The sequence below is a fragment of the Citrus sinensis genome, chromosome 9, assembly GCF_022201045.2.
Source record: "Citrus sinensis cultivar Valencia sweet orange chromosome 9, DVS_A1.0, whole genome shotgun sequence".
NCBI lineage: Eukaryota > Viridiplantae > Streptophyta > Magnoliopsida > Sapindales > Rutaceae > Citrus > Citrus sinensis.
The window spans coordinates 32122800-32263753 of record NC_068564.1 but is presented as its reverse complement, the minus strand read 5'-3'; the positions used below and the strand labels follow the sequence as shown (position 1 = coordinate 32263753).

The window sequence follows — 140954 nt, the reverse complement described above, 5'->3', positions numbered from 1 at the left end:
GCTATACTGAAACATCCCTTACACCCACCAAACTTGCTCTCTGCACTAAAAATTAAATGATATAACTTCTACAAGACTGCCCTCTCAAGCTCTCCTCAGAAATCCTAACTTCTTTCTTCTTATTAACTATGAGACTGGTCCTTCAAATTTCATCCTTATTCAAAGAAACACTTATGTTGAAGAATTTAAACAGCTCAAAAAGGAAAAAAGAAATATATATTCACCTTGGAGAAGATGAAATTGAATAATATCTTGGTTGCAAACGTGGGACAATTGCTGCAAAAAAGACACCAAGTGGGGGCTTGGCAGAAGGAAATTCACTCATGACCTCCAGAAGGCTTCTCTGACTTGCAACAATCCATTGTGCATATTCATCCTAAAGAAGTATGCAACAAAGAGTTATATCTGCATTAAATTATGAAGCAGGAAAAAAAAAAGCTAATTCAATCAAATAATTGATACTATAAAACTTGTACAACCTTTCCAGCAGGTGATGCAAGATGTCTTAACCGATCTGCTTCAGTGGGGTCAGATGCATGAGCTGCTAAGGCAAGTAATGCAGACTGGCAAGAACATGCAATTAGACAATCAAATGTTTGTTGCATTGCAGCAAAATTTAACAAGAACAAAAAAGGAAAAGTGCAATGGCAAGACTCACTACACCAAGAAAACAAACTAACCTTCTTTGGGGAGCTCAAAAGATCAGCATATTTAGTTAATGCTGTTCTTAAAGAGCACGGTGGGAAAGTGGGAGGCAAGGTGCTTTTACCAAGTGGTGTGCCATCCTCTTTATCAGTATGAAGGGAAAAATAAGTGTCTGGTGATAGGCCTAATAATGACAATGCCTCCTCCACGGTCTCAGATAGATTCTCACAGTAAACACCAACATGATCACCTGTTTCATACCTGAAGAAGAAAAAGAGAATTACTTTCCCTGAATCTAGATTTCTAAACAACAAAATCATATTAAGACAAGAAAACAGAAACAAAATCTTACGTGAGGCCAGTGCCAGCAATGTCAAATTCTAGATGGGTGCAAGAGCGATCAGATGATGGAGTATGAAGCTCCTTCCTTACTGCTACGTTAGACCTTCAAAGCATATAAGATGTAGTTTAGAACAGTTTAAAGGAGAATGCTGAACAAACCACACTTTGAATAACAAGAGAGTACTTATTTCATACCTGCAGGGGTGTTGAGCATCATAAACAGCATGGCCATTTGCATTGCCCCAGCTCTTCTCCCCCATAGATGCATCTGCATTGTCATAAAATACAACCCGATATTCTGATATGGCAGCGGTATAAGGTGTAGAAACAGTTGTTGGATCATCGTCATCACGAAGCAAATTATCCAGCTCAGGCCACACCAATTCTCGCCTACCATAAATAACCATAATAACAACCAATAAGATTTTTAATAATACCTGTCCGGCCAATTCAAATATAATTCTAGTAATTAATACCATGCACTGAAGTCATCTTCAATACATTGATCATCATCTCCAAGACCCACAGGAACAAGGCGTTTTGCACCTGCAAATGGAAGCAGGGAAAAAAGTGATTCATTGATACCGGCGGAAAGAAAACCAAAAGTGGTCATAGAGAAGTGAATTAACGGGCAATGTGGCACCATAAAATTCTGTTAAAATAGAGGAATAAAGTTTATCTGAAAGTATATGTAGGTTAATTAACATGTGACTTGACGCAGCACATGTACACTCCACCATTACAAATATTTTCATAAACAAGAATCCTGCAGGTATGCAGAAATAATTGTCCTGCTTATACTCACTCATAATAGGTACTTGAGCAGAAAATGTCTTTCAAATAATAAACCTAATTGATAGTGGATGAAGTAAAATCATAGCATTAACATGCATATCGATGGCAATCCAAACTAATGCCTTGTAATCCAAGCAAGCTATGTTTTTCTTCTTATTCAATAATGAGTTCAAAAAATAAACAACACATTATCTTATTGTCACTGTAGCATACCCTGATTAGCAAGAATCTCATCCACCACCTTTGCAATCTGTCGAGAATCACAAAACCAAATAAGCATAAAAAGAGAACACGTAATTCATACATACACAAAACTAAAGCTAAACCAAATGCATTTCAGCTGATTATTGGAATCCAAACCTTGTTGAAATGTTCGTATTGCCTGTTTCCAAGACCAAACACTCCATACTTCAGCTTCTGTAACCACTCCCCTCCCTCTTTCTGCTGCACACACAACCATTCAATCTTTTAATAAACAAAACAAATTCTGCTTTAACAATTATAAGAAATCTTAAATTGGAATTAAAATATACCTCCGTAAACCATTTATAGAACCTAGCTGCATTGTCGGTTGGCTCACCATCTCCATATCTGCAGCCAATAACATAAATTTTCATTTTTGAAAAAACAACCAAAAAAATTAAAAACAGAAAATTACGAATAATACTTACGTAGCCAAGAAGAAAAATACTATATTCTCTTTCTTCAATTTCTCTTCATATTCATCTTCCTCGTCGGCGTAATCATCCTATTTTTCATCATTTGTAAATATTAAGAAAAATGAGAAAATAAATAAAGTAATAAAAATTGATAATATCGAAAATCAGGTTAGAGAGAGAGAGAGAGAGTGGAGCTTACAATATCGACGACTTTAAAAATGGCCTTATCATATCGAGCCCTGGCTTCGTCAGCTAAAGCCTTAGCAAATCCTTCAGCTGTGCCAGTTTGAGTACCGAAGAAGATAGTGACCTTCTGCTTTCCATCATCGACCTCAACTTCCGGCTCCTTAACAACCAAAGGCTTGAGCGGCTCAACCTTCTTCGGCTTGGAGCTACTAGATCTCCGCAAAATAAAAACGACGACGCAGCCGATGAGGACGGCAATAGACGTGGTCAAGATCATAACGAACTCCTTATTGTCGAGCACAATCGAAGCAACTTCAACTCCTGAACCGGACGACGACACGTTGGACGGATCGACCTTGCCACCTCTGATGATCGCGGACATCAAGTCGAACGGCGATACTTTCATCGTGCCTGATTCTGATGACGACGACGATGATTGCATAGTATGAATTTGTCGGAGAGCGAGTGGAAATGGAACGGGAGAAGAGAAGAACCCCCTCTCTCTCTCTCTCTCTCTCTCTCTCACTCTAGCGCTTTGTTTTGTGTAGGTGAATTTGGTGGTGTAGGTGAGAGCTTCCCTGAGAGAGAGTGTGATGGAGGAGGGGGCAGTTATAGTTATATTATTGGTGATTGAACCAACGCCCACCAAACCAGACCCGGCGATTTAGTCAAACCCACCTAACACCGGCTATACTTAACCATGGTTAAGACGCTAACGCCCGCTTGAGTAATTACTTAACTAAACTAATTAATTAAATCAGAAGAGGTACCTCCTTTTGTCACTTAGCAATTAGATGTAATTCATTTTAAACCATTTAATTCACTATCAGTTAATTTTTTAGATACAATCATTTCTACGTATTAGCTTTTAAAACAATCTACAATATTTTTACTTTCAAATCTAAATTTTTTATGATATTTATTATATGATTTTCCTAGGAAAAAATCATATTTTAATCCTAAGATTTTTGTACCCTGCATTCATTTTTTTTCCTTTAGTTTAGGAGTTATTAATATACTATCATTATTTTTAATATAAAATTTAATCCTAAAATAAATTTATACCCTACTTTTTGATTTGAAATAAATGTTTGTGGCAAAACATGAGTTTCACCTAACCCATTCCGCCATATAAGATGAAAACATTAATCTCTCGTGCGCTTCGTCCAATGATTTTTAGGTGAATTTGAATATTAAATAAATATTAATCTAAAAATATCTATGATGTTGTGGTATTGAACCATTAATGTTAATGAAATTTTGATCACTAAGTCTTGTTCGGTATTAATTTTTTACTTGTATTTTTATAATATAAAAATAAAAATAAAAATAATATTATACAGTTGTTGTATTCTAAATTTAAATATCCGTTCGGTATTATTTTTATAATCTACTACAAATGTTTATAACATGAGCTCAAAATTGAATTTGATTTTTTTATAAAAAAAAAAAAAGAAAAGAAAAAGAAACCGAGAACCAAAAAGTTTAAAAAATTATGAATCGAATCATAGCAGTGAACAAGTACTGTAGTTTGGCTTTTTGCTCTTTTTTTTTTTTTTTTAATCAAAGTTTTGTTTTGTAAAAGGTGAAATTGAGAACTGACCATAAACTGATTTTCATTTCTCAGCAGTCCATTCGATTATTCAAGGAATCTTTGCCCGATTTGGTTTAGGGAAAGCCTGAATAGTAAATAAGTCTGCCGACTAGGGATGGCAAAAATCCCCACGGGGACGGGTACCCTCGGGGATTTTCCCCATTCGGGGAGGGTATGGGGATAATTTCATACCCAATTTCTTATTCGGGGAGGGGACGGGGAAATTTTTTTACCCAATTTCTTATTCGGGGAGGGGACGGGGATGAGGTGGAATCCCCATCCCCTACCCATTTCCCCATTTTAATTTTTAATTTAATTTTAATTTTTTAAAATTACTAGTAAATAAATTATAAAATTTAAATTATAAAATTATAAATATTGGTAAAAATAAAAAATATCAAAATATTTATATTATTAAACTTTTAGGCCTAATTAGCTAATTAAAGTTCTAAATTTTTATTTAGGACATTAAAAAGACTGAGTAGATTCTATTAGCCAAATTTTTTTTTAATTTTGATATTCTTTAAATATTTTAAACTTAAATCTATTTTTTATTTAATTTTAGATGTTATAATTGCCCACAGCGAATCACAATTTTAATATCTAATCTAATCTAATCTAATATTTACTTTTGATTTGCTCCGATTTAACTATTGTGTTGTAAAGGGAATAGTCCACATTTATAAAGTGCCCACGCCACCATTGAAAAAGTTAATTTTGAATCTAAATTTGATTTTATTTGTAACAATTTTGTATTAGACTATTAATTTGTTCATGATAGTTTGTAAAATAAGTTTGTATCTCTTGTATGTTGCGTTACTTACTAATTTAATGTATGTGACTTTTGTAATAGATATTAATGTAAGATATATTTCGAACTTTACTTTTATTTGAATTTTTTATTTTAATATGATTAACTCAAAATCGAAAAAAAAATGTATTAGTTATTCGGGGATCGGGGACCCTCGGGGATCCCCTGTTATTATTCGGGGAGGGGATGGGGATTCTCTCAAATAATTCTGACGGGGACGGGGAGGGGATGGGGACATACGTAAAATATCGGGGATGGGTACGGGGAGATCGGTCCCCTCCCCTCCCCTCCCCATTGCCATCCCTACTGCCGACTAAGATCAGTCATATTTCTGATATAACGGAAGTATTCAAATTTAAAACAATCATTTATGTGGCAAGCGATACTGAATGCTAGTGACCAATGTGGGTGTCCGCGGCGAGTTTCATGCCCTTCTATGTCGTTTTCTTGCAGGAGACCCAGCGTGTGAAAATGCTTTTACGTGTTTTATTTTCAGAGGCAATCGAAAATACATACATATGTGCGTATATATATAAAGAATAATAACAATTTAATTTAATTTAACTAAAAATTAGTGATAATTTTATTTTATACACAAAAATTTGGGTGCATACTCTTCCTCTGACTGCGAATTTGAACTCGCCACCTACGTTATTATAAAACCTCGTGTAAGCCAAAAAACATATTGGAAAAATAAAACACTTCATAAATATTTAAATCTTGTGACCCATTTATTGTGGGGTTATATAAATCTAAGGTATGAAACATTTTTTTTTTGTACTTGGATGAGTTGTGTACCAGCTAATATACGATTGTGTTGAATATAAATGTGCTTATTAGATCCCGCATCTTACGATTCTTCACGTGCTTGTTAATGAAATATTCAGTGTGTATGCATGTTACTTATATTTTATGGAACAAATCATGCAGTCGATCTACTTATGTTCTTATTTTTTTGGGGAAAAAAAAAATCAATAACTTAGGATTTAAGAAATGGCTCGTGTAATTAAATAATTGCGTGCTGCATGTATATACAATCATATACAATTTTGAAAAAACAAAAATAAAGTCAATGAGCTCTTTTTTTCCCCCCACCTTTATTTGGGATTTAAAATAAGCCAAGTGCAAGGAACCCAGCCAACCATAATCGAAAATGACAGCAAAGAAGTTTTGGAAAATAAAATGCAATTCCAGACGTGGACCAAGCTCGTTCGCTTAAATCCATTCCATAAATACTGTTATATTAAAATTACACTTTTAAATTTATGAATTATTAATACATCGATCTAACATTCCATAAATATATGGGTCGAAAATAGACGATTAGTAGGAGCTAATATATTTGTGGAGTTATGAGGGCCCCGGATGGCCAGGTTTGTCTCTGGTTCTATTGGCCAACATTGTAAACAACTCCCTCCCAAGTTACAAACATCACGATCACAAAATCAGATTACGGTTTGGGGTTTGTTCATCTAATTATTCGGTGTTTTGAGAGTCGATTGGTTTGTTTTTAACTTGTATCTAAAAAATAACTAATTAATGACATTTGTTTACGATAATGTCGGTCTTGTATAGTCATGATATATGGTTTATGTCAATTGATGCAATACCAGTTGTTGATTATCTCGTAATGTATTAAGTAATTTTACTAATCATTATTTATAAATCAATTTTACAACTCAATTTATTAAAATAATATATCTCAGTAATATAAATATATTAATATTCATTTTTTTAAGAGTAGTTAATAACATTTTAAAAGATTTTTTTAATTAATAACCCACGTTCTGACATGCACATTAAAACTCAAATTCGATATCAGTTCTAAGAAAATAACTCTTTACCATTAGAGTTAGGTAGTGTTGATTTTTTTAGTTTGAAATCTGAATGAGTCTAAATTTTTTTGAAGTCTGAATACAAAAATTTAAATCACATGTTTATTTTTCTTTTTTTAATATCTAAATATAAGTGGCATTTTATTTTTTTTTATTATAAAAATTCTTAAATTTGGTTCTTTGATATTTACATAATTGTAAATCAAGATAAAAAATGAGGATTCTATTTTGTAGTTTAGAAAGTAAGTTATTTTATAGAGATATTTCTGGAATGTAATATTTACTTATCATTCAAATCTTTTTCTATTTAGATAAAAGTCACAAAAACTTACTTTTTTTATTAAGGTGTAAATGTCCGAAAATCAGACATAAGTTACAAAAAACAAAAAAGTAAATTTTTAAAAAATGTCTGAAATTAGTAAAATTTTATATTTCAGATATTGAACAAACAATCTCTTAGACTTGACTTCATCTTAAAAGGTTATTAAACGCCATAGTTACAAACGTAACTCTTGGTTATTGGTTTTATAATCTTCTTTAGTAAATTTGTCTAAGAAAAAAGAATAAATAAATAATCTTTCATTGGTGGGGACGTAACCTTAGTCGGTGCTATAAAAATGATTTCCCATTGTAAAAGTTATGCTATTATTTGCGTAAAAGACATTAAACTGTGCCGTGTAGTTATTAATTTTTCTTAATTTGTCAAATGATAAATTTTCCAATTTTTTTTGTCAGTAATAAAAAATGAGATTACATTGTTGATGCTCGCACAAATTAAACAACCTCAATATTCGGTGAACAATAACTATCATAGTATTATTATTGATTAATAATTCTCTAAGGTACCAAAAAATTCACATTTCCCCTTGCAACTAGGGATGGCAAATATCCAATTATAGATGGATAATATCCATCCAAATGCAAATCCATAATTATCCATAATTGATATATCCATATCCATATCCAATATTTAATATTGAACATGAATATGGATTTTATCCATATAACCATGGAGATCCATGGATATTTTATTTTTATTATATAAAAATAATAATATAAAATAGTTAAAATTTCAATATTAAATTTAGTTATTAAACTATTTATATATGTAATACACACACACACACACACACACACACACACACACACACACACACATATATAATAAAATGGCGGTCTGGTGGTCGGTGGCGGCGGTCTAGTAACTTTCCGGCGGCGGTCCGACAACTTTCCGGCGAAGCCGACGGTGGTCCGGCGAAGCCGACGGTGGTCCGGCGACACTCCGGCGGTGATCCGGGGAGGTCCTGTGGTGGTCCGGCGAGGTCCGGTGGCGTTCCGGCGATATTCGGCGATGTCCGGTGGTGGTCCGGCGAATTTCGGTGGATATCCATTTATAATATTAAATTAATAAAATAAAATAATAATTATTAATAATATTAAATAAGTTAAAAAATTAAAGGATAATTTTAAAAATTTAATTTTTAATATAAGAGAAATTTAAAATTTTCACTAGTTAATATAATAATTTTATATTTGTTTGTTTATTATATTTTTAATTTTTAATTTTATAAAATTAAAATTTTTTAAACTTGTGTTGGGTTAAACGGATATCCATTGGGTAAAAATAATTATCTATATCCATCTATATCCATCTAGATATAATTTTAAAATATCCATTTCAAAATCTAAAAATTTTTTGATGGATATTATCCGATCCAATTGGATGGATATTGTAGATATTCATTATGGAGCGATCCAGTTACCATCCCTACTTGCAATGAAAGTTTCCGAAGATTACATTTATATACTGCATTTATTAAGCTACATAAAATTAAAATTAACAAATCCTGCGATGGTTAAATTTGTTGCTAGAGATATGTAAAAAAACTTCCACAATTTAATTAATTATGTACACTTTAAAGAGGACGATGACTGTGTTTGCCTAAGTGGTACGAACATTTGGAATAATCAAGGTTAAGGGCCCATTTGAACATGCAAATTAGATGCATCATAAATCATATATTTCTGTTATCGTATGCATATTTTAGATTCTTAATTTTGTACATGAGTTTATGCTGTAATATCTCCATAAATAAATAAAATAATAGATTCTTAATCTTAACTGGTGGGAGGTTGGGATTCGGTCCAATTATATTCAGTCATAAGCAATGCTTCGTAACTATAATATGATATGCAAATGTACAACAACAGATTATTTCAAAGTAATAAAGAAATATTTTTGCGCATGTTTCAAATTGTCAATTTGCGTGCACTACCAGCCACTGGGCCCTGAAGACGATTGCATTTTTAATTGGGTCAATTTTGGTGCTCCCCCTGCACTTTGGATCCACTTGAATATATTGCTGAGGCCGGTCAAAAAGTATTACACGGTGGAATACTTGAATGATTCAAACTTCGTTATAATGCACACGTGTGTGTATACACATATATGCATAATGCATGTATGTGAATTGGTTGATTGAAAATTAGTTCAAACTTCATTAGACTTATTCTTAGATGTTTATGTATCGATTTTTTTTTTTTTTTTGGTACAATGGGACTCTTAACAAGAGCTGAGGACAGACAAAGCAAGAATAGGCAACTCCTTTTTGTATATATGTTTTTGTGTGAGTACATATAGTAATTTTTCAATAAGACATTAAGTAAAGAATAAGTTAAAATATAGGAAAAATATAAATTCTAATACAGTGTATTTTATCTTAGAATATATTAAAATTTACATATTTTTAATTTATAGCTGAATTGTGTCGTAATTTTTTTTTTTCGGTTCAGTAAAACTTAAAATTAGAAGGTGGAGCACAATAAAACACGTGTGAGTTGTCACTTACCTCGCAAAATAATGGTATATCACATAAAAAAGAATTAAAAAAAAAGACTTTATTAAGTTACGCTATGATGTAACTTATATCAACCATTGAGTTGTAACTAGTGACGCAAAAGTTACATTATGATATAACTTGCACTGTTTACACCACCATGATTTAAAGATTTAAGCCGTTGTTTCACGCGTACACCATTAGCTTACAGCCTTACACCGCCATGATTTGAAGATTTAAGCCATTATTTCGCGTGTACAGTAGTAACTGCGTTCATTCTTAGAAAATCCATTTTTCCTGAAACTTTTTTTTCAATTACAGTCACAACTGTGATAATAATCACTAATTTAGTGGGACTATGTTAAACGTGCTTGTTTGACTTAGAAATTCCCTGCCACAAACTTGTGGTATGTCGAGAGGGTCTAATCTTTGAGTTGGTGCTCTGACTTAGAAATTTCCTGCCACAAACTTGTGGTATGTTGAGAGGGTCTAATCTTTGAGTAGTGTCAAATATAGGTTACATACATTTAATTTGTTTATTAATCATGTCAAAAGTTTTAAATATGAATCTGATTTATTTATTATTTGCATCGATTATTTAACATAATTTTAGTATTTTTTTAAAACTTCAATACTGTGACATAATTGACGTGTGTGGTAAAATTAATCACAATTTATTGGATTTGTTAATAAACATACTAATGCAGTCATACAGTTTAGAGTAGGCCTCTCGACACCACTCAAAATTCCTCATAAAATTATTTAAATAACCTAACACAAAATTAATTCATTCTTATTTGAATTGAAATTCAATTAAACACTTAGATAATTATTCTCTTAATAATTTTTTTACATGCACCCCCGTTTCATAATTTATATTTATTTTTTATTTTTTAATTAAAAAATATTTTTTTTAAACTATAAGAGGATAGAGTTTAATAAGAAATTATATTTATTATAGGATATAAATTGTATAATGAGAAGAAAAAAATTAAGATAAATTTAATATTTAAGAATTTGTATGCAGCTTAAAATAAATTAATTTTTTTTTAGTAAAATTTTATGGGAGTATAGTTAATTATAGTATATGGATTTGTATTTTATCAATTAAATTCAAGGCATTTTAGGAAATAAATTCAAAAGAGATTGATGTTAAAAGCTCCAATCTTATAAATTTTCACTGCAACACAAGTAAACTGTAACGTAATATTAAGAAAAAATCATATATAATATGGGTTCCAATTTATCATACATTTTAAGTCCAATGATATTTAATTTTTTTTTTTCCAGGCAGATTGCAATTATTCTGTTTATTAAAGGATTGAAAAATATGATCGTAGTGGAATTATAACTGCTATTATAATTTGTTCAAAATACAAAAGGAGACTCTCATTCAGTGATATGTGTTTTTTTTTTTTTAAGTATGTTATACACAGATATTACTGACATTACATCAGACATTACAATTAATATTTACAATCATACTATATAACTGAGACTATCACCATATATTGACACATTGAAGTATATGCCAGATATTTTAAACCCTCTCTAATATTCGAAGGGTGCCTACTCCACTCACATTTCGTAAGGGAGAGACTATCTTCACTCAATTAATTGATAATTAAGGAAGAACTAAAACTAACCTTCATAATGCTCTTATGGAGGCTCAAACCCTTACACTCTATATTATAAGTACAAGTCTTTTCTCATTGGATCAAAGGCCCATTGGTAGTGATATGTGTTTAAAACAAGCAAAATAGAAGTTCAGCCCCAACACTCATGGCTATGTCACGGTGGTGTGGAGTTACAAGTCCAAAACCTACTGGGCTTCCTCAGTGGGGTTGCTGAGCGAAAGAGCCCAATCATGTTGCATATAAATCTCGCAATTTGTGTTATCGGGGCGAATTAATGTATAATATAAAAAAATTAAGAACAACATGAATATAACCTATTTATAAATTCATCATAGAAAATAGAATGCAGATACGACTATATTACTAAAACATAAATATATCTAACCGTATTCACTTGTTCAATATGGATAATACAATTTTAATATGATTCGACATGTTTAGTATTAACAATCATCCCTTTTTTTTTGGGCGTTAAATGTCAATGAAATGAAATATGGTTAATAGATGGGCTAGGGAACCCAATCAACTAGAGATATAGTGCATAATTATCAAGTGTGTAGTTATCAGACACGTATGTACATGAGAACATAACTCAATAATAGCCCCGTTTAGATTGAGATTGAGTAGTTGTATCTCAAAAACTACAGTATTAAAGTGCTTGGTAAATACTAGTTATTGCGACTTGAAAGTTAAGTTGATTTAACTTTATATTTATATGATGAAAAATATATTATATCTTTACTAATTTTATTAAAATTATTATTTAAAAAATATATTTATTGTATACTATTAATTTTTATTTTATAGCTATATATTTTTTTACAGCAACTTTAATTTAAAAGTTACAACACTTTAATACCAAATAGGATCAATAACCGGTGTCCCCATGTGTTGTGATATGAATAAATCAGAGGCGTGCTATTATCACTCCCTGAAATCCTCAGAAAAAAGCATCTTTTAAGGGTACTTTTGAGAATGCACATTATTTTTTTAATAAAATAATAGTTAGGATTATTTGAATCCATCAATTTTCTTTTTTGATCTGCTTTTTATTTAAGAATTTTATTGTCTTTATAATTTTTAAAGAAATTACTTAATTGATTGTTTCTTTTATTTATTTTCTTAATTTTACAGATTCTCATCAATTTATTCACATATATTCTTTTAGCTACAAATAATTAGGATAACTAACTGAGAGGAACAAAACTCACCATTTAAAGATGAACATCAACAAATTTTTATTAAATATAAAAGACAATGAATATCAATAAATTTAGTTTTATCAAACACAAAAGCTAATGAATATCAAGAAAAAACTAAAGGTTATCAAGAAAACAATTCATATATATAAAGCATGAAATATGAATCATGTTGCAGGAAGAAAACCCCAAAAGGAGAATTCAAAAGAGAGTTAAATTAAGTATTTAGGTTGTAGATATGAAAGTAGAGAGAGAAAGAAATTAGTGAATGGTAATTTTGAGATTTTTAAACTATAATTTTTAATAATGAATTTATTTTTTAAAATGGGTGTAAAGAGAAATTTCATGAGTTGAAGTAGCCGCACCTAGGGATGGCAAAATCTGGGTTCGGGTCCGGGTCCGGGTCCGGGTTCAACCCGGAAAAATCCGGGTTTCCAGATTCTGGGTTTTGAACCCGGATCAATGAATCAATATTAATTTCTAAAATTCTAAAAATAAAAAATTAATACATTTCTAAACAATAACACATTTAGATTAATCGATAAAATTAATTAAAAAATAATATAAAAATTAAATATCCGGGTCCGGGTTAACCTAAACCCGGACCCGGACCCGGACCCGGATATATCCGGGTTATTAAAATTTATTCCGGACCCGGATTTTTTTATATTCCAGTGCGGGTTCAACCCGGCCCGGATTATCCGGGTCCGGGCCGGGTCCGGGTTATTTTGCCATCCCTAGCCGCACCCTCCAATTTCATGAATTGAAATAGTCTCACCCTCTAAAATAATTTGTCTCCTTATTTTCCCCACTCCATCTCCTTTTATCTCTCTACTTGTAAAATCACAAACTTTGAATACAGTTTGTAAATTCTCATCTCTTAATGTGTTTGGTTTTATGTATCATCATCTTTTTTTGTTGGTTGGTTTCTTTAGAAATAAAATCCAATCTGATTTCTTGATTAAGTTTCTTAAAGTTTTGAAACGCGCCAAACATACACAAGTTTAATAATTTCCACTCTCTTAAATAAAAATTTTTAAAATAAATATGACTGATAAGAAGGAAATATAAAATTAAAGATTCGCAAGCTTTTTGTTAATTTTATTTTCAGATGTAAGTTTCAAAATTGCAGAGAAGATGCGTGCAAAATAGAGTGCGAATGTTTTTTTAAGTTAGAGAGAAATTATGTCTCAAGTAAAGGTAAAAATATAAAAATAAATAAATAAAAAAGAGATCTAAAAGAGTATTAGTGGGGTGGCAGTAGCAGTGCACGTTATAAATAACAATAAAACATGGACCAGGCCCACAAATTATCAGGCAACTGAATTCACGTGATTGATTTTAATTGAATGGATCCAACGTGTGGAATGGACCCTCCATCCCCTATGAGAGTCTGAATTATATTCTTTGATTTTAATTGCATGCAAAAGCTTGTAATACTAAATTTGGTATACGTCCCTTATACCCAAAAAAAAAAATAAAAAAATACCGATGTTTTGTTGTGGAAGATTGTATTGTATTAAATATAGTGCATTAAGTTGTAGGTTGCACTAAATTATAATGCAGTATCATGCTCTGTGATATATAATTACTGATTTTATTTATATTAAATTCATTTTATTTAGATTTATTATTATTTTGATATTTATTATTAAACAATATTTATATTAAGAGATTGTTTGTCTTTTGACTGAAGTCTGATTTTTAATTATTTTCAGACATTTACAGTTTTTAATTTATTTGTTTTGTATCACTTATGATGGAAATTTTATTTTATAATTAGTAATATATAAAACAGAAAAAAAGGAGGTAGCTAGTGTAACCCGTGCAAAGCCAAAGGGAGGTGCGGGCTTGTCTAATGTTGTGAAATCTAGATTGTAATGCATTAAAAATTTTAAAATTCACTAAACATGAGGTTGCACTGCATTAGCTAATTTAATCTCACGTAATCTGATATACTAAACACACCTCTAATATTTTAGCCTAATAGTCTTTCCCATTAATTTTACTTCAACTTTTTTTAAAAAAACATATTATATACAGAGTATTTTGCAAGCAAGGTTAAGTAGCTAATGATCGAAAAGACAATTAGCGAGGTCAATAGTTTTTTATAGATAAAAATATTATATTAGTGTAAATAATAACGAGTCTTAAACTAACGTCCAAGCTATTACTACTTTTCAAGTTTTTAAATAAGCACTCTTTAAGTAATATTAATTTTGCCCCAAGGACCTGATCAAATGATTTTTTAAAATAGTTGTTCTACCTTTTAATTAAAGTAGTTTGCGGAACCGGCGAACCGCAAAAAGGGGTTAACTAAAAACTAAATAACAGTTAATTAAGGTAATTGAAAATTAGCGTACTTATAAAATATTCCATTTTATGGGCGCATGGCGCCACTCATCCTCCTTCCATTTAAACTAAAGTGACAAGGCAAGCACAGGTAACACGCCACGTCACCAAGAAAAGCAGACCATTTCACAAAAAATAAGACTTTAGGGCACTCGATCCTAGCTCCCAAATTCAAATTGGGGGTAATAACATCCAGGTCTTTTATTTCACAATTTCTCAAATAAGTATATAGTTTTTGTCGCTTGCACCAAACAGATCCCCAACGAATTCTGAAACGACAAAACTGTAGCAATTGTTGGAATCCCATATCGCTCCTAATTCTCCAGGGTAATTCAGTCAATTCATTTAGAGATTAAAGATGCATTTGGTATTATTTTCAAATTTTATTTTCTGTTTTTTAAATTTAGAAAACACAAAATACGTATTTAGTAGATTTTTTTAAAATGTAAAATAAGAAAATAATTTTTCTTATTTTTTCATTTTCAAATATAATATTAAGTTTTAAAATGAACAACTTTTTTCATCATCAATAATAATAACAATAATAATTATCATTATTATTATTTCTAAAAAACCAACACGACAACATCTTTATGATCGACAACATTACTAGTAATTTCTATTAGTGATATTATCATTTTCCCACCAAAAGTATTCTGACACATCATGTCAGTACCATGGTTTGGTAAAACTATCAATTTACCACTAAACGTTTAAATTGTTAGCATTTTCCCACTATTCTGTTAAAACTCAGTTAATATGTAAGAGAAAATTCATAAAAGGTCAATTTTACTCTTGGAGCGTAAAAGACTATGTAATTAACCTTTTATGAATTTTGTAATCAAATCATCATTTGTTGTTCTTCATTCTTAAAGGACAAAAATTACCCTTTATAAATTTTGTAAAATTGACCGTGTGGTGCTAGGTACTTCATAAATTGATTTAATTTATTTAATTTTTAAAGGGTAAATTTATTTATTAAATTGACGAGCTAAAGACAATTTATTCTACTACTAAAACTCAATTTATGAAAGGGCAAAAAAAAAAAAAAAAAAGAATGTGCAAAAGAAGCAATTTAATCATTGATATGATGATAATAATTTTACATAAAAAATTAAATAAATAAATTTTCCCTTTAAAAATTAAATAAATTAAATCAATTTATGAATTACCTAACACCACACGGTCAATTTTACAAAATTCATAAAGGGTAATTTTTGTCCTTTAAAAAGGAAGAACAATAAATGATGATTTAATTATAAAATTCATAAAAGGTTAATTACACGGTCTTTTATGCTCCAGGGGTAAAATTGACCTTTTAGGAATTTTCCGTTACATATTAACTGAGTTTTAATGGAATGGTGGGAAAATGCTAACAGTTTAAATGTTTGGTGGTAAATTGATAGTTTTACCAAACCGTAGTACTGACATGATGTATCAAAATACATTTGGTGGAAAAATGATAATATCCCTTTCTATTATTACCACTATTATTATATAAAAAATATTTTTCCTTGCAAAATTTTTTTTAGGCATCATAATATTTACGTTTTTATATATTAGCTAAATAAATTATCTATCGTTTATCTTTTTTTTAAAAAAAAGAATAAAAAAGATCACCTAATTTATTTTTAAAATTAAAATTAGTCAAGCTAATCAAATAATGCAAATGATTAAATACTACTTATTTTTAGTTAATTGAAATTATTCCAATAGTAATCTTTTAAAATATTCCTAAAGATATGTTTTACTCTTTTTTTCCATTTTCAAGATTTTTATGACAATGATATCGAATAACTTTTAAATTTTAAAAGTAAATTTTAAAATAAAAATTTTATTTCTATTTTTCTTTCATGAAAACAACAAAAATTTAAATGATAAAATTGTTGTTTTCATTTTTATTTCATGAAAACAACAGAATATCAAACACGCCCCCAGGACCTATTGATGTCATGGATAAAATATGCACTTAAATGATAAAATTGTAGAACGATAAGGATCTAAATATTATTATAAATTTATAATACCAATTTAAATTTCTTAAACCACTGTCACCGCAGTGCAGTATCATCAGATCTATCTCTGATGCAACATCAATACATTCATTCTCTCATATTCCCATTTTCCCACAATTAACAAACAAACAAACAAACAAAGACTCATTTTCAGTCTTTTGTTATTCTTCATTTAACAAATAACAATGCCAGCCACTGATGCAGACTTCGATCTCAGAGTAAGCTTTCACTCACTCAAAAGCCCTCACATTTTCAGTTTTAATTTTCTCACTTCGTCTTCTTTCTTTCCTGCAGTCGCCAACTCAGTCCTCCTCCTTCATCGGGTGAGTGATTGTGTAAATTACAAATTAGTCCCCACATTTTCTCTCTCTCTTTTTTTTTCATTTCAAACGCTTGTGTGTTTTTTCGCAAAAACGTTAAAATGTTTAGGCTTTTTGATTTGAATTTTTAAACTCTTATTAGAGACTATAAATTTGCCGATGTGGCGAACCTGGACCATTGTGCTAAGTACTTGAACCAATCTCTCGTTACCTTCGGATTCCCGGCTTCTCTCGATCTCTTTAGCAATGATCCGGTGCGTTTTTGCTTTTTCTGCTTTTGTTGTAATGTAAGGTGTAGCTTAATTAATTAAATTTTTTTTTTGGTGATTTGGTGTAGGTTTCCATTGCGAGGACTTGCAACTGCATATACTCTTTGTTGCAGCAGAGGCAGCGTGATGTGGAGTATCGAGAGTCTGCTAATGAGCAGAGACAACGGTAGTACATTTATTTGATTTTTCGACTTCAGTTTTTTTGTGCTTATTTTGTATGATCATTATATGTTCATTTTGTGAAAGTATATTACACAAAAATGGGTTCAAGATCCGGGAATTCGTTCAGTGCATGTGTGTTTGTTTGCTTATGCGCGAGTACAGTGTGACCAAGTTGATGTGTTCAGTTTGTGCACGGAGTAAGAGTCATTTTGCTTCTTATGTTATAGGCTATTATCGGACATATCAAGATTAGAAGCTAAAGTTGAGAGGCTTGAGGCACAGATTCAAGCCAAAGATAGAGAGATAGCAACAATTACCCGTACGGTGAGTGACATTTTTAATTTTGTAAGAGTGAAATGCTTTGTTAGGTTGATGAGTATGTTGAACCTGAGTGAATTGGTATATATTATTAGGAAGCCAAAGCTACAGCTGCTTTTAAGGCACAAATTGAAAAGCTGCAGCAGGAACGAGATGAATTTCAAAGGATGGTCATTGGTAATCAGGTTTGGACAATTTGATTTGCCATGCCTTTCTTTACCAGCAGTTCTTCTTCTTCATTTCGATATAAGTTTCACATTCAGATTTGGACAAGGCCTAATGTGATTCTTTGATACCTGCCAAAGCAAGTAAGGACTCAACAAATACATGAGATGAAGAAAAAGGAAAAGGAATACATAAAGTTGCAGGAGAGGTTAAACCAAGTGTTGATGGAGAAAAAGAAGGAATCAAGATCAGGCATGGAAATTATGAATCTGCTGCAGGTACAGATTTTACCAACAGTAATAATGCTTGAGGAAGTATGTCAATTTTCTTTTTCCCTTCTAATAATCTTGATTATTTTTTTGAATGTGCAAACAGAAGGAAGGACGGCAACGTGGGACGTGGAATGGGAAGAAAACTGATAATGATTTCTATAAAAAGATTGTATGCAAAAATACAGTATCTAGTTTAGTATGTTGTACTAACTGGACTGTGAAGATATGATTGATAGTGTACTGTTGGCAGGTGGATGCTTATGAGGTGAAAAATCAAGAATTGATGGCAGAGAATGCTGATTTAAGGGCATTATTACGTTCAATGCAGGTACTAGTTAAACATTGTATTCCTGTTGTCTCTTAGCCTCCCCATAGGCAAGCCTCTACTTAGGCATGTTGAGAATCATACAATGATGCAGTTACATTTGGAAATCTTCATTTGTATGCATGTGAAGTATAGTATTACCTATGCTATTTAATGTTCTTTTAATGGAATGATAGAAAGTTTTTGCTTATTGGGAACTGTAAGTTGATATTACATCACAGAAGTTGTCTAAATTAGTTTAACTTTGACCAAACTTGGTATATTTCCTCCAGATTAAGAACTCATTTTTTAGCACAGGGGTGAAAGACCAACTTGTTTTGTGTAGGAGGGAAACCTTGTTAAGGAAGTAATGCTGCAACTTTTTGGAGTAGAATTTTGTTTCCCTGGAACAATTATGTGTGGCTAAATCATTACTTTTGGGGTATGAAAATGCCGATGTGGTATGCAATGCGTGTACGATAATACCCCCCTATAATGTTATAACATATTCAAAGCATGATTTCATGGGTTAAGCTATATATGTCTCTATTCTTCTGGGGATTCTCTCATGAAGCAGTTTTGATGGCTTGAGGCCATCCTTTGGCACTTGCAGTGGAGACAATTAGCATTGCACCAGACAATGGCCATTGGACCCCTTTTCTTTTTCATCGCCTGTATTGGCTTACCGTGTAGATTGAGTTACCTTGTTGAGCACAAGTAGGTTTTTTCGAGGAATGGTGAGCAATTATGGAGATCTAAAGAAGAAAATCTCCAAAGTTATTATTCACTTAGTTAGCAGCAAATTTGGATATTGGCTCTGGTCTATTATTTGTTTGTTTGAAGAGTGTTACATTTCCAAATGGAAATCTGTTGAAATTTACCTATTATTTTCTGTGTATTTATAATCTTTGGAATTGTTACCCAAGTTCGTTTACACTGTTTGATACTTTTACTTGAAGCTTTTGGGTATTATAAGGTTTCACTTTTTTTTAGTATTGTTGTACATTATGGCAGTAATAGGCATGACTGGATTTGACTGGATTACAGGTGGATATGCGTGATTTTTTGAATGCTCCAAATGGGTCCTCCAAACAATCTATGGCCGTCAATGAAAGACTTGAAACTGACCCCACTCAGTCTCCATTGGGGGGGAGGACTGTATGGCAGCTCTCTTTTAATGCAAATTGGTTCATTTATAGTTGATTAGATGCGTGAACTTTAACAGTTATCATTACAGGATGTCTTTGACCTGCCTTTTCGCATGGGTCGAGATCAAATTGAAGAAAGTCTTCGAACCAAGATGGCTTCTATAAAGGTAATTTTCTTCGATATCAATTTTCATTTCATTATCTTGTGGGTCATGTGATGATATTTTTTTTTCTTTTGGTTGATTCTGTTGAAATTTAAAGGAGCGGTTGGGTCAGTTACAAGATGCACAGAAAGGGGCAGAAGTTACTTCTGAAGCAACTGAGAGAGAGCTTGAACTCGAAGCTCAACTTGTTGAGGCAAGAAGCATAATTCAAGAGCAGGTACTTGACTTTTATATTCAATTTGAGTAAAGTTTTTTGTTGGTTGGATGAACTGCATTGCTAATCCTGACCTGGAAAAAGAAAAGTGGCTATTGCTAGTCCACGAACAGCGAACCATTGCACTGTAAAATTTGGACGTGACCCACATAATAGTGCAATTATGAAAATGTAATGATGTGGATTGTTTTCCAGTGAAACCGATCAGTTGTCTAGGTTAGCAGTAACTGTACTGTTTGCTTGTTATTTTACTGCCTTGGAATCTTTGTCCTTTTATTTTAGCATTATAAAAGCTCTCGCCCTGACCTTCTGAAATTGTAAACGCCATGAACTTTGTTATCTTGATTGTCATTGTTGCATTTTAAGAATTTGTTCGATTATCCTGAAAATTGTTTCCAAGTGTCTTTCAGTGGCCCGCAGCAAATACAATTCAAAAAAGGTCTGAGTCTTTTTTTTTTTTTGGGGGTTCTTTGTCTTATTTGTAGAGCTACGCTATATTTGGTTAACCACGTGCACTTTAAATATGTTAATAGCATCAAAAGTTATTGTCACATTTGGTTTATTCGTTAATTGGTTTAAAGATGAGAAACATGTAATGTTGGGTGTTATTGCAGGCATCAATAATGTCAAAACATTTAGCTAAGTCTGAGAGACCAAGGTATTTCCATGTGCATATGCTTGTTTTTAAATCTGAATACAGATTTAAATCATTATGTACATATGTAAACAGGAGACTAATATTACCATTTTAATTCTGACAGGGAATCTATCATTTCATCATCAGCTGAGGTATAAAAATAAACTGTCTTGAGATCTTTTTCCACAGTAATCATCATTTTGTGGATTTTCTTTTGAATTCTAAACTTAATCTAAAATCTTTCGTGTTTTCTTTTAGTAAATGTCCTACAATTCTATGAGGCCATTACCCATGACATAAGAGGTGAATATATTTACATGTCAATTCTCTTAAGAGGCAACCTTTGTGCAATCAAATATGAAGTTTCACATGAATTGCGGCGCTGTTCTCAATGCCTTATAAATATGTTCAGGGCGTATTAAGCTAAGGAGATTGATGGTATTGTGAAGATTCAGCCTCAAAATAGGTTGATTTCAGCCGTATTCAATTGCATTGCAACAAGCAAGCGTGTAAACCTTTGTTTACTTGGTTGCCTGATTCCTTCATGTTGTTGTAAAACTATGATAGCTCACCTTGCAGCTATATCCAGAGTATGTTAATGTAATTTAGTACCTGAAGGTTGTAGTGTCGCTATAGTTCTTGCTTAGTGAATTCCTTTATTCCAATATATGCTATTGTGTTAACGAATCCTCTTTATGTTTTGTGTATGATTTCTTCCTAGGGGTTAAGATAAGATCATCTGGCAGTAGAAAAATTTTCACGCAATCAATTGTTTTTGGTTGAAAATGTCATGCCACAATTACATAATAAAATGTGAACAATTTTATTAATACTGATTCTAGCCCTTCTAAAGCCATCCTTCCAGACATGCACGTTCAATGAAACTTTCAAACGAACAAAGTTGCCTTCACCGCTTTTTTCTCCTTTTGCCTGCAATCCGTGCGGATATTAGCCGCATTCAGATTTGCATAAGTTAAAATTTAATTTAAAATTTAATAATTTATTTAATAATATTAAATAAAATCTAATCATAATTCAACAATCAACAATTTAATATTTAAAATAACATACAACATCATAAATTCACAAACAAAAATATCACAACATAAATCAAATGTCAATAATAACATAAATCTAAATCTAACCTCACTATAAATCCACAAATAAAATTATAAAAACACCAAGTTCACATAAAATATTATGAATCCCAATATATATATTTTTTACTTTACTTCCACTTATATATTTTTTAATTAATTTTATAATATTTTTTCATTTAACTTATATATTTTTATTTAATTTTAATTTAATTAAAAATTAATGTGGATCCAAATATTCAATTTTCTGAATACATTTGCATCCAGATCTGAATCTGCACGGATTCTATAATTTAGCATATGGATCCGTATTTTTTAATGTATGAATCCAAATTTTTCATGATCCGAATCTTTCAGATCTTTGCAGAGCTAGACCGACCCCGAATATTTTTGTCATCCTTAATCCTAAGTTGAAAGTGAGGGACGAAGTTGAAAATCAGAAATAAAACACGAGCGAGGTGTAACAAAGAATTTAAAATTTTCAAAGGAAAATTTGGATCACGGACGGTTACTATAGTCTATAGTCATTTCCCCAAAATAATAATGCGTTGAAGTGTTGAACTTCCGGGAATTTAATATAAATTTGCTTAAATGACGAGGGCCGGTTTCTATTTTCAATGATTTGGTTAACCACCACCTTCCTCTTCTCCATGTTCATTAATATAAAGACTCTCCACTTCATCGTTAGTAAAATCACATGACCAAGAAGGAAGAAGAAAAAAAACCTCAATAAGTCAAACACAAAGAGCCTGATTATTTTATACAAATACAATGAACCAACCTTAATGCTTCTCCAAATCAGCAATTAATCTTGTTCCCTTTTATACGAGAGAGTGACTCAATTTGCTAAAACAATAGCTGTAGTGAGAAATTGGGGCCATTCCTGTCACCATACCAACAAGTGTAGGGGCACATTTGATTTTTCACTTCCCTAGAGAACCAATCGTGCCCCGACAAGTGTCGAGTCACGCAAATTTGAAAATTACGACCGCAAATTGCAAATAACATTAGAGGTAATTAACAAGCAAGAAAAACTAGGGGCCATATCTTAAGGGTTTGGTAAAATTGCACATGCAATAGAAACCGCCCAGCACAACATATACATATAAATTTTTAACGTAACCTTAAGAACAAAGACAACTATTTCATCTTTTTCCCTCGGGTTTGCTTGCCTACAACAAAAGAAGTCAAGTTACTCCAAAGAGAAGTAACAAAAATAAATGTTAAAAATGAATAAATCAACCCATAATTTGCTCTTAAATAATCAAAACAAAAAGGATCGTGTGCCCTGAAACTCCATCATTGGCCATTAAACCCGGACCATGATTGGACTCTCTATATATACACACACAACTTCAATCATCAACATAAATACACACACACACAACTTCAATCATCAACATAAAACAAGAAAAACGACATGGATTACAATCATCAAAGAAAGGTTTCACTACTCGAAGGAGAAGATTTTTTCTTCAATAAAGTTTTGTCTAGAGGTTCATCCGTGGGATGCTCTTCACGTGCATTGTATTATATAAGCAATACCGAGGGGGTTCCATTTAAATGGGAAATGCAACCGGGCAAGCCTAAGGAGCCACCAAAGGAAGACATTATCCCGCCGCTGAGTCCCCCACCGGCTGTGCTCAGCTTAGGATTACCGAAGCCTGCTATTGAAGAGCCGCCCAGTAATAATAAGGCTTCAATATTGAAATCAATAAAGCTAATGTTTTGGAAGCAAAACAGGAAAGGCCAAGGAGTATTGCTGAACAAAAATAAATATGTTATCCAAAAGGGGTCTAATAATAGTAATAAAGGAAGTATTGCTCATGTGAATGACTTTAGCAGCTCGGAAGAATCTGTCAACTTTGAGTATTACAGCTCTGATGATATTGGCGAAGAGTTTACGGCCTCGTCCCGTAATTCGAGCTCCTCCTCATCAAATTATTCTTCGTTTTCGTTTTGTAATAACAATAATAATAATGCTCATCATTCTTCACAGTCGTCATCAAGAGTGCAAAGCCCTGCGAGGGAACAAATTGATGGGGTATTTTATGGTGGTTGCAGTAAGTGGCGTATTACTTCTGTCCTTGCTCGTGTTGCAAGGAGGATTTGATAATACTTGATTAATTTGATCATGAATTTTACGTTTAGAACGGCATTTTATTTTATTTTTTCTTGTAATATGTGGTGTATACGTAACATAAGCATGTAAATGAAACGTGAATTTTATTAGTATTACCAAATTATCTTCGGTTGATTATGCGACTGAATGCAGGAGCGTATAATTAACCTGCTGCCTAACCTGCTGGCTACGTGTGAGTAATTAAGATGCAGATCAAGAAAATGAAAGAGTCTAAGTTTTCAATAAAATGTGAAAACCATTGTATAATTGACAAACACATTTTTTCTTGTAGGAAATATAAATTTGACCCTTTTTTTCTCAAAAATTGTCAAAGAAGGAAATACAAAGGGCCAAATCCCATTTGAGATCTTTGAAAATATATTTTCCTAAAGGTCTCTCTCTCTCTCTCTCTCTCTCTCTCTCTCTCTGTGGTTTCTTTTAAATATTATTTTGGTCTATTGGAAGTCTAAATCATGATAATAATAGAAGAGCTTGAAAATTTGGTGCAGATTAAGGCGTAATCATCTGCCTCACAAATATTTGTAAGTTTTAATATTAAGTTCTTGTAGACTCTAACGCATTCCCTCGTAAAGCTATTGGGCGTATGACATATTTTGCCTAAACTAAAGCTGTTTCGTGTGTTAGAATTTAAGTATATGGATTTAAACTTTAAGGTGACCATTTTTTTTTTGAAAACCAAATCAACATAATGATATATATAGACACCGATCTCAATGCTCCCCTCTGAAGTTAATCAACTTTTACCTAACTTTTGAAGAATATTTCATAGAAATGTTACTGTATTTCTACAAATTAACCAAAAAAATGATGATAAAAGATAATATTTGGTAAATTCTACAGACAAAGAAAGAAATTAATTAAATGCACAGAAATATTTAATATCAAGTTCCATAAAAATGTGAAAACCGTTATGCAAATAGCTCATTTTTCTTAAAAAGGAAGTAGTATCATTCAAGGATTGTTTTTTATTCAACAAAATATTTATCATTGTTAATTAATTCCTACATTTACCTAACTTGATATAATTTTGATATACTTGCCAATTATGAAGCATGCAACCTCTCTTTATATATATATATACTTAAAATTACTTTGATACAATTTGCATCTACATAAAAAATAAACAACTAAAAACCCAAAAAAGAAAAATGTCTATGAAAGGAGAAAAGAAAGAGAAGCCAGTTTCTGTGCTTGAAGGTGATGAAAAATTCTTGCAAAAAATTCTTTCAAGAGATTTTTCAATGGGGCGTTATTCGCATGTTTCTCAAAACTACCGGAGCGCCGGTGAGGTCCCTTTTCAATGGGAGACGATGCCCGGAACGCCGCGGAATCCGTCAAGTACCGGAGAGAACATTAGGGCAACGTTAATTGAAGAAGAAGAGATTGATATTGGAGCAGTGAGGCCACCGCCGGCTGAGGAAAGCGTTGGCCTGCCAAAGCCGCGAGTGCTGTCGAGGAAAGGAGATACAGCCTTATCTCAGTCCTGCTTTTGGAGGAAGAACGTATGGAAAAGAAGTAAGAAATTTCATCAAGAAAATAGTATTAATAGTACTTTTGATGATAATGAAAGTCTCAAATTCTCGAATTTTTATGACGCTGATTATCGGCCGTTGGCAAGTAACTCAAGCTCTTCGTCGTCGTCGTCGTCATCATTGCCTTTTGCTGATGGCCATGGTACTGCGCATTCATCATCATCATCAAACCTCAAAGGCTTGGCTCGAAAGATTGTAAATTGGGCGTTTTAGAAGTTGCAGTATGAATTTAATTATGTATGTCTCCTATGTTCAGCTATTATGTATTAATGTGTAAACCCTTTGCTATTATATGTTACAACTCTGTAATTACATACACAGTGAGCTTACATATATATGCTGTCACATTTTATCAGAATTAAAATCTAAATCATATCAAAGGTTTTATTGATTATCTTCTCGAAAAATACATGTATGTAGACTATTCTCTCCTAATTTGTGCGAGACCAAGATCCAACCCAAGTCTCTTATTTCTGCAAATAAAAGATATTATAAATCTTATTCAATGAAAAATATCATAATAGAATCAATAAATGGGAATTGGTTGGAATTGAATAAATGAGAATTGGTTGGAATAAGAATGAGAAATCTAAATCCGAATAAACTATTAGAATCGAAATGGAAATGACTTGTATCGCCATTTATGTGTTTATTTCATCATGGAATTAGAATAACTTATTTAAAATTACTAAAATGCCTTATTTAATTATTATTGCTATTTGTTATAATATTTATATTTTTTCAAAAAACTTAATAATAATAATCATCATCATCATCATCATTATACTAACCTATGCTAGCTATTGTTCTTTTAATCGAATAACAGAAAAGATTTTTCATATTGGGAATTGTAAGCTAATATTATATCCAAGAAAACTGTCTTAATTAGGTTTCGATTGCGAGGACTTGCAATTGCATATGCTCTTTGCTGCAGCAGAGGCAGTGCATTTATTTTATTTTTTGACTTCAATTTTCTTGTGCTTATTTTGTATGATCATTATATGTTAATTTTGTGAAAGTATATTACACGAAAAAAGTGTTCGAATTTGTTCAGTGCGTGGTATCAATAAGTTGATGTGTTAAGCTTGTGCATGGAGTAAGGGTCATTTTGTTTTGATGTTACAGGCTTTTATCTATTGATGACCAACGGGCCGGGCCACTAAATGAAGGCTCATGCATGCTCATGCCTGTGCCTGTTATTTTTATTTTTATTTTTTATTTTTGCTTAGACCCAGCTTAGCGTATCTATCATGCCCACACGTGTCGTGCCGTGGACTGTGTTATACCGTGCCTAAAAAAAAACCCGCTAAGAACTTTTCTTTTTTTCTTTTTTTAAGAGCACATGCCAAGTGTTAGCATATTTTTTTCAAGTATATGTATTTTTCTAGATCCATGTGCCTTTAGTCAAATTCAATAGAATCAAAAATTAAAAACTCAAGTTTATATTCAATAATAACAAACTAATAATAGTAAAAGAATATAATATTAATTAGCAAGTTAGATCCTATGATATTAATTTTTTTTTAATAATTAACAAAAACCATAGTAATAAATTTTTCTTATGAATTAACTTAATTGTTAATTTGTACTTATATAGTGTTGTAGATCATAATTCATAATAACATTAAAATAAATTTATAAAATCATGATATTTATAATTTTATTTATTAAAATCATGATATTTATAATTTTATTTATTAAAATCATGATATCAATTATTCATTTAATAAATTATAAATATAAAATAATTATAGTATTCTTTTTAAAACTAAGAATTAAATGAATTTAAAAACATACGATAATAAAATATATTAAATGATTCAATTTCAAGTCATTTGTAAAATTGTAAAATTTTAGATTTGCTTTTATTAAAAAGTGAAACATGCTTATTGTAGGCCTTTTAACGTGTCGTGTTTTAGCCCATCTCTAATCGTGTTGTGCCTTTACGGCTCACGTACCTAAAATTTATAAGCCCAACCCAGCTCGCTTGTGTGCCGTGCCGCCACTTACCTTACCAAAACTTGCTTGTGTCGTGCCGTACCATACCGTATTGTACTGACACATGTCTTCGGGTTGTGCCATGTGCCGTCCGGTCCATTGACAATCTCTACTTTTATCAGATATATGAAGAATAAGACCAAAGTTGAGATAGAGAGATAAGAACAATTATCCGCACGGTGAGTTATATTATAACTTCATAAGAGTAAATCGCTTGCTAGATTGATATATATATATATTTTTAAAGGCTTGCTAGGTTGATGAGTACGTTGAATTGGTATATTATTGGGATGCCGAAGCCAAAACTAAAGCTGCTTTTTCTCATTAAGAGAAGACAGAGACTTCTGAAGGTCTAACTTGTCATATTACAATTTAAAAATTCACCCAATTATAATTTACATTATTTTTCAATATAATAAACTTGTCATATTATTTATTATTTAGTATTATTGATAAATTTCATAGTTTTTTAAAAATAATAAATTTCATACTTACAGTTAATATTTTTTCAAAATAAATTTTATGAATATTCATTGTGGTGGCAACTGTCGTTTGGCAAATACTATAAAATGAAATGAAATAACATGGCGGGAAATCTACTCATGAAATATTATTTGATATTTAAAAATAAATAAAAAAAGACATAATAATGACCGACCATTATCTGACAGAAATCGAAGTAACCAAAAAGCCAGTAAAATGTATTCAGGCGAATTCGACGGAGCTGCCGCCTTTGCCGGCGGTGGATTTATGCCGTCTCAGGCCACCACTGTTCCTGATCCCTCCTCTTCTTTCTCTAAAGTAACTATCTATCTCTCTTCTCTCTCAAAATTTTTAACTTTTATTTTCTATTTTAATCTGTTCTTTTTATGCGGTAATTTCTGGTTAAATAAAGATTTCCTATCCGGAAGATTGAAGAGTTTAATCATATTAGCGCTTTGTGAGTTTCTGAATTAGGCTTTAATTTAATAGTAGATCGGAAATTAGGTTTTCTGAATTTTGCTGGCATCAAAATGGATGAGAAAAGTTCTGTTTGGCTTCTGAGAAAATTGTCGAAACATAGGGCTCCGCTTTGTGCTGATTATTAATTTTATACCCTAAACTATTGAAAGGTAGATAAAAACAGTTTAATTTAAAAGAAAACTCCATTTTTGTTAGTTTTCATCATTGCGAGTGTGTACACGTGTGTGTGTGTGTGTATTTATAAATAAATTTGTTGTGCAGAATCGTAATGTGCGGACCTTGCTGCCGATGACTGTTAAACAATTAAGTGAATTATCAAGTAATGATGAATCGAGTGCTAGCATTGATGGAGCAGATGTCAACACTGTAGGTTTGATGGAAACGCCAAGTTGCATTCATTTTTTTTGCTTTCTGATGATTGGCTTTCTTGAGTTTTGAATTTTGTTTAGATTACAGTTGTGGGGATAGTTTGTGATATGCAAGACAAAGAACCTCAGTTTATATTCCTTATTGATGATGGCACTGGACGGATTGAGTGCAGTAGATGGTGAGTTTTCTTCTATGGTTCTTTCTTTGTGAAATTGAAGTTTAATTGGACAATCTTTGCTGCGTAGTATCTTGATTCTGAGCGAGTTGTATTTTTGTGTTTTGTAGGGCTCATGAACAGATGGAGTTCAATGAAGTGAATCAAATCTCGTATGTCTTTTGTATGCTGAGTTCTTAAACTTTTAGAAATTTTGCAATTTGGGACCATTTCTTAAGAATTGTTTGAATATGCTGGATTCGAAAGTTGAATAGACTTTTCTAAGAATTATAGTAATCATACTTTTTAATTCATTATTCACTGATTAATCTGCAATCAAGAGGAATTGAGGACTTTGAAGTTTTGTGTCGACTGGAATAATTGGTAATTGTGCATGGACAGGCAATTAATCAATTCTGCTCGACTTGTTCTCTCTGTTACCAGGAAAGGAATGTATGTTCGTGTTTATGGACACTTGAAGGCTTTTCAGGATAAAAGAAGCTTAAATGCATACTCCCTTCGGTACAGATTCAACTTATTCTTTTTTTTTTTAATGTTTGAGTTAAACCATATGAAGAATATTAAGGTGTCCATTTACCTCTTGGTTGCAGTGTTATCTATTTGTTTTATGCTATCCATACTGTGTATGCAGCAATATTCTTCATATGTTGTTCGTTGATTACATTTTTTGAAAATGTGAAATCTTCCTTTGTTGAGGTCAAAGTTGTCCATGCGAATGAAAGCCATTTACTATTTAGCATGCAGTTCTCATAGTATTTTTGTGGTCGGCAGCCGTACGTTGTCATGTGCCAATTTGTTGGCCAACTAAATACATGCAAATTGGATTATGATAACGTACACCTGGGTGTTTGTCTCTGCATATCACTTCCACTTTTACTATTTGTTATCTTTTCATGGTAAATGCTATTTTTCAAGTTGTTATGTTTATTCTTACTGCACTCATCTGCTGAGAAAGCTTAAAGATTTACATCCTGTAGCTAGTTTCATCTGTTAAATGATCAAAGTTGGTATTTACGGACAATGGAAATCTCCCATGGTGGTTGTTCTTGTTCCTCATTTCCACTTATTGATCTCGCAAATTTTGTATGATACAATGCTTCATATTAACCTGAGGTTCTACCACACGGTTTGACTTTGAAATTGGTGTGGATTTCAGGCCTATCATTGACTTTAATGAGATTACAAGCCATTTCGTCGAGTGTATATATGTCCAACTCTACAACACCAGGTTACGGGTATTAATCTAAGTGGTGCTCTGCTTCTTGTTGCATGACATTATAATCGATATATATGTGGATGATTATAAACCTTTCAGATGCCAACGAAGCTTTTTTCCTGATAGCATTAGAATTTATTCTGATAAACTACAGGGTGGCAGCAGTAATCAACCCCAGATGACAAATTCTAACCATTTGAAGGAATACAATGCTATTTCCTCTAATCACGTAAAGCGTCAAGCATAATATGATTTTGCTAAGTTTTTGATCGGTTTGTTTTGCGCTCTTTTTAAGTTTCTATCATTTCTCAATCCTCTGGCCAGTATAGCTTTGATGAAGGAAAGAGCATTGATCAGATGGTGTTAGACTTTTTGAGAAGACCTGAGTTTCTGTAAGTTATCTGATATTTTATGTTGTGAAAGTTCTGTTGCTATATTTCAGAGACTCTGACCACACTTCTTTTTTCCTCTTTCTTTTCACTGTTCTCTTTGCCTGAAGCCAATTAATGTCGATGATGCCATAATGAATTTAACACCTTGTTCTCTGACTAGCTGTTGATTTGCTTTGCTTGTGTGTTCTGGTCGATTTTATTTTTGTTTGTTTCTTTTTCTTGCTTGCGTGCTCAGTGTCTATTCAGAATCAAGCCTACTCATATTGGCATGCTGATGTATTCCCTCTTTTCAGTGCAAATAACAATGGAGTTCATCGCAATGTGATTTCTCAACAGCTAAATCTGCCAATGGATAAGCTCATGTCTCTCTCTCTCTCTCTCTCAGTCATGCTTTCTCTCCTATCAAATTGTCTGCAATGCAAAATGCAACATCATAACGTTGAAATTATTTTATTGGCCTTTGACAGGGAAGCTTTAGAATCTCTTAACGAAAATAGCTTGGTTTACTCAATCGATGAGTTTCACTATAAATCAGCTGTCAATGCATGACATGTCGGGCCAAAATTATGCCCATTTGCCAGCCTTGCTATCCCTCTGCAGGTACTTCGCATCGTTCATACTTCATGGTCTGAACTTGTTCCAGAACTGTATTGCGTAACTTAGTGTACTTTTCCTAAGCTCGGTAACCTTGCTCGAGCACTGCATTATGACTTAATGTCTCTCAGATCCAGACAATATTGATTCTCATCTAGTTCGCTTTACTAATTTAGGCTGTGTATGGAATGTTTTCAATTAAGATAGTATCTAAATGAAATTACAAGGTGATCACTGATTAATCTTGTGAACTTGAAGGATTCAAGTTGGCTTAACTCAACTTGTGTAAACTGAATCATGATATACGTACATCAGGGGTTTTAACCCATTTTCAGTCGTAAATGTATTTGCCCGCTCATCCAACAAAATTTTGACATGTTGAAATGGCCGAAAGTTTAAGATATGTGTCAGTTTTGATTGAGCAGAAATGTATGACTTCCTCTCGGATCATTTGTTGACTATCCCGCAATCGAAGTCTGCGAATCACATGGTTTAGATTCGTTGCTGACTTTATTGGAGCCATATCATATCAGATTGTCGGATATGCAGATTACAGAATGTTAAGACAATAAAGAAATGCATATAAAGACAGTGGCAGTATATATCTAACCAGAAAAGATAATGACAAAATATTAATATTAAATTAATAAATTAGAAAAAGGTCATGTGAGAAGTAATCATAAAGTAATAATCTAAATAATAAATAATAGAACAATAAGTAGTGAACGTGAGGAATGATTCGTTTCACTGGCCACGAACCCAAACTCACGTTACTTTTTAAAACATAGTTTGACCGCTATCATTTATCAAAATGACAGCTGATTTCTTACTGTATTTTGGAGGGCCCCATCACTCATTTTTAAGATTTTTCTAATATTTTTCTTTTAAAAATCACCGGCTCGGTTTTGTTTCATTGCCTTTTATCAATTTTTGTTCTCATCAATTTAAATTATGGTTTTGAAGTGACTTAGAAAGTGAATTTAAATGGAGTCCAAATGCAGGTTCTGCAACTCTATCAATTGCTTGGATGATAAATATCATTTTCCACACGTGTGGGCTCTATTTGCCATGAGTTTAATTTGTACTTTTATTATGTAAACTGTAATGTAAAATATTAAAAAAATTGAAATTTTCTACTAATTATAAAAATATATATATATATATATATATATATATAAAACATACTAACCTTAATTTATATATATATATAAAGTTAAAGTCTAACAATTAGTTACTATTCAAAAAAAATTAAAGTATGCAAGTGTCCTACTTACTACTTAAAATGCTTTTGCAAAAAAAGTACTTAGTTCTTCATTAAAAAAAAATGTAGTTATTTTTTAAAAAATTGTTCCCAAATGCATTCTTTTTGTAAAGAGAGTCAAAAACACTCCTGCCGAACTCTCTACCAAATACCAATCTCCTTTCTAGGATCTTTTCCATTAGTGTCTGGTTTGCTTAGTGTTAATTAATTTAATTTTTTAACACCAATTGATAACATATCCAGGTTTTGAGGGGAGTGCATGCGCTTGGTTTGTAATTAAACCTAATCTTTGAAAAAAAAAATCACGTGATGCTTGCTTTGTCTTGCAGGCTGCAGCTCAACTTTATCTTTAGGTTAATAATAAGACACAATCTTGCGTTAAAACTTGGGACATGTGGGCGCAAGGGCCGGAGTGGAGATGGCCATGGGGTGGTGATCTGATCTTCTACTCACCTAATCCTATTACAGGGTAACAGGTACATTGAATTTATTTATTATATACATTAAAAAAAAAAAAGCCAAACTTGGATTTGTCTTTGGAATTTTTCTCTTTTGGTAGGTTCCCCTTTTTTTCTCTTTTACTTTTTAGTTTATTTTTGAAGATTCGAATTAAAACTAAAAAAAAAAAATTGATAGATTCACAAGGTTGTGAATGAATGAATCGAATTAGAATTGATCTTCAAATTGATCCAATTTGATTTGATTTGGTTTCGTCGTACTTTTAGTAATTTTACTACTTAAAAATATTTTTAAAAATAAATTAAAAGAACGATGATTGTAATATGAGATTTCCAAACATAATCTCTCTCAAGCAAGAGCCCTCATTTTCTTTCATGTAGACACGTAGGCACGCTATTAAATCACATGATTTAACAATGTATTCACATTTAAAAAAAATGAGGATATCCACACATGAAAGTGATTGTCTATATAATTATTTTCTAATGGGACATCTTCACTTAAAAGAAACGAGAATGCTAGTAAAATATTAAAATAAATTTCAATATACTAATAGACAAAACTCCAATACGTTGAAAATATATATATACGTGTGTGTGTGTGTGTGTGTGTGTGAAATAGTAGGTCAATTGAGTGGCCTGTTGCAATGAAGGTAAGAAGTGGATTGTATAAGTTCAAAGGGATACGAGAATTTGAAGGCGTGGTGGACAGGAGTGCTCTCGGCTGACTACTAATCCAATTTATGCTCGTGTTAATTTTAGTTGGTATCATAATAATGGGGGAAATGTTTAAGTTTAATTGTTTAGTGAGTGATTTTTTTATTCCATCCAAAGCTATTTAAAAAAAAAAAAAAAGACAATAACAATGAATAACTTAAAAATAACAATGCGTAAAATGTTTTATTATTATTATATAAATGATTATCTATTGGAGAAACTCTTAATTATGCTTATGAGCTATTAATGCACTATATTTAAATGTATATTCTACATAATTTTTCTCCCAGATATTATCTAGATCTTACATACAAAAGCATGATTAGATAATAATATTATACGGACTCTAATACATCCAATAATGTAAATGAAAGTATACATCAAGATGAGTGATTTGCTTTTGCCACGTTTTAAACTGATTCGCTATATGAAAATAGAAAGTGTTCGGATAATGTGAAAGGGACACTCGCTAGACCCGTTATCATATCTTGACATGATATTGAATTATTTTAAGAATTAAAGCGAAATAGATAATTATTTATCGGGTAAAAGTCTATTTACTTTTTATTTTGAAGTTAATATCTGTTTAATCTTAGTAGTTTTAAAAATATTTTAAAATATTATTAATGTTAAAATTAGCGACGCCCTTGCCATTAGCTTTTGTTTCTCTTGATTTACTTTTAAATATTACCCAGTTACACTAATATTTTTTGGACATTAAAAAATTAAATTACCAATTTAATTTAAAAAAAAATAAAAAAAAATATATACATTAATTTTTGTGGTACACTATGCTGAGGAATTAATATATTAATTTTTTATTAATGTCCAAAAATTTGTCAATTTATTTACAATTTTAATTTTTTTGACATATGTAGACTTCTAGAAAAATTAATATATATTATTTTTATTTTTATTTTTAAGATTAAATTAGTAATTTAATTTTTTCTTTTCATTAATGTTATAAAAAAGAAATGTTATTGTAAGAGAGTAATATTATAAAAATAAGTAAAAAAAAAAAAACAAAGTATCAGCAAAGATATCAATAGTTTAACGACATGAATATTTTAACTAACTTCAAAATATAAGAACTAAATGAGTTTTTATGCTTATTTGTTTCAAGAAAATAAAATCAAAATCTCAGTACATATCGTGGTTAAATTTGCACGATTTCAGTTACTAATTGTGAGATCTATCCACGCATAAATATTCGGATAAGTTGTAACTTAATTAAAATTCCTCTTATTTCATCGGAGGTGATAATATGCATAATGCTTCTGGTTTTTATATAAATCACTTGATATTCATGATCTCATTTTTTAAATTTACGTGCCAACAATTCATAAATATTATTAATTGTTAAAGCATTATTTAGGTATCGTTATATATGTGTAGGCTAAACGTATGCTTCTCTTCTTTTGAGAAATAAATCAAGCATATACAGTCAACGGTCAGATCGTCGATGCGTCAATCAATTCCCCACATGGGCAAAAATCTCAATTCCTGGCCTCAAGCCTACACCTCAGTCGTTGAGTCATCGTCATATAATCTATTTTAAGTTGTATTTATTTATTTTATTTACCCAAAAAATAAAAGATATTTATAAAGTTTGAGTTCCTGGCACACCCTAGTCTATTATTACTCTCTCACAATTCACAAACAATCTTGTACATGCATGCAAGTGCAACATGGCATCTTTGGGCCGTGAGCCGACACGTGTCCATGATGGTTATGGGTAATACGAAACACAAAATCGTAAAAAATGCACACGTGTCCAGTAGGTGTCATGCAAGCATGTGGATGCCATTAGATTTGGCATGCAGAAAGCAGAGCAGAGGAGCGAACGAATAGCCAGCACAGAACTCGCCCCATACTTTTTTCTTTTTAAGTTTTAATTATTTAATGGTTTTTGCCTTTCGATACTATTTTATTAAATAATTTTGAGATTCTTTTTCTTTTTTTCTTTTTTTCTTTTTTTCAAATATACGTCCAAGTAAGCGTTCCTGGTTACGTCGAATTATGGTTTTCCCTCGTTGTAATTATTTTTTTTCTCATTAAAACTTATAAATTTATATATTCATTTATCTAAATTAGCTCAGCCGATGGTGTGTGTGTGTGTGTGTGTTCGAATAACGATTACATTTTCGTTTTTAATAAATATTACCTGTCAAAAATAAATAAATAAGTAAATTTTAGGAAGCAATATAATCAGAAAGGGAAGATAGAATTAATCTGGCTAATAAAAATATTAAAAAGACAAGACGATAGATAATGTAACAAATGGTGAGTAACAAACAACTGGTGTCCAATAATGGTTGCGCGTGAAATTCACGCACCTCGGAATCAAAAGTCAGAAACCCTACTGGCTCTACACAAACTTTGAAAAAAATAGCACAAGCCATTTGGTTACCAGGCAGCGCAGGAAAGTTCTGTTCAACCCAACCGGTTAGCTGTTAGGAATTAGGGATGAGCGATGAAAAATCAAATAAAAATGTGAGCGCCCGAGAGGCGCGAATTGTCTTTTTGCCGTCAGTCAAAAAGCAAATTAAAAAAAAAAAGCTTTAACGTAGACAATGAAATGACACGCGGCAAACTTTGGGACCAATTTTGATGATTCCCATTTCTTTTTTTTTTTTTTGGCCCTTTCCTGGGCTCTCTTTAAAACCAAGTCCTCACTTCACCAAATGGGTCACCGTGTCCCCTTTTCCTCCTCCTTGCTTCTCCTCAACGAACATACACATACACATATACACATAGTACCAACGTACAACGCCCATTCAAAAATATATTCCCCTTTTATGTGCCACAATTTAATGCTTTCGTTGCGGTACATGGCTCACCTTGTAGATCAAATTAATACACGTAACGAAATTATGTGCCCCTCAGAATCCCCCAAATTGTGATAGTTTTTTTTTTTTCCAATTATTTAGCACAAACGTTTGTACTTTGTCTCGGATATTTATATTCGTAATGAAAAGGATGTTTATCTCTACTTAATATTTAATCTAGAGAGAATAATAAAGTCTCCAAACTAAAACTCAAATTCACGTCTAGATTTAAATTATGATTATTTTCTAATTTTTTACTGATCTTATACCATCTGTACGTTAGTGTTAGTACATAATTAAAATTTAATTATTATTTTTAATTTATTAATTATTAATCATATTAATAAAATTTAGTCAGAAAAAAATAAGATCAAAAGAGAATCTCAATCTTCTAAATGATTCACCCCTAAAATATTTGTACTCACTGAAAATGCAAAAGGATCTAAAAAATTGAAAAAATAATATACAAGCGGATAATTTGTCTCCGAGTAAAAAAGTGTATATACAAACACAACAATTCCACGATGAAAACTAAAAGCACGGTAGCAAATCCCTCCGACCTCATTCTCTCTCTAAATCTGGCTTCATTCCTTGACCAAACCACAATGAAGAAAGAGAAAAACTCTGTACGAAGCAAGTGGAAGCTTTTTAGAGGACGACTGTGCGGCGTTTGCCCCACGCCTCTCTCTGAAATATTTTTATCCAATAACAACAATAATAATAATAATAATAAACAATAGTACTGAAATAAACATTTAATTTTCTTCACTCAGAGGAAAAAATAGAAAAACCTCGATGGTCGTGCGAGCTCTCTCTCACCCTTCACAGTCATCCCTCTCTCTCTCTCTCTCAATCTTTCTCTCTTCTTCTACCTCTATAATTGTGTCTTCATAACTCGCTATTTCCCCTTCATCTTTCAAAGACAGCACAAAATTTTCTCTCTTTCTTTCCTTCCACTATTTCCAAAGAAACAAACACCCCTCCTCTTTTTCTCTCCCCTCTCGCTTTCTTATTTCACACTCACCGATACAGCACAAAGCAAAATGAATAATAATAATAATAATAATATGAACGTCAACCTAAGCAGCAGCAGCAGCAGCAGCAACAGTATCAATATGGATCATTCCGCTTGGCTTGGCTTCTCTCTTTCCAATAACAACTTGCAAACTTCCTCCACTTCTGATCCTGAATCCTCTCACATCTGCCTCTTTGAAGCCTTCACCACCGCCGCCACTGCCACCACCGCCTCAGGTATGTAGAAAAGCGCCTAAACCTTCTCTTAATCTAGCTAGCTGGGACGACCCCACTTATTTGATTGTTTGGCTTCTGTTATTAACTACAACAACAGGTAGTACTATTAATTTAGCAAGAGGAGGAGGAGGAGAAGCAACTGGGATAGCAAGTGCAACAGACTTATCTATATTCACGGGCAGCCCTAAACTTGAAGATTTTCTTGGGGGTTCATGCACCGCTACGCCACCGCAGCCGCCACAAGTGCAACTAGGTCATCATCATCTTTCCAGTGCAACGACTGCTCATGATATTTATGACTCCGAGCTCAAAACAATAGCCGCTAGCTTCCTTCGCGGCTTTGCCACCGAACAAACAGACATCCACCATCAGCAGCAGCAGCAGCAGCAGCACCTAAAACACCACCACCACCAACAACAACTAGTGCCGCTTGTTGCACAGCCCGCGCCTAAGAAAACAGTTGATACTTTCGGCCAACGCACCTCTATTTACCGAGGGGTCACTAGGTATATATAAAATAAATCATCTTGAAAGACAAATAATTATTAACAAGTAAAATTAGTTATTTTCTTTCTTATTTATTTATTTTTTTGGCTGCTTTGATGATGAAGACATAGATGGACGGGGAGGTATGAAGCTCACTTGTGGGATAACAGCTGCAGAAGAGAAGGCCAAAGTAGAAAAGGAAGACAAGGTAACTACAGTCCTATTTTTCTTTTTCTTTTTTTTTAAATAAAAAAAAAATTGTTCTAGGGTTTTTTTTTCCTTCAAAATTTTCTAACGTGCGCCGCGGCCGCGTAAGTTTTGTAAATGGGTCCACGCTGAGATCTGGGTGGGAGGTGTCTGACTCTGAGGCTCTGTTAAATATGGTCCTTGAAAGAGGGTGGTCAGAGCGTGATCGGAATAAATGAAGATGGAGGAAGAAAAAAAAAAGTTAAATGAAAAAGAATGTAAAAATTAAACGGTGCAAATCTCAAGAGCTGACAATGTATTTAATTTGAAGGGCTTAGATCTTGTCGTTTTGAACACTGTTGGCGCATTAGATTTTGCATTTATGAATAGGTGAATTGAATGGTGAATATTAAATGATAATAATAATAATTTTTTTTTTTTTTTTGGTTTTGGGGTTTTGAAGATTCTAATGTGCTTTTGTTGCTTCTTTATGTGGCATATAAATATATGTACATGACGAATGATTGCTGCTATGGATGGATATGCAAAATATCATCATCATTATTATTTTCCAGTTTATTTGGGTAAGTTCTTTCTTTCGAATATTAACTTTTATAGATAACTACCAGCTAGTACTTGCAAGTATTATTAATATCATCATCATCATCATCATCATCATTCATCATTCATCATTCATCATTTTGTTTTCACTGGAACATGGAAATTATTCTTGTTCTTTCTTGCATGAACGCATCTTGTCAAGCTCACATACTTCAGATTTGACTCTAGATTTTGGGTCACTGTGACAAATCATTAATTATTATTATCACTACTATTTTCTCTAGTCATTGGATACTCATTTTGCTAATCTCTTTTTCTTATTTTTTAATTTGTTGTAGGTGGCTATGATAAAGAAGAGAAAGCAGCTAGAGCTTACGATCTTGCAGCTCTCAAATACTGGGGTCCGACCACTACTACAAATTTTCCGGTGAGTCCTCAATTTTCTCACACCATGAGTGTTTTTATTATTTTTTTAGCTGGAATTTTCTTTTAGTTTATCAAATGTTTTACTCAGAAATATTATTAATTTGCTTTTTGAAGGTTTCCAACTATGAGAAAGAACTAGAAGATATGAAGAACATGACTAGACAAGAATTTGTTGCTTCCCTTCGAAGGTATATTAACCATTTTCACTCTCTACATTTAATTTTAGGTTCTGGGTTTTCTGAATTGGGTCATTGTGCCAGGACAAAGTTATTAAATTCATGCAGGGTAATTAATTTCTCAATCTTGTAGGAAAAGTAGCGGTTTCTCTAGGGGAGCTTCTATTTACAGAGGAGTAACAAGGTTTGTTACTTTTAACTTTCAACATCTTAAATAATAATAATAATTGTATTAGTAGTAGAAATAATAATAATAATAATAATGTGGTAGCATATTCTAAATATTTACTGTATTTTACTGTAGGCACCATCAACATGGTCGTTGGCAAGCAAGAATCGGACGAGTTGCTGGAAACAAGGATCTCTACCTTGGCACATTCAGTGAGTTTCTAACCTTTATTTCCACTATTTTTGCTAACGTATTTAGTTACTGGTTTTGTTTCTTGATTATAATCATGTGTGATACATAATTTTTTGAAAATAGGCACACAGGAAGAAGCAGCTGAGGCATATGACATTGCTGCAATCAAATTCCGAGGCCTAAATGCAGTAACCAACTTTGACATGAGTCGTTACGACGTAAAAAGCATTGCCAACAGCAACCTTCCCATCGGAGGAATCACCGGCAAGTCCAAGAACTCATCTGAATCAGTTTCCGATTGTAAGAGCCTGGATGGAGGAAGCCGGTCGGACGATCGGGATATATCATCTGCATCATCTCATCTGGCTGCCTTTGCATCATCTCATCCTGCTACCTCAACACTAAGCTTTGCATTACCCATCAAACAAGACCCATCGGCAGATTACTGGTCTAACCTCCTTGGATACCAAAATAACACTACTGCCACTCCTCTAACCAATGCCAAGTGCCTAAGCATAGCACCAACTTATCTTCAGAGTCCCACATCGTCACCATCTTTCAACGTGGACTTCGCTGCAAATCCATCATCAGCAGTCAATGAAAGCAGTAATAATGGGTTATTCAATGTTGGTAACTATCTTCAGCAACAGCAGCAGCAGGGTGGCGTTACTAATAGTACGACCACCACAACAACTAGTGCCCATACAGGTTCTTCAAATATCCCATTTGCCACACCCATTGGCTTGAATAGTAACAGTTATGAAAGCTGGATTTCACCATCTTTGCATTCTTTCCAGACTGCGAAGCCAAGTCTCTCAGTGTTTCAGACACCAATTTTTGGCATGGAATGAGATCACTAGTGTATGATGAGAATCTGTGCAAAATAGATGGGCACAAGTTTGCTTTTTTTATTTTTTTTTTTATTTTGGGCGGATTACTGAAAATAGTTATGATCATCAAGTGGGACTGACAAGAAATTCGAAGTAGCTGTAGCTGACTGTACTAACTCGAGTTCTTTTGTTATGGTGATGCTTTTTCCATCTTTTTTTTTTCTTTTGCTTTTTCTTTATTTACTGACAGCGATCGATTTACAAGGGTACGTACGTGTAGATGGAAAAGACTCTCTTTTGTAATCTTCTCATCGTCGGTATCAATATTATCCATTTTCAAAGTTCACATTTTCTGCTGCGTGTTTTTCATCTTCTTTACATAATATATTTCTTCAAAATATGAATTTCTTGACTAGTCAATGTCGCTCTCTAGCCCCCCCCCCCACAAAAATAAAAGAAAGAAAAAGAAATCGAGGTCATGATAATCACTTTCAGTAGTTGCTGAAGCAAGCGACTTTCACTAGTTAGATATTTCCATTTATGAAAAATATTATTCTTCTTCTTCGAATATTTGCTTCCCTGGCTGGATCCCAATGAAAAGTTGGGACATATTTGTTAGTAAATCTTGTTTAGTTAGTAGTGATGATATATTAATGAGTGTTATTATTTTCTCATTAAAACTATCAATGTACCGTAACTCTGGTTGTATCCTCTTCGTTCGGCTGTTCAATGGGGTGTCCATTTCCCTGTAGTGGAAATTAACAGTTCCGTTATTTTCATGTGATAAGTTATTGTGATGTGGATGCTGCGTACTTTGCTGACTTTGACTTTTGGAGCGTTTAAAATGATCTGAAGACAAATAACTTTTATTGTGAACGAAAAAGATTGGGATTGCCAATTGTAACACTCTTTTCTTCAATTTTCTTTGGTGTCGATTTGTGTGGTTGGTGCTTTGAAATTTCGAGGTGCCGAGTTCTCAAGTGAGTGATTAAGCGGGTGATAGCACACTCTTCTTCCTAGTACGGGGAAATGGTAGAGAGAAAGAAGGCTAAAGGTTATGCCTAGCCGACCGAGAGGAAAGCGAGTGGGCCGCTTATTTATTTTATTATTTTTCATCCCGGGGAGTTATGTCGGACCAGCTCCGTCGACCTTCATTGGTAACTGGTAGAGAGAAAGAAGGCTAAAAGTTATGCCAAGTATACGAAGAAGAAATCACCAACTGCGACTTAGAACCTAATAGGGTTCTTATTTTCTTTGTTAAGCGAATAGGTCTTACTTACTTTTTTTTTTTTTGACGTAGATTTTTGAATTACGGTTAATAGACTTTGAAATTATGTTATAACCGTGACGATTTAGACAAAAAAAAAAGCACTATAGATTTTAAAGCTATGTTCAATCGTTCCTTAATTATACTACAATCGAAACTTAGATAGAATGTGCTATAATTGGTTAAGCTCAAAGTGTTTTGTCATTGCTGTATTGTTTGTTTACAGCTAAAAAGCATTTTCTTCGTCGTAAAATCTTTTTTTTTCTTTTTTTTAAGCGTGCAATAACGCATAGACGCGTGAATTATTATTATTAGGCTATAGTTATGTTGAATTAGATTTACGGTGAAGCATGAATCTCTACCGCACACACAAAGTAATAAATAATAAAAAAATATTAAAACTTTAATGATATAATTATGAAAAATATTCTATTTTAAAACAACTCTAATATAACCAAACCCTTATTATTATTATTATTATTATTATTATTATTATTATTATTATTATTTAGAATATACTGTCATGCATATATGCAGATTCCTTTATAAAAATTAAAATTTAAACGCGCAACAAAACAAAAATTGAACTTGTGGGTTGAACTGAGTTAAAACATCTGTCGTCTAACACAAAAAGGCAGTCTAAACTCTTGATTAACAGAGGGCCACTGCCCCCTTGACCTAAAAAAAGTGAGGGAACCAAAAGTGAAGTAGATATATCAAACTTTAATAACGTAATGATGTGCAATGGGACAAAGAACAAAACCACACACTTATTATTGTTGTTTTAATTTTAGCCTTTTGTAGCTAGCTCTCAGATTCAATTGGAAAAAAATTTGTGTCTTTTCTTGTCTCTTCTGTCTCCAACTTCCTTTCGGCGCTCATTAGCACCACTTTTGCCTTCAATTTTGACCGCTTCTTTGACTGTTTTTATTTATTTCTATTAGTGAAGTAATTTAAGTTTTGCTCTAATTAAGCAGCTGAGGCCTGAGAGATGAAATGAGATCACGTGGGCATCTTGGGAGATCATTGGCTTAAGTTATATCTTTTGCTAACTTGGAAAATTATCTACTCATAAAGTTATGATGTTTCCAAATAATATAATCACATTCATTATAGTTAAGTCGATAGCTAAATGTCAAAATGGAATTATGTTTGTATATACAAGTTAGCAGCAGCAATTAGAATAGAAAGCAGTTTTTTCTTCTTTTTTTTTGTTTTCACTTTTGGGTTGAAATTAGCAGGATATTGAAAAGAGAAACGAGTTTTGCGTTCTAAACGCATGAATGAGCTTTCTGCAAAGTGATATATGCTTGTAGCATTGCACTTAATCACGAAGTAAATAAGAATGATTGATGGAAATATGAACACCACCTTTTCTTTTGATTTATTGATTTACAAATGCGCCCTGTGATTATTACAGTAGATCAAAGTAAAGGGCAATTATACCAATAAAGTGTTTGCTCCATTGTCAATGGAGTCCCCTTAAGTAGCTTGATTGGGTTTGCTCCCCAGTTCGAGTCGCAAGGAAGTCGTTTTTGTTGGGAGAATCTGTGTCTCTCGGTTCGAGTGGGAACTTCTAGTCTGAGTTGTGGTACAGGCTTAAAGGTGCCTCCCACAGTTGGAGCCCTCCCCAAGATACCTCGTGTTCAAAAAAAAAAAGAAAAAAGTAAAGGGCAATTATTTGAACTTCATTCTATCGTCTATGTTCTTCTTCTTCCCCTACCCCCCCCCCCCCCCAAACAAAAAAAAATCAGATTCTTATCCGTTGTAGACATTTGTATTTTTTTTTTTTAATACACGGATTGGAATTAGTTATTTGATACTAATTATAGAAGAAAAGAAAATGTCGAACTTTAATACACTAAATGCTACGTTAGATTTTGTTTTTTCTTATGCTTAAATTCATATTTTGCGGGATGCATAAGTTCATTTTCGATAATATTTTTCATACTCAATAACATGCATGTTGTTTTCCCCCAAACACATGTATTTATTGAAAAGCTGAAGTTCATTAAGTTTAATTGTTCATTGATGTTGCCATCGTACGTGACGTTATTTTCTTCATGAAATTAATGCATTGCAACATTATTTTTCTGCTGGTAATTAAGTCGTGCCATGTGTACTCCAATTTATGATAAAATTATTGAAAGACTACCAAAATGTTTACACCTAATACTCTAATTAGATTTTATCTTTCTAAACAAAATCAGAGGCACATGCCATCTCTTGAAAAGGCAACGTTTAAAAATTGCAGCTAAGTATTAGTCAAATGCAATACTGCAAAAAGATCATCTCTTTTTGGCCCTTTTCTTTATCCCCGACTTTAATTAAAAACTAGTGGGGGAAACCCTGGCTAGCTAGCTTTTCTTTTTATTCTTTTTTTGGAGTTTAGTCTCAATCCTTGTTTCGCTTTTGTTTTGCATGTCGGCCACCCACACCACGTACTACACTCGTTAACTTTTATTATTATGTTGTTTTGACCAAGGACCCTATTGCTATAGCTTCTAATTACGTTACGGGGAAAATTCCCCAATACCCCTTTTGTTTTGCAACATTAAATAATTTTCTCATCACGTTTAATTTAAGACTTATAAGAGCTCCCCTGATTTTATAATATTAGACAGTTTAATACACCTTTTAATTTAGAGGATAGATGAATCTTTTTATTTTTTATTTTTTGCAAACTAATTGTAATGAAGAGACTTTAACATTAGTTTGAAGTAAAAAGAAAAAAAATGACAATTCTGGTGGGTTTTAAAAGATGAGGGGAAGAATGAATAATTTTGACAAACAGTAGATGAGTTTCCGCCAATTTCCCTTAAGTTATGTCATTATCTCGGCAACCAAACTTTCTGTTCCTTTACGTTATTAAAATCATCTAAGGGATTAGATTAGGGTTTGTGCCTTCTTGAATGAGAACAAGAAATCGTGAATCAGGGACGTTATACATTATATTATAATTTATAATTACTTTGGGTTATATGGCTGTGATTATAATAATCACCTAGTTAATTATGAGGCCGCACGTGCTCGGCCACTCGGGTTAATAGTCCGCTAAGCGTGCGGTTTGATTGGTTTGACTGTGATTAATCAAGAGCTTAATTCCTTAATTTGGAAGTACTGGCATTATGTTGAGATGTAATTGATTGTGTATGCACTTCAATAATGCTAGTGGAAGTGAAAGGAGTTTGATTTGATGACATATGCACGTTGGAGATTCCTCAGCTACTAGCTGTAGTTGAATTTCTGTGACATGATTACAGGTTAAGTTAAATGACTTTTTATGGCTGAATCAATTATGTAGGATGGGATTGTAGAGAATGTTTGGACCAAATTCAAACCAAAAGTAGGAGAGAGAGTTTGAATGAATAACAGTTCGCAAATAAAGATACCGACATTGATGGCTTCACTACACAACTGGTTTTGTAATAAATTTAAAAATAAAGGCATTGTGTTAAAGCTTGTGATATAGTTGCATGGACTTGGTTGAAACACGGTGAATTTTATTTATGTTTTCCCCCATTTGTTAAGATAGAAATAGTACATATGAGTTGGAATTCTCCAGCAATTCATCTTGTGTTTGAGTGTAAATTTCTCAAAATAAGAATTGTATCAAAACAAAAGACATAAAGTAATGTTTGCTTTAATCAAGTATGAAATGCAAATTCCAAAAGAAGAATTTTGAATTTAATTTTTGAGCAATGAATGGGAACATAATTCCTATTACATTTTTTTATCATTTTTATTTATTTATTCTTTTTTTTAATACTGATTACACATCGGACTACTGTATTATACAAATATTTATAATTGCTATTACAATAGATCATTACATTGATATTTACAATCAAATATATAACTTGGGACTTACGTTATTACATAAAATTTTATGAAGTATATGCCCAGACAAATAACTCTCACAGACGAGGGATGTTTATGCTCCACTCGCATTTCACAAATGAGAAAGAATTATAAAGTAACTCCTCACAATCATACTTAATTGAGGGAGGTTGAGTTTATGGGAACTCGAACCACTGCCCTCATAGTCATGCTTAACTTTGAGGATAGTGGTTCACAACTCGACCAAAGGCCAAGCAGTGTTTCCCATTTTAACTTGAAACAAAAGCAAACGAAAAAAATAATAAAATCAATCTGCTCTAGACTTCTTTTTCTTTTTAAATTTTGTCTGATATTTTTCTGCATTGTTTCGAGAAGTAAAAATCTGAAGAAAAGAGGGAGGAATTCCATCCCAAGTCCTTGAAGAAACGTGGGCTTTCCAAAAAATTACAAGCATACTATGCCCGAACCAAGACCCACGATCGAACAACAAATGTTGTTGGGCTTCTTGAGAAACTTCTAAGGAGGGCCCAAGCCTCTTTTCAAGGCCCACTTTTTGCCCTAACCATTAACCAATCTCAGTCGCCGCACGTTCATAAATCATAACTGTTGCTTGAAGTTGAAGAGGTCTTGTGCTGATGGATTAAGTGCTGGGACACCATGCTTTGGTAAATATGGTCTACCAAATTGATGCTACAAGGTCTGCAGCACTTTGCATGTTGCACTATTATTATTACTACTATTTATGAACCTGAGAATTCTCTTAGAGCACAAATAATCCGCACAATTATCGAGCGTCCAGTTGCTAATACACCCAACATTTATTCCATAATCCAACGTATTATGAGTTTCCTATTTGAAATCAAATCCATTCGATTCCAAGTGTCTCGTATCACTTAATAGCCAATGAAGTATTAGAGCCACCGTATGTTCATTAGTTTGGTCGCTGCCATCAGCAGGTTCTTCGTCTTCATTTAAGGGCAGGCTAAGCTGCCAAGCGAATCTGAAGCTAAGATATCAATTTATATTTGTGATTTAAAACATAAAACTTGCAATACATCTTATTTATAATGTTACAAATATTTGTTTTTTTTCACAAAATACAAACTCCAAATTCTTGGTGGTACGAAATTTTAGTTTAATTGAACGATTTAATGTCAATTAATTTCTAATATAAAAAATACCATGTTGGCTTTTTAGTAAGTAAAGCCCTTGATTGAGAAACTTGATTGGAAAAATCAATTTACACGATTTCAAACTTGGGAAGGGTGTAATTTCCCAAAGGTTCTGCTGTACCTATATTCTCGGAGTTCCCGATGGTTGCATTATTGAAAGGGAATCATTATTCAACATACTAACTTTACTTAGAAGACAAGATAACATCGTGATTAGAAAATTAGTCTCCTGGGAAATTGGGAGAAATTATCGTAAAAAGCTCACTTTTATCAATTAATTAATTAATTACCTCATAAAGGTTTAATCCAAAAAAAAAGAGGAGAAAATAATTAATTATACTCTGGCTCTCGTTACAAGCTGAGAGATTCAAATTCAGTGTCTAAAAAATGAGACGAAAACTAAGTAGAGAATTTGTGAACTATATTATTTGTACATATTTAAGAAAATTCAATATACATATATATATATATATGTTAATAAGACTCACTTTCTTTTTATCTTTACAGCTTGCTTCCATAAAAGTGAATTCATTTCAAGTCTTCGATCAGCAATGTAAACGCAATCCTCCCCTTTTAAGCCTCAAAATTTGTGAGTACTGGAATTGTAATTTGTAATTGGAGTTTCTTTTTAGCTTAAGGTGACGTGTTTTACACTCGAAAAAGATTTTATCCAGCCTTGTCTTGCCTTTGCTTGCTGTCACTTTTTAGTGAGAAAAGCACTTTGAGGAGCAATAAACAAACACTCTCTCTTTCAAACATTCTTTTTTTTTTTTTTTAACCCCTTAATTTCTTCTTCTTTTGTGTGATTCTTCCCCTTACATACTTTCGTGATAAATATGAGAATCATTAGATTGTCGAATTATATTAATTCATTTTGTCTCTTTATATTTTGAACGAGGGAAGCTTCCTCTTCAAGCAACCGTACTTTTGCATCAAATTCCTCATTTGCCATGTAACATGAAAAAAGAATCTTCTCCATAATGTGATTGAAAAGGCAAATCGGATCAGAATTAATAATCTTTATCTTAATGTAATTATTGGTCTTTGAATATTAATATGTGTGGGGTACCAGCTATTTGTTTAACCCTCATCAAGGATACACTTTCTCCGATTTCAAGAAAATAGTGAAAATTCTTAAGCAAGAAATTTACAAAAAAACAAAAAATTCCTGCTAGTACAAGAGTCAGTATAGTATTGTGGAGGTTAATAAAAAAAATAGTTTAGTATTTGATAAATTGTATTGATATGGTTGTCGTGAGTTTAAAAAGTTGATTATATGCATTTAGTAAATTTTATTATGAAAATTTTATTTTATTATATAATGACCAAAATAAATATAAATTTTAATGGTCCTAAGATAAGAACTACCATGGCGAAAAAACTTTTTATGCATGTTAAACTCTTCTTATTATTATTATTATTATTATTATTATTATTTTGTATTTCAAGAATTAAAAGTAATCAATTGAAATTATTTTACATGCTCAGCAAATGGTAAGTGAAATTATTCACTAAATCATCTATGTACTATTTTTTAAATAAACAGAAAAAAGACACTGAAATCTCGAAATTCTATTCTAATTTATAAATAGAACTCAAACTCAAAGCAGTAAAAGTAGACACCATAATAATAAATGGTAATATAACATTTTAGGACAAAGTTTATCTAACATTTAAAGATAGATAGGGGGAACAAACTAATAATCTTACGGATAAGATTGGATTTTTTTATTTTTTAATTTTCAAATTTAATTTTGATGTCATGACATGATCGAAAGATGTAAGGACCACGGTGCACAAAAGATGATAACATTGTTTTTTGTTTGTTGGGCAACCCACGAAAATAACAACAAGAATAATAATAACGGCAATAAATTAAATAAATAAAATAAAATTTCTAGAATGTGTCCACATCTATATCCTCCACTTCACATTCTTTTTCTTTTTTTCCAAGTGGTAGCTGCTAGCTGAAATATATATGTGTGTATAGTGGGTAAGCATAAATAATAATGAACCCAATTCTGCAGCCAATTTATTTTGCTTTTACTCTCTTTTGCTTAATAATGCTCTCTCACATGTTGCAATCATCAATACAGCCTCGAGAAATATAATCTTAAACAGTACGTGCAGCATGTGAGGCTTTCAATGTGTGACCGTGACCCTACTCGAGGTCTGATTTTTGTTGGCAGTTGAGTTGACGACTCACTCGGCTTTAATCTTCCTTCTTACTCTGCATTTATGAAATGAATACTCAACACGTACGCGATTGCAGCACTGCTAGGGAAGTTCCCTAACAATTAACCAACACTACATTTTTATTTCATCAAATATATCATTAAAATATAAAAATATATATATATATATATATATATAATTTTTATGTAGTGAAAGCGATATTTTCTTGGTTTGTTAGTATATTGCACTATATATATATATATATATATATATATAGTATCTATCATTGCAACGGGCAAATGATGTCACAAATGCGCATTAAAATTTACATAATTTCCAATATGTGCATGATTTTGAACACGAATGAGCAGTCGCCTTGCTATTTTGCTAATTTGGTCATCAAGTTATCTTTTGAACGGGCGATGACTTACGCTTACTTCGCCTTTTTTGTTTTTGTCATTTTGCTTTGCCGATAAGGGAGAAGAGATAGGTGGCTATAATTGCCTCATGTATGCCGCCCATTACATCAATAATCAGGTTGAGCCTTATTTTCACTCCGCTCCTTCGAATCTATTGGTGTATATATATATATAATTTTCAATCAGATTTCTCGCACTTGTTATCGTATACAGTGGTGATGTGATATTTCGTACTTTAATAAGTACAAAAACCCCTCTTCAAATAAGTTATTTTTATTCATAAAATCAAATTTCGAACCTAATACCACTTTAGTACTTTGTTTGGACATTTTAGGTAGAGGTGGTAAAAATATACGTCCGGTTCGGATTCGGACTGTATCCGGATGTTGCGGGTTGGGTAATACCCAGTCCGGGTATGAAGCCGGGTCGGTCTTGGGCATCACTTGATAAATCCGAAATCTGGATTTTATTAAAAAAAATTATAAAATATATATTATTTTAAATATTTTTATATTTATTTGACTTATTTATTATACATATATAAAGTTTTAAACACTTAAAGTTTATATTTTCATGTCAAATTTTATTAAACCCGGCCCGGACCGGTTGCATCCGGGCAGGGTCAGGTCATGGCAATACCCGAACCCGACCCGGGGTTTTGCCATCTCTAATTCTAGGTCCTTGCTTGCATCTTTAGCAACTAATTTTTAATCAATCATCGCATAAAAATCAATACAAATCCGTGAGAATGAGGAGAGGTTAGGAACTGAAATCTTAATTGTTTGTCTACTTATACATTTGTCAACTTATATCACAAAAATTTTGAGTATAATTTACATCAACCATTAAGATGTAATTAGTGACTTAAAACTAGAACAAACTAAACTCCTTTTAGGTCACTAATTACACCTCTTGAGTTAATGTAAGTTTTATATTATAATGTAATTTAACAACACCCATAATATATACATTCACGTGTTATTTTTCCTAATTTTGATTGTCTGGTCTAGCTGCTTACATCTCTAAGTCACGTCAATTTCTGTACTCTGAATCCTATCAAATTGAGTCATTAATCAAAAAATGAATCCGGTCCAGATTAAAACCTAAATATTGAAATTGAACGACAACATTGAGCATTTGAGATTTACAAGCCATTGACTTTGATGGATTACAACAAATCAAGCGTCGACCGACCCACCGACTTTATCCACCGTCCGATTAGGGATCAAATCAAGATCATTACTCGTTAGCCGGTGTTAGGAATCCAGGTGGCAAATAATTAGATGTCATTCCCAACACACATATGCAACAGAACAATTTGCTCCCGTTCAATCACATAAAAAGCCTTTCGCCTTTGTTTTTTTTTGACAAATTCTTAGTTTTGTCGGCGCCTAATTACGCTTACCTTATCTCATCCAACCCATAGGCCATATGTCACTTTCTCTAACGCAATCAAAAAATTTATGATTGATCAAAGCAGACAAACTTTATTATTATCATTATTTTTGATAATCCAATTGCAACCGTCCACGTAGGTATCATAATTATGATTAGCATGTGAGACTATCATTCCCCTAAAATTTGCTAATGGTTAGTATAATAATGTTTTAGTTGATACATAATGATGTGAGCACCTTAAGAGAGTTGAATATAAAGATGGCAATATCTTTATATTTTATTATAATGTTTCTTTTTAAATTCATTTAATGGTGGCTACATCTTAGGAGGAGCATCTTTGCACGATATATGTCCATGGGAGGGTTGCTTTCAAATGTTAGTTTAATTTCTCAGTGTTTTACGAAAGAAGAGATTTATGGTGAGGCTTTGAAAATTGTGTGTATATGTGAATCGAATAATGTATTATGCCATAATTAAAGAGATAATATTTGGTGTGCGAATACAAAAAGGGCACTCCATAACTTTTGTGATACAAGATGGAAAACTATCGAAAATACATTTTTTTAGAATTTGAAGTTTGTACTCTTTTTTTTTTTTTTAAGTAATTTCAGTTTTGAATTATGTTTCAAAAATTATTTTGAAGGAAAATAATTTTGAAATGTTAAAATCTTGTAATTGCATTCAATTTTTTTTTTGTTTCTCAATAAATATATATATTCAAAGTATGTTTTGCTCTTCGTATTTTCATAAAATTTTGGTTGCTTTTACGTCATTTCTTATAATTTTTTATTATTACTCATAATTTGTTAATTTTAACATTCATCGATGCACACTGGATAAATTTTTCATCGCTTTTGAATGTTCGTTTTAAACATTTTTTTTCACATTTTCGTTTCATATTTGAAACATTCTCAATTTTTTTATTTATCACATTTTCATTGACTTTTTCTAACATTTGTTTTCTTTTATCTCTTTCACGTTTTAATATTTATTGTCGTATTCTTGTTACTATCGTCACTTTCTTAATATTTCTCATTATATTCACATGTTACCGTCACTTTCTTTATATTTCTCGTCATCTTTTTAATTACTTTTTTTTTGCAATGTTACTTGTCACTTTTTCAACAACTTTTGTTAATTTTGTTTTTAATAACTATAGCCTCTTAATTTGTCATTGCATTCTTGTTATCTTCTGTGTGTGTGTGTGTGTGTATCAAATTTTATTTTGACAATTCAACGTTAGACTTTTATTTACTTCTATTAATCATGGATTTTTGAACGTCCAATAAGTTGAAATTGAAACTTAAAAAATGTCATGCGGCTCATGCCACCCACCAGCCAACCATCAAGCGTTCGTATTCTTCTCAAAAGCAATCGTCTTTGAAAAGTAGAAACCGACGGTGCAATTTCATATATATAATTGCAAATTGTGTGCTTTATGTGAATAATATTCATCGCTATTCTATTGCCTGCTATAATATCTAACATTTTTGTTTAAATAATTTATTTTATAGGATGAAACTTCACATTTCACATGTCACAAAGACTAAATAAATAAATAAGAAATTAAAATTGTAAAAATTCATTAACTCTTACTAAGTCATAAAAGGGGTCCAACTATATTGGAATTGCTCTGCAGTAAATAACTGATGATGACATACGATAATAAATATAAATATTAAATACGCACTTACTATTATGATTTAAAAATCATTATTAGTACTCTACAGTAGAACAGCTTCACTGTAGCCACTAGCTTATTTTAAAAATTCACATCATGTCAAATTTCATGTCTTAAGGAATCCAACTTGTACATTTAACGACTATTAATCAAATAAATTCAATGGTATCTCGTTGTATATATATATGTTTCATTGAAATTGAAAGAAAAACAAAATATGTTCAAACTATTTAATCTAGACAAAATGAATTTGATCTACATATTATATGTTTCATCTCTGTAATGGAAATAATTAATTACCCAACATGTATGCTTCATTATATTTTAAAATTTATCCACTCCAAGCTTCCTACCAACTAAATCTGAAAATTGATTAGATGGGTTGAATTTGACGGATCTTATTAATTGTCCAAACCCTATTAATTTGAATTAAAAAGAGGATGGTTGGCTGTTAGGTAAATGTAATAAAATAATCTAACAATTTTAGAAAATAAAAAAATAAGAAAATAAATACAAATCCACGAGAGAAGAGAAGTAGCTGGATGAAAAATGATTATAGGTCCGATAAATGAAAGACAACGATAAGTTAATACTTAGGCATGGGGAGCATTATCATTTTACAATTAATTAAAAATGACCAAACTTTTAGACAAGCATATGTTTTAATATCTCCTACCCTTTTTGTTCTCTAACACTCATGCATGTGTACGATTTTATTTGTGAACTGACATTTATGCCCCTCTTTGCTCTCTTCTCATTGGTTCCGCAATGATCCATTAACATACGGGCTGGTGAGATTAAGCACCGTTCCATTTATTATTATTATTATTATTGTTATTATTTATTTGTTCTCACACTCTTTCCTATAGTAGAAAAAATGATTATACAATTAGGACCTTAAAAAATGACTATACAATTAATATTTATAAATAGATTATACAATTAGGACTTTATCGTGGCATGTATTTTTCTGAAGTGCGGCCCAAATTTTTTAAATTTTTTCTAACAGTCGAAAGGTGTCCACTTTACTCACATTTCGTAAGGAGTAAAGTGGTTCCACTCAATTATTTGATAATCGAGAAATGAGTAAAACTAACCCCTATAATATTTTTATGGAAGCTTGAAGCCTTGAACCCTTATTCTTAACATTGTAAATGTGAGTTCTCTCACTGGACTAAAAACTCATTGATAAATCGAACTTCATTTAAAGACAATATTTCCGTAAGTATTTAAACTTGCAGTGTAACTTTCTTGAAAATAATTTTGCACTATTCACACTATTTTCTTCATTTTTGACATTACAAAGAAGGAAAAAAAAAACAGACAAATCACACCAACCAAAAAAAAATGTAAAAGGGAAAGGGGAAGCAGAGCAATTTCTAGTTGTAGTTAATTGGTAACGTGAAGGGAGAAAGTGAGAAGAGAAGTTGACGAATGCAACAATTACATGCAGCAGCTGGTAGCTTTTGTTATTAATTAATTATTATTTTTTATTTTATATATATGTGTGTGTGAAAAAGAAAAAAGAAAAAAGAAAAAAGAAAAAAGAAAAAATAATGTCATTATTTATCTCTCTGCCTTTAAGGCGTCATTACAACATTGTTGAAATAGAAGAGATTGAATAAGTCGTCCTCGAATCTCCTTTCACTACTGCTTCGGGTCCTCAAAGGCACAGCCCACAGACAACAAGATGAGAGGGGAGGAGAGGACCCATCAATTAAAACACAAACAAATACAACACAAAACCATTTGCTTACAATATTATCACTATTATTAAATATTTGCATTAAATTTTAATATTTTTATTTATTTTTATTTTTCGAAGAGAGACTCTCATCTCCATGGATTCTCTTGTTATCTTGTAAGAATTTCAATCCCGCCTTCATCCTTTCTCTTTCGGTATTTCTTATTCTATTCTTTTATTCCTTTTCTCCTTCCTTTTTGGGTTCCTTTTTTTTTGGGTTTAATGGGTCTCGTTTCTACTTGCAGGATTTGATGAAAAGTTTGGATTTTGATGGTAATGTGGTAGCCTCTGCCTCAGCATCAGCCTCAGCCTTAGCCTCGGTTGTTATTATTCAGCAACTTTGTCTATGGATTCTTCTTCTCTTGAGGGTAGCCGTACTTTTTTTTAAAAAATATTTTATTTATGTCAAAAAGATCATTTTCTTTAATTAAAACTCATCTAGGTTTTTGATGTTTGATGGGATGAAGGGACAAAGCTTAAATTTTTTATGGGTTTGTATTCTGCATGATAGTCAAATTGTTGCAATGTTATGTTACTTGTGATCTTGATGTTTTGGTTGTTTTTGGGTATTAACTAAAAACTTTCCCCCTTTTTAATGTTCAGTTGCTCCATGCAATACATTTTTGTTTGTTGTTTGATGTTGAATTGCAGATCCTAATGTGTTTATGCAATTTATCATTTTAAAGATTGATAGTAAAAGTATATTTTGGTGGGTAAATTTTTTGTAATGGTTAGCTGCATAAATTTGACTTTACGATCTACTGTTGCCTATTTTCTGCATATTTTATTTCAGCATTATGTGGATTTGTACCGTATTCATATTAATGAAGTAGCCTTTATTATAATGTAGTTTTGTTAATCCCACAAATCAACAATGAGTGGACATTTTCATGAATTATATTGGGGCCGCCTGTAAAAGTTATAGATTATTGGATGAACTTGGGATGTCTTTGTTTATGCAAGTCAACCCTTAGCTTACATGTCTTAGTTGAAGTTGAATTAGTTTTGTTTGATATTTATTTTGGTTGAATTAATGGGTAATTTAGCGTGAGTCATTCAAATGAGTATCGTAACTGGGTGGTGCTGATGTAACATGGATGCAACATGCATTTTTATTTGGTTAAGCATCCTCACCTACGATTGTATATGAGGTCAAAGACCTCAATTTAATTGGAAAGATTTTATGATGCAGGACAAGTTTAGGATTCTTTGAATTTTACTGTATTTTCCTTGTTTTAGTATGATAATTCTTATTTTATTAGTTTTTGTGTTTGAGTCAACCTCCAAGTAGGTTTTAAATAGTCTCCTACAAATAATGCTGAAACCTCATAGAGTTTTTCAACCTTTCAGTAAAATTTCCTTCTTAGTTTTCACTATGGGATTATTATTGTGACACGTGTTATCGAGCATCTTGGACTGGAGCGATATCCGGTCTCATATGTTAACCACCTATAACCATCTATATTCAGCTCTTATCTCAGGGCTTGAAAACATGAAATCATCTCACTTTCACTGCCTGCTGAGTCAAATTAGAAGCACCGATTTTGTTAAATCTAGAATTTTGAGGATTTTATGCCAACTTTCATATTATTTGATTGTGTGTTTGTTCCTTATTAGTCATCAGTCACGATGTCTTTTTTCTTTCTTAAAATGTTCTGGGGACTTTTGACAAGGTTATGTTTGTTGTTCTAGCTTCTACTTATTTCTATATGGTTTCCCTTTCCATGGCTATAGGAGTTGCACTCGACCCATCAAAATGCAGTAAGTTGAGTATGGAAGAAAAGAGAGAACTAGTGTATCAATTATCTAAGCAATCGCACAGTGCCTCTGAGACGCTGCGATCATGGACTCGTCAGGAGATTCTACAGATCCTCTGTGCAGAGTTGGGAAAAGAAAGGAAATATACTGGCTTGACTAAGTTAAAAATTATAGAAAATCTTCTGAAACTTGTATCTGAGAAGAAATCTGGGGAGCGTGAGGCCAAAACAGATATTGAGCCACAGTCTTCTCCAGCATCTTCCCAGAGACCGTCCAAGAGGCAGAGGAAAAATGATAACCCTGCTCGACTGCCTGTTCCAGTGACTGATGCTGCGATGAACAATAGTGGCAGTGATTTAGTCAATGCTATATATTGCAAAAATTCAGCTTGTAGAGCTACCTTAAGAAAAGAAGATGTGTTTTGCAAGAGATGTTCATGCTGCATCTGTCGTAAGTATGATGACAACAAGGATCCTAGTCTGTGGTTAACTTGCAGCTCAGAGCCTCCATTTGGAGGTGATTCCTGTGGTATGTCATGTCATCTGGAGTGTGCATTGAAAAATGAAAGATCTGGCATTGGAAAAGACAGATGCTATTCTGGACTTGATGGGAGCTTCTATTGTATTTCATGTAGAAAAGTGAATGACTTACTCGGGTAAATGTTTCTGTATGTTATCTCTATTTCTTCTTATTGTTCTTTGATAGATTGTCTTAGTTCAAAGGTTTTCTCTCATGCTGTGTGATCCTTTTGTGATTATGAATAATTGATATTTATCAAAGTACATTATGGTACTTACTGCTGGCACTATTTACGTACAAATAATTCATTTGAAGATTCAGAACTTTGAGTATGTGGAACCTGGAAAAGAAATTAAGAAAAAAAAAAAGGGACAAGTTGCAACGATGATAATTATATGTTGTTGCATTCGCTAGTTTGTAGTTTCTTGTAGTTGCCTGTTTCTTTTCTATTATACCTCCTTTATTCTATTTCTTTTTCAACTCCTCAGTCTCAAATATTTAATCTGGCTGGTGCTTTAATTTATTTAGATGCTGGAAAAAACAATTGGTGGTGGCAAAGAATACCAGACGAGTTGATATACTGTGTTATCGTCTCTCATTGGGCCAAAAACTTGTAAATGCGACTGAAAAGTACAAAAATCTCTCCAAGATTGTGGATGATGCTGTTAAAATGCTTGAAGATGAAGTGGGTCCATTAACTGGTTTACCAGTAAAGATGGGAAGGGGTATAGTCAACAGACTTTCTTCAGGACCAGAAGTTCAGAAACTCTGTGCTTGTGCTGTGGAGTCATTGGACAAAATGATTTCCAACACCATCTTGCCCAATCCTTCAGTACAAGGTAATCTTTATTGCTTATTATAATCGCACCAAAATCACCATCATTGTTCTTCCTCTGAGCCTGGATAAAGGGGTTCTTTGTGACAACCATGACCACAGGTATAATCATATCAAAAGCTGGAGTGTTAGTTATTGATCCTTGTTTTGTGTGTAGCTCTGCTTAATTGTGCAATGATGGAGAAGCCATGAAGTTGCTGCTGCTAACAGAATAGTCTTTAATTATCACTTTCTTTTTTGTCAAATGATGATCTTGAAGACCTCTGTTTTCGCAGGATCAAATGTGATTGTTCCCAACATGGTTAAGTTTGAAGATGTTCGCGCAACATCCCTTACTGTGGTGTTGGGTTCTGAAGATCCTTCTCCCGGGAATATTATTAGTTACACTTTATGGCATCGGAGGGCCCATGAGGGTTTTCCAGCTAGACCTACTTGTACTCTCTTTGCACCTAATACTAGGTTTGTTGTAACGGGACTTTGTCCGGCTACTGAGTATCAGTTCAAAGTTGTTTCCTCTAATGGTACGACAGAGTTGGGAAGGTGTGAAATTTGGTTCTCAACGGGCAGTAGCAGGGATGAAGTGACAAACTGCTCAGTAATAGAACGAAGTCAAAGCCCAGCAACAAACTGTAGCAGCCTTTCTAATCCATCTTCAGTGGAAGATGAGACCAATAATGTCACTCCAGACAGGGACCCAAATGATGCTCATGTTAACAATTATTATACATACAGCAAGGAGACTGATAAAATAGCTTCCACTAATTTATGTGATGATGCTATTGACTGCACTGTTCTGGGCCGAGGAACAACCCCAGCGGATGCGGTTTCCTTGTTAGACGAGGAGCGTGCCAATAACATAGATGGCTCCATGCCTGATTCTCATGTCCAGAAGCTTGAGAGCAAGCACCCGCCAGAGGGCCGAATCATTGAGGAGATGAGCACTGATAATGGGGTAGATACCCCAGTGCCAACTGGCATGGAATGTGTGCCATATATGAGAAGCTTGGAAGCTGGATTGCCCATTACTCCATGCAAAATAGAAATACTTAAAGATGCTCAAGCAAGGAATGGGAGATCCAAATTGAACAGTAAGGATATGGAAAATGGTACTGGAAATCGAGATGAGCCTCAAGATGGTAGCACGTCAAAGAAGAGAAGCAGCGAAAGTCGGGATGAGGATTGCACAGCAAACGGCCTTTCGGATATGGATTTTGAGCATTGTGTGAAGGTCATCAGATGGCTAGAGTGTGAGGGACATATTGAGAGGAACTTTCGGCAGAAATTCTTGACTTGGTACAGCTTACGAGCAACCCCACAAGAGGTTAGGATTGTGAAGGTTTTTGTCGATACATTTGTTGAAGATCCGGCATCGCTTGCAGAGCAGCTTATGGATACCTTTTCAGATTGTATCTCTAGCAGGAGATCATCAGTTGTGCCGGCTGGGTTCTGCATGAAACTCTGGCATTGATTGTTCTGTCCCAGGTCCTGCCATATCATCCAATGAATTCTAAGCATAACCCAGTTAGGGTTTGCATGGCATAATTCTTTAGATCCCTTAACATTAACTATCATCTTCATCATCATCATCATCATTATAATTTACTTTTATCATTAGCACTGCCATTCTTGTGATGATGTAAGAATGTTAGAATTTATTTCCGCCTACAATACAAGAGTTCAGTCCTATTCATTTATAAGTTCCAATTGCGAAATTGGAATCGCTGACGACTCCTCAGTTTTTTTATTCCTTTTGATGCTAAGCTCGGTAGGTCAATGCAATATGTGAATATTTTTGACAAATTCAATAGTGGTAGGAATATTCAAATCCTACGGGGTCAAATTGACGAAGTACTTATTTCTTCTTGGACCGAACTCGATTTTTTAGGCATGTGTATATATATTAGACTGTAAGTACATTCATTGCCATCTTTTTCATCAATGGTCAATGCCAAGCCATTATCAGTAGAGGCTTTTCTTATTGATTGAATCAGGCGAAGCTTCATTTTCTTTTAGATTTTCAGGTTGTTTCTATAAGTAGGTCAACTTATTAGAGTGCGAAAGCTTTGTTGAAAAGTACTTCACCGTCGGTGTGCTTATCCAAGTTAAATTTCCGAACTGCGTCATAACAAATCTATTTAGACAAGGAAATAATTATCGTAGATTATAAAAAATAAAAAACAGAAATTGTATGCCAGTAGCGTCTATAAGCGTGGAACCAAGGCTAGGGCTTTGGCTCAGGCAACACCATTAACTGTTCCAGCTTGCGCCTGATGAGCAAATTCTTGACAATCCTCCAATTATTGTTCTACTGTAAAGATGCAGAAGCATGAACGAACTAAAGCAAATTCATGCTCACACAATCACAAATGGTCTCTCTCGTTTCGCATCCACGAGCCGCAAAATCTTAGCTTTTTGTGCACTACCGTGTACCACACGGTGACTTGCAGCAGGAAGAGTCCATATTCGATCAAATTTTAACACCCAATATCTTTGATCACGATACCATGATAATGGGTTTCTTGCAAAACTTGAAACCTGAAATGGGTATCTTAAGTCTTAACCTACACTAACATGAGAAGTCTTGGTATCGAACTAAATGCACGTACTTTCACAGTTTTGCTGATAGCATGTGTCTCTTTATCTTTGCTCGATTATGTTTATGGTCATCTAGTTCAATATGGACATGTTTGTGATTTTTATGTTACTGGTTCGCTTGTAGGTATGTACTCAAAGTATGGTTTAATGTATATTGCAAATAAAGTTTTTGAACAAAGTTTGAATAAAAATGCGGTTTGTTGGGCTATTATAATTTTTGAGTATTGTACTAGTTGTCTGCTTTTTGAAGCGCGAGAGCTGTTTGATTAAATGTCGGAGAGAAACGATGTTTCTTGTAGTGCAATGGTATCTGGTCGTGTTAAAAATTACTGTTTTAATGAGTCAATTGAGTTGTTTCACGAGTTGAGGAGTTTGGAAAATGTGATGATTAATGGGCCCCTTTTCTAATGCTTGTGCTGTAATAGGTGCATTTGACGAAGGGAAATTGGTGCATCATTAATGAAATGGTAGTACTGGGTTGATTGATCTCTATGCAAAATGCGAGTGAAGAAATATTTAACATGATGCCACCTAGAGATGCAACGACTTAGAGTGCAATGATATTAGGGCTGGCTAAGAACGGGAAGAATGAAATGGTAGTACTGGGTTGATTGATCTCTATGCAAAATGCGAGTGAAGAAATATTTAACATGATGCCACCTAGAGATGCAACGACTTAGAGTGCAATGATATTAGGGCTGGCTAAGAACGGGAAGAATGGAATGGGCGTTGAGCTTTTCATGTCGATTGAAAAGAGGGGGCCTAGACCAAATGCTGTGACTTTTGTTGGGGTTCTTACTGCGTATGGCAAAATCAAAATATTTGGTGTTACATTGATGGGCATACAACCTCAAAATCTTTGGTATTACATTGATGGGCAGATAGACGCATGGCAAGCTGCTTGCCAGATTTGATGTGGTTGTAGTATGCAGAACCTAGAGCTGAAAATAATTTGCTTAAAACTGTTGCTACTAAAGTGACTTTTTGACCGGGCGTTTCCTTGGGATTGTTGAAGATGACTGGATAGAATCCAGACCTGCCAATTCACAGTGGTCTTCTTCATAAGTCTCCTTGATGGAATTGAAGTCTCATGAAGACTAGTATATACTACAAGGTTGTTGATGGTTAATAGGTTCCAGGATAACAATATCCACAGGCGTTGTTTTTTTGGCTGTTCGGTACCTAGTTGATTAATAAAGTAATCATAGTGATAGTATCTTGCTTTGTGGATGTCTCCGTTGGATGGATTCCCTTTGATTCGATTTGGAGACAAAATCATGCTAAACAGCTAAAGGGCTAGAAAGTTGCTTCATTGAAGTTACTGGGTTTGTCCTATTGATACCAAATGGTACACTATGCAATTCAACGTGGCATCTGAAAGCCAATGAAGACAATTTCACATGCATGCAAAGGAGGCTGTGAGAGTAGAGACGCCACGTCCACGTTCAACCATATTAAATAAATATTCAAGCACCGAGAATGGACAAAGATTCATCCCTTGTATTCAATTCAAGCGGTTCCAGTGATGTCTTCAACCAGGTAAGCATCAGTCTTATGTTGGCACCATTTGGTTGGTGGGTCCTATAAGCATATCTCAACCAATAAAAGAACAAGTCTGAGGTGATTCTGTTCTCATCACACCATTATATGATCATATGATCATACAGTAACATACTAATACTTATTGTCGTGCATACACAAAATGTATTTGTATTAGAGTGATTTAATAATAAGATAGTCTCAAGTTGACACGCGGGATGATCTCACCTAAAACTTTTCTCAAAGAAAGTTATCGAGCGGAGAGTAGAAAGGGTGGTGATGAAACCAAAGCTGTAAACACTCCACTTTCCTTATACAAATCCTCTTCTCTTTCGAGCTTTGATCTTCCCTAATCCCTTAACAAACCATACAGCACTTCACAAACACCTAGGCTAACTCCTTTTGTCCTTTACTTGAACGGTTTCCATTGCCTTGAGAACTAAAATAATTAATTATTACTCTTTTGCTATCTCGGTCTTAAGTGTCGCCTCTCTCTTTTAACTATCTTGTTTCTTGAAACAGTGCCCGAAGAAGATGTCTGCAAGCATCTTTACAGCTCCAGTTGCTGGTTCTGGCTATCTTGGCCTAAAACCCACATCGAAAGCTTTGCTTCCAGTTAAGGATTCCATTGCATGGAGCAGCAAAACAGTCTCAAACGGTTCAAAAACTCGATGCATGAAGGTAAAGTTTTTAGCTTCTCTTTCTGGGTTTTGTGCGATGTGCTTATTGTGCATTATTTTTAACAGACATGGAATCCAATCAATAACAAAAAGTTTGAGGCCCTCTCCTACCTGCCATCGCTCTCGGATGATTCAATTGCAAAGGAGATTGACTACATGCTCAAAAAGGGATGGATCCCTTGCCTTGAATTTGATGAGGTAAATTCACAGTTCATCAAAGTGTGTGTGTGTGTGTGTATAAATATATATTTTATGTATGGGATCGGAAGAAAGTCCTAAGATCAATTAAAAGTTAGGGCAGATTAGTTGATACGATTAAAAGAAATTAATCTCAGATTAATTATTGCTTGAATTGTCAGGTGGGATATGTGCACAGGGAGAATAGCAGAATGCCAGGGTATTATGATGGGAGGTATTGGACAATGTGGAAGTTGCCAATGTTTGGATGCAATGATTCATCTCAAATCCTGAATGAAATACAAGAGTGCAAAAAAGCATACCCAAATGCTTATATTCGCTGCTTGGCATTTAACAATCAGAAACAGGGTCAGTGCATGTCCTTTCTCATCCAGAAACCTACCACCACCACTAGCACCTAAAAGCACTTCTCTCACTTTGTTTGGTTGAATTCTATAATGCAGCTTGTTTGATTATGGAGATGCTTTTCGTTTTAAATAATAAATACTTGATCATAATCTGTGTGACATCATGTGATTAGCACAGAGTTTAAAGGTTCTTCTTTCGGCGCAGCTGGTTGGAAACACCAGACGTTTTATTATAACTTTTCTTGTAGCAGTTTTGACTCTATATGCATCATTGCATCCTATGCTGGCTTTCACTGGCATTCAGTTTACTTTCGAAGTTATTGTTTTCTCTTGTATGGTTGTGCTATCAGCTCCAGTGCATTCCTAGTATTTTTCTATTTTTAATAGTCTTGTTAGGTATTACTTTTACCACTTTAGACAATGAGCTTAATTAGATATACTTTTACCTAATATTTCTTTTGACCCCTTGTGTATAATTGGAATTAAGGGGGCATAGGCAACACATTTTAAGACGTACGCTAATTAGTTTGACAGATTAAAAATCCCTTAAAACATTAAAATGAGGTTTTAAGTTTCCAATCCTTCTTATACATGTTACGAGTTCAACTTAAAATCAACAAAAAGAATCCAACTCTCCTGCCAAAGGTTTGTTTCGGTTCCACAGCTAAATCCGACCCTGCCCAAGTCGTAATGTCCTCCATCTTCATCGAATAGTAATGTTATTATGTTCTTTGATCAGTAATACACCTGGGTTACATTTAATCTCAATTAAGATATATCTTACTACCCTTTGGACACACCAAATCCGAGTTGAACAGCTAGCAATGGATGCTCCGGCAACTTGAATGCTACAGGAGGTAGGCTTTGACTCTTTGACCTTTAGAAAAAAGATAGCGCATCATAAGAGCACTGATGAAGCCCTGTAGACATAGGTGTTAAATCTTCATCCCTGGTGATTAATACTTGCATTACAGAAACATCCACAGCCTATAACTGGTAGGAGAATTGTAATCTACCTTTTCTGCTCTTTTTCTTCCAACTATGTATCAGCTTCATGCAGACAGTTGTTAAGTCGGGAGATGGTGAACTATGAAGTATGCCCAATGTACAGAATATATGACAAAGAGAGCTACTAGTTTAAGCACACCCATAGAGTAAATCTCCTATTGTAAGACAACATCAAAATTCATCTGTACAAATGAAATACAAAGATCCAAAACCTAAAATAGCAGTATTATGGCTAGAAAAATATGCCAAAAACCGTAACTCAAGAAATTCAAAAGCTAGGATCATGCATTGCTCAACCATAAAAAAATCAGTATTAGTAAAAATAGCTTGAACATACCAGTATAAAAATGAAAGATCTGTCTCAAATGTCACATAGGAGAATCAGATGCACAATAAGAATTACTTAAAAAGATGTTGTAAAAGGTCATTCATTTGGTCCTTCTGCAGCCAGGTTTCTGCGTGCAAGTCATCAACCAATTCAACTTGTGCTAGAATGCACAACCCACCTGAATAAAACGCAAAATTGATAATCAGGACATATGAACTTAACTAAGCAAAATAAAAAGATAATGACAGTCTCATCCATCCTCTGATGCAATCCATTCCTCATTAATATACAGTAAAACTTCTCTACAATGATAATGCTGGGACCGACTAATTTTATTACTGCGAGGAGGTTATAACACAATAGAGGTGTAGTTAAAAAATATTGTTCTAAAATTATCCTTAGTACAAGTAAGATATAGGTAATGTATACACTAAATTAATAATTAATGTCAAATCCTTTTATAGATGTTGATAGAAGAGATGGACACAGTTTCAAAAAATTAGTATATATAATAATGTAGTGTTCGGAATATTCAAGCAACCTTTAATGTAACAAAACATATATATTTTGCAATATACAGATAATTATTACTATGCTAATGCCAGTTTCTTAAGATCGGATCTTGAAAAATTATAACTTATTACAATGTGGAGTTTATTCGTATTTATAACTAGCCCAAATTAGGACTAGAGTTTTTTATGAATACATGGAGATTAATATAAAGTATTACTATAGAGAGGTTTTACTATATACATAAAAGACATGATCACAAATATATATGCTGTACAACAGGCAATTAACAACTCAAATCAACATAGAATTTGGGGTTCAATTATTTTCTGGCTAAAATTGGGGCATCTGTTAGTATTTATATACACACTAAAGATCATATCCTACAATACCAATGTCAAAGCAACAAACTTTAACATCAAGTGTCAACAATAACATTTGAAATTCAGTAGGTATACAACCCATGAAAGAGGAAAAAAAAGAGGGCAAAGAACTCCACAAACACATTCAAGGGTTACCCATACGGTGAACAATGCAGGCTAGTAAGGATCCACAACTCCACTGTTCTTGCAACAAAGGACAAATCAAAAACCAACATGCAAATGGACTGAAGCCAACAAAGATAGAGCCCTGAATCAAAAGACTCCCATGTTGATCATCAGTTTCACACAGTTTTAGTTGTTTCTCATGATATCTATTACAATCAGTTCAGTTCAAAATTTTCACGAAAACCAAATCAACTTAAACATGTATAGTCCCATATCTGCTTCTCTACCTAAACAGAAGGTAGTGATGGGTGCTTGTAATATTTGTGCAAGCAGTGAATGCTTTTTTATAACAAATGCAGATATTGATGATTACTTACACTGTAGGACATACATGGACTTGATTTTAACCAAGGCTGGATTTCAAGTCCATCACGTTCATCAACTGCTAAAAACAAAGTAGGTTCCTTGAAAACTCACTATCTTCACATACTGCTTATTATACTTCCAATTTACCCACTTTTTCTTTCTAAAAGCTTTTAAGTCATCTGAACTGTTCACGGAATTTTGTCCAAATACTGAACTAGTAGATTCTTAACACAAACTTACGAGAACACTCAAATTATGTCAAAACCACTTCAAATGAAACAGGAAAGAAGGGAGCGATCTGCTAAGTAAATGGATGGAACTTCTTAAACTTAATAGACAAAAATTCCTAATTATCAAGCATTGCATATCAAAGACCATACAATCACCAACAACACAAACTAAGCAAAGTACATTCTTAAACAAGTCGACCAAAATCCAAATTTGAATCAATATCAAAACCTGGAACAATCACTAAAAAATACTACATAAGATAAGACATTGCAAAACCAAAACAAGCCAAAGAAAAAGCTTAAATAAGAAACCAGAAAAACAAACCACCCACCTCGCAATTCACAATCCTTAAAGCTAGGAAGCACCTACTAGCGGTTCCGCTCTGGGGGCAAGGGCCGATTAAACCCACCTCTCCTATTCATATACTGCCTCGGCTGCCTCTTCGTCACAGCCCTAACTCCACTCACGTCAGCGCCCGGCACCGGCTTCCCTTTGGTCGAATCAAACCCAACTGGAATCCCCAATTTCTTCATCATCTCAATCTCATCCTCATCACCATTATCCAAATTCGCATTATTTATCTCATTATTATTATCGTTATTACTTCCGTTATCCTTCTTCTGCTGCTGCTCTTTCGCGATTTCATCGACGGAATCCGATACTGCTCTCTCCTCAGTGGAATGGCGGTGCCGCTTGCGCGGCGGTTCAGGAGATTCCGTTCGATGGCGGTGTGAACGGTGAGACCGCTCGGGAGACCGCTTGTGGCGAGAGCGCGAACGGTCCGGCGTTCGAGAACGGGATCGTTTGCTTCGGCTTCTTTCCCTGTCTCTGTCTCTATCTCTGTCTCTGTCGCGATCGCGGTCTTCTTTTTCTCGCCGTCTTTCTCTGTCGCGGTCGCGGTCGCGGTCTCGGTCCCGGTCGCGATCACGAGGTCGGTCGCGGTCCCCCATCGAGAGTGGCGAGATGGCAGTGAAGTATGATCTTGGACGGACAGTGAATTGCAGGGAAACGAGCGGGCGAAATCGAATTATCGACCGCTGGGTTGCAGAGATTCGAGCCTTGCGTTAACTTAAACCCTTGTCTTGTCACTTTGTGTGGCACTGTGTTTTTTTTTTTTATTGTTTTTACTACTAATTGACTTTAAGTCTTCCTGAAGTAAATTACGTCATGGTCCCTGTGATTTTGGTTAAAAACGGTTGGATAGATCAAGAATATTCCGAAAGGAACATCGCAATTAGAATTAGGTAAATTAACGGACAAGTAATCTAAGAAATCAATTGACGTGATTTCTATCTATTATGGGCGCAACTCAAATTTATTACTCCTCTGCGAAAGAGGAATCTGCTCCCATTTTATAGAGACTGAAGCTCGCTTCCTCGTAGCCAGGGAATGAGTTCTCAATTAAATACGCTATCGATTGCGCAAAATCTACTGAATGTGCAATAACGAGATAACTAAAGTATTTTTATTCCGATGAGATTGTATGTGGTTTGCTCCCTAAAATATTATGAATGCCCATGTACTTTTGTGTATTTATTTGCATAATTTCATAATCAAAACTTAACTCTGAGCCTAAATTGAATAATAAATTATTTTCTTATCTCGTCCCTGATACGAGAAGGCATACGTAATAATTTTCTCTCTTATTCTTGTGTAGATATTATCACTTGCGCATTCTTCAGCACCGCAAACTTGATTTTGGATTTTACACAAGGACGAAGCATTTTTTACCCAAATAATAATAATAATAATCTGGCTAAAAGAACCAATGTCTTATAAAGACTTTTTGGTTCTCCTCTGTTTATAATGTGTAATGTGAGGCTTAAAGAATTACAAATCCAATCAAACAACAACTCTATTTTTCACAATTTTGAAATAGGATTTATATTGTATTTACGGTAAATTCGTAATGCACAACCGATGAAGCTACAAGAAGAAAAACCATGCTTTCGAATCAAATCCGTCATCTCTTTTAAATTTGTTTCATTGCGGTTCCACGAGGAAGAGTGTTATTACCGTTCGGCATTCCCTCCGAAACAAATCAACCAGCCCAAATGTGCTCTGCTGGGCTACAAAATCGAAGATCCAAGCCCAAGCCCAACCCTAAGCCTGAAAATTAACTTTCATATATTTATGATCAAATGGTTTAGACACTAAATTTTTGAATGATCAGCCCACTGTGGACTTGGATGAGGAGTAGTTTTGTTGGACTCACAATTTTTGAATATTAAATTTTGATAGGCCTCAACGTGGACTGGATCCATTCATTTTTATCCTAACGTTAGAATCTACAGACCTGTTAAGTGATAGAGTATCATAGGCCAGTCCTACCACCTCATCGGGCTGAGATGGTAGGACTGCCGTATATAAGTTTTCCTCTTTTTAGACTGTTGTCTGTCGGGTCCCGAGCTCGCAGTCAATCGTTTTTTGCATGCTCACACGCACCGATAAATATATTCGCAAAAGCGGCAAAAACTGGAAAACTAATAAAAACCCTAGAGCCTTCAGCTTCTTCAAGCACAATGCTGCATGCACATAAAGATTTTGAGAACAGCGTGAGTCTACTGTATGCCATGTAAATTAATAAACAAAGCACCAGAAAGAGCAAAACATGAGCATCAATGCACGCCAACGCTCACTGTGAAAGCTAATTAATGAGATATACGAAATGGGTATTTATCAATCAGCTAGCTACAATTTGACCGAGTGGGCACTGGTGCACTTCATCGATCACCTGCAACTGCAAAGATTCCAAATTAAGATGTCCTCGGTGAAGTAAAAAAAAAAAAGGGTGCCACTGCAGAGCCCGTGAAGAACAGTAACGCATCGCTTTCATTGTTTAATCTTTCATTTTTGAAGATATTGCTTTGTTTATTAATTTTGGTGAGCCAAAAAGGTGACAACGTTTTCTTTATATATATATATATATCTTTATAAACGTTTCAGTGGTCCTGGGTTGGCTAGCCAGAAATTATCCCTGTACAAGTATAGATGAATTTGTATTTAATTAACGTATTTTAGTTGCACAAGGCACGGGCTAGCGAGCTTTGCAAATTAAGTTCAATCTTTGTCGATTTTCGTTAAAGTCTATTAACTCCTGTGCATTGACCAGGAAAAATTCTCTTGATGCATGCATTTTACCACTTTTTTTTTCCTTTTTTTTAAAATGTGATTGAATTGTGAAAGAAATTGAATGTAACAAAAATCAACATTAATCTTTAATTATTTTGTTAATCTAGCACACAGTTTAACAATGCCGGAATCAGTATATTCTTAGATTATAAAATAGCAACTGGACTTTTCCCTTCATTTTCCCTCCCCCAAAATTGTGCATCTCGTATAACATATATAAAATTTGTGAAATAGTCCACAATCAAAATATATATATACTACTCGTTTTTTTTTTTTAAATTTTGTATCAATATATTTTTTTAATATAAAAGAAAGTTATCATAAACTTCAGTACTTGATAAGTTGAAAAGTACATATGTATATATCATAGCGACACAAAATAATATATGTATATGGTGTGTGTCGTAAAATTAAAATCAAGATAGCCAGCTATCATAAGATCTAAAGCATTTAAATTTGATTTTTTTTTTTATAATTTTTGTCAAGGAGGGGGAAAAAAAAGGTTGTTGAAACAGGAAATAAACAAGAAGAAAAAGCTTATACTCAATGAACTTAGAAAAAAGGAGTAGAAAATACTTGAAGCTGGAGATTTAGTTGATCTGTGTTGCGACAAAATGTTTTGTTTTCATTATGTACCAGAACCATTCAAATATTGCCACTTGGTTAATTCGTTTACTTTCAGAGAAGCAAAATTATTGATCTTCCAATGGATGAAGCTTGATTTCTAAAAATATATGTGAACTTGTTGATGATTTTAAATGCTTTGGCAATTGAAAGCATTTTATTTTTAATCTTTAATATTTTTAACAAACTACCTGAAACTTGAGATATATGTGTGTGTGTGTGTAGAACAAAATATTATTGCATAAAAGCACTTATCATTTTCCTGAGAAAAAAAAAAAAAAAGGAAGAAGAAATATTAGTGATTGATCAGATAATCTCTAACCCATATGTTACCTTCAAAAACATTATTATTAGATTCAAAACAGATTTTTACACCTAAGCCAATTAGCCAAAACTCCAATTCCCCAAAATTTCTCCAATCAAATTCAATATGAAACAAATGAGCTCAACCAGCCGTTAGATCAACTTTTGTCACTATTCTTGAGTGTCAAAATCCATAAATAGACAAAACAGGAGCCAGCCTATGCCACCTCTTCCTTCTTTTATATCAAAATGAGACTAATGAGACGCACACAGGCCACAGCAATTAATTATTCTCTTGTATAAATAAATATAAAACTTTATGATAAACAGTAATTTCCTCAGACCAATCAGCAAACGCAAAACGTCTCTCTTACAGAAAAAAAAACACCTATAAGAGAAGAGAGACCAGTCTCTGATCACTTATAGTTTCTGTTCTTGTCCTCTGCATGAAACACAGTTTGTTACTGTTGCAATGAAGTACATTAGAACCAATAGCTTGAAGCGTTTGTTCTCTTTAAAACGGCGCAGCTTTGATGGGGATAATGCAGCTGTAAGTCCAAATGGTTTCACTGAAGAAAGCTTAGAGAATGTTGTTGTTGCTTGCGAATCAGAGACTACAAAGCCAACTTGGAGGTGCTTCTCATTTGAAGAAATATCCATTGCTACAAATGCTTTCAGCTCCGGTTTGCTTCACAATCTTTCAACAAAGTTAATGTCTTTGGCTTGTTTTTGTTCCATTGTTCCGTTAAAGTTTTGATTTTGGTATCTGGGATTTCGTTTTTCTTTTTTTCTTTTTTTGTAGAGAATTTAGTGGGCAGAGGAGGATATGCTGAGGTTTATAAAGGAGTGTTACAAGATGGCGAGGAGATTGCAGTGAAGAGATTAACAAAAGTTGTTACTGATGATAGAAAAGAGAAGGAATTTTTAACTGAGATTGGAACAATTGGCCATGTTTGTCACCCAAATGTGTTGTCACTTTTGGGATGTTGTGTTGACAATGGCCTTTATCTCATTTTCCAATTCTCCTCTAGAGGCTCTGTTGCTTCACTTTTCCATGGTACAAAACTTGTATTTGATGTTTCATTTCTATCATCTTTTTTAATGTTTCCCCTCTCAGTTTGGAGTTTGTTAGTCATTTGAATGGTGCCCGACTGCAGATGTGAATTCGCCAGCAGTTGAATGGAAAGTAAGGCATAAGATTGCAGTTGGTACTGCTAGAGGCTTGCATTATTTGCACAAGGGATGTCAAAGAAGGATTATTCATCGAGACATCAAGTCTTCAAATATTCTGCTCACCGCAGATTTTGAACCACAGGTTTGTTTCTGGAATCATATTTTTTTATTTTCCCTCTTTTTTGTTTTCATCAAATTGTTGTTGATTCAAGTGTTCTTTGATCATTTTTGTTTCCAGATATCTGATTTTGGATTGGCAAAATGGCTTCCATCCCAGTGGACTCATCACTCAATTGCTCCAATTGAAGGCACATTTGGGTATTTTAAAAACTCTCCACACAAAATTGAGAATTGGACTATCTCTAAATGTGATTGTAATGGATAGAAATTAATTAACTTTTTTTCCCCTTTTGCAGGCACTTGGCTCCCGAGTACTTTATGCATGGAATTGTGGATGAGAAGACGGATGTGTTTGCATTCGGAGTCTTTCTACTCGAAATCATTTCAGGGCGGAAACCAGTTGATGGGTCACACCAAAGCTTGCACAGCTGGGTATACTGCCAATCATTTTATATATATATATATTATTTGCAACTTGTTTTACTTTGCTTAAGAAAATGTCATCAGTCACCCTGTTCATTAGGCAGTCTCACGTTGGTAGCTTCTAGTGCTGAGCGAAACAATAAAGACTTCGTAATTTTGTACAGTGTACTTGTTGGTTTCAATTATTAATTGTTTAACTTATAAATCAAGCAGGCTAAACCAATATTGAACCAAGGGGAAATTGAAAAGCTGGTAGATCCAAGGCTTCAAGGGGCCTACGATGTTACGCAGCTGAATAGACTTGCATTTGCAGCATCTCTCTGCATTCGGGCGTCTCCAACGTGGCGCCCTACCATGAGTGAGGTAGGCCACAACAGCTCAGCTCCATTTCAATTGTGCATATCATTCACCAATAATTCATATTCATGGTCCATTGAAGAAGTAGCTTCTTTGTGCCCATTTTGTTGTTGATGACTAGGTTTCAAGTTATTACAACATTGAAAACAGAGATAGATGAGTAACAAACATATACTATCTCATATTTATGGAATGATTTTATTGTTGTATAGGACATGTAACTACCCATAATTTATTGTGTACATTGTATTTACTTAATTTTTTTTTTCACTTCATTTCCCACCTTTTAAAAACATTTTCGATAATGAACTTAAAAGAGTTTAACGACAGATTCATTGACGATATTGTACAAGTGGCCCTTTTTAGGATGATTAAAATGTATTGCTTTCCTTCTGAAATAGTGAATTAAAACAAACAAACCACCCTTGTGTGTATTTTTCAAATTTTGATGATAAGGCTCATTATATCATAATAATTTATGTGTCGTGTAAATGATGAATACAATCGATGCCTTTTAGTTGACTGGCTGCGTGACTAATTAACAGCATATATGCATGCATACGGCATCAATTTTTGGAATTTATAATCACCAAATTTCCCGATATAATATTGAATCTTCTCAGCTGATATGTACTTGATTTGGTAGATTGCCTGTTTTACGACTTTTGCATATCATTTTCACCGGTTAATTAGGACGGGGGACTGCTACATGCAAACTTAGATTTAGTCTTTTTTTTCAGGTTGGTGGTGGTTCAATTCGTGTAAATATTCAGAGGATTTTCAAGCCTACCTAACCTAAATCTTTAAGGCTTAAGCAAAAAAGTTGACAGTAAAATTTGGTGCTCTCATGTGATTAGAAGATCAGAATATGATTAATCATCAAAATGATAGTGAAATGGGGTCCTAAATTTGACTCACTATTCTAATATCATGATTATCCATATACAAGATGTTGTCTTGATGATATTTAATTAGTTGGAAAGCTGTGATTCATGCAACAGCTGAAGCAACTGCAATTAAAATTGTGTCGCATTTTTGTTTTTTTAAAATGTCAAATGGACATTTAAGAAGGCACTATGTCACCCACTGCATGTGCTGATATACAAGTCTACCCAGAAAAGTGCTGATCAAAACATGTAATTAATTAAGCTGGTGGGCCTCGTGTTTCTCTTCTTATGAACATTTTTGTCCCATATCATGTTTTGCTCTCTTAATTAAGTTGAAAAAGCAAGTAATAAAGCAGCTGTTAGTTGTGTCTGATTAATAATCTTTCGTGCTATTTGACTAGGTATTGGAAGTAATGCTCGAAGGTGATCAGATAGATAAAGAGAGGTGGAAAATGCCGGAGGAAGAAGAAGAAGATCAAGAAGAGTTCTGGGGATTTGATGATCTCGAATACGAATGTGACAGTTCCTTCTCAGTTTCTCCTCAAGATTCAATCTCCACTGGCAGTTCTTAGAGCTATGCTTTGGTCAGTGAGGTGATTAAGCAAATCAAGATCATAATCATAATCCTAATCCCAATCGCCCCGTTTTGTCGACGTGTAAATATAGAATATGATCACAAGATTATTATTACTTGTATGTAATTAATTAAATCAGCACAACTTAATTTTCACTCTAATTAATCAAAGTCTCTCTCTCTCTCTCTCTCTCTCTCTCTCTCTATATATATATATATATAAGATCAAGTTTTGCTCATTGAAGCTGTGAATATGATTGCTGATTAGACTCCGTATAATATGATATAAACCCCATTGGCTTCGGACAACTCATCAAAACCAAAATATGTGTTTGTTGCAGATGATGGGAAAATGTGAAATGCAGGCGGGGCAAAAAGTAGTTTCGGGTATTGATTAAATAATCGATAATCTTGTGATATATCGGCAATGCAGCATTGATAGAGTGCGGGTCCAATACTAACAGGTGTCTATTATGAACAATTTAAGATGATGGCAAAGTTCCAGAGCGCATAATTTTTTTTTTTATAACAAAATTGGGTATATTGATTCAAGTAATTTTATTGGCTATTCAAAATTCCGTGGTCGGCTGTTACCTCCTCATCTTATTCTCACATTGGATGTTCAAGTTTCTGATGTGCTTCTATTAATATATTTGCCGGAGAAAATTTATCCCTCAGCGGAGGTCTTAATAATAGATCTCTAACTAGTCAGTGTTAACTATAGAAAAAAGTTACAGTAAAAATTGATCATAGAGAGGACGAAATTAAAATTAAGAGTCGGAATAAAAAATAGACTCGATCTAAATAGGTCTTAATAAATTTCTAAATAATAAGTGTTAACTATGAAAAAAAGAATTCTCTCAAAACAATTTTCATAATTCTTTTATGGTGATAAAAGAACAATGGTGATTGTTCAAGCAAAATTTGGCACGGAAGCCATCGTCATATGAAAACAACTAACGCCCCGACATTAAAAGTTTAATAATGTGATGTTTGATAATGCTGGATGGAGAATGAAACATGAAAATGAAGTTGATTATTAATACTCGTCGTTGGGGCGTGCTCTAATTGATGTGATGTGACCACATAGTCGGCAAGCTGCAGCAGCCATGTAATTTAAATTTCACATGAATCCGAATTTGAAATCTAATTTTCAAACTGTTACTAATCAAAACCTCAAAATAATTGAGTAATTTATTCTACTTAATTAATTTGAGACTGAAAAAGAAACTGTCCCAGGATCTTTTTGAAAATCGGTATTGATAGTCACATTGTGAAGCTGTTTCTGCCGGTTGTGTTTTGGTTCTGCTCCAAATATCTTCACATTTTTTTAATATTGATTACACATTATATTACTGTATTACACAAATATTTACAACTGTTATTAGAACAAATATTGCACTGATATTTATAATCAGATATATAGCTGAGACTTATATTATTACATTAATTCTATAAAGTACATGTTTAGACATATGACCCTTACAGAGGAGAATGTCTCTGCTCTACTTATAATTCGCAAGGGAGAAAGACTTACAAATTAACTCCACTTAATTTTTTTTCTTAATTAAAAGAGGTTGAGCGTATAGAGACTCGAACCACTACACTCATAGTTCTGCTTAACTTTGAGAGTAGTGGTTCACCACGGGGCCAAAAACCAAGTGGCTTATGCTTCACATTTATTGATAAGATGATAATTGGTTTTTTTTTTTCCATTATTTTAATCCAAAAAACCAATATTTAACTATTGTTCAATCATACAAAATTTCAAATTGAGTAACACTTACAGACTCACTGTCCTATTTTATAATTGTTATTATATTATTATTAGCCAAGACAAAGTTCTTCGACAAGGATTCTATATTTATACTATATTTATCAACAACATAAATTGTGATGCTGCAATATGACTTTTATTTATACATACATTACATTGTGCAAATAACACGTGGCCGTTGATGAACAGGTAGTCTTGCCTTTGCGTAATTATAGTGTGGGTCGGCAAATATATATATATATATATATATATATATATATGGATGCTTCAAAATGATGAACAAAACTACGTATTATATCGGGTCACATAATGTGTGTTAGTTGAACAGTATGAGACACTTTTAAAAAAATAAAATCCTATTTATTTAAGTATTAATAATTAATTAAAAAGTGCTTTCTTTTATAATTAATTAATGGGTTGAAGTTTGTTTTAACTTATAAAATAGACTTTTTGAGGGAACTGGTAGTGCAACGACAATGACAAAGGCGTGGCATTTCCAGAAGGCCTAGCATATTAAAAAACAAAATTTAAAAAGGAAGAAGAAGAAGATTACATAATTAAGAATAGTTAATTGTACTGATAAGTTTTGTAACTACTGCACTATGTTTTAGGAAATTTGGGTTTTCGTAAGTTGATTGGAATAAATTAAAGATGTTTGCATAATCTAAAGCTTTTTTTTTTTAAATTTAAAAAAAAAATTGGAATTTTTAATAAGAAAAAAAATCATGGAATGTTTTAGAAGCAGAGCACTTGCAGAAGCATGAATTGGAGGTAGGTAGCTCCTTACCGACTCCCTTATGTTTTAGGCAGATGCCAATGAAATTTAGCGCCATTGCATATTAGGTTTAAGAACTGAGATTCTATTTTGGACAGCTTTCTAGCTGAGCAATAATTTAATCAGGTAACCAGTAGTTACTAAAAATTTATTAAGAGATATATTTTCATCACTCTATTGAGACCTTTTTTTTTAAATAATAATATTATTGTTGAGTCTTTATTTATCAGTGAAACTCTAAAAAGTTTCAGAATGGATATCTTGGTTAGTAGAGCTTTTTATGGTGGATTTAATTAGAAGAACAATAAATTTAATTTTGGGTAAAATGAGAGGGTTAAAGGCTTTTTTTTTATAAAAAAAGTCTTTTTAATACTCTTAGAGCAGTTTAGCTAACAGTTATGGGAATGGTGATAATATTTTATCTCGTCTGATATCGAAGTCAAAACTTCTGACCTACGAACTCTCGTGCTAAAATGAGATCTAAATATAATTCTCTTCAGGACCACTAGGCAACAAACAAGAAGTACACGTACAAGAGGGGGAAGTGTTGACTTTCATAATAAGAACAGAAAGGCTATCCTCTTCCTGTGGTGATATTAAATATAAAATAAACCTAATTTAAGCTAATCACGCTAGGAGATAGAATTGATAATATTTGAACAGGCATGCATTTGGGCAAATACAACAGGGCTGCAGCAGATGGGCGGTTAATATAATGCAGGGTAAACCACTCTCTCTTTGACCACAAAATGTTAATGGTTTTTTTTTTAAAGTTGAATGCAACAGATTCGATTGCAAAGTAATAGTTTATCATGCACGCACAGCAGCATACTATCAGGACTGTTGTTGTGTTTGGTTTTCAATAAATCTACCTCTTTCTGGACAACTAGCAAGGTTTCGTTTTGTTTATGCAAAAGTCTGTTTTTGGATTATAACATGAGAGTGCGAAGCAAGCTAATAATCATCAGTTGAATGGAATGGTTTTTGCATAGAAATAGAGCTCTAGGGCCTAGGTCGGGTCAACTTGCGGATTGGTGCCCTTAGAACAATATTTCAATTCTCTATGGGAGTTGAGACATGCATGGCTCTTGTGCAAGGCAACGCACTTTGAGCCTGCTTTACAAAAAATTCAATGTAATTCAGAAAGTATCCAATACAAAGATGAATCTACGTCCCCTTCAGAAGCAACTTTGTCAATAAGTTTCAAGAGTTGGTACAAAGCTTTTTCGCACATACTATTGCAAGATACTAAAGCGTAAATACAAAATTTTTCCTTAGCGAATAGACCTACCTCCTGAACATTGTAAGTGGAAGAAAATGATCCCTACCAAAATTTCAGAAGCCATAATGCAGGCTCTCTTTGATTTGAATACAGCTGCCATCTCAAAATCGCCAATTTGAGATCAAATGCATCTAGTTTTTCCCTTTTAGGGCCTGATAACTCGGTGGTTGCAATCAAACCATGCAGCTTCTTTGTCTTCTTACATGTGTTGAATGAATAGTGGGTCTCCTGGCGCGTCACGCAGGATTAGCATAAAGAACATTTGTGTTTAATTCTCACTCCAGAGCAGCAGTCCTCTTCTCCAACAATGACTCCAAAAATGCCGAACACAATTTGGTTAGAGGAGGAAGGTTATGAGATGATCCACTGAATATGGTCTCCCAAGGTTTCTCAGATGGGACAGATGGGGCCCATAAGTCCTGGTTTCTCTTCAGCTTAAACTCTGGTAGTTCACCGTAAATAGATGCGTAGCCAAATTGCCCTGTTACGAAAATAAAAGAAATAAAAACATAAGAAACAGAAAAGGGAAGAGAACAAAGACCAATTCAAGGAGCTTAAAGTTTATTACGTGTAAAATAAAGTACAACAGAAAGACGTACCTTTTTCTTCATGTGTCAGACGATCCCCCCAGTGGATTTTGCTAAGCTCATGTACTTCTTTGCCATATGGGTCAAAGAGGACATACTCATGATCCCCATTTACGTATGCAAGCAATGTTTGAGGTGCTTTTCCATCTGAGATATTCTCGTATGTAAATGATGGGTTAGCTTTAAGAAAAGCAAGGGCCCCTCCCTTGGCCTGTAATAAAAGAGTAAATGAAAAGATTAAAACATCATTCCGCTTAGGTCAACATAATCATGAGTTATCTGTGCATCCACACTTCTGCACATGTTATTTTCTTCATCTATTAATCAGGTTTTTTTTTTTTTGCTTTAAGCAAATATACAAGAATGGAAGAGGCTCATCTGGAACTTTACAATTTTATTGCAGGATATTAAACTCCACTCGGCTTGCATAAAAGAGCCACATATGGCTGCTTGCTTAAATGATTATAGAGAACATCACAAGTTTGCTCATTCTTCTCTTCTTCATATTCATTTCCATCATGCATTTGTCGCCAATTAACTTATCAATATATTGGTACACTTTAAAGATACACTCAGTACATCTCACAAAAGACTATCAGGAAAATAAAACATTAAAATGCAATGCAATCGTTTATGTTAAATGATATATGATCAATTTTATTAGAAGGAGAAATTGACTTTAGTTGATTCCAAAAATATCAGGGGCTAGAGACGTGTCATACCTTCCTGGCAGACCAGCTTGCCACTGGAACAGGATCCACTGCATTGAAAAGTAAGATTACCCCATCTCTTCCTTGAAATGTTGTTCCGTTGGCCTCCTTGCAATTAGACGATTCAGGAAGAAGCGCAAGGGCTGCAAAAGATGACATATCTACTGCACAGGCTACAGCTGCACAATATTTTACATAACACTAAGTCAAATACCTTGAAAGCATAGCATCAAATTTGAACCATGACACTTAAGAATGGTCTACGAGCAAAAGGAAGGAATTTTCATTTAAGAATACAGTCAAACACACTTTTAATCTAGTATATGGATCTCTATTTTTAATCGATAATATTAAGAACAGCACCATAACAACACCCACAAGATTGGAGAGAAAGGGGGGGATGAGCGGTTTCACCTTCTACATGAAGCAAGTATGACCAAGATATAGACAGTTTTGACATATTCCAAACAGAGAGTTGTGGTTTTGAACCCCAAGATGTAGCCACAAGATACTCTGAACTTCCAACAAATGACATGTTCATAATTGGCTGTAAGATTGAATAAAATAGTCAAGTTATGAAATTAACAATGCAAATAAGAAAGAGAAGAAAAAGGAAAAAAAAACAATTCATTCATTATTGCAGTAGCCATGGTGGAAAGCCACATTATGTTACCTAATATGCAGGTACTCAAGTGGTTCTTATTCCATAGTCCCTTTGTGCTATTAACTTAGAAGCTATTAGTTTATGCACTTTGAAGTTGTAATTTTTGTATTCCTTTATTTTTAATCTCACTTAATAGTTTTGTGCACAATATTTAGGTCGTGCTCCATCACACAGTTCCATAGAACCAGATAAGGAAATCAGAAGCAACCTGCTGTTATTAAATTTTCAGCATCCGACTACTAGCATGACTCCATCAACCCACTTTGTCTCCAAGGGGTTAACCTAGTTAGATCTCTTGCAATAGAACTAGATGTCTACAAACCGAATTCTCTTCATTCCGACTTTGACCAGGGTAATAAACTTGTGTTTATGCTTCAGAAAGGGGTAGGGTAGGCTATGAAGTAATTAAAAAATTAGAAAAGGAAAAGAGATGGGCTCGATTTAAAAAATCACCATGAGAGTCTCTCCAATTACAGCAACAAGAACATTCCTATCAGGGTCCCATAATGTAATTACAGTTTCTGCTGCAACAGCGAGAACAGAACCATCGGCAGAAAATGCGGCTGCTGTCATCGCCTTTTTTCTACAAGGTGAAATTAAATTAATCAGAATGACCAAAAGCCGCAAGTGTCAATCCCCAAGTTACAGGCATCATGCAAAATAAAATTTAGATAAACATGTTAATATTGTGGTATTCCATTTTGAAGAGCTCCCTTTTTCATGTTAAATTTTAGCACAATTCAAGCAGGTTCCGTAGGAGCATTTCATCAAAATTGAAGGGAAAAAATCTTAGCACAATTCAAAATGACCATAATTCTCAACTTACCACAAAAGATACTAAGAAAGATGACATTCTCAAGCCAATTTGAAGGGTACTCCCCCCCCCCCCCCCCCCCCCAAAAAAAAAGCAATTCATACATAGAAATGTTTTCCTTCTACTTTTATTTTTAAATTCATTTTTTCTGGTTATTTTTAAGTACCATATTGTCTGTCTCTTAGCAGACTATTTACAATTTTTTTTGGTGCAAACTAACGCGGCATAACATGATTGATTGAATTAAAATATAAAATAATATTAATAAATAATGTGAATAAAATTCAGCCAATTATGCTATGCCACATCAGTTTGTACAAAAATTTTGTACCTGTATCATTACCTAATGTTGAAAATCAATTTTCTGACAAGGAAAGTATACCAACAACCACTGCAAAAGAAAATAAAGCAAAATCATACTTATATGAGCCAACAGCATGGCAACTCCAGCCAGAACTCTGGAGATCTTTCTGCTGCAATTCATCATTGCAAATCCAAACCTGACACATCAGAAAAATAACTGAGTAAACTATCTGAGAAAATAAGGAACTCAAGACTAAAATTCCAGCCACCAAGATCACCTTGAAGTCCCCACCATAAGAAGAGCTAACAGCTGCACGACGATTAGGATGAAAAGCAACTGCAGAAATGCCTGCATCCCTATACAACAACAAATTAGATTAATCATCGCTGCCAGACACAAAGGTTAAAAAACATGCTATAACTACCTACAGAACATTTCAAATATTTCTCATTGAGTTCCTCAGTAATTAAGCAAGGGCCACACCTGTGAGGTTCGTAAACAATTGTAGACAGCGTGAATTCTTTATTTTGAGTCTCAGATACCCAGAATTTAAGACAAACAAGGCTTCCTATGCCCTCCTCAGCAAGCTTTATATCTACGGTACTCATCAAAGAACCATCTTGGGAGAGAGCAACTAAAGTTACTACTACCTGTAAACATCATGAAGAAATCAACTATAGTTTATTTGATAATATTTCAGTAATTGAATGTTATAAGATACAAATAAATACAATAACAATAAGATTAAAAATGAACTACCGTGACATCATCTCCAGGTTGATGGTTTCTCTCACAAACTTGAACCTGAAATGGGACATCCAGAAGCTTCACTAACTAGCATTTGATAGACAGAATCATTATGTATGGTAAATTTAAGTCCTAATTAAGTATATTTTTGTGAATGCTAAATGCTGTAATCAAGATGGTTCCACAATGCATTTGATTGCATAAAAGTTAAAAACAAAACCCCAGGAAAAATCAACCTATTCCCAATTACTAGCAAATGAAAATATCCATACCAATAACCAAAGCAGAGAAGCCATCCCCAAAACAAGCACCATGAATAGTTTTCTTAACTATAAACATATTAAATATTGGACAAAAGCCCCCAAAGCATAAAGTACAGGATGTCGTTGTGAAATTATTAAATTACATATCAAGTAACAACTTCAAATGCCCACCTCAGAAATCCCACGATCATCAAGCAGACTGTAAAACTGGATGCAATAATTCTCTGCCCGCAAGGCAACCAACCCACCATCATGATTGAAGGCAATGTCACGACATAAGCCTTTATACTCCTCAGGCAATGGACAAGGAAGCTGAAAAATGCAGAATATAATTGTTTAGAAAGCAAGAGGTTTTATTTTCTATGTCAAACAGAAAAATAAAACATGAATACACATTGCAAGAAAAGCACAAGCGGAAAGCATTGAAAGCTGTAGAAAAATGAAAGTTGCATTTTCACAGCATAACTACATATAATATGTTTTAGAACGTAGCATAAACAAAACATTACTATATGTACGGAGTTCATGAATCACTGCTGAGACTGAACCGGTAATACTCCTAGAAAGTTGTTATAAGGCTTGACTCATCGGCAGGCAGTCACAGATCAACTCAAGCAAAAAGATATTTGGTAGAAATTCTCATCAAACATATGCCTCACAGGCCAAGGCTGGCAGTCAACAATGTGCTTTCAGCACGTTGTTGTGCATGAGCCACGAGGATGTCAAAAATTTCATTATGAATCAGCCTAAACCAACATAATTTTAAATCATCTCAAGATGTTAAAACTAAAGAGATATTTTTTCAAGCATATCTTCAACAAGCTCAGAACAAACCTTAATCCCTGAAATGGACCTTAGTCTCTCCATTGAAGGCATCTTTAGCAGATGAACCTGATTATCTGCACATGATATCTGAAGAACCTTATGTTAGTAAAAATTTGATAAATTTTAGGTTCTGTACAACAGAGAAAAATGAATGAAACACATTTTCAAGTTCTTGCACACAAATGCTACTTACAGAGGACAGAGAAGGATCTGGAGATTCTGTAAAATATAGAAGTGGAGACCCAATTCGAGGCAAAAATTTCTTCTTCCCTGTGTCAAGCTGCCAGACCACAAGAACTCCTTCCTTTCCACCTAAATGCTAACAGAACTTGAGAGTCATAAAAAAAGGAAAAATACTTGAAACACAAATAAATGAACCTTTTTGTTTTGCAACATATATAATATATATTAGTTTTGCAACTATCTAATATATACGCTGGTCTACACAATTACTGTTGAGCTAGCATATTATGCAATTACGCTGCACAGAAGGCAAGGCCAACTTCATCTCAAAAAGATAAGCTTTATGTTTTAATAGTAACTGTTTCTTTTACCTGAATACAAATATGCTCCATCAGAAGAAAAAATGAGAACACTGACTTCAGAAGGGTGCCAATGCCATGTAGTGCATAAATCTGCATCATCATTGTCCCTCACCCCAGGCCTTTCTTCCTCATTATTCATCAAATTTAAATTCATTTTTTTGTCATTTGTAGCAAATGTTCTATCACCAAATCCTCTCCAGATTAAAATTCTTCCTGTCACATCACCTGCGGCTACAATTCTTTGAGTTGGATGGAAGGCAAGGACTGTCAACTTCTTTGTATGATGTAGGGTTATCTTCCTCATCACCACACGCTCGGCTTCTACATCAGGAACCTTCCATATTAAAAGCTTGCGCTGTTTCCGGATGCCAAAATATTTTCCTGATGAACTAATGGTTATGACCTGAGGTTCTTTCATCTGCCGTAGAAGGATGAAAACATATCAACTCTAACTCTTGGAAAAAGTTTGCATAATATGTACATACAAAATACCACTAGCAATCACTTCAACTAACATTCATAATAGTAGGTCAGTTAAGGTTGGCAATTCCTTCTTCACAAGGTTTCAGCAAATTTCATCTCATCTGGACCACCATGACCTTTCAAACAATATATTTTTCCTTTCTGAAAATAAAAATTCCATCAACACTATTATATTATCGACACAGTTAATATTCACGTCAACTTCCCAAGTTTATTATTGCTTAATCTCTTTTACAAACTTTAACTAACACCAAGGGAAATATCTGGAAGTTGAAGTTAGGCACCCCTAATGAAGGAACACTAATGCAAGTAGAGTTATTTTGTGATAACAAATTAGCCCATATAATATAAACAGATCTAACCACATATCTAGTAGTGTTGTAATAACTATAACTCATGAACAAGAATATTATAAAGAACTTTCAACAACAATTTGCACCTCAGCCAAAGTTACTCCACCAGCAAGACGAGACTCGGTCAAGTTACACTTGCAGATTCGTCCGTTCATAGTATTGGGCCTGGGCTCCTTTTTATGGGATTTTGTTGTTTCCCTTGTATCTTCAACAGACAAATAAGCAAAAAGTTTAGGTGGCTTCTCGTCGCTCTGAGCTGGTTGGCGTAATAAAGACGGAATCACCTGATAATCAAAACAATAACAATAATCAGCACTCACTTGAAATAACATTAGGGATGCTTTATAGAATAATTTCATAGAAAATATTTTCAGCAAAAGCACTCCAAAGCAGTTTCTAGATGGAAAAAAAAAAAACCGGGGCTATCGAGTGCTTCTCGAAAAAGCAGATTTTGTTACTTCAAACAAAAAATTTGACAATTCAATAGACTGCCAAATCCCCCCTCCCCGCTTACCATAGAGAAAATCGAAAATTTAACATCAATGGTCTTCAACAACTCTGGCACCGAAAAATCCCAATATTTAATCGTCCCATCGAGCGAAGCAGTCCAACAATAAGAAAGTATCTTAGTCGCAGGAGTCGACGCCGGTACCACTATCACCGTCGTCACAGGCGCCTTGTGACCCTCTAGTGACGAAATCTAACCCCAAAAATAAAAATTTACAATAAGAACTAGTCCTTGAAAACAATTATATCAACAAATAACGAAATTAAAGTACTTGTAAGCCGGTGGATGTGCTGAAGATAGAGACGGTATTGCTAGTGCAGACGAGAAGTCGCTTGACGTCGTTGGAGAATGCGGGAGGTGACGACACGTAGCTTCTGCCTCCTCTAATCATTTTAGAATTGACCGCCGGATACTCAGCGGTTCTGCAAAGGCCTGAGCTTCGAGCGACTGCAAAGATGAAACTCCGGCTTCTAGGTTTTCTTTCAATTAGAATATGTATTTTAATTGCTTTTAATTTAGAGATTATAAATTTGTTTTGGATACTTTGATGGCTCGAAGCTCGGAACGGGACTACTACTAGGGTTTTAGAGCTGACAACAAATAGGGTTTTCCTTGGAGAGAAGAGGGAAGAAATTCAACGAGTTCAACGGCGTCGTCTCGCATGTAGGATAATTTTGGAGTATTTATCATCTAGATCCCTAAACTTTTACATTTTTTTATGTGCTGACTTAACTTTTTAAGTATTCTCAATATGACCAAATCTATATTATTTTCATCAAGTAAAAGTTTGTCTTATTGAACATTTAGACCTCCAATGGAGAGCATGTACATTATTATTATTATTATTTTTTCAGTTTGTTCTGTCTGTCATGATCAACATCGTGCTTACGGCGCTAGTAAATGAGCTGGTAAATGATTCAAACTCAATAGGATGTAGGCATGGGCTCCAATTGTGTGGCCCGTTTAATTAGATGCGTACAATAACTCCATTAGGCCCATTCTGAAGGAGCAAAGTCTTAATCAAACCGAAAGCAAAAAGATTTCAATTCAATGTCATGTATAGTCAGTGGACACAGAAGTTGACAAATCAAGAAAAGATGGTCTAACGATATGGCCAACTTTTAGTTAATTAACAAAATTCCAGTGAAGTGGACGCGACGAAACAAAAAAGCAAACCGGCAACCCATGATTTTATTTACTGTATAATAATTACTAAATATTCCTTTAAGTAAGCAAATTATATCACTCCACCTCCATAAAATAAGTTATAATGTACCGTCGGCCGGTTCTTTTATATCTAACTCACATTTGAAACTTGTATTAGAAGTTAAACATAGTCTCCATTTGCATTTATCCGGGCCAATATCGATTATTTGATTAGTTTATAGCTCTTTCTTCATATTCTCTTGACAGAGTTGGTGACTAATTTTTATTAATATCTACAAGGGCTTTAGGCCTAAAGCTAATTAAGCTAGCATGGAGAAAGAAGAAGGTGGAATGTTGGTCGTCGGACGAGCGGAGATTGACACACGGCAGCCTTTCAGATCGGTTAAAGAAGCTGTGATGTTGTTTGGTGAAAGAGTCTTGGTTGGAGAAATATATGGCCACAGGCTCAAAGAGGTCTCTTATTTCCCCTCCCTTCTTGTGCTTGTGCGTGTGTATTTATTTGAGGGATGCAACGCATGCATTCTATTAATTATATCGTTTATATACTGCTATCATATGCATCCGGAAATCCACTTGTTAAATATAATTATATAATTGTGGATGCATTGCATGATTGATAGATGCAAGCAGAAGCAGCAGCAAGTAAGAATGAAAATTCACAATCCACAACCGGAGCCTTAACACAAGAGCTTGAACAGACAAAGCAAAGCCTCAAAAGAGCAAGAGAAGAAATCAACTTGATGTCAAAGTGCATACAAAATCTCAAAAAAGAACTTGAAGAAACAAAGAAAGAGATGAAACAACTGCTGGTGGCCAAAGCTTACGGGAAGCAGCCTGTTAATGATCCTGAGATTGAAGAGCTTAAGTTTGTTGAAATTGCATGCAAAATGGACAAGGGGAAAAGATACGTAAAATTTGCAAGTCCTCCTTCAAAGCTGCTAGCTGAAGAAGTGGTCGTAAGCAAAGAGAAAATGGCAGAGGGAAAGCCGTTTACCAAGAAGATTAGGAAGATCAAGACACTGATCCCTCTAATAGGATGGCTCTTCTCCTCCAAGAAAAGTGGTCAAGAAGCCGATTCTCTTATTTGAGGTGTATATACCAGTATTCTTTTTTTCTTGCTGTCTTCGGTTTTTACCACTTCTTTCAAAGAGGTTACAAAGTATTATCATCATTTCAATAAACTATTATCATGTATGTATCGATATCCTTATATTAGTTTTTCTTTAAATTTTTCAAGCCTACGCGCACATATGAGAACAATCATTGGTTGTAATGTACGAGATATTGAAATAAAGCTAGTCAAATTATCAGAATTCAGTTTTGTAACACGTATTTAGGAGGTTGAAAAGCCACAAGAAATGTTAAAAAGGAATTAGTGATTCCAGCACTGTGTAATTGCTTATAAGTTGTTGCCATCTAAATTGTGTACTCTTGGGATATCCATACCATGCATAAGAAAAATTATGTACAATATGCACTCATTTGGTTGAGTTGGATATGTCAACTTCGAACTCTTTAATGATGAGTAATGAAATCAATACTCTTTCTATATTTGTTTGGAGTATAAGGTAAGCTCCTCCATATGCCCATTCATTGCTTCTTAATTGTAAAGGCATTGATGTGAAAAGTTACATTTTCTTTGCTTGTTTTCATACATCATGCAGCCCAAAAAGAGAAATACAAACATTAATACATATTCAAAGTCAGAAATGAGGCTCTTTAGACTTTATATATATACACACCCCTAATCCACCTTGACTAAGCGAGGAAATCATCTTTAGCCTATTTATTTATTTGGAAGCCATTTCAATCTCATAATTTCTCTTCACAGATGAAGGAAAACCCTGAAACCTTGGAAGCACTTAAATCAGAAAGTGCTTCCAATCCAAGTTGCAGAAGCAGCTTGTAAATCATGAGTGCCAGAGGATCCAATCAAAAGGTGCTTAAAAAGGGAATAGGAAGGAGCAGGAATTTCTATTCCACCTTCCAACATTCACCACAACACTCGTCAACGGCCTTATTTCAGGCTTATCCTGAACACACGAAAGAGCTACCTTAATCATTCTCTCAGCTTTTTCTTTATCATTCTCTTCCATCCCAAGTGAAATAATCACCTCTTTCAATTCTCCTATCTATAGTTCGTGTGATAAATCTAGTGCTGCCACGATTCCGTGGTTTTTCCATGAGACCTATTACTACTAACATCAAAAACTGTATAATCAAGATCATTGCTGTGAGGTTGCTGGTGAATCAAACTCATCAGAACTAGACGATGACGTTTTGGCAATTGGAAGAGCACTTAAAAGCCACGAGATAATCACGTGTGTAGTCACTTGACCTTAAAGCTTGAAACGGCAGTTCAGCCTTGTCGTTTAAAGGAAGGTTATAAGTGATGCACGTGACACAAGCATGAAGCAACTCATCTCAGTTCGTTAAGGTTGTTATGCAGCGTGTAAGCAATCTGTACGATCTGGGTTTAGCTGATTAGTTGCTCTCGTAGCTATAAGAACAGGCTGAAGGCACGGTTGTGGGTTAAGCTTGTGAGTTCATATCAGAGAGAGAGAGATCAGGGAAGGGGTTAAGAGTTCTCTGAAATCTTGTAAACCAATCTCTGTTGAAAAGATCCTCCATTGTTGATTAATAAAAGCTCTGCAGAAAACTTTTCCCGTGGATGTAGGTTGTAGCAATTGGTGCAACTGAACCACGTAATTGGTTCTTGTGTTCTCTGTGATTGTTAGTTTCTTGATTCTCTATTCTTTCTAGTTCTTGGGTTACATTGTTACTTATCTGGGTTCACTCTTCATTTGTGCATCTTGAAGTCGTTCTTTATCAAAGGTCCTGGGAAGTGTTTTCATTTGTCTTACGTGTTATAAGCAGATTAAAACACTACAAGTGCAAATATCAAAAAAGCAATGTCAAAAAGATACTCATAATTCACTACTCTGCCTTGTAGAAAAACCTAATAAATAAAAGGATAAAAAAAATCCATAAATAATTAGTGCCAGAAACATAATTAAAACTTGATAAGAAAAGAGGATTGAAAACTATTCATTTGAAATATATCACCTTCGCATAAGCTTTTAAATATTTTTGTAGACTTTATAATTTATAATTTTTTGTTCTGGGAGTTCTATTCATTTGAAAAAGAGAGCGACTAAAGAGAGAACTTATGAATATTGTTTCAGAATATAGAGCTCTGTAGTTGTTTCATAAGTGGTGACAGGCCGGCCAAGAAAAGACAAATACTAAGAAGCAAATTAAGGTAAGATTGTCCTGAGACCTGAGTACTTGAAACAAATTCTCAATACATTAATCTAGAAGCAAATTGATGCAATGTGTTTTTATTAAGCAAAACGTGACCTCAAAGACAATTGTACCATTGAACACCACTTGTTACCAGCAGGAAAAAGGACTTACTAATTGACAGCGTAGTCTAAGGCTAGGACAAGTAAGGGGGTGGGGGGGTGGGGAGGAATTGTTGTTCTCTCATAGACAAGGCACTTGACTCACTTTACACTTACTAATTGATGGCATAACTACCAAATCGTATTATATCAACGATAGACTGTTACAATTTAAAAACGAAAAAAAAAAAGGTACTTTGTTTATCTTGGTAATTAATAAAATAGTAGGTGCAAGTGGTAAATATTGATTTATTAAGGTAGTTGTGAGAAAGTGAATTAATTGTATTTATTATGGTAGTTGTAAGCGTCAAGTATGTATATATAAATTTGTGTTTCCTTTCATTTTTTTTATAGCAGCATCCAGAGATTCTTTCGTATTCTGTCACTTCTCCAGTTGAGTGTTCTCTGTTTTATTGGTAACCAAACACCAAGAGTGCAGCATAAACACATAAACAAACTAAATTTAAACCCAAATTCATTTTATTTGAATGTGGCGAAGCAATAACAAGTGAAGATCACTTTTATTTGTGTTCATCTCTTGAAAAGTGTTCTTAGACTTATTATTGCAGTCGCCACATTCAGCTTTGTAAATGATTTGAGAGAGACTCTTAAGTACAGAAATGGCCAACCACCATTCCAACCATGTTCATATAAGTCGACAGCAGTTTCTTTGTAATTTGTATTCATCTCTTGATACTGTTCTTCAATTTATTATGGCAATCTCCCCAATTCAACTTTGCGAATGGAATGAACGGAGTTGAAATGGTAATCCCACTCCATTTTATTCCAGGGATCATACCCAGTTACAGGTTCGACTACTAATAGATTTCTTGCGATGGCATAAGAGTTTGGTGATGCATTTGATTTACATTTATGTATGTACCATCGAAGAGAAGAAAATGACGGGGGGGGGGGGGGGGGGGGGGACATATGAAGTTCAGTCCTTCAGCCTATTCATTTATCCGTGGGCCATCTGAATATCATATTTCCTCATTATAGGACTCGTACATATGAAGGAAGACCATGTAAAAGTGCTTCCAGTCAATGTTGCAGAAGCAGCTTGTAAATTATGAGTTCCAGGAGATCCCATCAAAAGGTGCTTAAATGGGTATAAAAGTGCAGGAATTTCTACTCCACCTTCCAGCATTTTCACCGCAACACTCATTATAGGCCTCAGTTCAGGCCTATTCTGAATGAACCAAAGAGCTACCTGAATCATTCTCTTCAAACCCAACTGCAATCATCTTTTTCAGTTCTCCTATCTTTTTTTCCGGACCCATTTAGGAAACCATTCTTTGGTTTCTGAAAGTATCTTTATCCATGTTTCTTCTCCAGCCTACGACTTCCAAAAGCAGCATTCCAAAACTGTAAACATCACACTTTCGGGTCACAGGATATGCCATCAAGAGTTCAGGAGCTGCATAACCCGGGCTCCGACTCCTTCCTGTCATTGTTATATGGGTATTTTCCTCTTTGAGAGAGCTTTGGGCAAACTGAAATCAGCCACTTTCGGCAAGAAATTTTCATCCAAAAGAATGTTTTTTTTGGCTTTTATGCCGTAATGTACAATCTTCTGTTGGCACTCTTCATGCAAGTATGCAATCCCTTTGGCTGTACTAACTGATATTTCATGAAGTTTTTCAAATGCTAAGATGTTTTCTTGCAAAACAAGTAATTTTCAAGTGAGCCATTTACCATGTACTCATAAACAAGGGCTCTCAGGTCTCTTTCAGAGCAGAACCGTAGGCCGAAACCAGATCAAAATGATGGACCCTTCTGATGAACTGTTCTTAATCCCAGTTTCCATGTAAAATCTTCACTGACACACTGGTTCTGCTGCCAAAAATCCCTTTGTAGTTTGTACAAAGCTCCAGAGCCTCCTGAGACGAGCAAGTGGGTGAAATTGTCAGTTGCAATCGACAGTTGCTGAGAAGTAAACCTGATAGGATTGTCTAATTCCATAGCATTGAGGAATTTATCGATTGTGAGAGACTGTGTGTCCGGAGTAACATTGCTGCCACTATGTCGTAATCTTCTCAGCCATATTGCCACCAAAAAGAGAATCTTTATAACAAGGACCACTGCAAAATTGTAAATAAAACAGTAAACAATATCGTAGTTTTATTGCACCCTAGTTGAAAATATCAACAATCCACAATTAAAACCTGAAATATCACCTGTTCATAAGATATGATCTGAAATTCCAGATTATAAGCTTTCAAATCTTTCTTTAGACTTTATTGGGAAAAATTATTCATCACTAGCTTCATTCATATCAACTAAATCAAATTTAATTGAATAGAAAAATCTTACATCCAATGACGGAAAGGAGAAGTGTTTTAGCTGGTGCGATGCTTCGATCTCCATCACTTTGACATTGCTGATGAAACATTTAGCATAGATGCAAGAGAACCATGTAACATAAACTTAGCAGGACGCTAAGTTGGAGAATTGTCAGGAACTAGAGAACAACGAAGTTGCGACGAAATTGAGAACTAATTCAAAACACAGGGCTCTGCAGTCATTTTCATTCTGTGGGCGATCATTCCAATTCTGTGGTAATCTTCTCCTTTGTACCCTGACTATACTTCAACTCGACATGGCCGGCTGGAAATGGACAAACAATTTTGGCCATTGACTAGAATAATAACAAATAATGACAGTATAACTGGGGCCGTTGCTTCCTTATCCTATCCGAAATGTACAAGTTAAAAAAAACTTCTTGGTATATTTAGCATACTTATGTTCATCTAATAAAATCATATTATATATAAATGAAAGTAAATGTTCACATTCCGTATCAGCTTCAAGTGCATTGATTCTAAGGATATACCAAAAAGAAAATTGCTGCAATCTGTATTCATCATAAAGAACAATACTTCAAAGACAACTGAGATTCTGGGAAATACCTTAGGCAGGAATTTGTAAATTACAAGGAGAAATAAGACATACTTCAACATATACATTGAATTTAAGAAATGCAATAGGAAATCTATTCTTGAAACAATACCACTGTAAAAGTTAATGAAGATTCAACGCATCTTACATCTTCTGACATTGAAACAATCAAGTTTTCCTCATGAAGTAGGTATTTCGATCTCAATTTTTTCAAGAGTGAGAGTCATCGGGGGAGGAGACCTCATCATCAAGTGTGAAAATCGGTTCTTTGGAGTTGGTATAACCACTCCTCCTCCTAACATTTTACCACTGTCATTGAAGGCATTGCCTCCGGTTTATACTGAACACGCCACAAAGCAACCAATGCCATCCTTTCGGCTTTCTCCTTATTGTTCTTCTCCATTCCACAAACAATTATCAAATCCTGAAACTCACCCTTTTCAAGTTTCTTCCAAACCCACTTGAACCCACTTGGGAAACCACTCCTGGCTTTCTGGCAGGTTCGCATTCTTCTCCTTCCCAATATCTCAAACAACAGCATTCCAAAGCTGCGAACGTCACATTTGTGAGTTACAGGAAATGACATCCACGTTTCTGGTGCTGCATAGCCTGGAGTCCCTGCCGTTCATTAATGTCATATGCATCTTTCCCTGTTGCAAAGCTTAGCAAGTCCAAAATCAGCAGTCTTGGGACAGAACTTGACATCCAGGAGAATGTTTTCAGGCTTGATGTTGTAATGGATTATCTGCTGCTGGCAACCATCATGCAAAGAGACAATCCCTTCAGCTGTGCCAATTGCAATGATATGCATTGTATCCCAATCTATGCTTTTATTGTCTTTCTGAAATTAAAGGCGATCCAGGGAACTATTTTCTCTAAACACATATACAAAAGCTCTCCAATCTCTGTCAAAGCAAAAACCATAAAGCTTAACAATATTAATGTCGTTGGTTCTTCCTATAGTTCTCAATTCTGCTAAAAAATGATCCTGACTTTTCTTGTCTGGCTCCCATTTAAAACTTTTACGGCCACCAATAAGCCAAGGAGATTACCTCTGTAAACTGCACAAAAAACCACCGGAACCAAACAAATGTGAGAAATTGTCTATAGCAATTCTCAGTTGCTGAGAAGAAAATTGGACAGGCTGCCCTGTCTCATTCAAGGCCCTCTCAATTGAAGTTGTCCTGGAAGAGGATCCTGAGGATTTGAACTACATCTTGCCCTTGCTCTTTTGGAACATCTGTCAATGCTCAGCTATATTCTCAGGAGCACTGCAGTTTCAAGATCTTAAAATTTTACACGCACAGAAATTTTATGTTAATGAAAGAAATTAACTAAAACACAGAAGCCATTAAAGGAATAGCTTACAGAAAAAGATTATGAAGAAAGATGTCCCAGTACCCAGCATTTGATCACCGGATGCAATTCAAAATTAGGGATAACAATGCTATCCGAAAATCCGCCCAAACCCGCCTATTGTTGGTAATTTTGGGGGTTGCAGTCGGGTTTGGTATTAGAAATTGAAATCATACAATGTTGTGGGTGGGTGTGGTATTAACTAAATATCCGATAGATATCTGTATGGATATCCGTCAAATCTGCATTTTTTTGTCCCAAATATTTTTATTGTAAAAATATAATAAAAAAATAATTAAATCTAAAAATTTATAAATTAAATAAATATAAAGTGTAAACATATTACTGCATAACCTAACTTAAAAGAAACTCAAACTATTTTTTTTTCACCTGTGTAACAGTAAAACCTAGCATTAAAAATTATTTCTCTTTCATCTAATGAGCAGTAGTCGCACACCTATTTTCCTTTTACCGATAAGCCGTAGCCGCACACCTATGAATTTTTCATGGCATTTGTTTTTTTAATGAATTTATATATTTCATACTTAAATTTGAGGAATTGTGTTGGATTGATGTTAAAATTTTAATTTTTTATTTTCATTAACTAAATTTAGAATTGAATATGTTACATGAAATTTTAAGTTATTAATATAAACTTACATATTAAATATTTATGATTTTAAATGTGAGAATCCGCAAAAAAGTACTATTGCATATTTAATAATTGTCAAAATCTACGACGGATGCAAATTTGATAATTATTATACAAGTACATATTTAATAATAAAAAATTTGTTGCAGACAGCACCCATTGTCATCCCTAGATTCAATGTTTAGAAGTAACAAGAAGAAAAGCTTGGTTATGCCGAAACACAAGGGAAAGTGACGAAAATATGATCCCAGCTGAAGGATTTGGATACTTAATAGAATCTAAATTTAAGAAACTATAATAATAATCAATAAATTCTTAATCAGGCTTGTCTATTCGATAAGGCGCTGGAAGATTGAAAAAGAAAACTAAACAAACAAGAGTTAAAAACATAACCGAACGCGCTTACATGAAGTTGAAACTGACCAGGGACGGCCGGACATCACCCATCAAAATACCATAAACGGCGTGCAAGGCAAATAATTCTCCGGTAAACAAAATTCTAACGCTACTAATATATTTTCTATCCATAATTATTGCCTTCCCTGTACCATTATAAACATCAGCTTCATTTTGCAACCAAACTGATAATAAAATCAACAGAAATGGAAAAAAAAAAAAAAAGGAATATTGTTTGTCGCAAACTATTGCTTTTACTGAGAAGAAACAAAAGAAAAAATACAAAAATTACACGAAATACATCCCCTTACAGTACCCTGAATCAGATTGCAGATCAATCGAGTACAAGAACAAAACCATGACATTCAAATTTAAACTGTAATGAAATTACATAGCTCATAGCCTAGTACACAACCAAATTCGGTTAACTGCTGCAGTTGGTAGAAATTGCAATCAATCTGATCCCCAGATGTCTGGACAAGGTCCCTTCGTGCATCCAGATCAGTTAATGATGTCCCATAAATTAGCCATTATAAATATAGTATACAAAGAAGACTCAGCTCACGTCCGCACTTGATATAATTTCTGCATGTCAACGATTTATAGTCACTGAAATAATCAACAATAATCTCTGGTAGAATAAAATATCCATACACTACATTACCAGCCAATAAGCATGCTAAACACTCTGTACTTTGCTTGACATTTCTTTAGCTTTGGCAACTTCCTTTTCCTGCCGTAAGAGAATTTTCAAAATATAAAGTTAAAAAAGTCACAAGCATCAAGAAGAAATAACAAATCAAATGAGTTAATGAAGAAAGAACATTCCCAAACAAGGATTGAAATTTTAAGCCCATAAATTATTTTACCACACTGCAGCATTTTCTTTGTGGTAAGAACAAAGCAACTAATAGTAAGTACCCACATCTTTGTAAACACTTGAGGAGATAATGGCAATTTCAACAGATGTTTAGAAGAAACAATGAACTTTTTCTTTTCCTTTTTTCCTTTCCTTCTTATCTCCTTCATCATTTTGCGCCAGGCAAATCACTAGACCTGATCTGACTTCTTTAGAGCAGACTATAACTGCAGTAAAACCTTGTCCTGACATGTGGAAAACAGTGACCAGGCAATTTTTTATAATCAGCACATAATCATTTTATACTGATTTTTTAACCAACATAGACAACCGTTTCGATTTGTATTCCTTGCAGTCGATCTGGCTCCATATTTGCAGGGAAATATCCTCAATTCTCCACCAAAACCAACCTCCCATGTCCAACCCAAGACCACCCAAGATCCAGCTCTTTTGCTGCCATTACAATACATATAAAGCTACAAGTTCCATGTCAAAGAACAAGTTTCTGACCCTTTTCTAAAAGACTAAGTGTACTATAATCTATCATCGCGCAAAAGAGGGAGAAAAAAGTTCTCAATTTTGGAATTGGACATTATCTATCGCTAGGGTGCCTGTTGCTGCAAACAAGTTTGAAGAAGAAAGTCACATGCAACTTGCAAAATTGCAGTAACATAACTGCCAAGACCTTTAGACGTGCAGATTCTTCCAGTACTAATGGTGCATTTTTGCACATATAACACATTTTCATTAAGGTCCTCATAATATTTATCAAAGTCTGTAATATAACCATAGGAGCGAAAATGCAAAAATTCTTGAATGGGGAATGAAAAGATCTACATAATTTAACCAGCTTTCCCCAGGAGATTGAGCAAATTCTATTTAAGTATTCTATAATTAAAGACTAATAACAAATTGAAAATTTTAATGTTCTAAGAGCATGCTAAAGAATAAAACTGAATTCAAAGTAGACTAAAGCAAAAGAAATGAGTTTCAATCACCAATGATGAAGCAAAAGCCATAGTAATAAGTATAATCATGAAACTGATTGCTTCAAAGCTACTTCACAAGTTCCTTGATCAGATGTCCATTTATACATACTTTATTCACCAAACGTACTATTAATAATGACGTTTAAAGTACCTAAAGACATAAAATAATCAGGCATTATTTGATCTCTGATTACTAACCAACATGAACAGAAATCCTGAAGACTAAAAATGAAAAACAGAACAAACAAATAGAAGGAATACTTCAATGAAAATTAACATTGTAGAAAGCTGAAAAACAACAACAGAACATTTTTGCCATTCCATTCAATCAAGCTCACCAATCCTTTGCTCTCATAATAATCATCCAATGCCCACTGATACTTTGACTGATTTAATCCAAACCAGCGTGCCAAATGATCATCCAAACTTGAATGAGCTGCAAAATTTCCCAATTACACTTGATTAGTTACAGAAACAAAAAACCAAAATATTTAACAAAGCTCCTTCGAGTAGCAGAGAAAATGAAGAAAAATCACAAAACAAAATATCCATAACTTGGTCATTTTCCTGTTCTATATCAAAGATCTCAATTTCCAGTTCCACAAAATTTCCTCCACTTCTTCAGAAACCAAACAGCAAAACCAAAACTGAAACCCACAATTAAGTAAGATACCAAAAAAATTTCCATTTCTAATGATTCCCCCCCCCCCCCCCCCCCCAAAAAAAAAAAAACACAAAGTAACCCAGACAACAGAAACGCCCACATGGAGAATAAATTACATAAACTCAATAATAACGGCGATTTAAAACAGTATACCGTTTTGGACTTTGGTGACAGCATTTCTGAAGAACCCAGAAACAGAGCCAGAGTGAATATCACCAGCAGCAGCAGCAGCAACAGATTTCTCAAACTGATGGGGTGGAGGCTGCACGGGAGGAGGCGGAGCCACCACTTTCTTGTGAGGGGAGTTAAAGACGGGATCGTTGGGGGGTTTTGGGGTGGAAGGTGGGGTCATGAAGACAGTGTAGGGCCCGATTTTGCCGATCATTGGGGGCGGCGTGGCGGGGTCCTTGTTGATTGGCATTGTGGAAAATTGTAGAGAAAATAAGTGAGAAAGTTGTCTAAAGAGTGAAAGAATGAAGAAGAAGAGAGATTTGGGAAAGTAAAAGAGCCAAAGAGAATGTAAAGTGAGAAACAGAGACAGCGAGTGCAGTGAAGTCTCAGCTCAAGAGTCGAGACTGAAGTGAACAGTTTTGCACGCAGCCCCAAGCTGTTGCTTATCCTTCGATCTTTGTCGTTGTCTCTAGGTGTTAATTCTATTGAAACCCCCCACAATCTTTGTAATACTATAAAAAAAAAACAAAAATATTATTTAAGCCCCTTATGAAACATTCCAATTTCCAGCTATATTTACATTTAGTAAAACATAGGGACCTAAAATGCATAAAAAAGAGGGTTAAAATTCAAGTACTATTATATTAGTTCCAAAATCTAACAATTTTTAAGAATTTTGGACAAAATCGAACGAAGATTTGAAGATAGCATCAATATTCTAATTTCTGTTAATATCAAGTAAAGATAGATAACTTTTTTTTTTTAACTATATCTTTACACTTCTTGATATTAATAATTACGGGAAATCTTAGAGGGTCTCGTTAAGATTTTTTTTATTTTATTTTCTGTAAATAGTATATTATTATTGCCGTTATTTGACCAGACTATTCGGTATTATAATATTTCGGTGTCTGCGGGCGGTTCTGGTTAAAATTTAGCTTATGAGAGTTTTCTTTTTCTATTTTCTTAAAATTAGAGAAAATGGCATATTTTGTATTAAATAAAACACACCGTACAGGCGTATACTACTACTACAGCAATAAAATCGCCAGCTTCTCATACAATTGTTCTCTATCTACTTTTCTGAAAATATATTTATATTCTTTATTAAGAGTAAGATTAAGATTCAAGAACCAACAAAACAATCAGGTCAATCTCGATAACAGGACCATAATGATACAATTTGATAACCGAACCATAATGATACAGTTACTGTGGCGGCTATGATTTGTCAACGTATTTCTAGCGTAGATACTGTCTGTGATGAGAAAATGCATATGGTGCCAAGAAACGCGACCTCATTGAGTTGAACCAAAGCCTTAAAACCTACTTAAGCTAAAAGCAAATTGTTGCTTTAGACATTGGAGTCCTCGTTGTTTCCAGAATCTCACTTTTTTTGGCTTTGCCGTTTTGACAAGAAGCATAAAGCTAAAAGTGAATTGGCATCCCCAGCTACATAACTATCCTCTCTCTTTATCTTTTTGATATATAAATGAAGTCCAATAGCAGCCCACCCCGTCTCTTGCCCGGCTATTCATGATTTCACATCAAAGACGAGTGAAAAACAGAAGAAGAAGCAAACAAAGAGATTAATCAAAATGCAAGTTTACCAGGTCTCTTATAGTCTTATCCATGTAAGCACAAAAAGACATAAGATGCCTTCTCTTCAATAATCATGTTACTTTTGCTGTCACCACTCCCCGAAAATAGTGAAAAAGGAAATTACATTCTCTGACCACAACTGTAGCTTCATCCCTAAAAAACAAAAGGGACCTTCGTAGTGAACGTATGTTGTGTATACCAAGGATACTAGGTCGTGACTTCCACAACCTAGAATTTAAAAAAAAGTACAAATGTAGAACTTGCAGTGTAGAAGAAATCTTGCGAAGTGTAAACTTAGAAGTATAGATTAAGGTTGCAAGTTTTACATTCCCAAGCAGTATGCTCTAGGTTGCAAACCAAGAGTCCCAGTTCCTTGGCCAATACATCACCCATTCCATAGTCAAGCAAATCCCAACAAAATAAAAACCATATAGTTGAACTCCAAAAAAATAGAAATTAGTGGCATGTAATCTACCACAACAGGAAGGACTTTCAGAAATTTGAAGGCAAGATATACAACTTATTTATATTTATATATGTACATATATAACCCCTCCAGATGCGGCACACTCACACTTAAAGAGTGGCCATAAATAACAGATTCAAACATTAGCAATAATACTATAAACATGCAACTCTTTTTGCCTTTTTTATGGGTTTAAATTACAGATGCTGAATGAATGTAGCAGGTGAGCATAGCCAGAAACTAAACCTACGGATAAATACCTAGCTGTCTAACAAATACAACTAACCTAGCAAGAGAGTAGATTGTGAGCAGAGATGTGCAGGATCACGCAAAACCTTACAAAAAATTAAACATGGTTTCAAGTCACTCATTGAAAAGTTCATCCCGGGCCAGAACAACCTTGTACAAGAATTCGTTATGAACAACCACCTAACACAAAGGCGTCCTGATTAATAGTTGTCAAGAGTTTTTCAGTAACTGACCACTATTCTCCATGGACTGAATTGCCTCAGAATTATCATATTTTCCAGTTGCAGACTCTTTGTGATCCCTTTCACAGCAGCCTGCCACTCCATATTGTCTGTCAGAACATATTACTTACTAACCAATGATAGCTCATGAAGCTCGCTTAGCATCCACTCCTCCCCAGTTTGACCTCCAAGGACTATAGTCCTTGTACCCCCAACAACACAAGTACTGTGTCCCCAGGCAAATCTTGGAGGTCGTCCAGGTACATTCAGTATTCTCCATGTAGGCTTCTCCTCAGTAGGGTCCAGGAGGTAAAGCTGGGTCGCTGAGTGAAGACCAGCCACTGACCCACCAAAGATAAGAATTCTTCCACCCGGAAGGCTCACAGCTACATGATCGAGCCTAGGAGGAGGAGCTATGCCCCCTGGGTTTCCAGCACCAGGCATTCCACTTCCAGTTACACACCTCCAACAAGGTTCCTCCTCACTTAGATCCATTGTAAACACATCACTAGAACGAAAGCGAAGGGGACCGCTCTTAGCCAAACCCCCAAACATTAGTATCTTCCTACCACCATAGACTGAGAGTGTATGGCCCAAACGAGAAGGTGGGGTCCATGTTACAGGTATCTCTCTCCAAACAGGTTTCTCCATTGAGAGATCAAGCAGAAATGTGTCACTTAAAAGAACTCCAGAATCTGCACAACCACCAGAAACTATCAATTTGGTACCATCAAGAGTGCAAGAGCTGTGCCATGATCTTGGAAGCGGGGGAGCCAATCCAGAAATTTCACGCCAGGTTGGAGGCTTGGCATCCAAATCCAAAACAAAGACATCATTGAGTAAGCCTTGCCTTCCACAGCCTCCAAACACCACCAAATGAGAACCATTTACACAAGAAAGAGTATGACCCCAACGACCTGGTGGAGGAGAGCTCACATGGACATGCTGCCACTCTGGGTTGCTAGAATTCAGGTCCAGTACAAAAGTGTCATTCATAGGTTGCATATTTACCCCTTCTCCACCAAAAAGAACCACTCTATTCCCAACTGCACAAGCACTAAAGTTGCACCGTGAAGGTTCAACAGTGCCCCCAACTGTTAGCTTCCTCCATGTTGCAGCTTCAAGAGTAGTTAACTCCCTCGCCAGCCGACCCCAGCCCAGTCTCTTTGCACCAGGCACAGTCTCTAAAACACGAGTTGTTTCACTACCCCAGGCATTCTGGCAAACCATTCTCCAAAGATCCTCATTCTTTGTGAGCTCATAAAATCGCCTGCAGACAGAACCAACTGATGCAATATCCCTTGGTGATAGCCACGAAAGTATTTTAAGGGATATAACCTCATCACTCAGTTGAAATATCCCACAAACTTCACGACAAACATTTCGGTCTCCTACTGGGAAAGTACGGTTGCCAGAAAAAAAGGATCGCTGCTGTTCAGATGATTTTAGAAACTCCTTAACAGGATATCCCGGCACTGGACCTAGATCAACATTAGCTTCTGTAAAGAACTGGATTCCAATGACATGAGTTATTGTTTCGTCATCTCCATATATAGGAGACAGTCGCAATCTATTCATCAGAGGGGATCCATCTTTCCGGAAGTTCAACAACTCGCCTTGGAATTCAATACCCTCCTCAAGACATCTCCTAATTTCTGAAACTACTGAGGAATCCACCAATGGATGTCTTCTCTTTGCAAATGGCCCTCTACATTGCAGGAAACGGCTGTGATGCCACAATTTCACAACCAAACAAGGGGGAAAAAAATCACCAATCAGTATCTAATCAAATGATGACCCAAGAACAATCAAGATCATAAATAATCAGCAATCAAGAATTGCAAGTAAGAGGAGAGAAAGCAAACATACTCTGTTAAATTGATCCCAAAAGAGTGGACAAAAACACAAAGAACTGAAAATGATATCAAAGATTTACAACAAAGTGTAAAAACATCATATAGGGTGGCTAATGACCAAATAGAAACCATTCAATCCATATTTAAAAACAGGCAAGTTCAACCAATGGAAAGCAAGGGAAAAAAAGGTCATAGCAGCCCTAACAAGTCAATTCCGCAAAATCACAGTCTTAGCTTTAAGGCATACAAAAATAAAACAAAATTTTCGATGTAATCCATCAAAATGTTGTACATAATATCCATTCCTCTGCAAGAATATCTATTAAGAATCTCACTAAATAATACATTGACAACAAAATCAAAATTTCTATTCATAAAGGAAAATATAAACATTAATTCATTTCTCAATGTAGTACATCACCTATCAGTGCTCCTCCAAAGACAATCCAAATAAGTTCCCAAGAAATTTAGTTCACTAGAATTTCGTACTTGAAAAATACACTAATTAGTATCAGTCACCGGTAAATCTATTGATCCATCAAATGTCAATTGTATGGATTGTTGACCAATATCAACAATCAATATATTTTTAGATAGATAGTCAACCAAATAAAACAAGTTCATTTAATGATTGTAGAAACACTTAATAACTTTTGGAAATATGAACGACAATAAGAGAATAAATTAAACTAGATCCATTGAGAAAGAATCCAAATATGCATATTAGTTGATCAGTGGAGGTATCTGTCAAAAAACTGTTACTGGAACACAAAAGCAGTAAACACAACCAGTGAAGGATCACATTTCATGCCAAAATTTGCAATAAAATAATTAAGATATTTGAAATTCAATGACATGCCTCAAGATCACAGATGAAGAGTTAATGAATGAAAACCTTCAATTAGGAAATTTCTGACTACCTAAATAATACCATACATGCACGTGCACGCAGGCACACACACACGCACATACACACAAGAGAAGTCACAAAATGATACATTTTCTTCATTTAACTGACACCAAATCTCAAAATTCCACAAAAAAAAAAAATAATAATAAATTTGGGAAATTTTTCATCGAGTACCTCCACCTCTTGACATAAAAGCAAACCTGAAACCTCTATGAGCCAAATTTCAAGATTCCATATACGTGCAACATTTTATTTGATGGTACTATTGGAATTCTATATCATTCCATACAGCCGATGGGGGTTGAGGGAAGGAAATCTCTATAAACCCACATTCCAAGGCTTTATATTCATACAGCTTATGCCAAATTTACACATTTACAAGATATCATCTACAGGGAAAATTTTTACCTGAAAATTGGAATGTTAACAAAGTTGAAGTGTCAAATAAAACGATGACTATATTCAAAAAGGAAAAAATAAATTAAAATTATCACTGGGCCAATTTACTCGACATGGGCTATCGTACATCCCATCATTAGTTTCTGCCCCAAGATCTCTCATCTTATTAGCTGTTTGGACAACAACTAATGATAAGAAACAGAAAGGGATGCATTACTTGAATAGAGTTTTATGAAAGCGTGAACAAGCTGTCAACAAAGGCTTCCTTCCCTCCTCATCTTTTTGTAAATAGAGAGAGTTGATAGCAGTTGGGAAAACATTTACGAAATTGGGTTGTACTTGCAATTACAACAGATGTGACTTGCAGATGAAAAATTGAGGATACTAATATTCCACAGCAGAAGTATCATCCCCTAAGAAAAGATCATCTACTGAAAGAGCAGAGACCTTATTTCAACTCTCTCCCTGTTTCTTATGTGCTCTTCGGTTATCTTTCTCCATCTGTCACATGCATTTTTCCTACGAGCATGAGTGCATGACCATAAAAAGGTTTGTCTTTAACACAAGCCCGAATTCTGCCTCAAGGTTCTACAATCAGCTCCTCAATCTATGTCAATGATCTAAAAGGTTTAGGTATCATCTCTATCCACTTAACATTGATAAATGTCAGAAAGACAAGAAACATTAGCACACTCTTATAGGAATTAACTAACCCTAAGATGAAAGCCATGCTAAATCAATGAAGACGTCTACTAAGTTTTCCCAAACGTACAGGGGTAAAATCATCAACAAGCATATATGATATATTGGTTTCCAACTGAAGCCTAGGTTAAGAAACAACAAAGAGCATCAACACAGGCTCTCTAGCCGTAACTTTTTAAACTAATTATGTATCTCCTAGTTCAAGTCCCATTGCCTACAGAACTTTTCTGACAAGAAATAAACAGAAAGGTCTATATCTCGTGCTCAAACTCAGTTGTGTTCATCCTAACCCCTTAATTTAGAGAAAGATTCCAAGATGCACCTCCAAGAAGAAATTAACCAACCGAAAGCTAGCCGAATTATCAAATGGATACAATTCAACTAGTTTGTTCAAACAATTAGCTCAAAGAAAAGAAAAAAAATGAAAACTCCTCATTTAGCTACCTTAATTTAACAAACATAATCAAATAGCAATATAAAGATACCCGTTTAGTTCAAAGTCCAAGCTTATGTTATGAATTATATAAATAACTAACAAAAACGAAAGGTAAAATTAAAATGAAAAAACATGTGAGTTCTGAGTACTGACCAATTACGACCCAGAACATCTTCAGCACGATACCCAGTGATGGACTCAAAGACAGAATTGACATAAATAATGGGATGGTCGGGTTCAAGAGCATCGGTAACAACGAACCCACAGGGCGCCGATTGGAGCAAGTTCCCGACAGGGAAAGGTAGCGGGCCACCACCAAAAGCAGCATCGTCGTCGTCGTTAATCGTCGTCAATTCCTCATCCTCGTCTTCGCTAAAATCAGAATTACTATCCCACTCCATGAATTAACCCAAAATTACAAGAAGAAATTAAAAAAAAAAAATTCAACCCATTTGAGAAATGGGGAAATAGCAAACCCTATACCTAGGGGTTAAATAGGAAAACTGGTAAGCAAAAAAAAGAAAAGGGGTGAGCAAAGAAACGTGGGGTGAGTAATGTTCGGGAGAGTTTAGCTAAGGAGTAAGGACTTGCGCAGAGACAGTATTTGAGTTCTCTTTTCCTTTTTCTTTTTTTTTTTCCCCCGGAAAGAGAGAGAATTTTTGTTAATTTTTGTGTGCCTTGCGCCCCCTCACCGCCTCGTTTGATGGATGAGAAAAATCTACAAGCCGGTTTTGCGTTTTGGACTTGGGTTTGGGTTTGGGTTTTCGGGTCTTCTGGTCTTTTGTGTTAAACCTTGGATTTTAAGATAATAAAAGAGCATTCTAAATCATTTTAAAAAAACCAGTGGATAGTTGCAGACACGCGCGCGTGATGAGTGAATTTTTTTTGTTCAAATAAGTGGACATAAGTGGACATATACCTTTCTTTAATTTGCATTATTGTTAATAAGAGTGTGATTCTATCCACCAATTTACGTACAAATTGCGTGGGGGAAATTTAAATACGCCTTTAATACGAAAGCGGTCCGGTTTACCACACGGGCTAAAATATCTTCACGTGTGTCCATGCTGCCTCCGGGGTACAATTTAGTCGTATGGCAAGTACAATCACTAATGCCACGTCCCTTCTCCAACTTTGTGTGACCACAAAATTCAATGACATGGGCAGCTCGAGTCAATTCATATACGCTCCCCACAAACTACACTCACGAAAATATAATTAAATACGACGAAATCAGATATTTCCCTGTTGTATCATTAAGTCAAGATATATCTCAATATGGGTCCATGTGAGTTACGTTGTGTCATTATATCCGAGTATATATAAGTGAATTATAATCAATGTTTTGTATTCTGTGTTTCTTAATTGATTATGAAAAGATTAGGAATTGATAGTTAAGAGTGTAATGCATTGAGAGTACCTCATACGTCACATCAAGCGAATACTACTACGTGTTCAATATCCATCGGTTTTAAGGGAAAATTATTGGGTCATTTTGAGTTTGTCCGTTCAAAATCATATGCTTTGGATTCCATTATTTTCCGTAGGTGTATCCGAGTGCCAAAGACCTTTTCACATTCGAATATTTGGTTTCTATTTTAAGTGAACGATTAAATGTTGCATCTCATGACTATAGAGACCCATTAAATTGCGTAATTCCTGTACTAGTAATTTTTCTTTTTCATTTTGCTCTTCCACGTTTTGTTTTAAGCAAGATTAGTTAAAAGCATTCACGTTACATGATCCTCTTTTTTTTTTTTTTATAATTATATGAGACTAATACTCAGATAATTATTAGAACTAATTTATATTAATTCTTATATAAAACTGTCTAAATTTACCATCTCAAATATTCGAGAGATATCTAATTCACTCACTTTTATCCTACTAAATAACATTAAATTTACCCTCTCAAATATTTGAGAAATATCTACTTCACTCACTTTTATCTTATTTTACTAATTTACATTAATTCTTAGATATGACTGCCCAAATTTACCTTCTCAAATATTCGAGATGTCTACTTCACTCACTTTTACCTTACCCTACTAATTTATATTAATTCTTAGAAGAGACTACCCAGATTTACCCTCTCAAATATTCGAGAGATATCTACTTCACTCACTTTTACCCTACCCTCTTAAACCCTACTAATTTATCTACTTCACTCACTTTTACCTTACCCTACTAATTTATATTAATTCTTAGATAAAACTGCCTAAATTTACCCTTTCAAATATTCAAGGAATATGCCCAAAAAGGGAGAAAACTGCCCTATATTTGTCGCGAAAGCTCAAACCACTACCCTCATAGTTGTGAGTAGAGAGTCCTAGCTATTGGGCCTTACATGATCCCATTTAGTAATTAATATGAAGTAGCAATTCAATGGCAAAAGGAAAGCGTCGTATATGAGTTTCCTATGCGAGCAGAAGCAGCTTTCCTATTAAGCATGAACGATGATGGAACATGAAAAAGCAGTTTACTGACAGGATTTTGCAAGGGGAATTTAAAAAAGAAAAAAGAATTTATTTGATAAAAGGAGCTAATAAATATATCCGCTTTCCGTTGGCCCTGCACACTTGGCCAACTACATACCTTTCATCACAATTATAATATAACTTCTTCCATCATCACTTGCATTCAATTGCTTCCTTCAAGAAACAAGCAGTTTGCTGTACAATATTGCTTCACACTAGCAGATCTTGATAAGCACTGGAGCCAAATACGACAGAATTGTACCTGTGAATTGATTCCATTATTGGTACCTTGTTTCATCTGGATGTTGTAAAAATCAAAATTGTAAAGGATCATCTTTATCTGAGAAACGTGAAAATTGCTGCCTCACAGAGTTTGATAAGCAGCTACTTGATAGAGTTTCCTTTGTTACCTCAGGTATCTAGTTCTGCAAAGTAGTGGAGTATCTGTAGGAGCAAATGAGAAATTTGCTTGGCTCATTTGGTGGATAACCACAATACACACTCCCAAGGACCACACAACTCTGATGCAAATGATAGGATTGTGAAGAAGGAAGGTATTGAATAAAACGACCAAAAGCAATTCTCACATACCTACTCCTAGTTACTTACTAGTCTAAGTTTCTGGCTAACCCTAGCCTTTTTAGGCTTTACTTATTCAAATACAGATTCAAAATATAACTAGGCTGGTATTTTAATTTGACAGACATAAGAATCAGAAAATATCCTTGGAGAATATCTCAGAGACAAATTTGTATGTGCCCATCTAACTGTAACCGATTAAACAATTATGTGGCCAAAAAAAAAAAAGCCTTAAAGAACAAGAACAATCAAAAAGAAAAAAAAAATTATACACTCACCAAAAGAGGAAAGTTTTGTTACATTTGACATGGCAAGAACGCGAAGCATGCAACCATGGCTAAGATCAGTTCACTTACCCACTGCAGAAAGGTTCAGCATGCCTGGATAGACTTCCGTAATAACTCTGACATGACATGCCACAGCAGAAAGACCTGCATTATTGCTCTCTTGAGCTCTCGATTATAGCAACATGAGTGAGTTAGTTCAACAGTATTTCAGAATTCATATGCCCGTGAATATCTCAAAGAAGAGATGAAGACAAAGTAATAGAGATATTTCATAAAACTAAGATTCCAAGATCTCCCGAACACGGAAAGTAAGTCTTTTTACAGATTCATCATTAAAAGAATCATCCCTCTCCTTAATTTTCGACAAAAAGTCCATGGCTTCCTTGTACTTTCTAGCTTTACAATAACCATCCACCACAATCTTGTAAGTTAGCTCATTTGGTTTGCAATTGTGCTGAAACATATGCTTAATCACTTCATCTATTTCTGTAAACATTCCCTGCCCTGCATAGCCAGATACAAAAGTATTGTAGGTAAAGATACATGGTCGAATGCCTCTATTTGTCATTTCATAAAGCATTCTCATGGCCTCCTGCATTAGCCCTTGCCTGCAAAATCCTTTGATAACAGTGTTGTATGAAACAAGATCTGGCGTTCCACCAGACTTTAAGATTCCTTTGAGGATTTCTTCAGCTTTCCAACATTTTCCGGCTCTGGCATACATGTCCATCAAGTTATTGTAGGTGACAAGATTAGGTTGCATCCCACTTTCGAGAATCGAGTGCAGCATCTCATTAGCCCGGTCATACATGCTGTTCTTGGCACAAATTGAAAGCATAGAATTGAATATAACCAAATCAGGTTTGTATCCATGCTTTTGCAATTCCTGAAATGCCCTCTCCATGCCCTGCAGAGCCCTGCATTTGAAGTTTACAAGAATGAGGGTTCTCAAAAGCATCCAGCTAGGAAAGATACGACCAGCATAAATTTCCTTCTCAATCTTCCTTATCCCCTTCAGATTCCCACCCTTTGCATAACAGTTGAGCATCAGTGAGTATGAGGTTTCACTGGGCTTGAAGCCCTTATTTTGCATGTCCAGAATGACAGATTCTGCTGCTTTCCAATCCCCTCTTCGAGCCAAAGCATTCAAAAATGCATTGTAAGTTGTAACACATGGGGTGAATCCTGTCTTCATCATATCCTCAAACATTTTTGTAGCATCAACTCCTGAGCCACAGCGACCATAAGCACTAATCAAGGTATTGAATGTGTCTCTATCAGGTTCAAAACCGCAGCTCTTCATTTCCCGAAAGACTTGATTCACGTACTTGTCCAAACCTTTATTACCACACATTGTAAGCATAGTGTTCCATGTGATACGATTTGGGGAACATCCACTGGATTTCATATCGCAGAGTATCTTCATCATCTCCTCAGACCTCCCTTTCTTACCCAACATCCCAAGAACAGCATTGTAGGTACACACATTTGGAGCACAACCCGACTCCTTCATCTTGTTAAACAACCTTAAAGCCTTGTTCACCTTCCCAGCTCTTCCATAAGCATCTATCAGAGTAGTATATGTAACAGCATTTGGCATTAATCCTTTACTTGACATTGTGTCTATTAAAGCAGCCCCTTCCTCATAGAATCCAGCCCTCACGTAAGCACCCACAACCTCATTATATGTCACAGAGTCAGGCGGGCAATTATTATCCTCCATTTCTTTCAAAATACTCAATGCCTCAGAGTAAACCCCCGCTTTCCCAAACACCTGAAGCAATGAATTATAAGTAACAGTCCCTGGTACATACCCTTCCAACTTCAATCCTGCAAAAAACTCTTTCGCTTCATTCAACAAGCCCTCTCTCCCACATGCAGATATAACCGTACTACAAGTAAACTCATCAAATTCAAGTCCCCTGCTTCTCATCTCATCTAAAAGTCCCAAAATCCTATCCCAAGACCGACCCATCTTCCCATAAACGTCAAGCATTACATTGTAAGTAACCAATGTAGGAGACAGGCCCATCTCCTTCACTTTCTCAAACAAACTTATAGCCTTTTCGTACTTCCCGGCCTTAGAGTAGGCATGAAGAATACTTGTATACGCCCTGACATCAAGTGAATACTTCTCTAAGGGAATCAAATCAAGTAGTTTGGAAGCAATCGAATGCCGTGACTCTTTCCCCAGAATCCTAACCATTAACTGGATAACTTCTTTATCCAATTTCCCATTTTCAAAACTAGAATTCACAGCAAGCCATTCAAACAACAAAAGCGCTCTTTCCCTATAACCCGATACATCTAAGGCTTTCAATACAGTAACCAAATCAATTCCAAGCAACTCATGCTGTGAATTATCAAAGAACTCATTCAAACTATTCAAAGGATAACCCACAATAGAATTAAAAATCAACTCACCCCTTTTTGACAAAAACTCAAACGACCCGTCATTTGAAACACTACCCTTGTCGTCCTTTCCATCAAAAACTGAAGTGGGCTTCTCGGAATTGGCGCGCTTTGCGGCAGTGGAAGCAGCAGCAATGTGAAGAGGGGATGATGATGATGATGATGATGATGAAGAGAGATGATGGAGGTGTTGAATGAGGGAGTCTAGAGGGACTGAGGGGGGTGACTGTGGCGGAGGTGGTGGGAGCTTTGCAGAGCTGAATTTGAGTGGTGGGTTTGGTTTTGATGGTTTCTTTCGAATTGGAGGCACCGGCCTGTTTGGGAAGATTGTTCCCTCCATAATTTGATTGCAGTGAAGTAAGTAAGAGTGGGTGTCTTCTCTGTTTGTGTTTCAGAGTCAAGACGGGAACATTGCTCCTCCGTGTACTGTTTTGGGTTTGGTGAGATACACAAATCTATCTTCGATGATTGGTGTTCATTGAAGACGACGCCAACTACAAGTATTTTTATTTTATTTTAATAATGGGCTGGGAAAAAATGAGGACATAATTTTCACTTTTCATAGATTTTTTTTTTTAATTGTTACCATCTAGGTACAAAGATTAAACTCCACTCATTGAATTGAGTTAATTAAATTTATGGTGCGTGAACAATATCTACATGTACCTCAAAGTTCACACCATGATACTGGTTTTCAAGTCCCTAAGGGATAAATCATGCATGATACATCCACGTAGGCCTAAATAAAAATCTTGGGATTCCGTAGGTTGTTTTTATAAATTTTATTTCTTGTTCTATAGAGGATACGAAATAACAATTTTAATGGAATTAATAAAATAAATCATTTGAATAAATAAGACAATCATTCAAACAACACTATTTTGTAAATAAAAAGAAAAAATTACATCGTTATCTCCTCCTATTATTATTATTATTATTATTATTATTAGAACGTCACCAAAAACTCTTCAAATAAAATTTTATTACTTATTTAAAAAGTCACGTCAGCATTTAAGGTTTCAAAAAATACTTCAATTAAAATTTTTTAAATAAGAAATGACATTTTCTCTTCAAATTTAAAAAATTACTTTCCCTCTCTTCAATTTATATTTTATTATTTTTTATTAGAGAAAAAGAAAGCGGTACTTTAATTACTATTGACTTTTACTTTAAAAAAAATTGTTATTTTAGTTAAAATAATATTAACTCATTTATATTTAAAGAGTCTTTTGGAAATAACATATTTTTTCACTCTTTTATTTACCAAATAGGTAAGCAAATAAATATTTAAAAAGTAAAATTTATAGAAGCTTTTGGAGATATTATTACTGTTATTATTATTATTTTACGTAGTATATTTCATTTAATATTTAATTATTTAATTATTTATGTGCCAAGCGGATCGAATCGGATCGGACCAACTGAAATAAAACTCGTGAAGGGTTTTGGGCCGAGACCTGACAACTTAATATTATATTTATATTTGATTTTTCATTGTATTTTATAATTTAGAAGCAGAACCACTGGCGTTTCGTGAATGACGTGCATGGAATTATAGAATAAAATTAAGAATTTAGTTAACTTTTGATGCGCTGTAATGCATGTTCTATGGGGGAATTGAGCGAAGTTGAGTATTTTTTTTAATACTGATTACACATCAAATTACTGTATTACACATATTTATAATTGTTAATAGAGCATACATGATATTGATATTTATAATCAGATATATAATTAGGACTTACATTATTACATTAATTTTATGAAATATATGCTTAGACATATGACCCTCACAGACGAGAGATGTCTTTACTCCACTCACATTTCGCAAGGGAGAAAGACTTATAAATTAACTAATCTTTTTTTAATTTTGAGAGTAGTAGTTCACTAGTAGATTAAATCCTAAGTGGCAACTTGAGTATTTGTTAAGTTTAAAAAATTGATGGAATTTGCATAATTATTTTGGAGCAAATATGATAGTAATGGTCCGCAATGAATGGGCCAACATTTCCAGTTAGTCCTTTCAAACACTTTAAAATCACAATTTGCGTTCTTAACGAGAAGTTTCAATTTCAAGGGCATCCAGGACTCTCCAGTTTTTTTTTTGAAAAGAAAGCATACTTTCATTAAATTAAGAAAAAAGATACAACAAGTGGGGCGGGCATGTGCCCACCCGCTGGACATAATCATTAACTTTTAAAGCCATTTTAGCCGAGTCATGTGCTGCTCCATTACAATGATAACTTTTGTCTTGCTTCTATAACCGGGAGTATTTTAGCACCCTTTTTTTTCCCTTAAATATGGAATATGTTACAATAACAACTCTACGTAGATTTATCACTAGAGTTACATTGGCACTAATCTAGATTAATTATATGGAGACGCAATCTAAATTTTTACTCATATCCTCAGTGCATTTAAATTTAAATTTTAGCCAAAGCCTTAAAAATTATGATCGAGTCAATCGAAAAAAGGGCCAGGTCGGACCATTTGACCGTCCTTAAGTGCATGGTTGGGATCAAAAGTGGACTCCTCCTCCAGAAAACATCTTCAAAATCAATGTAGATGCAGTTGTTAGCATGAGGGACCAAAGGGCTGCGTTTGGAGTTGTGATAAAAGACTCCAGGAGCAATACTGTAGCTGCTGGAATTAATCAAGTTCAATTAACAGGTAATGTTAGCTGGGCTGAAGCTGAAGCAGTTCAGTGGAGTATCAAAGTCGCTAGAGAAGCAGCATTACATTCGGTGATCATAGAGACAGATTGCTTGGAGGTGGCCGAACTAATTAACAACACAAATGGTAACAGAACAGAAATCTTTTGGACTATCTCAGGAATTCGAAATCAGATGAAATACTTTCAAAAAGTTGCAGTCCAGCATGTGTGTAGAAACTGTAATGCTAATGCCCACTCCCTAGCAAAGTTTGCATTAAGAAAAAATACACCTCCTGTCTCGCTAAAACCTATACCAGAGGTGCAATCTGTAATTGATGTGTTGTGATGGAATGAAAGGTTTACTTTCCTTAAAAAAAAAAAAAAAAAAAAAAAGGGTCTAGTTGTTCCTATTTTGTCATTTTGCTCGTCCGCCAAATCTACGAAATTGTGCTAAAGTTATAAGAGAAATCTTTTTCAAAAAAAACAAAAGTGCATGGTTGGGTGCCCACGGCCAACTGTCAGCAAGTACCTGTTATTATTTAATTGTTAATGTTTGTAACTACTCATTTGTATTTATAACGGACGGCTACCAAAGTGCCAAGCACCACTGTAAGCAAGAAAACTCTTTCCAAAATATCATTAGGGATTTGCTAATTACTATGACTGTCCATAATTTGCTTCTATGACGTTTAATTGGATGAGAGTACTCCACTTAATTTTGAGTGCGAATTGAAATTGACTCTGATCTTGATAGAATCTTATTGATATTTTAATTGTAAAATAATACGACAAATCCGTATTTATTGCTACTGCGAATGATCGAATGACGTCTGGACATTACAAAGTGCATATCCCTTGACTAAAGAGTTTTTTAATCAACTAACGTATGGAATTAAAATTCAATGTTAAATTGAATTCTTGTTGGACACTTAATTAATGGTAGTGATAAATAATTTTTTATTTATTTATGTTATTCATTAACTATTGGTGAAGTGCACCCTAAAAAATACTTGAGTCAGTGATTTTTAAATAGTTTTATTTAATTTAAAAAATAAATAAATATAAAATTTGATAAATTAAAAACTAGAAAGCAAAGAGATTTTGAAATGACGTGGATGCCCGTCAAGGATCCAAGTGAGTATAGATCCGAACAGCAACAAAAAGTTAACATCGCGAATCCGAAGCGTACACCGTTACACGTAACTCTAGTGGGTCAACGGGCGCTCCCCAGGGCCACCACTACAGGCCAATGGCTCCCTGTAGACTCATTTGCAGCTTCAAATACCACTTCAAATTTGATTTAAAATGTTTATTCCAATTAAAATGCAGCTTTTTTTCTAACTTTGTATAGAGAGAGGTTAAATTGGAGCCCAAAAGTTTTCAGCTTTCAGTTCATGAACCGTACCAAAGTGTTCCTTATTTGCTGACGCAGAGGGCACGTATTAATCTAATGGAGTCTTTGCTTGTTGGGTTCTCTCCCAGTTCTGCTTTAGTTTCCTCTGGTAAGATTAGTTTTTTTTACCTTCATTTTGACTCTTGTTATCTGGATTTTTTTTTTTAAAAAAAAAAATTTGTTTATTGAACATCTTGGTTAGTTTATGTTGGCTACAAGTCAACGCAGGAAATATGAGATTTTTTTTAATTTTATTTAAATGTTGCAGAAATCAATATATGAAATCATGAAAAAAATTTTACAAGCTTAGGGGAGTAATTTAGAGTTTTATTTTCTTTTTTGGGATCACGGTGTTGGGCCTATTACATTACCTGCAAAACAAAATGTGCTAAAAGTAAGCAGTAGCATGACAGTCTCAAATATCTACCATTTAGATTTTATCTTGTGCCATAGGGTACAATTTCAAGTCTTATTCTTTCTGGTTTTTGGGTGTGGTCTGTTCTTCGGAAAGTGTTAAATTAATGCTCATGTACATTTTTATATGTTTCACCTCATGCATGGCAAAATTTACGAAGGTAGTAGTTGTTGGAGGAATAAAGATTTAATGGCAGGTCATTTTCCAAGTAAGTTTTTCACTTCTCACCATCTAATATTAGTTGCATGGACATTAAAGATAATTGCAGAATTCTGTGTTGAAGTCTGTACTTTGGAAAATTTCGTAGAAGGAATTGAAGTTTGGATTATTTTTCATTTCCCAAAAGTGTCATTATGATATTCATGATGCCAAAAGTTGGGTAATAAGCATATTCAATTATTTACCAATGTCAAACTTGTGGTACAGAGACTTAACCCCTTAAGGTTCTGCTTTAAGATTCGACTACCAACTACTCTGGCTGTCAATAAATTAGTATATTAGCTCAAATTAAACATTGGAAAAACTGATAACTAAAACTGTGCAGCTCATTAGCTGAAAGCTTATTTACCAAGTGCTACTTTGTTGGGGCTTGCAGGTTGATTGCAATCAATCTCAATAACCCCATTTCATCTTTGCTAATTTGGCGGACATGTTTATTATATCAATCCTAGCTGGCCCATTTCTAGTCTTACAAAGCCATTAAGATATGTGATAAGTAACATAACTACATAAGACCAATGCATCCAAAAGATTGAAGTTGCTTCCCACACGTGATTATTCATTATTTCATCAATCTTTAGTTTAATTGTATGGGTAAACTGTTTCTGTCACATTCAAGTAACTGTTCCATAATATTTGATGTTAATTATTCAATAAAATCTCTAACATGCTAATCCTAGTTCCTTGCTGCAATAGTTGAGCATCAGTTTGTTACTAGAAATGCATATATAAGCATGTAATATGAAATTTTCTTGTTATATTTAACATTGAATTGGATTAAATGATTTCTTTCTTCACTCCCTTTATCCTTAGTATCTGATTCAATTCTAGTCCTTCAAATAACAGGTTTTTATAAAGGACTCCAAGTTTCAAGGTGCAAAGTATGGAATATCATAGATAGGACTACTGTTGTGAAATTAGAGCGGTATCATTTGAAGCATCACATTAGAGGTGCAAAGGATAGATCCATATACCATCAGAAAATAAAGATTAAGCATCTGGCAAATGCAGCCTCTGGTCACCCACTGCAGTCTAATCAGCCTGACGATTACAAACCCAAGAGCCCTTTGAACTCTGTTATAAATGCATTAGATGCCTTTTACAGGTTTTCAAGGCCTCACACAGTTATAGGCACAGTTAAGTTTTTGTTTAATGATATAGATTCACTAGAGTTAAGGGTGATTGGTTGATCTCCAAGATTCCACTTGTATTTATCCACAAATCCGACTTATACTGGTTCTTCTTGCTTTTGTGTTTTTGGTTTCTATAGGGAAAGGACAAAGTTAAAGCTAACCTTACTTTTTTCTCAACAGGCATTGAGTATTGTGTCAGTTGCTCTCCTTGCAGTTGAAAAGGTGTCAGATATTTCTCCACTATTCTTCACAGGAGTTTTGGAGGTAATACACCAAGCATCTTTGATCATTTGAAGAGCTTTGTGTTGCACTGGATAAATGCAATTTGTAAACATTAATTGCTTTCTTTTTCAGGCCATTGCAGCTGCACTCATGATGAATATCTATATTGTTGGTCTAAATCAGTTGTCTGACATTGAGATAGACAAGGTATTACTAAGGATAAACCTTTCCATAGTATCTTAAGAATCTTTTTGCGAGGAAAATGTAATTTCAGACTGCCTCCTTTTAGACCTGAAAGTTATTGCACTAGCAGCTGATAGGGTATATATGCAACTGCTGGGAGGATCTGTTTGTTGAATCATTTCTCTGAATATCTCATCTGACCCTGTATTGAACCAACCAAACAATCTAGGTGTTCCACCTATTCTCTATTCTTCCTAGTATACTCTTTTGGCTTGTAGTTGGGACATCGGAAATGAAGTTGTTTGTGTTGAGTTGTTCTTAAGAGCTCCTTTTGACTTTCTTTACCTTGTAAAGGGTTCAAGATAATTGTATCTGGATAATCTAATGATAAATGAACGATGTTTCATTGCAGGTTAACAAGCCATATCTTCCATTAGCATCAGGGGAATATTCCTTCAAGACTGGTGTGCTAATTGTTGCATCGTTTTCCATCATGGTATCAGTGGAGAGTTCACATTATCAACTTGAATTTAAACATGAATGAATATTGCAGCACTTTTATGTAGTGATATAATTCTAGTATGCAAGCAGCAGAAGGAAATTTACCTAATGTTGCTATCACTTGCTTACTAAGCTTACCATTAAAGAAACAATACATCTTGTCCTGTTTAGCATTTTTATTTTTATCGGATGTTCAAGCAGTGCATCTGGATTCTTTAGTGTTCTAATCATTTCCTCTCTTCACTTACAGAGCTTTTGGCTTGGGTGGATTGTTGGTTCATGGCCATTATTTTGGGCTCTTTTTACTAGTTTTGTGCTTGGAACTGCGTATTCAATCAATGTGAGTTGGTATTGCTTTATTCACATTTGAGTTCTTTACATTCCTCAACTAGCTGTGGAAAGCATAACTCGTTATGTGTTACAGTGCAGTCTATATACAATTGGTCAATGCTTGATCCTGCTCTTATGATTTTTGTCATGCTTCCAATATCTCTCGCAATAAATGTTAAAAGGAGAACTATGTTAGTTGGTTTTATGAGCATACAAATCATTCTGAAACTCCTAAAAGGAGCATGTGTTACTCATAATGCTCTATATGTATAAATTGCTTTTGAACTTAATGTTGCAATGCATTGCTTCATGCCTCCAAAGTAATCTGCAAGGATCTTAGATATAATGCCCACTCCATATTTGTTTTCAGTGCTTGATCTGGAACATCCCAAATAATATTTCCACTCTTGTGTAATTAGTTACTGAAAATACTATCTATTAAAGTGGAAGTACAATAGGATTGTTTGCAAGGTTCTAGAGGCTTGATTATTGATATTTCGGTGATGAAACCTTTTTAGATCTCTCAGTAAAGTGTCAAGCTCATGAGATTAGGCAGATTTCTCATTTCTTCAGCTTCACTAATTTTGAAGGTGAGAAACTTACAAACTAGAAAAGGAAAAGGGCTCTTTTGAGATAATTGTTATTCATGTTATTCCTTTTCTTCTTTGAATTTCATAATTTGATATTTAAAAGTGATGTATTGAAAACATATATGTAAATTCCTGTTGCAAAAGTTAACAATATTCTTCTCAGTCACTGAGGGAAACTGGACCTTTGGGCTTGGTACTGTGTTACTGTTGACCATGAAACACTATGCTGGAACTCTCATGCAAATATCAAATGCGGTGTTGGTATCTCAATCAATTTTTCCCACGTCATATATTTTTGAGGGTTCAATTGATTGCTTATATTCCCTTGGAAAAATCGAATGGAGAAACATTGCTTCTACTTTAAGATCAAGGACTATTGGGGAGTGAGTTTTTATTGAGCTTGACAGAGTTGAACATGCATGCCAGTATTAGATGATTGCTGAGATTGGGGGTTTAAGAAGTTCTAATGTTTTGAATTATGAGTACCTGAGTTCATTCTTCTAAAAACTATGGCTGAAATGTTTCCTGTTGAATAACGTAAGCATAAAAAGGTCGCAGTCTTTTGCACACGGAAAACACTTACTATCTTCATAGTGCAAGTTTGTTTATGAAACATATGTTTTGAACTTATCAAAAGAAAAAAATGGTTTAGGAAAATAAGAAAATAAAAAAATTATCCAAGGTATGTGTCAAAACATGTCTCTGCATAATATATTGCAAAGTCACCAGTATGCCAGACAGGGATTTTATATGCAAAAATAGACCCGAAACAGGCTGATTGGAGAGAAACTAGTGACAGACATGCAAAGTTCATAACATAACATATCAGAGCATCTATCGATTTTGCTCTATTGTACCTTCTATTCACCAATGGTTGGTCTCTATATAACTCAAACAGAGTCTAGGCAGCTGTTAATAGGGGAATGATTGTCGATGTATTTTACTCATCAACTTGTGCTTATTAGGTGAATGATATCAGATGGTACACGTAGATTTCTCTGAAGGCTAGGCAGAGGGTTTTGTTCCTACCTAAATTCTGCATGATAGATGCATAGAAAACCAAATATGATGGTTAAATATACTGATAGATGGTTTTATCACTTGACGGTCTTTTGGAACTTTCAATTATCGCAGTTAACAGTTAAGCATCTTCAAAATTAGTGTCATGTTATACATGATGATAGCTTACAGAGTTGGTTACAAGAGTTAATGGTCTTTGAAACTCCGTGCTATTTCAGTTGCCACTACTGAGATGGAAAAGGTTTGCAGTGGCTGCGGCGATGTGCATCCTAGCAGTTCGAGCAGTGGTTGTCCAACTTGCCTTCTATCTTCACATGCAGGTCGTTATTATCCTGCCTCTCATCTCTCTCTCTCTCTCTCACAGTATGACCACATGGCTCATAGACCTTTTTTCTGAGACAAATCAGGATGTCTCTATAACAAAGCTGATATAGTTAATGATGTCAAACAGACAAACTTAAAAAGAAAATTGCAGCGTGTCTGGCTCACACATATTAGAATATGCAGAAACAGGGTTGGTCTCAGTGGATGACTTGTTCCAATGTAAGCGTTTGAGAACTCGAACAGGGACCTCAAAAATTAATTAACTTGATATGGATGGCTGGGACCCAAATATTATCCAACTAGCATGTCTGTCAATCTTGGAGTTATTCCTTTTGGATTGTCTGATACCTTGAGTGCCTGGATACTGATGTAGTGGCAATTTCCAGACTCATGTGTACAGAAGACCAGCAGTATTTTCAAAGCCTCTAATCTTTGCGACAGCATTCATGAGCTTCTTTTCAGTAGTTATAGCATTATTTAAGGTATGTGATGTTTTAATATGGGAAAATGTAGGTCAAATTAATTTAAATATTGTGGTAATTTTTCTTTTTCTTGAAATTGTTCAGAAAGATAATTTCTACAATTTTTTTGACCCAGCATTTTTTTTTTTTGGCTCAAAATGGATTTTATACAGGATGTACCTGATCTTGAAGGAGACAAAACATTTGGGATCCGAACTTTTACTGTACGTTTGGGTCAAAAGCGGGTTAGTTCAGTTCACTCATCTTCTGAATGCAAGTGTCCCACAGGTTATTCTTTCTTTTACCTGATTATTCTTTTCTGCCTAACTGACCTTGGCAGGTGTTCTGGACTTGTATTTCTCTACTGGAAGTAGCTTATACTGTTGCAATTTTAGTTGGAGCAACGTCTCCCTTTGCCTGGAGCAAACTTATCACAGTATATTTTAGTTTTACTCTGGATCATATTAGTTGCTGTCCATTAAATTTTATTCCATTGAATGATAGCTTTTTTTGCCTATACAATTTACGCGCTGTGTATTTTGTGTTGTTACCTCATAGGCAGTGAGATTTCACTCACTTAGTTTGATATTATGATATCATTTCATCCATAAGCAGCAGAGGTTTTTCACTCACAATGTTATCTTAGCCAACATGTTTTGCTCCTCCTTAGATTTTGGCATACACTAACTTGCTAGATAGATATTTAGTTACTTCTGTTTTTAAGGAAAGATAAGGACTTTTAAAATTCCTATGTTATTATTAAAAAAGTAAATGCAACGACCCCTATGATGGGGCTAAAAAACGCTCACTCCATCATGTTTTGTAAGTAGTCCACAAGCGCTATGGCATGATTTGCTGTCTCTGTGTTGTTGTTCAGGTTTTGGGTCATAGTATTCTGGCCTTAATACTATGGAACCGCGCAAAATCAGTTGATATAGGGAGTAAAACGGCAATAACTTCCTGTTATATGTTCATCTGGAAGGTAACCATCTATCTTAGCCACACATTTTTGGTCTTCGGAATGGCCAACAGTGTCAATCTAGCATGTCAGTGTGCTGGAGAAACTATTATTTTTCTTTGCTTTCTTAATATCATTTTGAACCCTCAACAGCCTTGTCTGTATCTCTCTCACATTTGAAGTTGAATACACGCGCACAGTTGAATCTAAGATGGCTTGTTTTTTCTTCTTGCAGCTCTTTTACGCAGAGTATTTGCTCATACCATTTGTAAGATGAGCATTGAAGAATAGGACACAGAGAAATGGCCCTAATGGTTACCCATTTATTAGTTAGAATTCTCTGTTTCATCCCAAGAGAAAACATGAGAACTGAGACATGATCAAACTTGTATCATCTCCATTTCTGCTATCGATACTTGACCATGAAATTCAAATAAGCCCGGTTGGGAAAATCATGAGATTCTAACTGCCATTTAGTAACTATTATAAAATTATTATGATCTGTGGCCAAAATTGGATTTCATATATATGTTACGGGTGTTTGAGAATATATATACTTCTGATTAGTTATCATATTCAATTATTCACCATTGCCGGCGGATGCTAGTTTAAAGAGCACTTGGCACAAGAACTCTGCAATTTGGAACTTCATTCACATCATATGAGTGGAGAAATAATTGAGTTGCCATCAAGTTAATAATACTAATACTAGAAGGTCTTGCCTAATGCCTTGACGAGTGATTGTGGTAGACGCTGTGCGAGAATATTTCAACAAAATTAGGTGGTCAACAAACTTGTACAGCAAATAACTTTTGCGTTAAGCTTAAGCTAGAAGGTTGGCTATTATTGTAATAACCCCCAGAAATATCGTTATTTGCAAAATGGAGCTGGGTGTGGGTGTTCAAAGATTTTGCAGTGGGCGCCGTATTTAATAAAAGAAAAAAAACGGCATAAACTCATCACTCACAGAAAGTGTAATTTTAAAAAACCTCCCTTAAGGTTTGAGGTTGTTGCAAGTAGATGGTCAAAATTATTTTATTTATAAATAACCCTATGTCGTTAGTAAAATTTTCTTTTGACTGGTAGTTAATTTTAAAAAGACAATATTATCCCTAGTTACAGTAAGATCCTTGGCGCGAAAATCTTAGCTGGCCTGTAATGGGTTGTAATATTTTTTTTTTCACCTTTTGGCGTTGAGAAAGAAAAGACTGCCACTTGATCGCGTACTAGAATCAGATGATGATGGAGAAATTTCACTCGAACAGCATCAGTGACGACACCGGCTAACTCAGAATCTATAACGGACGCCAGCATTGGTGGCGGTACCTGGTATTGGCCGATACACCGAATTGCACTGACAAGCTTAAGCATCTCTTTGGCCAATCTTTTTCTTGATTTCAAATACGAAGCTATCTTTGCGTCGTCTTTTTTCCTTATAGCAACTTTGGCAGCAAACTGCTCTTCCTTGAGTGTCATAACAGATGTTTGGAAGATTCCAAAGACATCGACGAAGCCAAGAAAGTCTTCGAGAAGCGTCTCAACCCACTCAAGTAAGTCTCGTTTTACGCGGTTCACTGAAGATTGTAAGTTTTCTGCAGGATTTGCACTGGGATTCATGCAAAGCCAAAACCAAATTTCAAGTCAGGAGTTATTTCTGAATCAACAACGGCACTGAATGTTGACCAGACTATCACCAACATGGACCAGAAGAACAACACACCATCTGGTGGTGCAATACCATTGCCATTGGCGCAACCACTAGCTCCTTCCGCAACAGCCACTAGAGGAGGAAATAATCAGGATCAGCCATCCGCTGCTGTTCCAACAGTGGAGAGAGGAATCGGCGGGTCTGCTACAACACCCGCTTCCGCCACTACACAAAAGAAAGAAGTTGGGCTGGCAAAAGTCCAGGCTGACAGAAAGAAAATAGATGCTAGGAAGAAGAGTTTGAAGAGATTATAGTTATGGGGGATTTTTTTTTTGTTTTTTTTGGTTGAAATTGTTGAAAGTGATGGTCTGAAAAGGATTGGTTGTGCCTGGTGTAATGCGATTATGTTGGGAAAAGTTCAATTGGGCTATTCTCTTTGATTTCATTAACATCCTTTTTAGACTTTGTTTTATGAATACTGCAAAACAGGAAGGGGCTTGGGGTGGCGCACCTTGGTACTTAGTGATCCAATCTTTGATGTGGGATTTCAAATAAATAAATAAGAACAGGATAACCAAGAAATGAAAATAAATGAAGTGAAGAACATTAAACCATTTGATTAAACACTCCAGCTTTCGGTTCACAAGGATCGTACAGTCATCAGGGATAAGATTGTCTTTTCAAAATTAATTATTAGTCGAGAGAAAATTGAATTTTACCTCAAGGAGGTTTTTAAAAAGGGTTATTTTTAGAGACCTCCCCTGAGGTTTAGTGTATTAACACTTAGATAGAATGTATTGATATAATTACAGCAACCTCCCCTGTCATTAGTATAAAAATACGTATGGCATCAGTATAAAAGGGTAAATGTGTAAAATCATATTTAAAATTCAAAATATATTTTTACTAGATCAATGATATTTTGACCGACTAGCCCACTGTTGACCGAACTTAACCAGTTGGCCATGACTCCACCGGCAGCCAATAGCGGTGCTTTGCCACTGCCGGAGTCCCCTATTCACCCTGGCTACCAACCCCAGTCACGGAAGCCTCTGAATCAGCCGCATCTACCACCACGCATTAACCCCAAAAGATGGCTTTTGTCTCACAACAGCCCACACACCAACCTAGCCCCTTTGGCCATTACAGATGTCACCCAACCGCTATCACCCTTGAGCCATCCCGATACCATGCAGCAACCTTTGACATCCCAAAACTTAACCACACACAGCTCTCAAAACCATAGCTCACGGCTGGTCACGCCGCATACCACTGTCGTAATTTCTGCCATCAGTGATGGTTTCATTTCGTCGCCGTCTATCTCCTCAACCAACCCCCATGAAGTCCCGACCTCAATAAACATCTCAACAACCACAAAAACCCACGATTTTTTCATCCCACACTTGCAGCCACATTCAAACTCATGAGATCTCGTTGCCGCCATCTTGTCAAAGTCCGTTGATGGTCCTTCACTGCAAACAGAACCTCTTTAAGCCCAACACACCACCAATAGGCATTTTGTTGAACTGGGTTTTCAAACAATTTGTTGATTCTGACGCAGTTAATTGCTTTGTTGAACTGGGTTTTCAAACAATTTGTTAGAGTCCAAATCTAGCTATGGCTGCAAGACCGTGAAATCTCCTGAAAGCAAGAACAATTGACTGGCCTCGCATCTATTTGTCTTTTAGATAGGCACCAACTTTCAGATCCTTTGCAGCCAACTGATCAATTATTAAAAATAGTCAGAGACATAAGAAAGGAAGCCGTAAACATCTGGAGGACACGGGTTGGTTTCAAAAGCATAGAGCTGGGCAGCGGAGAAAGAAAGGAAGGGAACAAGGTAGAAAGAAAGACATGATGGCGTTGAAAGTGTATAAGCCAAGCCAAAGGACGGCGACAAGGAAGATGGCAGGCAGCAAAAGCAGTGGTTGAAGACCCGGTTAATCGGTGGAAGCAGCAGCCGGCCAAACCTATTACCCATAAATTCTCAAAACTACATTTAATAATTTATTATTTTGGTGAGAAGGATATTTTAGTAATTTTGACGGTCTACTAACAGTCAACTTAACGATTAATTAACGGTAGGGGAGGTTTCTGTAATTATATCAATACATTCTTTCTAAGTGTTAATACACTAAACCTCAGGGGAGGTCCTTAAAAATAACCCCTTTTTAAAAATTACCCCTCACAGAAAAGCAAAACCCTACTTACACGCAGACTGGCGGCTTTCAATCCTCTCTCTGAATAACTCACCTCACTGTAACCTTCCTCTCCTTCACACGGACCAAAATGGAAGGGTCTGTTGACGAAACAGCGAAAGCTGTCTCGAACTTAGCCGTGGATTCATCTTCATCTGATCCCGCAGCTGGAGAAGAAACCATCAGCAAAAAGTATAAACCCTTTGTTATCATTTTTATTATTAGTTTACTATTTTCTCATCTGGGTTTAGCTTCTTCTTTCGAATTATGCTTTATTATGTCTTTGTGTAGTGCACGCAAGAAGGAACTGAAAATGAAGCAGAAAGAGGAGGAAAGGCGACGTAAAGAAGAGGAGAAGCGGCAGAAAGAGGCTGAGAGGGTAAACTTTTGTTGGGTTTTTTTTTTTTAAATAAAATTTCAAGTCTTGTTTTCTAAATTCTGTTTCGGTGGAATTTGGTCGGTTATGAAATGTTTTTTCGGATTTATCTCTGCATGTAATCAGCTTAAGGCAACACACTAGGTTAATATTGGTGTAATGTGTGTGAAAATTGCAAAGTAATTTTGCCATTTTGGTCTTTTCTTTCACTTCTTGGAGTCTTTGTGCTATGGTAAATATGTTATTATTCATATTGCACCTAATAATGTAGAATGTTAGCTTTATCATGGGAATCTTCAAGAATTACTTATTGTATGTTTTAATTTTTATGTGATTTAGCATTACTACATATACAAGCTATTTGTATAAACTGATGTGAGTTGATATGTCTGAGAGTCAAAAACAAAATAGTCAAAGAAATAAAAGAGATAAACAATATATAGTATGATTATATGTGATTTTCTTCCTATCATAATAAATATGATACTTTATTGCTCATTAACTTCTTACATCTTATTATCTTGTGATCCTTTTACGGTAAGTAATGCCTCTGTTTATAAATTCCAGGCTGCCACCAAGGCAAGCCCCCAAAGTCAGAAACCGGCTGCTGATGATGAGGATATGGATCCAACGGTATTATTTCATTTGTTAATCTTGCGTTAGTTTTGGGTCCTTACAGAGCATTTTTGTGATATACTACTGTACACTGTTGTGTTTATGCTTTGTTTGTTCTGCAGCAATATCTTGAGAATAGGAAGAGGTATTTGGAGATTCAGAAGAAAGAGGGAAAAAATCCATATCCCCATAAATTTTTTGTGTCAATGTCCATCATTGAATATATAGCAAACTATGGAGGTTTAGGCAATGGGGATCATCTTGAGGACATCTCAGTATCATTGGCAGGTATGAAGATACAGGACTTTTAGAAGTGTAGTTATCTTCTAACAATATGCATATATGTTTTAGAAAAATAAAAGTTGTTTTGATTTTGTAATGCTAGGAAGAATCATGAGCAAACGATCTTCTTCATCAAAGCTTTTCTTTTATGATTTGCATGGTGGGGGTGCTAAAGTACAAGTTATGGCTGATGCAAGGTATCAGTTCGTTGCTACTTTGTCTGTAGTTGAAACTTGTTTTTGCTTGCTTTTTATTTCTTTACTGTTTTCCATTTCAGGAGTTATTAGAGTATGTATAAATTTTATGGAAAATAATGTTTCTTAATAGGATTGAGATCTTGTTTTTGTTAATTCTTTCTATTGAGTTGATCCATTTATCAATAAATCCGTTTTCCGTAGTTCTAAAGCTTCTATATTGCAATTCTTATTTAACTTATTTGATGTTTCTCTTCCTTTCTTCTCTTTCCTATTTCTAGGTTGCACGTCCCATAGTTCTTGTTTATGTTAATTCTTTCTCGATAAATCTTTTTGTGTTGCTTATTATTTTCGTATGCTTTTACATGTTGCCCACCATTTCCTTGTTCTCATTTCCTTAGTGTGGCCTACTTAAACATGTAAAGATTTATTTATTTCTTTTTTTTTCTGTTCTTATTTCCCTTTTTATTTCTTGACCATTTATTCCTTTATTTCATTGAAAAGACAAATGAATCGATCATTTGCTGATTGCAGCAAATCAGACATGGATGAAGTGGAATTCTCTAAGTTTCATGCTAGTGTGAAACGTGGTGATATAGTTGGCGTCACAGGGTTTCCAGGTTTGGGTTATTACAATCTTTAGTTATTTGCATTGTATTGTTCTTATTGGTAGTATATTTATGATTCATTTTTAGTCATCTGTACTTGATGCTGCGCTGCCTTTATTCTGATCTTACTGGAAAACTTTTCACTGGGTAACTTTCATATGCCCTTTTTACCATTCAGGAAAAACTAAAAGAGGGGAACTTAGCATCTTTCCAAAATCATTTGTAGTTTTATCCCATTGTCTCCATATGATGCCTAGGCAGAAGCCTGGTGTGGATAATGCCAATGTCAAGGTGAATAAAGCTTGTTGTGACAGATTTGTTGTAAGGTGGTATCTATTCTCGATAACACTTTGTTTGTTTTGTGCAGAAAGTTGATGCATGGGTCCCTGGAAGTACCAGGAATCCTGAAACATATATTCTAAAAGATCAGGTATTTATTCATACTCAATATGTTAATGATAGCTAGTTTCACTGTTTTAGTTCTCTTGTTAATTTCATATGGTTCTTCTGTGCATATGTGTGAGCTTTTCACGTACAAGCTCGCCTACACTGGTATCCAGGCTTGTGAAGTATATATTGGCTTATGTTTTGTTGTACTTGTCTTTTGGATGTGATTAAATTGGTTATTCTTCCCTTACAGGAAACTCGATATCGTCAACGTTATCTGGATTTGATGTTGAATGTGGAGGTTCGTCAGATATTCAAGACCAGATCTAAGGTTGTTTCATATATTAGGAGATTCCTTGACAATCTTGATTTCCTGGAGGTTAGTGAGGATTTATTTTGTCCTGAATTGCTGATGCATCTGCTTATTGTGTTTTTTTCTTTATTATATATTTTTTTCTTTACTATTGTATTCATTTTCAGGTCGAAACACCCATGATGAACATGATCGCTGGTGGAGCAGCTGCCCGTCCTTTTGTGACCCATCACAATGATCTGAACATGAGGCTGTACATGCGTATTGCACCTGAGCTATATCTAAAGGAGCTGGTAGTTGGTGGACTGGACCGAGTTTATGAGATAGGAAAACAATTTAGAAACGAGGGTATTGATCTGACTCATAATCCTGAGTTCACCACCTGCGAATTCTATATGGCTTTTGCAGACTACAATGACCTGATGGAGCTTACTGAGAAAATGTTGAGCGGTAAGAGGGGGGGATCTTGTGTTGCAGGAAACTGTTTTCTTACTGCTGCATTTTTGGATTTTTATTTATGTGCTTGAAATGAAACAGGGATGATCAAGGAAATTACAGGGAGCTATAAAATCAAATATCATTCCAATGGGCTTGATAAGGATCCAATTGAAATTGATTTCACTCCCCCTTTCAGGTCCTTAAACTTTATTTACTGGTGTAAATGGTATAAGATTTATCATCTAGGCAGGTCTCTTTTGTGAATAATTTATCCTTTGACTTGAATATTACAGAAGGATAGACATGATAGAGGAGTTAGAGAAGATAGCAAACCTCCAAATACCAAAGGACTTGGCCAGCGTAGAAGCAAACAAATACTTAGCAGATGCATGTGTGAAGTTTGATATCAAATGCCCCCCTCCTCAGACAACAGCTCGATTATTAGATAAAGTAAATCTTCTTTCTCTGTTCGGTCTATTTCCTAATCTATAGACATTTATTAAGTTTTTTTTTTGTTTTGGGGGGGGGTGTTTGTGTGCTCTCTGTGGTACTTATGCTATAAACTTGAGGTTTGTGCTACCCTACACCTCTATCTGGATGTGAGTCTCTGACTTGGCTAGCTAGATGGTGAGACTCATAGCTGAGATTATTTCGGCCGTGGTTAAGAGTAGTGCTATAGGAAGTGTTTGTTGGGAAATATAGATGGCCATTTTTTTGTGGTCTCTTTAATTGCTATTACTATTATTATAGTTTTTGTTATTCTTCACATGTTACATGTGCACACCCCTGAAATTCTGTGCATGTGTATCCAGTTCAACATTCACACACCATGCTTTACATCCAAAAGTGTACATTTAAGATGTGTTTATGTTATTGTAGGCTGTAGCTTAATTTAAATTTTATGTGATATCAGCTTGTGGGGCACTTTCTCGAAGAGACGTGTGTAAATCCTTCTTTCATCATTAACCAACCTGAGATAATGAGTCCTCTGGCAAAATATCACAGATCAAAACCAGGCCTGACTGAACGTTTTGAATTGTTCATTAATAAGCATGAGGTGTGTTTACTCATTTTTTAAAATTTATAGCGTTTATCTTTTTCTTTCTCAGAATATTTTTTTATCTCTTTTCCCCCTTAAACCCTTTGCTTTGTATTGTGCAGGTTTGCAATGCATATACGGAGCTGAATGATCCTATTGTACAACGGGAGCGATTTGCCGAGCAACTGAAGGTATTATACATGTTTAGCAGAGCAATTCAGTCTGTTTTAAATGTCCTGTTTGTAATCTGTTCAAGTCTAATGCTGGTTTGGATATTAGGATCGAGAATCAGGCGATGATGAAGCAATGGCTTTGGATGAGACATTTTGTATGGCTCTTGAGTATGGGTTGCCTCCGACTGCTGGCTGGGGTCTAGGCATCGATCGGCTGGCTATGTTGCTTACTGACTCACAAAATATCAAGGTATGTGGATTCTGTCTCTCGCTCTGCATTCATGCCCACGAGACATTCATTATCAGTACTCACCATCTCTTGTATGTTTTTGGAGGACAGGAGGTTCTTCTCTTCCCAGCCATGAAGCCTCAAGATGAACCTGCTGCTGCTAAAGGTAACAAACCTTTACTTTCTTTTTTCCGATGTACTGTATTAGAAACATTTTTTCAGTTCTTGATTATTATAGCCTTAGGTTCTTGTTGCATCCATCATAGATTTTGTACATTAATCTTATTTGCTTGCAACTGCAGCAGCAACTCAGTGAGTTTGAACTGTTGAATTCGAGAAAGTTTAATTTGTTTCTTGTATGCGCTATCGGCATTCCAAGAGGAAGTCCTGCCAGTCAACTTTTTGTTATTAATTTTGCTCCGGTTAGTTATTGTTTAGGGTTTTATTATAGAACCCTTTCAGTGTGGGGTATTTTGTGAAGTGCCATATCATGGTATTTATTAAGTATAGTGGACATATATATTATTTTAAATTTTACCAATTTGAATCAGCTTGTTGACCGAATTTCTTCAGATAATTGTGATTATTTCAGCTTCTGAAAGCAGAGTTTCAATCTCTCTTTCTCTCTCTCACTTTTTGATGGTGGAATTTTGTGTTGATTCGGGAATTTTATAGAGCCCCCTTCGAAGTCTTTTCTAAAAGAACCCACTAAACTTGCTTGGGTTAAGATGTCCTTGTTCGATTTTCTAGCCATTTGTGTTGGTGCAATCTCAAATATACTTAATTTGTATTTTAACATTAAATATTTAGTCCTTAATTTTAACTTATTCTCAAAAGAAAAAAATTATTGAAAAAATTCTTTATGTAATTGCGATTTTTGATATGGTATGTGATTGAGTCGATAATTTTCTTTAGACCTAGTGATTTATCAATAACATTAGGGATCTTAAAATTTGAGTCTTAATATTATTTATAACTCATCTATTGGATATGAATCTCATAATATATAAAATTATTTGGCCTTCATCTAATGATGAATGTCACATCAGAGTGCAAAACAAATTAATAAAACACTTTGTAAAATCATATTATGCTTGATCAGACGAAATCCCCTTGTATTCCTTCCAAGTGTTAGAATTTGTCATCTGGGGTTGGTTGCTGCTGCCACCCAGGTTTTTTTATTTCTGGCATCCGAAAGGTATATAATCATTAGCATCTTATTAAAAAAAACAACGCCTTACTTAAAATTAATGATAAGTTAAAAAAAATATTAAAATAAATAAATATCTAAAATATGTTATATTCAGACATCAGATTGAAAAACAAACAGTACCTTACTTTCTAGCTATTTAAGTTGTAACAATCTCTAATATACTTTAAATTTTAGAGTCGGACTATTAGCACCCCTCCAAAATTATATTAAAACCCCTTTTTCAATTATATTTCATTTAATATCAAAAATACTCTTTTTTTTTTCTAAATGAACACTCTTTTCATTTATAAAATTTTCAATTTCTAATAATTTTCTCCGTCTTTCAGCCTTAATATTTATATTCCTCTCTTCAAATTGTCTTTATTATTTAATTTCTAAAGAAAAATTCTATAAAAAAAAGTAAGAAAAACATTATACTTGAAAAATAATGAATTTTTCTTGGGTTTAATACAATTTTATCCTACTTATAAATGTTGGGTTCATTGGGTTCAACATTTATTTTGAGAATCCTTAAAAAAATTAGTTGCAAAGAGGTAAAATTTTATTTTATTTATTTTTCCACTATGTTGTATCTTAATTAAGTTGTTATGTTTATTACAAGAATTTTATTTTGGCTTAGAGGATTACTTCTTAAATTCAAATTATTTTAATGATAATCAAAAATTTATATTGTGCGAGCAAAATAAAATTGAGGAGGGAAAAAAATAAATGGTTTAATTTTATTTATATTTATCCTTAAATGTAATTGCACTATAACACGAATTTTATAAAATTAATGAGGAGGTGCTATTAGTCCTAACTCTAAATTTTATTTTAACATTGAAATTCACTCGTTATTAAAACGATTGAACTACGTCGTTACACACACACACACACAAAAATAAATTAAAATTTGTATCAGTTTAGGCCTGCCCCGCTGCCCGTGACTGACCAAACTTCTGTTTAAACCACAAAATTTGTCAAAATGGATCCATTGCTGAACTTTAATTTCGTTGACCAATCGCTTGACTCCAGATAACGTGGCTTTTACATTTTTGATACCTCAATGGCCCAAAGAAATGTCATGCCGGATCTTCTTCTACATTTTATTAAAAATTCTTTCTAAGACAATCAATGCATCCTCCTTATAGCGTTAATATTGTAGTCCATTTTAAAATACATAAAATATAAAATATCATACCCCTTTCTTTTTTCTGCTTCTTCCTTTTTAAAAAAAAAAAAATGTAAATAAGGTCCAAATATCAAACTTAATAATATTTAATAGCGGAATAAACTAGTCCCCATACTAAGATTATCATGATTTAGTATAAAAATATTGTATTACAAAAATTTTCCTGATCTTCCTCAAGAAAGAACATCAGTACGAGTGATTGAATTGCCGCTTCTAAAAAGGGAAGTAACCTTTTTTTTTTAATTATTTTTTAACTTCATACTTAACCCAATTGCAAAGGATGTCAAAAAGTTTAACAAGAAAAACAAAAGTTGACTAATAAATTGAATTAAGAAAGTACTAAAATCAAAGCAAGATACATACGTCTTTGTGGAGCCCAAAGCACAGCCCCTTTACTAGTTGGAATTCAACTACATTGGGATCATCATTTGCTGCTTTGAGATAGCACAGTGAAAACCATGTAAATAAAATGAGAAAGTCAGGCAACAAGATGCCAGAGCCAGAGCCACTTGCTTAAGTGGATCTCTATGTGCACCTTTCATTTTCTCTGAATTATGAAAGCCATACCTTAATTCAAAGCACCCATCAATCAATCCTATGATTGAGAATATATCTTATGCAAATGCCTTTTGCAACGCACCAAAGGATCACAGATCTGTTTGGGATTGAGATGCTGTAATTTTTAAGGTACAGCTGCTGTGAAAAAAAAAATAGTAATTATGAAACAAAAATTAATAATATATAAGAAGTATAAATTTTAAATAATAATTTTGATAAAATTATTAAAGATATAATAGATTTTCTATGACACAAGTAAAAAATCATGTTAATATAGCTTCTAAAACACAACAGCTAGTATTTATCAAACACTTTAATACTGTAACTTTTAAATTACAGTTGTCCAACTTCAATATCAAATGCACTCCAAATCATTGAGAATATATGTACATACAGATTTTAATGAGAAACATCCTCACCTTATAAAATGTACCTAAAAATATTATATATCTTATAAAACGTATTTGCATACTTTTCTCTATTGAACAATGCTTTGAATGAAACTGAAGTCTCCTCGTTATAACATGAGTAACGACACTTACTAAAACATTCATGTATACGATTCTAGCTTTTTCTTCTTTCTCTTTTTCTATTCAACCATGCCATTATTCTTGAAGCAAGCCATGCTCATTATATTCAAGAATCTCTGTAATGGAGAAAAAAGTAAGAGGCTACACACCACCAAAAAGGGCAAAAAAGTTGGGACAAAAAAGGGTGGATACGATCACTTATAAGTTATAACCTCCCCCAAGGAGATGCTAGGTTTTTTAGTGGCAATAATTCATTCTAATCTTGCCCTTTTTATTTCAGCCTAGCTCGTAGTCAATTTTATTATTTTGCCCTTTCAATATAATAATAGCCACATAATCTGTTAGCTAAGTGGGACAACGGGATCATATCATGAATTGTTGAATTTGTGCAAGTGCAGTTGTCCTATAAAGGCTAAATAAAGTGTTCGAAATTAAAGTGGGAGTAAAAGAATATATATATATATATATATATATGTAATGGTCCAACATGGTACAAGATTGAAAGACAACATGCCATTTGCATATAGGCTTCATTGTCTTAATTAATTTGAGTCTTTTAATATTGTGCCTTTTGAAGAGAGAGATAGGGAAATTTAATTATTTATGTGGAAAGTAAGAAGGGCTATACCTATCCACACTACACCATAACTTCATAATTTGATTCATTCCCTTTAGTACAAGCTACAAAATTCTCTGAAAGCCGCTTGAAAAAGTTGAAATTGATGAAATAGACTGTTCTTGAATGACCGTACCAGAAGAATGCGTGTTTAATCTATTAGTAACAACTAATATAAACCTCTCATGATACGAGTTTATCAAAGGTTTAAACATATCTTATCACTTATGTGTATTCTCTCTCTTTTTTTTTAGATGCTAACTTATGTGTATTCTCTTTAATGTATGGTCAAGATTTACTTTTAATTATATTTTATTTATTAATTATCAAATGTTAGTTTTGCTGTATAATTCAAAATAAAAGTTTAAATGATTATGAGAACATTATGGTCCATTTTAAGGGGTTGGGCTTAGGATTTTGAGGTATCTAGCCTAATTTTTAAGTATCCAACTTAAAAAACTAATTTATCAAATAAAATGACTAATCCTACTTATAAACTCAAGTAACTCTCATTTTCTATTCAATGTGGGACACGATTCAACAATCTACCTCTCAGGCGAAACTACCATTGAACTCTTACCCAAATAACTCTCCTTTATTAGCCAATGTAGATGAGACCACTATTGAACCCCAATCCACCCAAGTAACTCTCGTTTACTAACTAATACGGGCGAAATCACCGTTGAAACCACTATGGGACACAATTCAATAATCTCATCCTCAAATGAAACCACCACCGAACCTCGGTCCTTTTGTCTTACATGTCTAATAACTCTTGTTTGCTAGCCAATGTGGATGAAACCACCGTCGAACCCTGACTCACCCAAGTAACTCTCATTTATTAGCCAATGTGGGACACAACTTAGCAATTTGTCCTTCAAATGAAATCACTGTTGAATCTTGGTCATTTTGCCTGACACATCTGGGTTGTTTCACCATCACATTCTAACTATTATAGTATGTCACTGATGCCTTGGGATAACAATGGTACCTACATACCCGCAAATCCGCCCAAATCCACCAGTTAAAACTCGTCCGTTGCGGGTAATTTTGTGGGTTGCAGGTAGATTTGGAATTAGCCAAATAACCGGGTATCCGCCAACCTGCAACTATTTTTTAAATATTTTTAATTTAATTATATATATATATATATATATATATATATATATATATATATATATATATATATATAAAGTAAATCATGTAAAGTGCAAATGCGTGTGCAAGTTGCAACTTGCCTAGGTCCTAATAGGCTTTAACTTAATGCACAGATTGTTATTTACTTATTATAATTTTGTATTGACTATTATTATTTAACTTAATGCATTAATTATCTCATTATTACAAATTTGTTCTTTGAATTAGTATTTAAAAAAATATTATTTTTTAGAAAATATTAATCTTAATTATTATTGTAGGAATTGTGTTAGATGGGTGCTAATGGTGGTGAATGAAATAAAGATATTCATTTAGAGCTTGTATTGAATAATAATATGAAATGATAATTGTTATTTTTAGATACTAGTTTGTGACCTTTTTTTTTAATGGATTTGTGTATTTTATACTTAAATTTGAGAATTTATGTTGGATTGATATCGAAATTTTAATTTTTCATTTACATTGGTTAAATTTAGAATTTAATATGTTATGTAGAATTTTAGGTTATTATTATAAATTTACATATTAAACATTTATGATTTTAAATGTGAAAACCTATAAAAAAATCCTTACGAGTTTGATCATTGTCAAAACCCCTAGCGGGTGGATTTTTTAAAAAAAATTAAAACATGCAGTAGGTTACTAATGGGTTTGGTAATTTAAATTTTATGTGGGTTTGAGTTTGGTAATGACAAACCCTTGCGGACAGTGCCGGTTGCCATCGCTGTTGATACCACTTAAATTTTCTAAGTATCAACCCAAAAGATTAACCTATTAGGTAGAGGGAGCTATCCACCTTTTAAACCTAAAAAATTACTCTTTGTTAGTTAACGTGTGACATAACTTAATAATCTATAAATTTTTTAATTTAAAATATATACAAAGAGTGAACGGAATATTAAAAAAAAAATTACGAAACTTCAAAGGAGGTCTTTGACTAGATGTCGCGATGAATTTTAGAATTCAAAGAAATATTTTTGATAAATTTCGAAACTAACAAAACCAATTTGTATAATACAATCAACGATGGAAAGCGGTCGGCGGAATTTTCCTCTTGTAATGGCAGCCACTGATGCGCATTTCAAGTTGCTAAAGTTTTTCTCTCTTCTAGAGTGTGGAATTATTCATGTCAAAGAATATATATGTTACATGTTGCTTGCAACAAGTTAATTCAGAGTAGTGGATTGTCAAAAGAAAAAAATTAGGTAATGATTAAAGAAAACGAAAAACCATACATTAAACTCAAAAACTAAAAGCAGATTTGTCTTGAGAGTCAAATTCACAGAAACATCCACCAACTTGTGAGTCGATCTTCACATGCTTGTTGCTTTGCCTTCTCATTTATTCCTAACTCTCCCATTTCTTGTCCTTTTCAATATCTTTATTGCATATCTAGAAATGCTCTTTGAATCTTAATCACCAACAAAAATTTCACTATTCAGAAATTGAAGTTTGCACACAACGTACAAGCAGCAAGTTTTAGGTGTTGTTTTCTAGGTCAAATCCTACAGAATTTTTGGCCAACTTTATCTTGTTGGCTCATGTGATTATTATTTTATTTCACAGCTATCTTGATCAAGAAGAGACAGATATTGTTCATGCATCATTTTAGTTATCATGATCCTGTCAAATAGCAATTCTCCAATTTGAATTTCCTTATGAGCGTCATTAGATGATGAAGGTTATCAGATAATTTGGTTCAGTATTAACCTCACTTGTAGCATGTCGTTCCTTGTAAAAGTATTCTTTGTCACTGCTTGACTGGTTTACAAATATTTAATACCCCATCTCCTTCTTAACATTAAAGAGTAAATTTTACATTTTAAATTGACTGCACAGGTGTAATTGTTATGCCAGTACCATTTGTGTTCAAGGGTAAAACTGTAAAAGAGTGAAAAAAAATTAGAAAATAACATATTTATAATGGGGAGATATTAGAAATAGGAATAAGGCTATTTGAACCGAATAAAATACTCTCTACACTCATTTATTAATAATTTTTATCACCATAAAACCCATTGAGTAATTTGCCACAAAAGAGAAGATAATATAAATTTTAAAAAATAAATAATTTTTCAAATTCACACTCGGGATTAATAATTTTTCTTCCTTAAAACCATCATTATAAGATTTTAGTGACAAGAACTAATATTCTGACCATAAGTATTATATGGATGATGATGGCTAAAATAATCTCTCTCTCTCTCTCTCTCTCTCTCTCTCTCTCTCTCTCTCTCTCTCTATATATATATATATATATATATATATATATATATATATATATATTTACAGCAGTTGGATTTTTATTTTTTCATTTTATTCTCTTCATATTAATGAACTTTTAATGTTCTTGTTACAAGTAGCAAATCTGCAAAATAGTAAGTACTTAAAAAGAAATAAATGACGGGTAGGGATGTCAAAATCCTCCACGGGTTTGGGACCCCATGGAGCCCCACCCCAAATGAGGAAATTTTTTAATAATTTTTGGGGAATGGGGTGGGGAGTGGGACAAAAGTAATCCCCAAATTGTTAACGGGGTGGGGTTTGGTATTGCACTCCCGACCCCACCCCCACCCCAATCCCCATTATATATAAATATGTTTTTAATTTTTATTTAATAATTTATATTTTATCAACTATAATGTCAATTAATAATTTTTTTAATTTTTATGTAATATATATAGAATATGAATAAAAGAAAATTCTACAATATTTTTCAACTTTAAAACGTTAATATATTTTCTTTTCTCTTTTAAGGTGATGCTCTCTTTAAATATTTTTCACTTTTAATATCATTTTAAGATATTGTTTCAAATTTTTAGAGATTTTTAAAAAAATTTAAATACTTTATAATATTGTGATGATTTTATCTTAAGTCTCTAATTTTTAATTTACTGAAATCGTATTTTTATATCTACTATAAAATAAGTAAATGGGGAATGGGGTGGGGATGGAGGAATCATTCCCCACATGGGGATTCCCCATCCCCAACCCACTAAATTTATTGGGGAATGGGGTGGGAAATGGAGGCAAAAAATTTTAATGGGGTGGGGAATGGGGTAGGCATCCCCACCCCCACCCCGCCCCATTGCCATCCCTAATGACGGGATCGTAGTTTATTAAAACTAAGCCCAAGCTATTACCGCATTAGCTTAAGTGTGATTCAATGGAAATGAAATCATACAAAGACTAGAGAGAGAAAGCGAAAATTTTTTTATTTTAGTTTATATGAGAATATTTGACATTTAAGTAGGTGTATAGAGTAAAATTTAAAAATTTGAATTAAAACATGCGTATAATAAGTAAATAAGTATTGAACGTATTTTGGTAAGTTTAAATAATTGTACTCTAAAGAAATTTATAAAGAGTATGGATAAAGAAAAATGCGATAATAAAGGACAAAAATATATCTCTTCTACTTTGAGTGTGTGATTTCATGAGATATGTCGCTATATTAGGGCCTAAATAATCTCGTATTTGATCATGGAATTGATCTTCAAAGCTACTAATGATAGGTTTTAATTGATCATTTTCTAATATTTCAACTGACCATGGTAATTTAAAAAAAAAAATCCCTTGGTGGAATGATGCAATCATACCTTTGATCAAAATCCCATCATACGTGTCAGCAGGCACATGGTGATTGATTAATGCAATGGTCTGGCACCGGCAGTTCATGGATCACGTAAGCCCCGTGTATAATAAATATCTAAAGCTTGTTAACTTATATTATTATGTAAGATACTTAATTTTTTCACAACTATTTAATAAAAATTCAGCGGTTGTGGAAATATAAGGTAATGAAATTATATTATTTTTATCATTATTAGATTTTTATTAAGCGGGTGTAAAAAAATTATGTACCTTACACAATAATATAAGATAGCTAAAGCATAAATATCTCACAAAGAGCATACGCCTACCGTTGTTAAAAAAATTATATTGTAAAACGGCTACTTTCAAAAGGAATTAAAATTAATTCCTTTCTTTTTTTGGGATTTGATTGTCCATAATGCAATTTAATTTTCCAAACCAATCGATTCAAACCGATGTAGCTTTTCATTTGGCGAGGTTGTTTGATCGGGCAATAATCTGGTTCGTTTAGGTTTTCAATATCCTATTTTTACTTAGTGAAATAACCGCTCATACTGTTTTTCGAAAATAACAGCATGAAGATGTTCAAAAATTACCAAAATTTCGATTAAAGAATATATAATAAATCTTTAAAAAGGTTATAATTGTACGAATATGAGGTAATTAGTGGATCATTTTTTTTATTTTTTCTTGAAAAAAAATTATCTCACCTACATTTAAAAAAAAAAAAACAAATGTTAGGAATAGGCTTTATAGGTTACAATAATTGAAGCAAACACATAACACATGGTATAACACGTATTGTAAGGAAATGGCGATAGTGCCTAACTGTCTATACAAATGAAAATTTGGACCCATTATTATTGAAGGGCATTGATACATTTATAGCAGTATCCAAATTAATACTGTGTATTATAAATTGGCTTCAATAATTTATAATAAAATGTTTGAAAAAATTGTGTTCGGTAAAGTAGGATTCTCCTTCTTAATATTATTGATTATATATCATTAATCAATGATTTATGTTCACATGCTGACATGTTAGTTCTCTTCAACCTGTTTCAGATTTTGCCTTTATTTTAGTATCTTGCCCTGTTTTCCATGCGTCGCCTACGGGGTATCACCATAAAACTTGGGTTAATTTTCTTCAAAATAAAATTTAATTTTAATGTAAGCATTATTAATCCCCATGCCTTGTTCGAAGGCATGCGGCCGGGAAAATAAAATGAATAAAATAAAAGAAGTTAGAAATGAATGTGCACATTAGCGTTTAGCAAAAGCATGATTTGGGTTGGGTTATTACTACTAATTAGTTTGTCTAGCCCAAGCTAGGCTGCATGCATCATAAGGTTGATTATACAAGGAACAAAATTATCGGCTTTGTCGTTTTTCATCCATATTAATCCTCAACTTAAAAAACAAAATTTAAAATCCGTAATAATATCGTTATAAGTTTGTATTTCATTATTATTTTCACACTTACTATATAGATGATTAATTAATGTTACATATCTCAATATTTGAATCCTAATTAACTTGATATTTATCTATTAAATATTTTAATAATTTTACGAGTTAAAAATCCATCTTCCAATAATTGAGTGATACACTGTATTAATAACTCAAATATTTAAATCCTCAAATTTTATTATTATTCGTACATAAAAAAAAAATCTCGAGTAAGCAAGGCTGGAGGGGTGGATTGAATGGTGTGGATTCTTTCTTAATAAATTTAACTAACAAGCTAGATTTTTTTGTTTGTAACATGGCCTCTTTAATTTTAAAAAATTGAAATTGTACCTCAGGATTTACAACATTATGGATCTGGCCCTTAAAGTTTTTACCTCCATAAATTTGAACTCCCAGGTTTTCAATAGTGGCTTCTTTAGTGTCTAAGTTATAACAATATAAGGAATTCTACGGTGAAGAAGATTCATAACAAGCGGACACTGTACTAGTCAAGCCCTTATCTTGTAAAGCAACAATAAAAACAATTTAGTCTCAAACTTGTTGCAAAAAGCTGCACAAATAGCTAAGCCCCTAGATCCTAATTGATTAACAAGCTTGTTTATGACTGCTTTGCCTTCAATTCTTTAATTTGTAAATGGGATTAAGCTTCCTTTAATTTGCATTTTGACGACCAATTCAATTCTTTAAATCGACTCTCATGGCCTCATTGAAAGTCATTGGAATCATATTTTATATAGATAGTTGCAATATGAATAAATCCTGGATTAAACGAGCTTGCCACATTATGTATACATTTATCTTGTAAATATATTGTTTCCTCTAAAAATTCAAGCTAATAAGTAAATGTTTAATAATGATATTAAAGACAAATCTCATCAGGTCCGTTTTATTTCAAACGTGAATGAGAGACTTATAAATAGACCGATAGGTAAGAGAATAAGAAAATTTGTCAAAAAATTAAACTTGAAATAAGTTTGTACATAATGAAAGAATCATCACATATAAAAATTTAGGCTCTGATGTCATATTGAAAAACTGATTAACCTTAAAATTATATGTAGTCTCAGTATATTTTTTTCTTTTTGATAAATGAACATTTAATTTAAAAGTAATCGAGTAGCTGGAAATGACAAATTAATGGTAAGAAATAAGGTCAAAAAATAAAACATATAAATACATTAATTTGAACTTAACAGTACAAAACCGTTGTTAATGTTGCCATTATTTGACAGCCTCAAAGAGAAGCATGCACCTTGATTGATTGTTATTTTGACTTGCAAATGTCTCAGGAAAAAAAAATAAATTAAAAGAAATAATAATATATAGCAATAATAAGGTGAAGGAGACGAACAAAGCGTGCCGGTTTGTTCTATGAATTGAATCAACATGCCGTGTTGTCTTGCTTCAATTTTTTCTGTAGGGATGTTTGTCTTCATCGATTAATAGAAAATGGGTATGATTAGTGAGACTAAACATTTTCTTTAAGTAATTTATTTAAAGATTCATTATGATGATGATGATATCTATCGCATCATATAAAGTTGACTTTGAAATAAAATTAATTGCATATATTCCCTTCTAAATTTACTTGCTTTTTCTCTTTGATTTAAAAATTTCTTATGTATTCCTGCCCCCAGGCCCCCCCATCTATCAGAAATTTCAACTCTTTATCCGTCACTGAGATTCACAGTCCTTAAAATATTAAAAATTGGGTTGAAAAAGAGCTAAAAAAAAACGTGACTCGAAAAATTTCTGAACATACATGTAAAGTCAATAATAACTTTTTTTAAAAAAAAAAGAAAAAGAAAAAACTGTATAGAATCCTCCGTTGTTGGCTAAGGCTATCTCATCAGTCATCTCTCACGGGGACAAGATCATTATAAACCACAAATGCCATCAACTGTCCTCTATAATTTTACTGCCATATATAATTTTTTGTACAAGTCTTTGGGCTGATGTGGAATTAATTTCTCATATTCATTTTTAGAAAATAATGTTAAATTTTTTTAGGAAAATAATTCACAAACGTATATATATCCGAAAAAGTGACAATGTGTTTAGTGGATATCGATTTATTCAATTAGGTGATCAGATTTTCTAGTGGTGGTACTGAGAGATTTTCTCTTTCTTTCTTTCTTTTTTCGAACCCTCATTTTTTTTTTTAAATTCCTCAAAGATAACGAGAAAATTGGGAGGAAAATCCTCCAATCCACAGAAAGTAAAGTAAGTCAAGACATCTGCTGCTTGGATACCATGCTGATATATATGATATTGCATTGAGCAAAACAAAAAGTTTGATTGTTGATTATTTGATAAAAATATATTTTTAATTAAATCTTAGTTATAAATTAATATATAAATA

At 34.1% G+C, this 140954-nt stretch overlaps 15 protein-coding genes and 1 long non-coding RNA gene across 39 annotated transcripts in view; 9 read left to right on the top strand and 7 right to left on the bottom strand.

Moving 5' to 3' along the window:
* Positions 1 to 3248, bottom strand: part of LOC102609558 (NADPH--cytochrome P450 reductase) — a 5684-nt gene extending 2436 nt beyond the window's left edge. Inside the window, exons 1-11 of one of the 2 annotated variants that reach the window (XM_006474122.4) lie at positions 2641 to 3248; positions 2454 to 2530; positions 2316 to 2373; positions 2143 to 2226; positions 1996 to 2032; positions 1464 to 1533; positions 1183 to 1377; positions 998 to 1090; positions 681 to 906; positions 480 to 563; positions 225 to 376 (exon numbers count right to left, since the gene is read on the bottom strand). In XM_006474122.4, the coding sequence (XP_006474185.1) occupies positions 225 to 376; positions 480 to 563; positions 681 to 906; positions 998 to 1090; positions 1183 to 1377; positions 1464 to 1533; positions 1996 to 2032; positions 2143 to 2226; positions 2316 to 2373; positions 2454 to 2530; positions 2641 to 3069 (1505 nt within the window). In that variant the 5' untranslated portion in view covers positions 3070 to 3248. The remainder of the gene's footprint in view (positions 1 to 224; positions 377 to 479; positions 564 to 680; positions 907 to 997; positions 1091 to 1182; positions 1378 to 1463; positions 1534 to 1995; positions 2033 to 2142; positions 2227 to 2315; positions 2374 to 2453; positions 2531 to 2640) is intronic. The other variant, XM_006474123.4, reaches the window with a different exon arrangement.
* Positions 3249 to 16950: 13702 nt separating this feature from the next.
* On the top strand, positions 16951 to 21567 carry LOC102610060 (uncharacterized). 2 transcript variants are annotated; one of them, XM_006474125.4, is made up of 16 exons: positions 16951 to 17125; positions 17202 to 17230; positions 17370 to 17481; positions 17565 to 17662; positions 17886 to 17982; positions 18072 to 18161; positions 18282 to 18419; positions 18517 to 18582; positions 18664 to 18741; positions 19765 to 19875; positions 19955 to 20032; positions 20127 to 20246; positions 20858 to 20901; positions 21005 to 21032; positions 21139 to 21183; positions 21293 to 21567. In XM_006474125.4, exons 1-15 carry the CDS (start codon positions 17093 to 17095, stop codon positions 21139 to 21141), a joined length of 1125 nt encoding a protein of 374 aa, XP_006474188.1. In that variant the 5' UTR covers positions 16951 to 17092; the 3' UTR covers positions 21142 to 21183; positions 21293 to 21567. The 2 variants fall into 2 exon arrangements, with proteins under 2 accessions (XP_006474188.1, XP_006474187.1); XM_006474124.3 differs by lacking the exons at positions 21139 to 21183; positions 21293 to 21567 and having other exon boundaries at positions 21005 to 21038.
* Positions 21568 to 28263: 6696 nt separating this feature from the next.
* Positions 28264 to 31610, top strand: LOC102610567 (replication protein A 32 kDa subunit B). 2 transcript variants are annotated; one of them, XM_006474126.4, is made up of 10 exons: positions 28267 to 28451; positions 28875 to 28979; positions 29063 to 29160; positions 29268 to 29309; positions 29581 to 29658; positions 30314 to 30392; positions 30528 to 30602; positions 30698 to 30765; positions 31059 to 31127; positions 31233 to 31610. In XM_006474126.4, exons 1-10 carry the CDS (start codon positions 28350 to 28352, stop codon positions 31312 to 31314), a joined length of 798 nt encoding a protein of 265 aa, XP_006474189.1. In that variant the 5' UTR covers positions 28267 to 28349; the 3' UTR covers positions 31315 to 31610. The 2 variants fall into 2 exon arrangements, with proteins under 2 accessions (XP_006474190.1, XP_006474189.1); XM_006474127.4 differs by lacking the exon at positions 30528 to 30602 and having other exon boundaries at positions 28264 to 28451.
* Positions 31611 to 37297: 5687 nt separating this feature from the next.
* LOC102611374 (AP2-like ethylene-responsive transcription factor AIL5) lies at positions 37298 to 41253 on the top strand. The gene is made up of 9 exons (XM_006474129.4): positions 37298 to 37874; positions 37972 to 38380; positions 38486 to 38568; positions 39122 to 39130; positions 39446 to 39534; positions 39648 to 39721; positions 39843 to 39893; positions 40014 to 40090; positions 40194 to 41253. The coding sequence occupies exons 1-9, from the start codon at positions 37667 to 37669 to the stop codon at positions 40919 to 40921; spliced, it is 1728 nt and encodes a 575-aa protein (XP_006474192.1). The 5' UTR covers positions 37298 to 37666; the 3' UTR covers positions 40922 to 41253.
* A 13193-nt stretch (positions 41254 to 54446) lies between these two features.
* On the top strand, positions 54447 to 59398 carry LOC102611668 (VIN3-like protein 2). Of its 4 annotated transcripts, none has more exons than XM_006474132.4 (5): positions 54447 to 54713; positions 54842 to 54916; positions 56331 to 57009; positions 57402 to 57712; positions 57984 to 59398. In XM_006474132.4, exons 3-5 carry the CDS (start codon positions 56369 to 56371, stop codon positions 59174 to 59176), a joined length of 2145 nt encoding a protein of 714 aa, XP_006474195.1. In that variant the 5' UTR covers positions 54447 to 54713; positions 54842 to 54916; positions 56331 to 56368; the 3' UTR covers positions 59177 to 59398. The 4 variants fall into 4 exon arrangements, with proteins under 4 accessions (XP_006474195.1, XP_006474193.1, XP_024953480.1 ...); XM_006474130.4 differs by having other exon boundaries at positions 54842 to 54964; XM_025097712.2 differs by having other exon boundaries at positions 54447 to 54751.
* Positions 59399 to 61767: 2369 nt separating this feature from the next.
* LOC102612348 (ribulose bisphosphate carboxylase small subunit, chloroplastic 3-like) lies at positions 61768 to 63383 on the top strand. Of its 2 annotated transcripts, none has more exons than XM_015529018.3 (4): positions 61768 to 61842; positions 62365 to 62523; positions 62589 to 62720; positions 62882 to 63383. In XM_015529018.3, exons 1-4 carry the CDS (start codon positions 61783 to 61785, stop codon positions 63119 to 63121), a joined length of 591 nt encoding a protein of 196 aa, XP_015384504.1. In that variant the 5' UTR covers positions 61768 to 61782; the 3' UTR covers positions 63122 to 63383. The 2 variants fall into 2 exon arrangements, with proteins under 2 accessions (XP_015384504.1, XP_006474196.1); XM_006474133.4 differs by lacking the exon at positions 61768 to 61842 and adding an exon at positions 61969 to 62135.
* A 210-nt stretch (positions 63384 to 63593) lies between these two features.
* On the bottom strand, positions 63594 to 67105 carry LOC102612655 (uncharacterized). Of its 7 annotated transcripts, none has more exons than XR_001507799.3 (4): positions 66330 to 67105; positions 64413 to 64581; positions 64084 to 64230; positions 63594 to 63987 (listed from the first exon to the last, which is right to left on the bottom strand). XR_001507799.3 is itself a non-coding variant. In XM_006474134.4 (2 exons), exon 1 carries the CDS (start codon positions 66946 to 66948, stop codon positions 66367 to 66369), a length of 582 nt encoding a protein of 193 aa, XP_006474197.1. In that variant the 5' UTR covers positions 66949 to 67105; the 3' UTR covers positions 64343 to 64581; positions 66330 to 66366. The 7 variants fall into 7 exon arrangements, 1 of the variants encoding a protein (XP_006474197.1); XR_008051981.1 differs by having other exon boundaries at positions 63594 to 63944; XR_008051980.1 differs by having other exon boundaries at positions 64084 to 64154.
* A 3236-nt stretch (positions 67106 to 70341) lies between these two features.
* LOC102613064 (probable receptor-like serine/threonine-protein kinase At5g57670) lies at positions 70342 to 73762 on the top strand. Its single transcript, XM_006474135.4, has 7 exons — positions 70342 to 70740; positions 70860 to 71114; positions 71215 to 71372; positions 71469 to 71548; positions 71647 to 71782; positions 71987 to 72136; positions 73419 to 73762. The coding sequence occupies exons 1-7, from the start codon at positions 70530 to 70532 to the stop codon at positions 73587 to 73589; spliced, it is 1161 nt and encodes a 386-aa protein (XP_006474198.1). The 5' UTR covers positions 70342 to 70529; the 3' UTR covers positions 73590 to 73762.
* Positions 73763 to 77295: 3533 nt separating this feature from the next.
* Positions 77296 to 84856, bottom strand: LOC102613363 (uncharacterized). Of its 2 annotated transcripts, none has more exons than XM_025097562.2 (16): positions 84500 to 84856; positions 84235 to 84420; positions 83807 to 84004; positions 82894 to 83302; positions 82533 to 82651; positions 82349 to 82426; positions 81686 to 81826; positions 81264 to 81308; positions 80988 to 81154; positions 80782 to 80860; positions 80621 to 80700; positions 79840 to 79969; positions 79137 to 79269; positions 78735 to 78901; positions 78030 to 78223; positions 77296 to 77908 (listed from the first exon to the last, which is right to left on the bottom strand). In XM_025097562.2, exons 1-16 carry the CDS (start codon positions 84617 to 84619, stop codon positions 77701 to 77703), a joined length of 2454 nt encoding a protein of 817 aa, XP_024953330.1. In that variant the 5' UTR covers positions 84620 to 84856; the 3' UTR covers positions 77296 to 77700. The 2 variants fall into 2 exon arrangements, with proteins under 2 accessions (XP_024953330.1, XP_006474199.1); XM_006474136.4 differs by having other exon boundaries at positions 77296 to 77906; positions 78025 to 78223; positions 84500 to 84855.
* A 717-nt stretch (positions 84857 to 85573) lies between these two features.
* Positions 85574 to 86708, top strand: LOC107176469 (WEB family protein At2g17940-like). Its single transcript, XM_015528997.3, has 2 exons — positions 85574 to 85848; positions 86016 to 86708. Exons 1-2 carry the CDS (start codon positions 85705 to 85707, stop codon positions 86481 to 86483), a joined length of 612 nt encoding a protein of 203 aa, XP_015384483.2. The 5' UTR covers positions 85574 to 85704; the 3' UTR covers positions 86484 to 86708.
* A 2525-nt stretch (positions 86709 to 89233) lies between these two features.
* On the bottom strand, positions 89234 to 93251 carry LOC112498000 (uncharacterized). Its single transcript, XR_008052063.1, has 2 exons — positions 91113 to 93251; positions 89234 to 90880 (listed from the first exon to the last, which is right to left on the bottom strand). It is a non-coding gene; the product is annotated as an uncharacterized LOC112498000 (long non-coding RNA).
* A 1081-nt stretch (positions 93252 to 94332) lies between these two features.
* Positions 94333 to 97212, bottom strand: LOC102613652 (formin BNI1). Its single transcript, XM_006474137.4, has 4 exons — positions 96767 to 97212; positions 96288 to 96385; positions 94766 to 94834; positions 94333 to 94686 (listed from the first exon to the last, which is right to left on the bottom strand). The coding sequence occupies exons 1-3, from the start codon at positions 97032 to 97034 to the stop codon at positions 94781 to 94783; spliced, it is 420 nt and encodes a 139-aa protein (XP_006474200.1). The 5' UTR covers positions 97035 to 97212; the 3' UTR covers positions 94333 to 94686; positions 94766 to 94780.
* Positions 97213 to 98898: 1686 nt separating this feature from the next.
* LOC102613944 (adagio protein 1) lies at positions 98899 to 104401 on the bottom strand. The gene is made up of 2 exons (XM_006474138.4): positions 103779 to 104401; positions 98899 to 101048 (listed from the first exon to the last, which is right to left on the bottom strand). Exons 1-2 carry the CDS (start codon positions 104024 to 104026, stop codon positions 99446 to 99448), a joined length of 1851 nt encoding a protein of 616 aa, XP_006474201.1. The 5' UTR covers positions 104027 to 104401; the 3' UTR covers positions 98899 to 99445.
* Positions 104402 to 107213: 2812 nt separating this feature from the next.
* Positions 107214 to 109877, bottom strand: LOC102614242 (pentatricopeptide repeat-containing protein At2g18940, chloroplastic). The gene has a single exon (XM_015529060.3). It carries the CDS (start codon positions 109718 to 109720, stop codon positions 107246 to 107248), a length of 2475 nt encoding a protein of 824 aa, XP_015384546.1. The 5' UTR covers positions 109721 to 109877; the 3' UTR covers positions 107214 to 107245.
* Positions 109878 to 113228: 3351 nt separating this feature from the next.
* LOC102614532 (homogentisate phytyltransferase 1, chloroplastic) lies at positions 113229 to 120332 on the top strand. 5 transcript variants are annotated; one of them, XM_052434250.1, is made up of 13 exons: positions 113233 to 113535; positions 114002 to 114049; positions 114892 to 115196; positions 115374 to 115457; positions 115548 to 115622; positions 116011 to 116094; positions 116350 to 116439; positions 118258 to 118359; positions 118750 to 118845; positions 118998 to 119069; positions 119165 to 119260; positions 119702 to 119806; positions 120018 to 120332. In XM_052434250.1, exons 1-13 carry the CDS (start codon positions 113484 to 113486, stop codon positions 120057 to 120059), a joined length of 1251 nt encoding a protein of 416 aa, XP_052290210.1. In that variant the 5' UTR covers positions 113233 to 113483; the 3' UTR covers positions 120060 to 120332. The 5 variants fall into 5 exon arrangements, with proteins under 5 accessions (XP_052290211.1, XP_052290210.1, XP_024953524.1 ...); XM_006474140.4 differs by having other exon boundaries at positions 113236 to 113535; positions 114907 to 115196; XM_052434251.1 differs by lacking the exon at positions 119165 to 119260 and having other exon boundaries at positions 113229 to 113535.
* Positions 120333 to 123637: 3305 nt separating this feature from the next.
* On the top strand, positions 123638 to 128914 carry LOC102615402 (lysine--tRNA ligase, cytoplasmic). Of its 6 annotated transcripts, none has more exons than XM_025097547.2 (17): positions 123638 to 123820; positions 123920 to 124007; positions 124572 to 124637; positions 124742 to 124907; positions 125005 to 125098; positions 125630 to 125715; positions 125882 to 125994; positions 126071 to 126133; positions 126344 to 126469; positions 126571 to 126853; positions 126941 to 127037; positions 127135 to 127291; positions 127755 to 127898; positions 128003 to 128071; positions 128160 to 128303; positions 128397 to 128448; positions 128588 to 128914. In XM_025097547.2, the coding sequence occupies exons 1-17, from the start codon at positions 123720 to 123722 to the stop codon at positions 128596 to 128598; spliced, it is 1860 nt and encodes a 619-aa protein (XP_024953315.1). In that variant the 5' UTR covers positions 123638 to 123719; the 3' UTR covers positions 128599 to 128914. The 6 variants fall into 6 exon arrangements, with proteins under 6 accessions (XP_024953315.1, XP_024953314.1, XP_024953313.1 ...); XM_025097546.2 differs by having other exon boundaries at positions 128585 to 128914; XM_025097545.2 differs by having other exon boundaries at positions 128576 to 128914.
* Positions 128915 to 140954: the final 12040 nt, after the last annotated feature.

Bases quoted from the DNA above. Each gene is read 5' to 3' on its own strand.
- LOC102610060 (XM_006474124.3), top strand. From the start codon at position 17,093: ATGCCAGCCACTGATGCAGACTTCGATCTCAGA. The intron at 18,162-18,281 runs GTTTGGACAATT...TACCTGCCAAAG, and splicing joins GGATGGTCATTGGTAATCAG to CAAGTAAGGACTCAACAAAT. The intron at 18,742-19,764 runs GTACTAGTTAAA...ACTGGATTACAG, and splicing joins CATTATTACGTTCAATGCAG to GTGGATATGCGTGATTTTTT.
- LOC102610567 (XM_006474126.4), top strand. From the start codon at position 28,350: ATGTATTCAGGCGAATTCGACGGAGCTGCCGCCTTTGCCGGCGGTGGA. The intron at 30,766-31,058 runs GTAAGTTATCTG...CCCTCTTTTCAG, and splicing joins TTGAGAAGACCTGAGTTTCT to TGCAAATAACAATGGAGTTC. The intron at 31,128-31,232 runs GTCTCTCTCTCT...GGCCTTTGACAG, and splicing joins CTGCCAATGGATAAGCTCAT to GGAAGCTTTAGAATCTCTTA.
- LOC102611374 (XM_006474129.4), top strand. From the start codon at position 37,667: ATGAATAATAATAATAATAATAATATGAACGTCAACCTAAGCAGCAGC. The intron at 39,722-39,842 runs GTATATTAACCA...TCAATCTTGTAG, and splicing joins TTTGTTGCTTCCCTTCGAAG to GAAAAGTAGCGGTTTCTCTA. The intron at 39,894-40,013 runs GTTTGTTACTTT...ATTTTACTGTAG, and splicing joins ATTTACAGAGGAGTAACAAG to GCACCATCAACATGGTCGTT.
- LOC102611668 (XM_006474130.4), top strand. From the start codon at position 54,943: ATGGATTCTTCTTCTCTTGAGG. The intron at 54,965-56,330 runs GTAGCCGTACTT...CCATGGCTATAG, and splicing joins GGATTCTTCTTCTCTTGAGG to GAGTTGCACTCGACCCATCA. The intron at 57,010-57,401 runs GTAAATGTTTCT...TAATTTATTTAG, and splicing joins AAAGTGAATGACTTACTCGG to ATGCTGGAAAAAACAATTGG.
- LOC102612348 (XM_006474133.4), top strand. From the start codon at position 62,061: ATGATCTCACCTAAAACTTTTCTCAAAGAAAGTTATCGAGCGGAGAGT. The intron at 62,524-62,588 runs GTAAAGTTTTTA...TATTTTTAACAG, and splicing joins CAAAAACTCGATGCATGAAG to ACATGGAATCCAATCAATAA. The intron at 62,721-62,881 runs GTAAATTCACAG...TTGAATTGTCAG, and splicing joins CTTGCCTTGAATTTGATGAG to GTGGGATATGTGCACAGGGA.
- LOC102612655 (XM_006474134.4), bottom strand. From the start codon at position 66,948: ATGGGGGACCGCGACCGACCTCGTGATCGCGACCGGGACCGAGACCGC.
- LOC102613064 (XM_006474135.4), top strand. From the start codon at position 70,530: ATGAAGTACATTAGAACCAATAGCTTGAAGCGTTTGTTCTCTTTAAAA. The intron at 71,115-71,214 runs GTACAAAACTTG...GCCCGACTGCAG, and splicing joins TGTTGCTTCACTTTTCCATG to ATGTGAATTCGCCAGCAGTT. The intron at 72,137-73,418 runs GTAGGCCACAAC...CTATTTGACTAG, and splicing joins GGCGCCCTACCATGAGTGAG to GTATTGGAAGTAATGCTCGA.
- LOC102613363 (XM_006474136.4), bottom strand. From the start codon at position 84,619: ATGATTAGAGGAGGCAGAAGCTACGTGTCGTCACCTCCCGCATTCTCC. The intron at 82,427-82,532 runs GTAAGTAGCATT...AAGGTTCTTCAG, and splicing joins CAGATCCTTCTCTGTCCTCT to ATATCATGTGCAGATAATCA. The intron at 80,701-80,781 runs GTGATCTTGGTG...CTGATGTGTCAG, and splicing joins CTTATGGTGGGGACTTCAAG to GTTTGGATTTGCAATGATGA.
- LOC107176469 (XM_015528997.3), top strand. From the start codon at position 85,705: ATGGAGAAAGAAGAAGGTGGAATGTTGGTCGTCGGACGAGCGGAGATT. The intron at 85,849-86,015 runs GTCTCTTATTTC...CATGATTGATAG, and splicing joins ATGGCCACAGGCTCAAAGAG to ATGCAAGCAGAAGCAGCAGC.
- LOC102613652 (XM_006474137.4), bottom strand. From the start codon at position 97,034: ATGCCAATCAACAAGGACCCCGCCACGCCGCCCCCAATGATCGGCAAA. The intron at 96,386-96,766 runs GTATACTGTTTT...GAAATTTTGCAG, and splicing joins TGTCACCAAAGTCCAAAACG to CTCATTCAAGTTTGGATGAT. The intron at 94,835-96,287 runs GTGAGCTTGATT...CTCTTACGGCAG, and splicing joins ATTATGAGAGCAAAGGATTG to GAAAAGGAAGTTGCCAAAGC.
- LOC102613944 (XM_006474138.4), bottom strand. From the start codon at position 104,026: ATGGAGTGGGATAGTAATTCTGATTTTAGCGAAGACGAGGATGAGGAA. The intron at 101,049-103,778 runs GTCAGTACTCAG...GTGGCATCACAG, and splicing joins GATGTTCTGGGTCGTAATTG to CCGTTTCCTGCAATGTAGAG.
- LOC102614242 (XM_015529060.3), bottom strand. From the start codon at position 109,720: ATGGAGGGAACAATCTTCCCAAACAGGCCGGTGCCTCCAATTCGAAAG.
- LOC102614532 (XM_052434250.1), top strand. From the start codon at position 113,484: ATGGAGTCTTTGCTTGTTGGGTTCTCTCCCAGTTCTGCTTTAGTTTCC. The intron at 115,623-116,010 runs GTATTACTAAGG...GTTTCATTGCAG, and splicing joins CTGACATTGAGATAGACAAG to GTTAACAAGCCATATCTTCC. The intron at 119,807-120,017 runs GTAACCATCTAT...TTCTTCTTGCAG, and splicing joins GTTATATGTTCATCTGGAAG to CTCTTTTACGCAGAGTATTT.
- LOC102615402 (XM_006474145.4), top strand. From the start codon at position 123,720: ATGGAAGGGTCTGTTGACGAAACAGCGAAAGCTGTCTCGAACTTAGCC. The intron at 127,899-128,002 runs GTGTGTTTACTC...TGTATTGTGCAG, and splicing joins TGTTCATTAATAAGCATGAG to GTTTGCAATGCATATACGGA. The intron at 128,072-128,159 runs GTATTATACATG...TTTGGATATTAG, and splicing joins GATTTGCCGAGCAACTGAAG to GATCGAGAATCAGGCGATGA.